Source organism: Chionomys nivalis, chromosome 22, assembly GCF_950005125.1.
Source record: "Chionomys nivalis chromosome 22, mChiNiv1.1, whole genome shotgun sequence".
NCBI lineage: Eukaryota > Metazoa > Chordata > Mammalia > Rodentia > Cricetidae > Chionomys > Chionomys nivalis.
Window position 1 is genome coordinate 31,803,152 of NC_080107.1, and position 144,179 is coordinate 31,947,330.

At 35.9% G+C, this 144,179-nt stretch overlaps 1 pseudogene; it reads left to right on the forward strand.

Annotated features, from left to right (window-relative positions):
- The first annotated feature begins 121,194 nt into the window (after window positions 1-121,194).
- LOC130864724 (platelet-activating factor acetylhydrolase IB subunit alpha1-like) lies at window positions 121,195-121,960 on the forward strand (annotated as a pseudogene).
- The last annotated feature ends 22,219 nt before the right edge of the window (window positions 121,961-144,179 follow it).

The following is a 144,179-nucleotide window of genomic DNA, read 5'->3' on the forward strand; positions in this document are numbered from 1 at the left end:
TACATAAAATGTATTTTGATCATATTAATCCCCCACTCCTCCTTTCAAATCTTTCAGGAGCTTCTACATTTGTACATTCCCCCTTTAAATTTTATTTCTTTAAAATATTGTTTTTAGAGCACACACAGTCCAATTAAAGCTGCTCATATACAAAGAGATGTAGAATCTTCTGCTGTAATGTGGTCAGTCTACAAGGAACCAACCCCTTAAAGAAAATGACATCTCTTTATTCATGCGATCAACTCTCAATAATTCTTAAACTAGAGATGGCAGTTAAGGTGCCCTTCTCCCATTCATGCAAGAATGGTCACTGGCTTGATCTTGTTCCAGGTCATAGGCATACAATTTCCACTGCTGTTCAAGAATGCCATGGCCCATGCACTCCCTGAAATTTGTTTCTTAGAATCTTTCCTTTCCCCCTTCTTAGATGTTCCTTCAGCCTTTGGCAAAAGAGTATGTAATATAGCTGTCTCATTCATGAAGAGAAGTCCACAGACACTTGTTCTCTGCATTTTAGTTAGTTGTGAGGTCAGCTGGTATATTTACTGGTAGTCTACTCAAAAAGAATATTTTTTTTTTTGGTAAGGACAAAGAACTTCATCAATTTGTGAGTACAATGAGTAGTATTGAGACAGTGGTAAATAATAGAAAGCAAAAGAAGAATCAGAGCTATTTACTCTTCACTGGAATGACTTCTCTTACCCTCAAAATGTACGTTCTATTAGAGAAAATTAATTTAAATAGTTATGTTAAACACACAATTTTCAATATATTTTATTCATTTAAAATATACATATGAACATTGTCTATGATTACAAGCATGAATGCTCACACAGATATAACTAAATTTCCTGGAAGTTGTGGGAGGGGTCTATTAGTAGAAGTTGCTAATATGGTAATCAAAATGTGCTTTAAGAGTATAACTGTTGATTCCTTAACTAAAAAGAAACTTTTAAAAGTATAATAATTACATTAAAATCAGGTAAAAATCTTCTGAAAGGCTATTTTTACTTCAATAGAGAGTTACATTTTAAAGCAAACCTGAAATTTCCCTTAGGAGAGTGCAAAACTTGCTAACAATGTCAAAAGAACTACTAATTAATAAACTATGTGTTATCTAACAGAAACTGCTATGAGAGATATATTAGTTCACATAAAATCTGCAAAAATCCAAATGATAAAACAAGTATAAAGAAGTACAGGGAGATGATGAGATGTCGAGACAGAATGGGTAAGCAGTGCCTTTCTTAGTAAACCTTATTTTGCTCATACCAAGACAAGTAAGCCAGGTATGCAGATGATATCAATGAAAATAATTAGAGACCAAGATTGTATCCTGCTGAGGTAAATATTTAACCATCCTCCCCAAGTTTCCTAATATTAGGTGTCTGGCTACTGATGCTACTCTGAGCTTCTTGTGGCCAGTCACTACTCTTGCCTTTACAGGAAAGTCTTCCTTATTTGAGTTTAAACATATTTGCGGTACAGCCCCTTTGGATGTCAGTGTGGCAATTTCTCAGAATATTAGGAAATAACCTTCCTCAAGATCCAACAATACCACTTTTGTGTATATATCCAAAGGATGCTCAATAGTGCCACAAGGACATGTGCTCAACTATGTTCATAGCAGCATTGCAAACATTCCATTTCATAGCTAGAAACTGGAAATAACCTAACTGCTCTTCGACCAAAGAATAGATTTGGAAAATGTGGTACATTTACACAATGGAGTACTACACAGCAGAAAAAAATAACGATATCTTGAATTCTGCAGGCAAATGGATGGAGCTAGAAAACATCATTTTCAGTGAGGTAACCCAGATACAGAAAGACAATTATCAAATGCACTCACTCGTAAGTGGTTTTCAACATAAAGCCAAGAAAACCAGCCCACAAATCACAATCCCAGAGAACCCAGACAACAATGAGCAATGAGAAATCTTAAGAGATCTAATCTACATGGGAAGTAGAAAGAGACAAGATTTCCTGAGTAAATTACGAGCATGGGGACCTTAGGAGAGGGTTGAATGGGTGGGCAGAGGTAGGGAGGGGAGCAGAGAAAAATGTAGAGCTCAATATAGATAAAAAAGGACGCACATGTGTTTCTCTCTGAAGAGAAGCAAGTTTGTTGAAAAAAATTATGCTGCTCAGTCCTTCTATGGCTGGAAGGAGGCTTGCTCAAAGACATCTGACTTTCTTAATTAAGAAGGTCATCTTTTAATGAACCTATTTTGTAAAAACACTAACATGTCAGCCATTTAGTTTGTCTTGGCAGATGTTGCTCTAATAAGTGAATTAATTAGGTATTCATAACAGCACTACAACTTAGCCTTGAATTTATTTTTTTCATTTAATTGGGAAATCAGTATGGTAAAACAGAAAATTGACAGGAATGGACTTTTGATTTGAACATGACTGGGCTCAATCATTCCTGTATTCTGAGAAAACATTATTTGTGGGTGTGTCTGAGAGTTTTTTCCCCCCGGAGAGATTGGAATTTCGATCAGTGAACTGAGTACAGAAAATATACTATCACCACCATGGACGGAAATCATTCGATCCCATGGGAGCCCAAAGAGAACAAACAGAAAGATGAGAGTAGGCAAAGTCTCTTCCTCTCCTGGACCAGCCATTTTCTCACAGACTTTCTAACTGAAGTTCCTGAACCTCTGACCTTGCAAATCTGGGTTTATACTAACACTTTCCCCTCCCCATGCCTTATTCTCTGACTTTTGAACAGGCATCAAGAACTCAAGAACTGAACCATCTGCTCATATAGCTTTCAAGCCTGCAGACATGGACTAAATTGCAGCAGCGGCTTCATGGTTCTCCAGCAAGCAGATGGCACATGGTGAGGCTTCCAGGTCTCCACAATCAGGGGACCCTTTCTTTTTCTCTTTCACCAAAAAAATAGTCAAATAAATTCATCAATATCTTTCTATTTATTTTGTTACATTTCATCATATAGAGATAGCAGGTATTTCTTCTGTTATTATGAGTAGATACATGTACATATACATGGATTTTTATTCATTAAAATTAATTCTTTTTTATAGTTATAAAATTTTAAGTGTAAGAACTCATTGCTGTAATGAATATGCTATCTACAAATCAGGATCACAGAAATGTTAGCACAATTAAAAATTTCAGTTGTTTTTCAGGAAAAAAATGAAGAACAAAGTAGAGAAAAATGTTTTTCTAAAGTCTCAAGCCTAAAAGCTATAACCAATGTTTAGTTCTTTTAAATTATTTTTTGATTAATTAATTTATTTTTTTCTAAAAATAAAACTATCTTTCCTCATTTTACATATCAATCCCAGTTTCCACTCTCTCCTCTCCTCCCACTCCCTCCACCTTCCTCCCATCCCAACCCCCATCCACTGCTCAGAGACAGTAAGGTTTCCCATGTGGAGTCAACAAAGTCTAGCACATTGCTGTGAGGCAGGACCAAGGCCCTGCCCACTGGTTTCTGGTCTGGGGCCCTTGAAAAGTAGCTGGATGATGTTAAGAAGTCTTTTGTGGGGTAAGCACGTACCATCCTTTCTCCTGACTGTGAATCCCTATCAACTTCTTAATATCCCCCATCTCATCTTTTCTTGTCTCCCTCTTGTTTTATAGTAGGTTTTATTTTCTTAAAATTTTATATAAATTTTCTAGAACTATTTTAAAATTCCAAAGAAATTAATCACCATAAGTTTATTTCAGTACAGAGTGTCTGTTGAATGAAAGAATATCAAAATTATTTTGAGTAACAGGAGAAATTCAGTGTTGTTTTTTCTCATCACTCTTGGCTCTAACAATTCCAATATTTGATAATAAAATATGTATTTTTGACCCAGCTGGTCCCACAATTACTCGTAATATTTAGCTAATTTTATGTTGTTTAATCATTATTATGTAGTTTACTTATCCTGGTTGTTAGCAGAATATATTTTTCATTATTGTAATTAAAGGTTTTAACAGAGCGTATTTAATTAATGTTCCTATCAGATTTCTTGATCTTAGCCTTAAGTAAGGATTCTTTTGCCATTCAAGTAAACTTGTTTATTTCACCTGCATTAATTCTTTCTCATTTTCTCCTTTTATTTAAAATATTTAAAATAAATATTTTATTATTATTTTACCTCTGAGTTAAATGTTATGATTTTTGGAGTTTAAATTCCATAAATCATAGTTCTAATGTATTTTAAAGGAGAGAGAACTGCATTGGTTTGCCTGACAGTGGAGAAGGGTGTCAAAACTTTTATTTATTGTTGTTGTTGTTTTTCGCACTTGAAATGTCTTTTATTTATAAGAGTTTGCTCATCTTTACTGTCTGTTTCTAACATAATATGTCTATTGATTATTTGGGTACTTCGTACAATGCACACTGATCACATTCACTTCCCATTCCTCCCAGACCCCCTCTTCCACCCTTGCCCCTCCCAGAAAAAAAATGTACATCAAGAGCTATTTGTGTTGCCCATATACTCACTGAAGCATGGTCAAACTCCTGGTGGCCAGACCATTAAAGAAAACAAGGATGTGTGCCTCCTGCTCATTCAGAAGTCAGCAACTCTGAAGAGCTACACTTCAGCATCCACATCATAGTATTAAGAGTTCTCTTCAATAACTTCCTGTCTAGACTGTTTATTTTTATCTATCTATCTATCTATCTATCTGTCTGTCTGTCTGTCTGTCTGTCTGTCTGTCTATCTGTCTATCTGTCTGTCTGTCTGTCTGTCTGTCTGTCTATCTGTCTATCTATCATCTATCTATCATCTATCTATCTATCTATCTATCTATCTATCTATCTATCTATCTATCTATCTATCTATCATCTATCTATTGTCCATCCTCATCATGGGATCTTGTCTACTTGAACTTGTGAATGGCCTGTGGATGTTGCCACAGTGCTCTTAAGATAACATGTCTGGCAGTACTTTTGTGTCTGTAAGATGCTGTTACCTTGGTGACATCCATCACCTCTGGCTCCTACACTCCTGCCTCCTCTTCTGCATAGTTCCCTGAGCTATAAGAGAAGGTGTTTGACAAAGACATCCCATTTTGGACTATGTGTTCCAAAGTCTCTTACTCTTTGCACATTGTCCATCTGTGGGTCTTTGTTCCCTTCTATTGAAAAAGAAAGATTCTGTGATGAGGGCTGAGGAAGATATTGATCAATAGATTATAGTAGAATATCATTAGGAGTCATTATAATGTTATGTTTCCATAAGTCATCCTTCAATTCTTACTAAACCCAATTAATAATCTCTCTATTAACCCATGCTTATCCTGCTCTTATCTTTGCTTGAGTGCATCAATCATCAGAAATTTTAAATCTTGTGTCTCAGTCACACCTCCTGGTTTTTTCTCACCATATCATCCAATACGTGACCGTGTTGTTTTAGTCTCTTTATTTTTGGAAATCGATTTTATTATAAAGATTTGCAAAGGAATAAAACCATTGCATTATTTGCATAATGAATTTTTAGTCTTACTATCATAATATTTCTGCACTGGTAATGTATGCTTTTTTTATTTACTCTTCAGTAAAAGCTGGAATAAGCAAATTCTAATTACTCTCCTGTTTTGAATCAGCTTCTCCCTTTAGATCAGCTTTTTCCCCCCAAATTGTTTCTCCTTTATTGTTTTTAAATATTATATTATTATATAATCATCTCATTTGTTTAGATTGTTCAGTGCTGGTAATCTTTGTTGTGGAATACTACTTTAATTATCCAAAGGTGTGTTACATTTCTTTATGTTGTATTTGTTTAATTATGTAAAGGTGTGCTGCTTTTGTTTATAATGTATTTGTTTAATTATGTAAAGATGTGTTGCTGTTTTACCCTGCCTGTCTAAGGCACCTGATTGGTCTAATAAAAAGATGAATGCCCAATAGCTAGGCCGTAGAGGGATAGGCAGTGCTGGAGGGCAGAGAGAATAAAATGTAGGATAGAAGGGAGAGAAGATGGGAGAAAATGATGGGAACACCTGGGGCCACCCAGTCAGGAAGCCACCACCCAGTCAGATACAAAATTGGACATACAAAATGAAAGAAAGGTAAAAAGCCCTGAGGCAAAATGTAGATGAAAAGAAATAGGATAAATTAAGTTTAGGACTAGCAAGAATGACCCTAAGTTAAGACCAAGCAATCACAATTAGTTTTGTCTCCTTGTCATGATTTGGGAGCTTGTTGGTGGCCCAAAAGAAAACTCACTACAGTTCTCACTCAAGTTTATATTTCTTTTTGTGTATCTATTCTCTTAATAATAATTTTATAGTTGCTTTACAGCAATGGAATATATTCATTCTGTCACATAAGACAATAGCCTACACAGATATAAATATTTTTATATGTAAGGTCAGTATCAATTTTGCTTTCTTGATTTATTCCATCCACCAAAATAATTTCTAAACATTTTATCTCAGCTTTCTAGCCTCCCTAGGTATTACTAGACTATCAACTCTTTCTAACTATTTGAGTATTAATTTGTAAATATAATGAGATGGACATTTTTCAAGCCCTTTTACACTGTGATATAATGAAGCACAGTTTTTCTTTTAGGTTAGTGTCACATGAGAAATACTCAGTAGCTTTGCCCACCATGATTTATTTGGTAGAGAAGCTTTATGCTTATTTAATAATATAGTTTCTCTGAATTATAATTGAAAGTAAACTGTATGTAAAGATAAAAGAGGAGTATATAAAATAAAAGCATTGTAGATTTGAAAATATAGATGAAAGGTTTAGTTTGACAATGAAGCTGATGAAATCCAATGGTTCTCAGAGACTAGGTCTTCACACATTCCCTAGAAGTTAAGCACTAGGAGTAAACTTATTGAAAAGATTAGCACTATCCTTGTATTGCTTACACAATGTCTTATTAGAAAATAACCAGGTATCTGTATTAATTACAAAATCTATTCTTCTCTAAATTAGGAAAGATAAAAACTTTCAGTTACATTAGATTATTGATGATATTTTAGGATGGCACAATATACATATTAATTTATTAGACAATACATTAGGAAGGTTGATATTTCTCTTAGTTCTTGTGACTAGGAGCATTACTAAATATGAGCACTATGTTCAGCTGGTGGATAATGCTTCAGATTCAGATATAGACATGTAAGAAGGGGTTTCTAGGTAGGAGATACAGCAAGAACCTGGCCAAGGGAGGATGGTTAAGTGAGTACTAGAGACCAACCCACAGGCAGATCTGAAATGTGAGACTGACTTTTTTTTTTACAAATGCCAAGTTTGTAAAGAATAGTCATTTTTAAATTCACCCTTTGTCCTCTGTGCAGTAATGAAAAAAGTGAAATTTGAATATTTTCTCTATTTAGAGTGACACTAGCGACTCCCGGCACTAGATATCGAAACAGAAATACTACTGCACTAGAAACTGTAAAGTAAATACTAAGAGATAAAACTGGACTTGAGAAAGTAAAGGCGTTGGATCATGCTGAAATGTGTGCTTTTTGGGCTGAGAACCTACATTCTAATTTTAATTCCAACACTTTCCAGCTTGTAAATAAAAGAATTGATTGACTTCACCTCTAGGAGCTGTAGTTTCGTTATTTGTAACATATCTATAATGGTGATGTCCTCTCTCTGTTTGGGCTCCCAAGTAGAACAAATAAGACAATGTATTGAAGCCGTTGGTCCTAAGTGGGCACTTAGTGAACATTCAATAAGTGATGTTACTATTGACATTGTCATTACAGGAAGTGAACTCAGTTAAAAGGTGTACAGTTGTTTAGGGGAGCATGAATAAGTCCCCCAGTAGTGAAGCCTGGGGCGAAAGGGTACAAGCAAGGAAAAAAATGTCTGTCTCACAATGTGCCACTTAGGAAAAATTTAAAGCATAACCAACACTTTAGCAGACACACATAAAGAAAAATAAGCCTTATAACACAATTAAAGGCATAAAATAAGTACATTTTTCAATTAGTCATAGTTTTGTAATCATTCTGTAATCAAGGGAATTCTTTTGTTGTTTTATATTTATTTTCTGGTTATATTGAAATTAGAACGGTGTGACTCTACTTGATTAATGAAATAAAGGTAAAATTCTTTTAAACATACAAAATAAAGGGGAAAACGGGAATATTTTAAATTTTATCTATCATGCATTTAAGATGCACACTCCAATGACATCGTAAGAGAAAAGCTCAGTTATTCGTTGAAAGCTCAACTTTTCAACCTGAGTGGCTAAGCACATTTTAGTAGGAAGCTGTCACAGAAACTGCTGTTCCCCAAAAGGGGAAGTTCCCCAAACATACCACTGGGGGGTTTCCCTTCATGATTTATTTATTGTACCTTCACTTGTGTGGCAGAAAAATCAATATTTTTGAAGATACGTTTATACTCGAATGATTACAAGAAAGAAAGCAAGCAGGTATATAAAAATTATCCGCCGTGGATAATTATCAGGAAAATGAAATTAAAGCCACAGTGAGCTATCACCTCATTCAAGATTGAAAAGACTATCATCAAGAAGACCAAAGATTGAAAATTTGAGAAGGACTAGAGAAAGCCTAGAAAACTGTAGGGAGGAACATAAAGTAGTACAGTTATAAATTACATACAAACATCCCTAACAAAGAGTAGAACTACCAGTTCTAGTTGATTGAACATGATGGCTATGTTGGCAAATTCTATGTCAACTTGACCCAAGCAATATTCACCTTAAAGGAGGGAACCTAATTAGAGAAATTGTTCCCAGCAGTTCAGGATATAAGCCAATAAGCCTGTAGGGTATTTTCTTAGTGAAGGACTGGAGTGGGCCCAGCCCATTGTGGGTGGTGATACCGCTGGGGTGGAGGTCCAGGGTTCTATAATAAAGCAGGCTTAGTGAGGCAGGAGTAGCAAATTCATGAACAGCACTCCTCCATGGCCTCAGTATCAACTCTTGTCTCAAGGTTCCTAGTCTGTTTGAGTTTGTACTCTGGCTTCTTTCAAGGGACTAGGACTCCAAATACGTAAGCCAAGTAACTCTTTTCTCCTCGAATTGCTTTTGGTCATGGTGTTTCTCCCCAACAATAATAGCCACAAGACAAACGCTAAATGTGAGAAAACAGAAATGTTAAAAAGCATTTATATGGGGATAGAAAATGCAAAATATTTGCATGGTGGGATTAGTATCCAGCCATGGGAATGAATGGAATCAGCATTTGAGAAAACATGAATGGACCTGGAGATGGTTTTGTGAAATGAAAAAAGCCAGGTCTAGGGGAAAAAATGTTCTGTGATCTTACACATACATTGAATTTTCAAATGATTAATTTAGCGGAAGTCGAGAGAACGTTGTTTATTTAGAGTATGGGGCAGGTTTTTACCAAGTGGCTGTAAGTAGCAGTTAGACAAGAGTGTCAGGTGCTAGGGTACTGGTGCAGAGTATGGCAGCTATGTGCGATAAGAGTGTGATGTGTAGTTCACAACACCAAAGCAAGGGGCTGTGAATGCTTTCACCTTGAAAATCTGAGATGCCCTTAGAAGATCGAGGGCTCAAACTTGACTTAAACATTGCACAAGGTACAAAAAATGTATGAAAACATTGCATAGTAGTCTATAAATATGCATATTTTTATGTTTTATGTACCAGTTACAAATAAAATTAATTTAAATAAAACCTACATTTATGTGAATAATTCCTGCCTTTTTGGGACTTTTTACTCTAATTTCTTCCACAAATGAAATTTTGAGATATATATATATATATATATCTCACAGTGAAGCAGCATAACCTATTCAAAGATATTATACTTGCTTGCCATTTTAAATCAGTGGTGTGTGAAAATGAGCCAGTTTCTGTTCTTTAGGTTCACTGGCTAATTGGACCAAGACAGAATCTTTTACTGCAAACTTAAAATAGGCAAAGTTTCCCTGAAACCCTTGGTGTTTGTCTCCATCTTATATAAATACTTGATGCATATTTGACAAGCATTCATTTATAAATTCATGGGTAAACTGATGCTATATATGAAGAAATACAGAAGGTAGAAATGTGATACCAATAAAAAAGATACTGAAGAATTTATGTAAGTTGAGTTCCGACTTATCACAGATGGGGAGTGGATGGGCGGGAGATACATCTGAATAGCATATACTGGATCCAGCTGAGCTCTGACTTGGCATAATGTTCAAGTGATGGTAGCTAGCACAGAAGTAGAAGAAAGACATGGAAGAGAAACCTGGCAAGATAAGAAGAGACAGGATTGATTATTCTTTAAAACTTGCCTTTTAAATGTTTAAGTTTTGTTTTTTGTTTTTTTTCTTTAGAGGGAAGTTATAGCTTTAGAGAAGCAGGATACTATTTGTTTTGTGCTCTAAGATGGCATTCCTCTGAAACCAGGAACCTGAAGAAAAGCAGATGGCTGTGCAACGCACTGTTCTCTGTAACACAACATAAAAACACACACACTCACACACACAGAAGGAGAGTGAGAGAAAGACAGGACAAGAAGAAAAGGAGACAGAGAAGGGGAGGAGAGAGAGAATGTAATACTGCTCCATGAAATAAGACAGCTAAGCAAATACAACAAATAGTATATAGCAGAATGCATGGTTGCGGAAGTCTGAGTCAACCAACTGGTTAAATGATATGCCTTCATGTATCGCAAAGGAAGTGTCCAACTTTTAAACAATAGATTTTTATTATTTAATTGTTTCCATGAAATAAAAACCGTGGATAATGTTATTGTAGGAAATACACCCATAGGTCATCTATGTATAATTTCCAATGTTCTTACTGAAAGAGGGCTGTTCCTACATTTTCATCCCACAAAATATTTTAGGAAGAAAGCATAGTGAAAATTTTGCACTGTCTCTGCTTTATGAGTTTTCAGTGTAAACTAGTACTGACTAATTATTAGGAGAAAAAAAAAAAGAAAGAAAAGGAAGCTATCTGCACTTCCAAGCTGATAGTGAAAGGCCATTGTTTCTGACCAGAGAAATATTGCATAAGAGTATTAAATTAAAAATTAAAAAAAGAGGGAGAAAACTTGGCTTCTTCTATGATTTGATTACTGAAAAAATACACTTCCCAAAAGCACTAGTTAGTCATTTAAGAAGAATCCTGCTGATAAAAATGGATCTAGTACCTCAGGTCCCAACAATATTTATGTTTCATGGTCTGCTTGTGAATCAAGAACATTCATTTTGAATTTATCTTTCATCCAAATGGTTAGAATCTAAAATTAAAACATTCACAATAAGTGTGATGTTACAGGTAAATTTCTTCATGTGGTTTTTTTTTTCTGGTTGTCTGAAAATAGAGTGATTTTTTTCCCTAGGTGGGGGTAAAAGAAGATTTAAAAACTGTGTAGTGAAGCCAAAAACCTTATTTGCTGTGAACATTGCAAATGTTTGCCTCAAGCAAATATGTGAAAATTTGCAATTTGTTGTAGGTGTGGAATTTTGCTATTTTTCACAGTGGAAGAACTGCTCACTGTAGTTTGCTTTTCTCCCCCTTAGATGTGTGAATTCTCAGAGAAATTCTGAGATTTACGCATTTTGATGCCAAAGATGGCAAGGTGAACAATACTTTCAACAATAAAACTAAATTCAGCTATACATCTCAAATACATTTTTTTTCAAAGAGTGTTTAGAATGAAGAGGAATCTCAACTTCACTCTGATCTTAGATCTAGTCAAAGGTTCTATAATAGCTACAATATTATTCAAGAAGGGAAAGACGTGCAAAATGAAAGATATAGAAAGTAGGTACATGAAAAATCACGAAATCTTTTACGATCTATAATAAGGAATATAAAGTCCTGAGATCAATGTCAGAATGACAAAATTGGATTCAGATGCCATAAAAATTGACCAGTGAGTGGACCACAAAATACCAACTCTAAGATTATATGATAAAGATAAATTCTAATCTAACTGTATAACATTCTTTTTCACTTATAGTTGTAGGTTTACAGATTTTTCACTAGTTAACAAATTATCTACTCAAGAAAAGGGAAAGAAAGTAACTATTGTTTTGAGCACACACACACAGAGACACACCTATATGAGTTGAAATTGGGGCTTTATGTATTCTAGGCAGGCAGTCTAGCACTTAGCTATATTCTCAGCTTTGTTGGATCTTTCTCCTCATTTGTCAAAGCAAAGTAAGTATCCAAATTTAAAGAATATCATGGTGATGTCATTTGCATGCTAATGAGATGAGTGGTGGCTGGCAGTTTCTAGGAAGTTTGAGCATGGGGGCATGGCTCATAATGACCAATACACCACTAGGAAACAGGGCATTTAATCCACCCTTCCCCTTGGCTGGGGAGGAAAGTGATATTAGTTATAGTAACAAGTGTGAGTGGAGAGTTAAAACCAAAGCAGGGAGCTGAGGAAACTTTAGTTTCTAATGAGCTTAACGAGAGCCTGGGAGGACCAAGTGCTCTGCTGCTGCCTACAAGTTGATGATGTAGCCAGACCCAGCAGCTACAGTACTACTGCTTTCTGGAAACAGATTTTCACACACTTCAAGTTGACCAGAAGTTTAAGAAAGGTAAAGTCATTAAAAAAACATACAAACACAAAACAAACAAACAAATGGTATGGGAGAATTGTCTGTAATCTGTCAATCATGTTTTAAATAAAAGCTGATTGGCCAGGCAGGAAGTATAGGCAGGAAAACCAGACAGGAAGTAGAAATGATGTAATGAGAACAGAAGAATTCTGGGAAGGAGGTAGTTGATTCCTCCCACTCCTGCCCAGACCACCAAAGCAGCAGGATGTGATATGCCCCACTGAAAAAGGTACTGAGCCACATGGCTAACATAGATCAAAATAATGGGTTAATATAAGCTACAAGAGCTAATAAGTAGCCTGACCTAATGGGCCAATCAGCTTCATAACTTATAGAGATCTCTTTGTGATTTTCTTTGGGACTTGCTGACTGTGGGGTACTGGGTGGGAGAAAAACCCCAACAAGCAGGCCCCATTTCTTGTTACAAACAAGCATACTAAGAGAATTTGTTTGTTATGTCTTCACAGTAATATTGCAGTTTCTTCTTATGTATGTGACACGGTGACCTCTGTATTCCAACTCTAGATTATGATAAGCTGATGAAGCACTGTATTATCTGTGTGTAGTTCCACAGGTGAAGTCCACCTTGGGAGCAGGGAGATAGAGTTCTATGCCCACTGTCCCTTCCTTTCCTGCAGATAAATGATTTTTCCTAATTCTCATCTTGCCAGGGATACCTGCCTTTAAACTCTACAATTTGAATGGGCTCCTTTCTTTCAGTAAGCTGTGAAACAAATGACAATGTCTCTTTAGTTTTTGGGCTTAGAATTCTTCCACAGAAGGTTTAAGACAATGTATTATTTCCACTTAGTGAGATTTCTTTTTTTCTGTGCTGGGAGCAAATTCCTGACTGCTTGTTTTAAAGCTATCTAGTTATTCTATTCAAACTTTGATTTAATAAACAGCTTAGTATATGAGAACAATTTGAAATGATAGCTTATCATTTGCATTCATCACACAGAATGTCTTTCAGCTTCTTGAGTATCAAAATCTCTAGCAATTGAGCAACTTTGCACATAATTTTTGTACCTTACCAATCTTAGTCGGAAAGATACAAGAAATTATTTTAGGTATGCTTGAGTTTTACAAGACTTATTTCCTGAAAAGCTCTTGTTAAAAATGTTATAACTGTAGCATGGGTATCTACTTGATTTTCATCGTGTGTCTCAGACTTTATGTCTCCACAGAGCTATAGAGAAAATTCAGTGTTAAAAGTTTCCTAGTATATGTACCTGGCACAAGAAATGATGAAGGAGACAAGAGAATACATCTGTTTGTAACTGTAGTAGTACTTTTCCTTTTAAAGTTGAAGTTCTATTTAAAAACTATTAACAACCTAAAGTTAACACTAAGAATATTTATAAAGCTAAAAGCATTATAGTATAAGTTGATACTAATAAAACTGGAGTAATGACATTATTACATGCAAAAATAGCTTCACATTAACAGGAAACAAACATTACAGCTTAAAAGTTCATTGCGATTTTTTGTCAGCTTGGAAAATGCTCTTGAAGTATAATTCTTTAGTGAATTTCATTTACAGATCACTCTTCTCAGTTGTCTACATGGCAATAACCCCAAGAAATGTCTCCTTTCTGTGTCCAGACCATATCGCTGCCCTTCTTCTTGTCTGCCCAATTAGCTTTATAGACCTTAGCTATCACCAGCTTAACTGCCTCGGAGCCCTTAGATGAAAGTTCTTTTTCCTAGGCTGTTCTATTCATCAGGATGCTAGCAAAACTTAGGTTTGAATAGTTTCCTGCAAAACACCTCCCATTCAACTGATTTGTGGTCTCTAATGAACCATGGGCTGATGCACAAATTTCACTTGGCAGAGCCCTGTGGAACTTTGAAAGGGTACTCGGGATCACACAGGCTGCATATGTGAGTTCATTTTAACTTTGGATACAAGCTGTTTGACAGGAGAAAGAAATATAACAAGATTCTAAATGGAATAACCTGAAAAAATAATGTTAACTTGAAAGCACACATTTCCTATTTTTGGTGTTCAAAAAACCAATAAGATAATAATTTCCCATTGTTAATCATCACCAGGGTGAATTCTAACTACACAGGAACTGGCAATTTTATGAAAAAAAAAAAAAAAAAAAAAACCACAACTCATTTTGTACCTTACATGAAATCCAATAGTGATAAATAAAGAACAAACGAACATTTTTTTTTTCTTAAAAAAGGAGACCATTTTCAGCTTGCTAAATTAGAAGTTTAAAATGCCATTTAGGCTTGAAGCCACATTTTGGCTCTCTTTCAGAAAGTATCTCTTAAATAATCCAGCACAGGTTGCATATTTCGAAGCAAGTGGATGGTCAAGACTTCTGAGACATGATGATGAATAAGTAATTGTTGACGTCACTTGAAAATGTCATTAGTTAGTATCTTCATTAGAGTTTCTATTTGTGAAGAAACACCATAACCACAGTAATACCTAAAAGGAATAACATTTCATTAAGATGGCTTACATTTTCAGAGGTTTAGTTTATTATCATCGTGGTGCGACGTGGTGGAGTGGAAACAGGCAGAGTGCTGGAGAAGTAGCCAAGTAACCTGCATCTTGGTTTGCAAGCAACAGAAAATGGACTGTTCCAATGGGCGTGGATTGAACATATATAAGACCTTGAACCCTTCACCACAGTGAGACACTTCTTCCAACAAATTCCTGCCTACCTCAACAAGACCACACCTCCTAATAGTGCCACGCCCTTTGGGGGCCATTTTCTTTTCATATGCTTTCTTTAGTTTCATCTGATCCATTATGTGTAGAAAACTGTGCCTTATGGAGGTGAACAGAGCAAAACCAGAGGTGACACTTTATAAGTATGTGGTAGATTGGATCAAATAATCCCCTTCTAAATATCACGTGGGCGGTGGATAAAAGTGTGTCTGTGCAGGTACATGACCAAGTATGCAAACAGGTACTTAGATTTGAATAGTTAGGATAGTTTTTTTATTGTTACTTTCATGTGCTTTGGTTCAGTTTTAGAAAAGGCAACACTATTGTTAAAGCTAAAGACCAGGTTACTATTATAAATTTAGATTTACTGCCCGTATAAAATAGGTACAAAAACAATGCATTCCTTTATATAAGATTTGAAAATCAAAGCTTGCAGCACTATGAGGTTGCTAACCTCTGTGTTCCACCACAGTAAAATGTCAGCAGAAACAGCATGTAGCACAGTGGGTGTCCATCATCTTTCTATGTCTAGTGAAGTAGATACTGGGTTTAGGTAATTCTACACTGTAGAAAAATATAAGTAATAAAAGAAACTTTAAAAGGCGGGGGATAAAATGATTGAGGCCTAGCTGCTTATCTGCAAGATAGTTTTGATCTTTCTTTCTTTCCAACCTATTTTTAAGTTATTGACAAGTAAATAAGTTGCCTTAGCAAACAATTACTGTATGTCCAGTTGTGATGAATTTTATCTGCATATTTATTATATATCATACAGTAGAATCCTATGATTCTAGATTCTAGAGAAACTGCTGATAATTCAACCTTGTCCTTTTTCAATTTGTGGAAAAAGTTAAGAGGCAGAGTACTAGGCTAGCATGTGTTAGGGTCTGGGTTAGTAACAAAAGTAAAAAGGAAAGAAAAAAATCAGAGAAGAGGAGAGGAGAGAAAAGAAGTGATCACTCTTATACTCGTGTACGTAAAATGGACTCATCATCTTGTATGTCTCAATATTCCATCATTTTTGTAAGATCTACACTGCAAACATGCCACAACACATCAGAGTTGACATTCAGAAGTCTTTCTAGGCCATCAAGAGTACAATACAAAAACGCACCTACAATACTTTAATGAGCAACTAATAGATGTTATTTTAAAACTGAAATTGGGAGGCATTATGATATAGTACAGCACCATACAAAACAACCCAAAATATAGACTTTATTTAAAACTTCTTTGACCTATAATGCGTTTATTTGCTTATGCATTTAAATATAAGCCATGAGTTTTTCTTCACATTTTATGTGAAAAGAATGCAATGCTTCCTACTGGCTGTCTTCTGTCACAAAGCTTACTACTTATTATACATAATGGGAGTTTGCTATGATCTGTTGTTTAAAATCTTTAATATTTGAAATTATATGTAGTGCAGCTTAGTCTGGGTGATATAGATTTTTATGTTTTAATAATATGTTTAGGAGATATTTTCTAAGGGTCATTGTCAACATTGCTTGGTTGATTAAATTTCTTTTACGGTATGCAGGTATATAAATAGTATAAGATATAGCAGAAAATCCACAATAAAAAACAAGAACACTTGAAAGTGCCAGTCTTGCATTATGACATTGAACAGTGGTGATGTTCTTGTGAATGCTTATTAACAACATAGAATAGTTTCCATTCAAGGGAAAGCATAAAGGTTTTAAAATGTATGTACATATGCTTGTGCATGTGAATGTGTGTGTGTGCACGTGTGTGTGCATGTGTGTGTGTATGTGTGTGTGTGTGTGTAGGCTAAAGAACAGTGTCAGGTAGCATTTCTCTGGAATGCTATCTATCTTACTCATTTTGTTTGCACTTGAAAACATTTTACTGACTAATATATTCCCCAAGAATAATAAATAATATTTTACAAGAATTTATACTCATTTATTCAGCCCCTTGATGATGCCTTACAATGTCAGCCTGAAACTGAGATTTTGAAATTAGAAACTGGTAAATATTTCTTGTGCACAAAGAAAAATATCCTTAAAAATGGGCTGTTAAGTGAATCTTCATGAGATGGCCATTTAGTCTACTATAAATAATTAGTGATTTCTAGGCTGAATCATGTCAAACGCTCAGAAAATTCAATTAATTATACCAAAAATAAATCAATGTTCTAACAGTTTACTATATTATGTTTATATGATAGAAAAACAAGAGTTGACAACTTTATTAAAAAATAAGGAAGGTTTGGAGGGACAAAAGCAAGAGAGAATTGTAACTGAATTACAATCACAAAAATAAAAATTATAGAAACAATAATTAATTATTATCTTTTCATTAAAAAATATGAAACATCTACCTGAATATCCAAATAGCATTTTTTAAACATTTTATTTTGAGATTGCTTTAGTGTTAGAGTTTGATTAAAAAAAAATACTGTTGCCTTTTTAACTTGTGTTTGTTTCTTTCTTGATGCACAATTTTACTATGCTGCCCAGGCCAGCCTTTATTTTATTTTTATTTTTTTTCAGAAGTAAAACCCACAATTGCAGCAAGAGATCTGGCTCTGGTCCTATGTTTCCCCCCTTTTATAATTTTTAATATTTTATTCATTTTACATACCAACCACGGCTCCTGCTCTCTTTCTGCCCCCCTCCCTGCTGCCCACCTCCCCTCACCCTATCCCCCATCCACTCCTTTAAAAGGGTAAGGCCTCCCATGGGAAGTCAACAAAGCCTGGCACATTAAGTTGAGGCAGGGTCAACACCCACCCCACCCCCCCTTGCATTGAGGTTGAACAAAGTATCCCACCATAGGGAATGGACTTCCAGAAAGCCAGCTCATACAGCAGGGATGGATTCTGGGCTCACTGCTAGGGGTCCCTCAAGCAGACCAAACTATACAACTGTGGCCCACACGCAGAGGGCCCACGGACCAGCCTTTAAAACCTCCAGTCCTTCTGCCTGAGCCTTCCTAGTTCTGGGATTGTGGACAAGTAGGATGGCCTCCTCCGGAAATTATTTCTTAAAGTGTTTTCTAAGCTCTTGCACTTGTGTCTGTGAGTTGAGTTCTTTGCTTTTGGTTTGGTTTTTCTCCTTTCTGACCAAACTCAGTTTCTGAATGCACTGTGTTCCAATAGCAAATGTGAACAAGAGAGATTTGCTCCGCTTGACCAATGTGAATTTAATGGGACAAGAGCTGCTTACTTTCACATCAGGTGCAGGTGATGCCAACTTGGTCCTGGAGATGCAGGAAGTCACCTCTGGATGAGAATGTCTCTCATCACTTCCTGAAGCCAAAGAACTAGGAGTGGATTTGCAATATAACATAGAAAGCCTTCTATTTATTCGGCTTTGCCCCTTTTGAATCAACCCATCTTCTTTACCAGTGAAGAACTGTGTCATTATGATTGAAACTGTCTTAAGAAGTAAAATTTAACAACTATACAGCAGGCAGTCTATCAAAACATCTTCTAACAATAGAAATAATATTTTGAATAATATTAGTGCCTATATTATAATATGAAAATATTGAAGCCACGGACACTAACAGTACACTTTATCCAGGGCCTTAGCAGAGATTAAAGAGTGAAGCTGAGGTTTCAACTCAAATCCTGACACTCCAAATTTACACTTCTTTCTATGCTAGCCTAATGTTCTCTAATTAATCCATTTACACTGAGAAGGGGGAAAGGCCGATAAAGATTTAAGTAGTGATTACTAAGATTGCCTTGGGAATGTCAAAAAATTAATAATGATCCCTCAAGCTTGAGCTTTAGCTACCACATTGCAAAGGTCTAGGGTTTTGTGAGGTGTCTGTAACGCGACCATTTTTTTTCCTCGGTTATCTCTACGCAGTCTTGCTACTCAAGCCAGATTTGGGGACTTTTTAAGAGTATTGAGCCAGCCTTAAAGATTTTGCAAGAATATTTGCATTTTTCAAGAGAAAAGAATGTATCTTTAAAATGAAGTTTTTCTGCTCAGAGTTTTTGTCCTTTGTGGGTGGTCTGAGAGGCATGGTGAGGAAGGGACACTTTCTTGCCTCTTTGAAACATTGACTTGAATGATGTAGTTCACTGTACCCTCTCAAAGCTGTACCCATGTTTCGAACATCCACTAAGTCATTCCTTCATTTAGTGGAGTAGAATGTGACCTGTTTGGCCTGTTAGGTGTGCCATGATGTAACCAGCATTTCTTTTCAAGGAGCTTACACTTTGAGATCCTCAAATTTCTAAGTTCTTGTTTATTTATTTGCTTTCTTTTCATTTCTTTTGTCTTTGTTGTTTTATTGTTGTGTTTTTATTTGTTTGTTTGTTTGTTTTGAAACAAGTTCTCACTCTGTAGCTTTGGTTGTCCTGAAACTCTCAGTTTAGACCAGATTGGCCAGGAAGCCACAAAGCTCCTCCCTCATCTGATTCCCAGGTGCTGGGATTAAAGGTGTGTGCCACCATTCGGAGCTTTACTTGCAAACTTCTGAATCAAATCAAACTCCTGTTTGAAAGTATTAATATTACATCCCATTAATCTTACACTTTGAGAGTCTCCCTTTATTTCTAAAGCATTGGAAACACATGTGATTTTGTTTCTAATCAAGGAGGTAGTATGAAAAGAAGCTTTGGGTTTGTCAAGTAGGAATATTCATATTGTGTGGAATAGTAGCAGAAAGTGAAATTGATCTCCAAAATAAGATTCATGCAAGCTATTGAACAACCACTTATCCCTTTTCTGTGTAAGGATATATACAGGTATTTATCTGATTGCGTCTATAGATGTGTGTAAAAGTTTGTACATGTATGTCTGTAGAATTAGAAATGACTATGTAGTTGCTACATCCTTTTGCATGAGCTATGAAATGTAATTCTCTGTTCAATGGGCTAGATTCATTATTACTTCATGTCATTTAATTCCTTATCCTCTATAACAAATACAAACTCAGATGTGACCACCAATTTGAATAGTCCCTGAACCTCTTTTATTACGTTTTCTCCAGATCCTCAGAGTTCTCCTCCCTTGGGTAGTATTTTCTAAAATAACCACTTTATTTGTCAAGAATCAAAGATCTGAAAATTATCTTGTACACAGTGATTTTAGGGTCCTTCAAATTTGAGGCAAGACAAGATGAGATTTAATGTCTCCAAGTCTAACTTCAGACCCCTATTTATTTGTTTTCTGTATGTAGGCGCTCCAACTTTCAACCAGGAGGTATTTAAATGTCAGAGGCCAGGCAACCCAAATAAGCTCTCGTTCCGCAAGCTCCTTCCCGATACCCTCTCTGGATTTCCTGTTAACTTTATCTTACACTTAGTTTTGTGGAACAAACCTGACCCTCTGATTGGTAGTTAACTTTAGGGAATGACTGCCCATTTCAAAGTGACAGACTCATTATTCCTGGAGAAGGTAATTATTGACAGAAAACCAAGAGCAGAACAGGAAAAAGATAGACCTCATAGCACTTGGAGAATTGTTTCTGGTGGCTTTGATCTGATTTCCAGAACCTGAATTGCAAAAGGACAATCTTTTCTTCATCTAAATATGTGTGTAAATGTGAAATGTTATGTTCAATTATAAAGTTATGTGCAATTGTATATCAGAGATTTATTGTGGAAAATATTTTTCTTACTAAAGCTATGGAAAGGATACACATCTTTCATTGAAGGCCAGACTGCCTCATGCCCCTTTCTATACCTCATTTTTGAAAAAGTATGTGCAGCTGTCTTCAGTCATTTAGGAACCAAATATCAAACATTTGATTTTTATTTTCTGAATACAATCTTTAATGAAAATGGACATACAATTTATTAAATAACACTGTTGAAGTTTTGCATCACTCTCATTGATGCCTCTGCCTTAGGCCCTTTAGCTTCCCTTTCACATATCTCTGCTCTCGTACCTCTTTCCTTTAACAGGCAACAAAATCACCCATGGCAATCATGAGCTACAGAATTTAGGGGTGAGAAATCTTCCATAAAGACACATCCAAAAATGATTTTTTCTCATATCAAGAGCCCTTTAAAATTCTTTTTTAAAATAACACTTTGAAAAAATAACATCTGCTTAAATCCTTTTATCATGATTTAAACACATTTTCAGTTATCACATTTTTCTCCTCTTTTTTTTCCCTTTTTTTTCAAAGTTCTTTTTATACTTGTTACCATGGACACAATGTTGCCTGCTTCACAGTGTAATTAAAATGGTTACTTGTTCAGCCATGGAATTAGAGAATTATCATGTGTTCAGGGAGTGGCTTCAAAATCTAAGTAAACTACTGTTTAGTTCTCTTGATAGCATTGTTTCTAATCTACCATATTATTCTTATTTTTCAGAATCATTTTATCAGTAGCTTACTAAAATAAAGACTCAAAAAATACTGTTTAGAAGCTATGTACCAGAAATAAATATTGTGTTTTTCTGTTTTCGGGGTGGATTTCTATGGGTACATAAAAACATATATATATGCTACATTATACATCATCTGGATAATGATTGGACATGTGTACTTAGGCTCATAGTACAATTTGAACAAAAATTACTTCCAAAAACGTTTCCTAGCTTTCAGTTTTTTACAAATTATAGTTCATCTCTCTCTCATTTTATTTTCTACATAGTTGATTCTTTTTGTCTGAATAATTTGGTTTTGTGTTAGGAAAATTCATGCTTGCATTTAGTTGTGATACGATTTTAGTCTAATACACCCCACCCAAACATTTATATAAGAAGCTGAACACGTCAGAAAGAGACTGCAATTCTGCAATAACAAAAGTGCATCACCGAAAATGTTCACTACCTCACCGCCCAGAATAGACGATTTAATGCGCGAGTTCCCATGGTTTTCTAGCATGTGTATTCATGCAGCGCATAAAATGTTCAGAAGTGGAGATATTTTCTATTTTCTTCAATTTCCACAACCCACTTACTTTGGCAGCTTTATTTTTATCATGTCCCAACACTGTAAAGCCCTTTGATTGCCCAGCATCTTGGGAGAAGTACTCAAAAGGTGTTCAGATGATGTAACACGGGTTCCCAATTCCCAGGATTCCAGCATATGTTTAGCAGAATTCTTCTTCGGGTGTGTGTGTGTGTGTGTGTGTGTGTGTGTGTGATGTGTGTGTGTGTGAACCATATGACCTCAAAAATCTTTTTTTTTTTTTGATTGAGGAATTTGTACAAGGGTTCTAATGTGAAATCCCTGATGTTCAACTAAGTTATCTTAAGTGAAATCTGAAGAGGCTTTCAAGAGCTAAAATTCTGTCTTTACAAAAGCATTTTGGTAGTCTATCAGAACAATACATATACCATAAATCTTTAAGTGCTAAATGCTGTCTGTGAGCATTGATTTCTTTGGTTCAGAATTGGTGGCTTTCTATTAAAATATATAGCCTAATATAGCCAATGTGTTTAGTCAGATTTGTAGTGCTGAGTGCGTCAGCAAGCAAGAAACTAACAAATTTATGTTTTGTCCTCAGGCACACAAAACTAAGTTTTTTTTTTTATACTGGCATTATAGGAAAGAGAGAGGAGAGTTATTTCTATATAATATTTAATAATATTTTTATGCCCTTTCTGCTGTCTCATCAAGCAGTTCTGACTAAAGAACTGCCAATCTTGCCCACAACATTAGATCAGGAGACACCTTTGCTTTGTAAGGATACCAGTGACTGTGTTGACCAAAGGGTAAAATGACAAATAATTCCAGAAGAGAAGTAGATCCTAATAGACCTACTTTGAACAACAACAAAAAACTTAAACTATAAATAGAATTTAACTCACTTATATTTAAATATCTACTTACCAATGATTAGTGAAGACTTAGGAAAAGGTTTAACATTAAAAGCATACAATACCTTTTTATTACTTTAATGTGTTTTAGGGTCATGTATAAAATCATACAATAAAATTAAAATATATTTTATATATATTTCCAATATAGTGGAGCATATTAAATATAAAGTATCATGTAAGTTACTTATAAATGCACCAGACTTTGGTCAGATGCAGTAAGAAAAAACAGAGAAGGGTAATTCACTCAGGTAATTTGTATTCTCCTGAGACACAAATGATGAATTTGAAAACAAAGAAACAAACAGATATTTCAGACAACACTAAAATTTTAGAAAAGCTAAAAAGTGTGGTGATCAAAACTTGGTCTCCTAAACTAGTTGGAGAGGGTGTGCTTCAGCTGATTACTGAATGATGAGGGAAGCTCAGTAAGCACATATATGAGAAACAGTCCTCACGAAAGACTTTCAAAACTATTGCCAGAGCCGGGCGGTGGTGGCGCATGCCTTTAATCCCAGCACTTGGGAGGCAGAGGCAGGCGGATCTCTGTGAGTTCGAGACCAGCCTGGTCTACAAGAGCTAGTTCCAGGACAGGCTCCAAAGCCACAGAGAAACCCTGTCTTGAAAAACCAAATATTGCCAGGAGTTTGAGTTTCTCTACACGAGATTGGAAGCTGCTGACACACATGATATATTTTCACTAGCTGACTCAATGTCAGATTCCAACGTCAAATATCTTGTCTTTTATGAAGCTTCTCTCTTGATCAACCAGGTTTTCAATTAAAGTTGCTTAGCCGGGCGGTGGTGGCGCATGCCTTTAATCCCAGCACACGGGAGGCAGAGGCAGTCAGATCTCTGTGAGTTCGAGACCAGCCTGGTCTACAAGAGCTAGTTCCAGGACAGGCTCCAAAACCACAGAGAAACCCTGTCTCGAAAAACAAAAAACAAAAACAAAAACAAACAAACAAACAAAAAACAATTAAAGTTGCTCACAACACAATGATGTCCTTCTTGATGATATTTGGTACTCATAATTTTTTTTGTAGTTTCTCATTTGTTGTTTCTGAGTTTCACACAGCTAGACATATTGTTTGTTCCTGTTTGTCACATATACTCCTGAACTTAGCATAATATTTCCAGATGACCCTGCTGTGCACGTGTATAAAAATGTACTCTACAGTATTCATCAAATGAATGCTTAAAGAGTTTAAGAAATGATTTTCTCTGGAAACTAATGATAGCGAATACTTTATAGAGATTATATAAGAATGACGCTTAGCTAAGTTTATTCCTCCTGAAATCTATCATGTGTGCTGGGGAGGTGGCTCAGCATCTACCAGTGCTTGCTAGTCTTCCAGAGAAGTGAAATTTAGTTCCCATCACCAACGTGAGAAGCCCACATCACTGCCAGTAACTACAATTCCAGAGATCTAATATCTCTTTGTTGTCTCTGAGATATCCTTGTACATGTGTGCATATACACACAGACAAACACACACACATACACACACATTCAAAATAAAAATTAAATTAAAAATATCCTCTAGTATTTTGATAACAAATTGTTAAAAAATGAAAAAAAAAAAACCACAGCAGTAAATGTAATATTTCTTATATACTCCTTTGTTAGATTACTGATATTTCCAAATAGATCTGAGGAAGATTAGGTATATGCATAGTTTCTTCATAGCTGGCAACTCTTTTTGCAAAGTGACTCTCAAAATGCTGTTCATAGTTATACTATTATAACTGTAGCCAGAATAAGATCCTTAGTCAACTATCTTTGCGATCACAAAGGAAGTTAGGAAGTAGAATGCAGAGTTGAAACATGAAGGGTAAATAAAGGTAGTTTGTGTTGAGACACCTATTATAATTTATGCAAATCATTATAGACATGATGCTATTGGTTGTACTGGAAAGGGCATGTAGTGTCATAAAGGAAAGATGGAAGATGAAATAACGTTGTTGATTTTTAATTTCAAAGTAAAACTTTACTTCTCTTTGACAGAGACTGAAAGTAAAGTACCAGATGAGTGTTCAGGGACCCAGACACAATATTTTTAGTATTTTGGAATAGTCAATCACAGTGATAAAGGTGAAAGGTGATAGATACATGACTACAGTGTTTAAAATGGTTGGGAATGATAGCAATCAAATATCAACAATGACCTCTAATATATTTAGGTAGCTGAAACACTCACTGTGCACAGCATTGGGCAAAGAACGAATCGAATAAGGATAGTCTTGGTCTGTTTTTGATATGATGAAGTGGGCTTGCTTCTAGAACACAACCCCAAGATGTAAACAGCTATATTAGAACTTAGAATAGATGGTTTGATACACACATTTGAAGGGCATTGTCTATGGATAATGACGGAAAACACCTTATCCTGAATACAAATTCCCAGAGGAAAAAATGAGCCTTGAGAGAATTAAAAGTACGAGATAAGCATTCAAGAAGACCAGAAGGAAGGGAGTGAGGAACTACTGTCCTGCAGCAAAGGAAAGAAAATAAATTAATTCTAACATAGTTTGAAAATAATGTTTATATATATGAACCATACAGTGAGTAATGAGCACCACGTGACAATATGGTTTAGAGGGCTAGAGAATAAAATAAATGTAATCCATTTCTTTTATTAAATGTAAGTCTATATTAATTTATCCTTAATAACAATCAAAGCATCCCACCTAGGACAATGAAGTCTGAACACAGGAAAGTTAATATGAACTTAAGTAAATCAAACAATTCATTATGTTTGGTTAGTACACCCAGATATACATTATTTGAAATAATTTCTCTGTGTTTTTGAGAATGCATTGTTTGGTTAGTGGAAAGAAGACAGTAGCTTAAGAAAACATTACACTATGTTGACCTTTTCTGTATTCTATTTTTGATTGGTTGAATTGGAATATCTTATCATGTCCATCCAAGTAAGGGCAAGACTGTAAACACTGCAAAGTTGACTAGCCACCCAATCAAATTATAGAGTGCTGTAAAGGTCAAAGCAATACAAAATGCTACTATAATTTACATAACATATGTGCAGCATTACAAGTCCAATATTTTACCCTCAGACAAGGATTGAACAAGATCATAAAAAGTCAAAACGTGATTGCATTCTCCTGACAGTAATAGCACATGCAAAAAAAAAAAAAAAGAAACTCTTAGAAGAAAATGTTACTGAGTTTTCAGAATAGCTAATGAAATTTTAAGAAGAAAGTATGTTAATTTCTTGTTAATTATCAGTTAGAAGATTAGAAACAAAAGGTGGCATATAAAGATTTGATAATTTTTTTAAGAAAGTAGAGTGTCACAAATATAAATTCTTCTAAAATTTAAAAGACCTAAAGTCTACTTCATGCTTTTTTTACTAATTGTAAGGTATGGAAAGGTTATTTGATGTTTCTAAGTCATTTAATGGAAATATGTATCACCAATATTTAATATCAGAAATAATAGATGAAAGTTAAAATAATAGGTGAAGATTAAGGAGACAGAAGCATATATATATATATACATATATATACACATACATGTATATATACTTCTATAATTACATCTATAATTATAGTACAGAAGATAATGTATATATATACTTCTATAATTACATCTATAATTACAGTACAGAATATAATGTGAGATTAAATAAAATTTAGTTATTTTGTTTATTTTATATAATGATGTAGGAACAAAGCACATACCCAGCCTAAAGTCCATCATATTGCTGCCTCTGACCATGTGAAAGGTTTGTATTTATAAAAATACAGGGATTCTGTACAATTTCCATAGTCTTACAACTATGAAACATTGAAATTTACTTTGATGAGCTACGTTGACATACACAATCTCTGAGAAAAACTTTTTAAAGAATTGTTTGAGGTTTTTTTTTGTTATGTAAGAAAAAAAACTTCTTTGATTCACCAAATTAATAAATAATTATAGGCCTAGTTCATTGACAGAATTTAGACAAAGTAAAAGGGAGACAGGGAGTAGGAAACACACTGTTATATGCCTCCCTCTCTTTCACTTCACTCCCTCCTTCAGTCCTTCTACTGATGGGGCCAAACTTGGGAAATCAAACCCTAGCTATGGGAACCTAGGTGATACATTCCCTAGAGTCCAACCTGCTCTCCCTCTTGATAACAAAAGGATTAGATGTTGTCAGCAGGGTAGAATATTTCTAAATTTCATCCATATCTTTCCCTTTTTCCCCTTTACATGCAACATAATTTTAGCTCCTACAGTGATTTACATTTCTTTGTAGGTTCCAGGTTCACTGTATTCTACTTCTCTGATTCTCTATATCCCTGTCTCTACCTCTCTTTTTCTCAGTGTCTTTCTTTCACTTCTATGTTCCTGTCTTTATTTTGAATATTATAATAATTATTAGTATTCAAGTGTGTTCAGTCTCAGAAACCATTAAGACATATTATGTTACTCAGCAGAAGTAATAATGTCTGACATTCTTATGAACCCAGAAATCACAACTAATGGCCATATAACACATCACATTCTTACTGTGACAGATTTCAAATGAGTGAAGTCCACACATATCTTTCTAACAATGTTAGGCCACTGTGCAGACTGGGAAGAGTCCACTGAAACCTCACTCAACACCTGGAAATCAAGTCAGCAGCTACAAAACAGTTGCTTTGAGTGACAATATTCTGACTTCATCTTCAAATAGATTATCTAGAGTTTAGTCTAAAGAAACCACCTAATTACAGGGATAGGATGAACCAACAAGACAAGATATATTTCAGGCTAGTTTTTTTCAGGCTAACTTAGAGTATTACCCAAGATTTAGTGACTTGAAATAGCACCCATTACTCATATTTCTACTCTATAGGTTGAGATATAAAATACACGACACTAATCTATCATTCTGCATCAATATCACAGGAGGTTGTCTCAGAATCTATTTTGTACCCTTACAAGCTTCTTTATCCAACTGCATTCCTTCCATCCAAGAAAAATCCCTTAAAATTAAATCAAAACACTTGTGTTTATCTTATTCTGTCTGAACACAACTAGAAAAGTTGTCAGCTGTCAAGATCTATACATCTCGAGTGATCTCACGTCAGTAATTCAGAATTGTTCTCCTATTTCATGGTGCTTGACTTTCACAATTAAGTCTGTTGAACCCCGTTATCCCACAGGTACTACATTTTCTTGATGTAGTAGCTAAAGTGTGGTCTTCCTTAGGGGACTATTCTATTGCCTGCCATGATATTTTTTGTAGTATGGAGGTCGCTAGTTAGTTCCTGGCCATTTAAACCCAAAATAACCACACAGATACTATATTAATTAAAACACTGCTTGGCCCATTAACTCTAATTTCTTATTGGCTAACACTTATATCTTAATTTAACCTATCTCCATTAGTCTATGTATTGCCATGAGACTGTGGCCTACGAGCAAAGTTTCAGTGCATCTGTCTTCTGCAGCTCCGTGGCTACTCCCTGACTCTGCCTCATTGCTCCCTGCCTTCAGCCTAGCTTTCCCTGCCTACTTAAGTTCTGCTTTGCTATAGGTCCATAACAGTTTCTTTATTAATCAATGGTGCAGAGGGAAATCCCACATCATTTCCCCTTTTCTGTTTAAATAAAAAGGAAGGTTTTAATTTTGACATAGTAAAATTACATATAATAAAACAGGTACCAAGCAAGAATTACAGTTACAATATTTATATCTACTTTATCTTTTATCATAACTAAGGAAAACTATAACTGGCTATTCTTCAATTCTGTCAAAGACTCCAGAAGGATATGATATTACCTTAGAAAACCAGAAGTACATTGCAAGTAACCAAAACTCTAGAAATGACAGAGACAGATATTGAGATGAGGGGAAACATTGAGTATGTCGCTATTTGTCTGAAATATTCCCCTAAATATGCATTATCTTTTAACTTTTCTTTATAACCAAACTTCTGTAATAATTTCTTTTTTACTGTCTTTGAGACATGCTTTCCCATTTACTTATAAAAGTAATAAAAATATATCATCACTTTATCCTTTAATGACAATAAACTTCCTCAAGTTACTGAGGACTTCTTGCTGGTAAATCAAAGGAATATTTCCCAATTTAGATATCACCAGTGGCTACTAATAACTGCTCTTGCTTCTCTGAATTTTCTACTACATTTCCCTTCAGAACTTTCCCTATATCTATTAATAATGTTGCTTTTATCTCCTTATCTACACATATGTTGTTATATGTTTATAGGAATCCATATATGATATCATATATGTTACAAATGTATTGTTGAAATGATAAAATTTTCCCCATAATTAATAGGTAATAATTACTCAGCTTAACTTAAGCATTATTATAGGTCTGTTGTAGTCTTCCTACAGTATTATCTGTGAAATCCAGAAATATCCAGAGACTCGGCTTTATTGAGAGTTATACAATCTAAGCTAAATTCTGTATATAAATAACTTCACTTAGTGTTATTGATAATCCATTAGAGTGGGTGGGTGCTTTTATTATCTTCATTTCATAACTGAGTAAGTTAAGGTCCAGATATATAAGCCAATTTGCTCTTCCACTATATAATTCTATAGAATACTGACCCAAAGCACATTTCCTGTGCACAACCTAATGCACTGGAGTATAGTTTGGTAAGAAGACATAAACAAGGATTTAAAGAGAAGGGTGATAGCTTTAAGGTCACATTGAAAATAAGGGTTTTTTGTTATTTTGTTTAATTCTATGTGCCAGTTTTTAATTAAGTTATTTTTTGTAGATGATTTGTTTTTGAGACTTTTGTTCATTCTGTATAGTATCTCTTTGTTGCACATATAGCTGTTAATGCCTGGAATAAGTCTTCTTTGGAGTTGCTGTCTATCACCATTATTCCTGGTTACTCTCCAGAAATTGACAAGGAAGATCCCTATTTCTGAAGATACCACATACCTGAGTAAAGAAAATGGTGAAATCAAGGTGGTACTGACCTGCAAATGCTATTACTGTTGGCAAGAGTTTATCATAGTGCTGTGCCCACTGCCAGAACAGAAAAGTAATCATCAGCCTCATCCAGATGTGAAACCCATGAACTACAATATTGACAGGCCTGTCAGGACATGTCCACCATTGCAATAGTGACTCCAACCACATTTGACTTGATTTAAGAGCTACTTCCTACAATAGAATCCATATATAAAACTGTTATTAGGACAGTGACCCTGTAGCTAGACAAGCCTTAATGGAGAATTTATTACTATTAATATGCTGTTTCGGTGGAGTGTTAAACCATTTCTTTATGACTTATTGTTATAACCAGAGTTTAGTGGATCTTTCAAGTCTCATCCTAAGAATTTTCTTTTTGTAGCAAATGTTCATCAAAAGAAACATACAACTGGTTAAATTGCAGAGAATATGAGACTACAGAAATCTCAGCAGTAAGTGGGACATCTATATCACACACACCTTCTAGTGAGTCTCGGGAATTATTGAGGAAAAGGGGAAAGAATGTTTGTAAGAGTCAACGGTGAGGCATGAAGAGAACCAAGCCATGTTTTACAGACACAACTGTATTTTACAGTTTCTTTGTACTCAAAGTTGTTGGTACAGCATGTACAAGGCTGGTGTAAGTTCCAGCCACATAAAATCTCAGAGGGAGATTTTTGGGAGGGAAGGTGGGCATGAGAGTTGATAGCTTCTGGAAATGGAGTTAGTTTTCTTTAAGGGTGTCCCATTTAGTAGGACATTCATGTCACAGCAGCTGGCTGCACACCCAAAGGTACATATATCATACAAATGAGCTTAAAATAAGACACAAAATAGATTAGAAGAGAAAAGGGTGTAGATATAGCAGGAGTTGAAAGAAAGGGGTGAATACAACTGAATTATAACAAAAAATTTTCAAAGAATAATAATTTAAAACGATTTCTTTGGTTTATTATATTTTTCACCTCTTATGGAAGTGAACATAACATACATAAGGCTTTGATAAAATTCTGACACTAATACTTGGTCGTTAAAAGTATAGTAAATCATGATGTTAATGCAGGCGCTGCTTATGATTCATGTACTCGCTTGAGTCAATCACTCAGGAATGGAGAATGAGTGGGTATTGTATGAAACGTGTTCTAAATTTAATTCTCTCTTATGTATGGCTTTGATGGCAAAAGTCCCGAGCTTAATATGTTAGTCATAAAAGAACTCAGCTCCACCCAACACTTTGCATGGAGCATGGCAGCATGACAGAGGAGCAGAGAGAGTAAGTCCTGGAGACTTTGGGTCGCTGTGCAGAGAGCAAGAACCTGCCACTGAAGTTGCTAGACAGAGAGGAAGTCATCTGCCTGTACCCTGTCCCAGCTCCTTCTTGCTCATGTGCAGTCACTTTTCTCATTTATTCTTCTGTTACTTCTTCCACCGCTACCCATTTTGTCTTTCTCTAAGCTTTCTCTTCTTTGACTATATTTTCCCCTTCCTACGAAGTTTCAGTTTCAGCTAGACTTCAGAATTAATATCACTTGTTGTTTAATCCAGACTCACTGTGAAGTTTATCCAGCAGAAGCATATTTTCTTAGAGAAAACTCTGGAATAGTAAGGGAATCAGGTGACTCTGAAAGCCATACTGAAAAGGATCAGGAGCCAACTGTATAATCTAACTTAAATTTAATGTTTAAAAAAGTGTGCTTCTTTCTCATTTGAAATTCCGTTCAAATTTATGCCAAGAGGGGTTAATATTATTTTGTGGCATGATTTAGATTTTCATGCTTCTTATATATCTTGTACAGAGAGCTATAGGACAAACGCCAAGTAGAAAATAATTTGAGGATCATATTGAGCTGCTAAAATGTAGCTCTGAAGTTGTGGTCTTTCAATTGAAGCATTTGAAGACATTGCTAGGCTCTACTTGCTAATTGACCTTTGGCAGTAAAAATAAGGAAGTCATCCCTTAAAGCAGTAACTCCCTGTCTTTGCCATATGTTATTTATTCTTTGCATTTTTCATGCTTAAAATCATCTTTATTAAAAACAACTTATTTAATCTTTCTCATACCATATTTTAAAGAAGCTTCTTGAAATCAAGGGAATTGTCACATCCCCTCCTATATCTCTCTGGCACATAGCCCTGTGCCTGGACCATTCTGGAGACCTACATATTATAGTTACCCTTCAACATCCCATTTGAAAATATATGATAGGAAAGTGAGTGTGATCAAAGTATGACACCTTATTTGGTGTTCACGGTGGGGTAAAATGGGGCGAAGAAACTCATTTAAAACTGATCAGGTGATGGCATCCTTTCTGTAGAAACAAAACCTAAAATGTCAGTGACATATGTTCTAATATATCACTCCTGGTAGATGAAACTTAGTGTGTCACATGTCTCCTCTTCTCTTCCCAGTGCCACAGGAATTGTCATAAAGAAAAAGAAGGTGGATATTTTTGCATATTCCCTAGAGCAAACTTTGACATGTTTTTTTTTTATTTCTTTGTTTCTATGTGTGTATAATTATTCTAAGTGCAAGATACTATAATAAAGAGGGAGTTGACTATGCCATGTTGTACCTTCAGATAGTGTGATGCAGAGTTATCTTACCCTAAACATAATACTTTTATTCACAGACATGAAGTACATGGTGATATCTTAATGATAAATGGTTATGGATGTGATGGTGGTGAGAATGAAGATAATGGATTAAGAATTTCCTCTCACCTAAAGACACAAGAGCCATCACAGCATAAAAGAACAAACTGGTGCTTGGTATGATGATTATCTCATCACCATGGTGATGACCCATCACCAACTGATGCTGTAACATTGCAGCATCATACAACACACACTGATCACATGTCCACATATATGCTGCTACACTGTACTGTATTCATAACAGCAAAATTGCCATATGTGTTTTTCAGCATGGATACTGACCATTAGATATGTCTATTCTTCACTATACTCAACTTCGTTTTAGAAACCCATTTCCAGAAACCAAGCAAAATATGGGGGCCCCATACATGCTTTCATTCTCTTCTTGTTTATTTTATTCTACTCTTTCATTTATTTATTTATTTATTTATTTATTTATTTATTTATTTATGCTTTTAAGACAATATGTCACACAACCCAAGTTTCCATCACACTGAGTTCTAAGGCCAACAATAACCTGATCCTTCCATTTTGGTCTCCCCTGTACTAGGACTACAGACAAATGTCTACAGCCCAGGCTTTCATTAGTTCGTTAAATTCCAAATGCTTCTGATTATCATATAGTATGTGCCCCCACCCCACCAGAATATGCTTGTTTAAGATTTTCTTGTTAACTTTTGCCACTTCTTTATATCTTAAATATGAAAATTACTTTATAAATCTTGGTTTATCTTCTCACAGTAGGTCAACTATTCCATGATATATGTTTACTTTAAAATAAAAATTTCCACTACAGATATAATTTCCTTATATGATTAGCTATGATCATTTGATTAATGGTATCTCTGCCACTATTCTGAAGGTCCACATGGGCCAAAAGAGTACTGAAGTATTTGTTGAATAAGAATATAAAACCTCTAGCATAGAGCTGATAACTGCCAATTTTTAATGCTACCATACAAATATGGATAAATTAAAAGAAATAACATAAAGGTAAACAAACAACAGTTAAGGAAAATTATATCTTTCAATAATTTGTTTCTGTCATTTTGCAAATGTTTTCAATGGCATAGATTGTGTTTTTAATTTTAAAATAGATGGTTGAGCTTATACAATAAGAGAAATGGATACTATAGGTCTGTTATATTCAGTTTACTTTAATGCTTTTCTATTATTCAATCTATACCTTAGTCTCAAGCTAATATAAAAACATAGGATACAGTAAAAATCAATAAGACACAACTTAATTCTAATACTCTTTTAGTTCTACATTAATCAATCAATCCATCAATAACACATTTAAAAATCAAACATTTATCCAACACTAGAACTTACAGAATAAATGTCTCTTTATATATCAGATTAATCAGAGTTTTTACCCTGAATAATTTTGACTTTGTACACAATCATAATTACACAAATAACAATGTTCGGCCGGTGGAATGGGAGACATCAAGCCTACACCAAACTTCTGTGGATTTTTTAAAATCAATTTATTTATACAATATCCTGCCTGTAGGCCAGAAGAGGGCACTATATCTCATTATAGGTGATTGTGAGGCACCACGTGGTTGCTGGGAATTGAACTCAGGACCTCTGAAAGAGCAGTCAGTGCTCTTAACCGCTGAGCCATCTCTCCAGCCCCAACTTCTGGGGATTTTAACAGTGTAGTTAGAGGGAATGGGGTAGGAAGATGGCTAGACAGCATTCCTCTTGTCCATGATGGAACCAGAAATGTTTTGTTTGGTGAAAAGAAAATAGTCCAACAGAGAAAATGACATGGGCTTAAGTTCTAGAAAGCATAGGACACATATGTCAAAGTCCTTGTAGCATGTGGCAAAGCTGCTTAGACTATTGAAAATATTTCCTAAGTATTAATAAGTACAGTCACATTGTAACTTTCATAATATGAATTAAAATCAAAATAATTTAGTATTTTTAAAAATATGCTATTTTAAAACTATAGCACCACATTTTTCTCATTAATAGATAGAAAAGATAACAGTTCACAGGATCTATAATCCCTTACTAGAAGTGAGACAATGAAAAGAAACCTTCCCAATGAGATCATGGGCTACTCAAGTTTGGAACACTGTCACAAGCAAATGGAGTAAATACAGTGTACTGTTACGACCATGTCAGCTTTCAGGTCATATCTAAAGATCCTTTCGCTTCTATTAGCAAATATTGTTTAAAATTAATAAATACAATTATTTTAATAATATTTTTGTAAATGACTTGCAGCTGTACATATTCCAATGGAGTTCCTAGGCAAATAATGAGGGGTGGTGTTGCTTTGAAGCCTAAGGCAGGAAGATTGCTTAAGTCCATCCAGTTCTAGACATACCTGGGCAACTGAGGAAAATAGTGTTTTTTAAAGAGTGGCACAGGATTTCCTGGTGAAAAAATTAGAATAAAAAAACTGACATCAATGTGAGATTTTCCTCTGTGTGCTGTATTTATCATTGGTTAGTAATAGAACTGCATTGGGCCTATAGAAGAGCTATAGGAGAACAAAGCTAGGTGGGGAAAACTACACTGAATGCTGGGAGGAAGGAGTTAGAGTCAGAGAAAAGCCAGGTAGCCCTGCCAGAGACAGATGCTGGTTGGAATATTGTCAGTAAGTCACAACCATATGGCAGTACACAGATTTTTTTTTTTTTTTAAAAAAGAGGTTAAACTGAGTTGTAAGAGTTAGCCAATAAGAAGCTAGAGCTAATGGGCCAAGCAGTCATTTAATGAATTCGGTCTCTGTGTGATTATCTCTGGGCTAAGTGGCCGGGAACCAACAAGTGGCCTCCTTATTAAACCACCTTTTTTTTTCCTTTGATATAAAATTGTTAATGAGTTAGGTTAATGTTCACAGTAAACATTAAAAACTTTGAGTTTGTGAGTAGCCTGACCTGTATAGTGTTCCCTCTTCTATCTTGAGCTCCCTGGGCTAGACGTTATCTCAAGAAGTTAGGTAGGAAGAAAAATAAAATACTTCTATTCAAATTTTAAATAAGCCCTGCTGTGTGACTTACTGCATACTGAAATATTAACATGTGGCCACAAATGATAATGATTGGCACTTTGTTTGCCTCTGATCAGAGGAGTTGAACATGCTGGTTGTGATGGTGGCTCATAGAACAATTCACTTCTTCATTGTAAGAATCAAAAGTGAGTGAAGCAGGAATATATTAAAACTATACTTTAATGTGTCCCTGGGTATCAGAGACATGACTACCTGAAAATCCATATTTTTAGTTCTCTTGGCTAGTGGAAGAAATTTTTTTTCAATTGCCCATACTGTCCATTCTGGTCATATTCCTACCAAAGGCAGCCGTCAATTGAGATATTCCACTAAAGGTCCAACTCAACTCCTCTTGCTTTTTATGCGATTGTGTTTGGTCTGTCACAGACACTCAGAACAACTGCTGAGCATCCTTCTCATAAATGTTTCATATACTTGATGACAGTATTTATCCCTTAGTTTCCGCATATTTGGATTTTATTCAATATCCTTTTAGTTGATGTGGAGGAAAGAGAGACGGCACTTATGCTTCGTACTGCACGCTGCTGCCAGCACTATGTGAAACACAAATTGATAATGTCAGATCCTGCTTGCAATTTTCTAGTGATTTCCCACTGTCTTCAAACTAAGCCCAGCTACCATAACACAGGCCAAAAGATCTCTCATCCCAGACACACACACACAAAAGAAAAAACTGTAACAAGGGTTGCTGTTTTGAAACTCAGTTCTTTTCTGTTCTTATTTTCTCTGCCTAGAATGCACATTTACGTCTTCTTCAGGTTAATGACTACTCATGCTGGGCTAGTTTCAAACAACAGTTAAATTAAAGGTTCCCTGTGCTCACATGACAATTATTCACTTCTGTAGTATTCCAAGTTATTCTGCCTTCTTTGGTTCATCTTTCAACCTTGTAATGTAATTACAAATCCACCCATATCTCCCACACTGGATGTTACATCACTGAAGACAGAGTATGCTTACAACGTAAATAAATGATGACCAATAAGTGTAAGGGATGCTACCATGATATCAGGATTAAAGGTTAGCCAATCTCCAGTAGATACTGGAATGCAGTCATGATGATGAGTGATGTAGGAGGGTCTTCTTTCTATGTGTTGCTTTCATTGGGTAATTAATAAAGAAACTGTTTGGCCTGATAGGTCAGAACATAGGTGGGTAGAGTAGACTGAACAGAATGCTGGGAGAAAGAAGCAGAGTCATGCAGACACCATAATCCACTTCCCGAGATGGACGCTGACTAGACTCATGCCTGTAAACCACGACCTCGTGGTGGCATACAGATTATTAGATATGGGTTAGTAAAGATGTGAGAGTTAGCCAATCATAGGATAGAACTAATGGGCCAGGCAGTGTTTAAATGAATACAGTTTCCGTGTAATTATTTTGGGTGTAAAGCTAGCCAGGTGGTGGGACGCAGCCCACCACTCCTTTTACTACAGATGAGCTTACTTCACCAGACTTCAGGTCTCGCCTATTGTCTTAGAGGCCGTCATCATTCCCAGATGATATGTATAGATCGGCTAATAGAAAAAGCATTTTAAAAAAGGAGTTGGGATTTGCAACATATATCTGTCCAAGATTTCTACTTTCATTTAATACCCATGATTGTAGCACGAATAGTAAAAACCCAGAGAAAGAATTGGGGTTCAGCCTGAAAACCAGAAAAGCAAAGCAGCCAAACCACTAGAGAAATTTTACCTCTACCAAGGCTAAAATATTGCAAACTAACCAGCCTAAGACTCTTTCTTCTCTCTCGTTTTATGTTTGCTCTAGTGCCGAGATTAAAGATGTAGGCTACCACCCCTTGGATTTGTTCTGCACTGATCTTGTGTAGAAACCCTGGGGTGGCCTTGAACTCACAGAAATCCATCTGCCTCTGTCTCCCCAATCCTGGGATTAAAGGTATGTGTAACCCTTATCTGACCTCTAGTGACTTTACATTTGCCTCTGGTCTTTAAGCAAGATTTATTTATCAAAACACAAATAATAGATCATCACATGGGACTCTATCACATATCTATATTCTTGTGTAAAAGGACATTGGAATTGTGAAAAGTGTGGACTGGTTATATTTTCTCCACTAAGGAAATAAAAGTTGTAATAGTAAGATAAAAGTCAGGTCATTAGTTGCATGAAGTATATTTATTATATGCTTAGGCCCTTCACAGTTATTAAATACATGCATACCCAACTGACACAGCTTGCTCTTCAAAACAGTATATTTTCTGCCCAAATAATTTGAACTAAGGGCTAACAACTGCTAAAGACAATGAAAACCTCAACACAACAGAGGATCCCCAGTGTTGGGTGGGAAGGGAGTGTGTGTGTGTGTGTGTGTGTGTGTGTGTGTAGATATGGGAGATTTTCAGTATAGGATGCAGTTGAAAAAAACATGGTGTTCAAAATTCTCAAGGAAGAAAAAACATCTTGTCTTTTCTTTTTGTTCAACTTCTTTTTTATTGATTTTTATTGAGCTCTACATTTTTCTCTGCTCCCCTCCCTGCCTCTCTCCTCCCTTTCAACTGTTTCCCAAGGTCCCCATGCTCCCAATTTACTCAGGAGATCTTGTCTTTTTCTACTTCCCATGTATATTAGATCTAAATATGTCTCTCTTAGGGTCCTCATTGTTGTCTAGGTTCTCTGGGATTATGATTTGTAGGCTGGTTTTCTTTGCTGTATGTTTAAAAAACACTTATGAGTAAGTACATGTGATAATTTGTCTTTCTGGGTCTGGCTTACCTCACTCAAAATGATGTTTTCTAGCTTCATCTACTTGCCAGCAAAATTCAAGATGTCATTTTTTTCTGCTGTGTAATACTCCATTGTGTAAATGTACCACATTTTACTTATCCATTTTTCTGTGGAGGGGCATTTTAGTCGTTTCCAGGTTCTGGCTATGACAAACAAAGCAGCTATGAACATAGTTGAGCACTTGTCCTTGTGGCACGATTGAGCATCCTTTGGATATATACACAAAAGTGATATAGCTGGGTCTTGAGAAAGGTTGTTTCTTAATTTTCTGAGAAATTGCCACACTGGCATCCAAAGTGGCTGTACTAGTTTGCATTCCCACCAGCAACGGAGGAGTGTTCCCTTATCCCCCAAATCTCTCCAGCATAAGTTGTCATCAGTGATTTTGATCTTGGCCATCCTTACAGGTGTAAGATGGAATCTCAGGGTTGTTTTGATTTGCATTTCTCTGATGGCTAAGATGTTGAGCATTACCTTAAGTCTTTCAGCCATTTGATATTCCTTTGTTTAGGTCTGTACTCCATTTTTTTATGGGAATATTTGTTCTTTTGATGACCAATTTCTTGAGTTTTTTGTATATTTTGGAGATCAGACCTTTGTCTGATATAACATTAGTGAAAATCTTTTCCTATAACTATAAGCTGTCGTTTTGTCTTGCTGACCATGTCCTTTGCTTTACAGAAGCTTTTCAGTTTCAGGAGGTACCATTTATTAATTATTTCTCTCAGTGTCTCTGCTACCAGGGTTATATTTAGGAAGTGGTCTCCTGTGCCAATGCGTTCAAGTGTACTTCCCACTTTCTCTTCTATTAGGTTCATTGTGGCTGGCTTTATGTTGAGGTCTTTGATCTATTTGGACTTGAGTTTTGTGCATGGTGATAGATATGGATCTATTTTCATTCTTCTACATGTTGATATCCTGTTATGCCAGCACCATTTGTCAAATATGCTTTCTTTTTTTTTCATTTGATCTTTAGTGATTTTTGAGTTCTCTCCTGTCACTTTTATTATTTAATTAAAAATTTCCACCTCCTCCCCTCCACCCATTTCCCTCCCGCTCCCCCATCCCCTTTCCCCTCCCTCTCCAGTCAAAAGAGCAGTCGGGGTTCCCTGCCCTGTTCTCCATCCAGGACTAGGAAGGTGATCATCCAATCAGACTAGGCTACCACAAAGTCATTACATGCAGTAGAATCAAAACCCAGTGCCATTGTCCTTGACTTCTCAGTTAGCCCTCCTTGTCAGCCACATCAGGGGGTCCAGTTCGATCACATACTCTATCATCCAGCTGGCCTTGGTGAGCTCCCATTAAATCAGTCCCACCGTCTCAGTGGGTGGGAACACCCCTCGCAGTCCTAACTTCCTTGGTCATGTTCTCCCTCCTTCTGCTCCTCATTTGGACCTTTGGAGCTCAGTCCTGTGATTTTTTTAAGTCCAGTGATTTTTTAAGTTAGCAAGATTTAACCATTTTAAGTAAAGGTCATTTGCTTTCCTGTTCATTTTTCTAGAATTATTATTTTTTTTTGATTTTTATTAAGCTCTACATTTTTCTCTGCTCCCCTCCCTATCTCTCACCTCCCCTTCAACCCTCTCCGTTTTCTAGAATTGTTATAAAATAGAAGCTATCTTTCTATATTAGGCATTTTCTCTTAACTGTACAGGCAGTAAAAGCAATAAACAAATGAGCTACTATACAACCATAACTTATTAATTTAAAACTTTTAAATTGTGAAACTCTATTATTTTTAATGAATCAATACAAACTTAATATTCTTTTAAACCCATTCAAGGATTTTGCATATCATTAGTTTATAAAATTCTAAGTCATACTATTGAATAAGGCTAACTTTTATATAATCTATCACTTTTATTTAGTAAATGAAAAAATAAGTATAGATACATTGTATGTATGCTGTTTATATTAAATATTTGCTTAGACAATAGAGTGCATACTGTAACGCACTTCAGTCTCTTCCACAATTTCATTTCTTCTAAAAATTCCCCACTATGACATTTTTAAAATTAAAATAACATTCTAGCAAATATTTATTGAACTTATCCCATATGGCAGAGACTGATCTGCATGCTTAGAATCTATTAGAAAATTAATGTAAAATGCCTCCAGATTGTAGATTAATTCGAACTATTACTCATGTAAGCCAAGTCCTGTGGAGGTAACGTAGGCTCTCCATATTACTCAACTCAATGGTCAAATCTTTGTTATATTTTGACACATATCAATTACAATAGCTGCCTTCATTTTATACAGCCACCCACACATACTTCTAGCACACAACACCCCACTGAGGTCATTATGATTCATTGTTTATATTGTTTCATTCCCCTGTGCTCAGTCTCTAAAAGATTTGAGCTTTATGTGACTTGATTACTCGACCTTTTAAACTTTGTTGATATTTTTCCCAATGATTTAATTTGATCTTATACTTCTCAGTATTCTGTATATACTGAAAATTTTACTAGTTGAAATCCAGTCATTCTTCATTTAGCATATCCAGCATGAATGTGATAAAAATATATGAAATCTCACATAAATAAATCACACTCCAGGTATCTATTTGTGTACCCTAAATTTCTTCTTTCTGTGTCAATTTTTTACCTATATGATGGATATTTCATTCGTTCCCCATTTCTCAAGTGAATTTTTATGTATTTTTCCTTAATATTATTCTTCTTGTTTCTCACTCATTCTCCAGTACTACTGTAAGTGTTAATATTAAGTTCAACAATTACTCACTGCTTTTAGTCTGAAGGGTGCACATTGTTTATCTCCATATTACTGAGATTTGTTTATCTATTCTCCCTCTTGCAATCATTGCCTATTTAAAGTTGGAAGAGTGATCCTGTTTAAAGTGAAGGAGATAATTTTGCTTATTATTTTAAAGCAATTTGGTACCCTTTGATCAAGACAAAAATTTAAGAAATTAATATTGTCCAGCATATTTTTATACTGTCTTAGTCCCTTCTTTATCAGCTATGATGACCCTCAGAATGCACTAGGAACAATGGTATATTTCTTGTTGTCAGTTTATTTAGGAATACCATGATTATTTTGTTTCATTTTATTTACGTTTCTTTTAGAATTTTTTTCCCCTGGAAAGCTCTGTAGTTTTCCCCTCATTTTCTGCAGTACTCTGCAGAAATTTATTTCAGTGATACTTAAGGGGACCAATGACCATGCATGGCATTCTGAACCTAAAACACAATACTCATATTTTTCTTTAGTCTTTTCACCATGGATTTGATAAAAAAAAAATCAGTCAGACACCAATCAAATGTATACTCCTTCTCCTTGTTATTTATTGTATCTAACCATTGTAGTACTAGTCATAAACAAATCCTTTTGGTTCATTAAATTAGTCATCCTCTGGAATACATGCATTCAGTTAAGTATATAGCGGAAATTAAATGCAGTTTTAATATATAAGAATAAGTGGATATGAGGTTGTAGAGATTCTTAGTGGTTATGATCATTGGACATTTTCCCAGAAAACATGTACTTGACTTGCAACATTCATGGGATGCTTCAAAATTATCTGTAACTCCAAGTCTAAGGAACATGATGGCCTCTTCTAGTCTCTGCTGTCATGGGGCAAGCACGATGTAGAGTCATGCACACAGAATACCCATGCACATACAATAAATAAATAAATTTTAAAAATGAATAAAGGAATAAACAAATATAGATATCATTCTGGCATTTCCTTAAAAAAAAAAAACTGAATAGCCAGTCCTCTAATGTATGAGTAAGCATTGAAATGCACACATCCCCATCTCAAATCAATCCGTTAAGAAGGGTTTGAAGTATTTAATAGAAGATTCAGTCGTTTCAGTTTGCTTTTATCACTTGCTTGGGAGTGTAGTTCCAACTTACTAAACTTTTGAATTTATTAATGACCAAGGGAAGGCAATCAAAGAAACATCTCCAAAACAAATTGAGACTTTCTTACTTACAAGTGACCATTGCAGCATGATACTGCTTCATTTCATAGACACTCATAAGGATAATGTCCTTTCATCAAAATGAGAACACCTATTTCAATATATCCTTTAAGGCAGCGATAATATCCTTGATCCTCTATGGAAATAAAAAAAGGTATGTGTTTAATGGTTTTCTACTTTAAACTTCTACCTCAAAAAGAAGGTAGCAATTATTTCTAGTAACAAATGAAACGATTTCCTACTTTGTTTCCATATTTCAGTTTGAATAGAGTCACCAAATGAAGAGAAGATGAGAGCAAAGGAAAGAAAAGAAAGAAAAGAAAATTCTGTAGGAAGTAACATATAAACTACTGTTTCTCAAGGTTTGGTAAGGAAAAAAATGTTTTGTTTAGTTTTATTTTGTTTTTTAGCATGTGGAGAATGAGATCACACTTAACAAAATATGATTAGCACCATTTACATTTTTACTCTTTATTTTTTATTAACACTGGTTACAAACTAGAACCAAAAGGTGCTTTTTAAATTTACATTTACTTACTATAATTTTTTTTTTCATTTTATATACCAATCCCAGTTCCCACTTCCTCTCTTCCTCCAATTTCCTCTACCTACCTCCCAGACCACCACTCATCCACTTTTCAGAGATGGTAAGTCAGATTGTTTTGAGGAAGGTCCAAGGCCCTCCCTACTATATCTAGGCTGAGCAAGGTATCTATCAAAAGAGAATAAGCTCCCCAAAAGCTAAGTAGAAGCAATAGGAATAAATCCTGTTGCCACAGCCAGTGGCCCTGCAGTGTGCCCCAGCCATACAACTTTCACCCACTTTCAGAGGGACTAGTTAGGACCTTTGCTGCTTCCTTCCCTATACATTTGAAGTTGGTGAGCTCCTATTAGCGCAGGTAAGCTGTTTCAGTGGGTGTCCTTATTGTGGTCTTGACCTTTTTGCTCATATTATCACTCCTCCCACTCTTCAACTGGATTTTGGGAGTTCAGCCTCATGCTCCCCTGTGTGTCTCTGCCTCAGTTTTCATCAGTTGCTGGATGAAGGTTCTATGGTGACTTTTAAAGTATTCATCAATTTGACTACAAGGAAAGGCCAGTTCAGGCACCTTCTCCTCTATTGCTTAGGGTCTTAGCTGGGGTCATCCTTGTAGATTCCTGGGAATTTTTCTAGTGTAAGGATTCTGAATATTAGCCCCATAATGGCTCCCTCAATCAAAATATCTCTTTCCTTGCTCTCATCTCTGTCCTTCCTCCATCTTGACTACCTTGTTCCCTCAAGTACCCCTTCTCCTCAGGTGATCTTGTTTATTTCCCCTTTCCAGGTGGATCTATGCATGTATTTCTTAGGATTCACCTTGTTTTTCTTACCTTCTTTACGATTGTAAACTATAGGCTGATTAGTCTTTGCTCTACAACTAGTTTCCACTTAGGAGTAAGTACATACCATGTTCCTCTTTCTTAGTCTGAGACACCACACTCAGGATGGTTTTTTTCTAGTTCCATTCTTTTGCATGCAAATTTCAAGATATCAATTTTTTTTATCAGTTTTTCTTTATCCATTCCGCCATTGAGGGGCATCTAAGTTGTTTCCAGGTTCCGGCTACAAATAATGCTGCTATGAACATAGTTGAACAAATGTAGTAGTATTATCTTTATAGTATTATTGAGCACCTTTTGAGTATATGCCCAAGAATGGAATTGCTGGGTCCTGAGGTAGGTTGACTCTCCATTTTCTGAGAAGCCATTGAGGTCTGCTCTCCACTTTCTCTTTTATCAGATTCAGTGTGGTCCGGTTTATATTGAGGCCTTTTAATCCATTTGTATTTGAGTTCTGTTCATGGGGATAGATATGGATCTATTTTATTCTTCTACATGTTGACATCCAGTTATGTCAGGACCATTTGTTGGAAATGCTTTCTCTTTTCCATTGTATAATTTTAGCTTCTTTGCCAAAAATAAGGTGTTCATAGGTGTGTGGATCAATGTCTGGGTCTTCAATTCCATTGGTCAACCTGTCTGTTTTTACACCAATACCAAGGTCTTTTCATTACTGTAGCTCTGTAACAGAGCTTGATGTCAGGGATGGAGATGCCTCTGGACGTTCTTTTATTTTACACAATTGTTCTGGTTATTCTGAGTTTTTTCTTTTCCACATGAAGTTGATTATTGTTCTTTCAAAGTCTGGGAAGAATTGTGTTAGGAATTTGATAGGGATTGCATTGAATCAATAGATTGCTTTTGATAGGATTGCTGTTTTTATTATGTTGATCTTACCTATCTAAGAGCATTGGAGATCTTTCCATTTTGTTCTTCAATTTCTTTCTTCAAAGACAAAGTTCTTGTTGAATGAGCCTTTCACCTCTTGGGTTAGTGTTACCCTCAAGATATTTTACATTATTTATGGCTATTATAAAGGGTGATGTTTCACTGATTTCTTTCTCAGCTTCTTTATCTTTTGTATATAGGAGGGCTGAAAGACTTTTTTTGAGTTGATCTTCTATCCTGCCACATTACTGGAGGTATTTAGCAGCTGCAGGAGTTCTCTAATAGAGTTTTTTTTTTGGTCACTTATACATACTATTAAATCATCTACAAATAGTAAAAGTTTGCCTCCTCCCTTTCCAATTTGAATCCCCTGGATTTCCTTTTCTTGTCTTATTGCTCTAGCCAGAACGTCAAGAACTATGTTGAATAGATATGGAGAGAAAGGACAACCGTGTCTTGTTCCTGATTTTCATGGAATTGCTTTGAGTTTCCTTCCATTTAATTTGATGCTGGCTGTCGGCTTCTTGTATATTGATTTTTATTATTTTTACATATGCTTCTTGTATCCCTGAACTCTACAAGACCTTTAGCATGAAGGTGTGTTGGATTTTGTTGAATCCTTTTTCAGCATCTAATGAGATGATCATATGTTTCTTTCTCTCTCAGTTTATTTATATGGTGGATTACATTGATAAATTTTTGTATGTTGAACCATATCTGCATCTCTGGGATGAAGCTGACTTGATCATAGTGGATGATTTTTTTGATCTGTTCTTGGATTTGGTTTGCCAGTATTTAATTGAGTATGTTTGCATCTATGATCATGAGTGAGATTGGTCTGTAATTCTCTTTCTTGGTTGAGTCTTTATGTGGTTTCAGTATCAGGGTGACTGTAGCTTCAGAAAAAGTTTGGCACTGTTCTTTCTGTTTCTATTATGTGGAACACTTTGAGGAGTATAGGATATTAGCACTTCTTTGAAGCTCTGATAGATTTCAGCACTGAAACCATCCAGCTCTGGGTTTTTTTTCGGCTGGGAGACTTTTGATGACTGCTTCTATTTTCTTGCAGGCTATAAGTCTACTTAAATTGTTCTTCTGGTCTTGATTTAAATTTTGTATGCAGAAAATTGTCCACCTTTTTTACTTATTTCTAATTTTGTGAAGTACAGGATTTTGTAGTATGAACTAAATGATTCTCTGAATTTCCTCAGTAACTGTTGTTATGTCCCTCTTTTCATTTCTAAATTTGTTAATTTGGATATTCTCTTTCTGCCTTTTATTAGTTTGGATAAGGATTTGTGTATCTTGTTGATTTTCTCAAAGAAAATCAACTCTTTGTTTCATTGATTCTTTGTATTTTTTCTTTGTTTTTATTTTATTGATTTCAGCCCTCAATTTGATTATTTCCTCTCATCTACTCCTCCTGGGTGAGGCTGCCTCTTTTTTTTTCCAGAGCTTCTAGGTGTGCTGTTAAGTCACTAGTGTGTGCTTTCTCCATTTTCTTTCTGTAGGCACTTAGTGCTATGAATTTTCCTCTTAGCACTGCTTTCATAGTGTTCCACAGGTTTGGGTATATTGCACCTTCATTTTTGTTGAGTTATGGGAAGGTTTTAATGTCTTTATTTCTTCCTTAATCCAGGGGTGATTCGATAAAGCACTGTTAAATTTCATGACTTTGTAGGCTTTCTGTGATTAGTGTTGTTGTTAAATTCTAAATTTTAAACCATGGTGACCTGCTAAGATACAGGTGGTTACTCCAAGTTTTTTGTATCTGTTGAGGTTTGCTTTGTTACTGAGGATATAATCAATTTTAGAGAAGGTTCCATGCGGTGCTGAGAAGAAGGTATATTCTTTTGTATTTGGGTGGAATGTTCTATAGCTGTCTGTTAAGTCCATTTGAGTAATGACATTTGTTAGTTCCCTTACTTCTCTGTTAAGTTTCTTTCTGGTTGACCTGTCCATTGGTGAGAGTGGAGTGGTGAAGTCTCCTACTATTAGTGTGGGGAATTTGATGTGTAATTTAAGCTTTAGCAATGTTTCTTTCTCATACGTGGGTGCTTCTATATTTAGGGCATAGATGTTCAGAATTGAGACGTTACCTGGATTGATTGTCCTGTTATGGTATAAAGTGTCCTTCTCCATCTTTTATGATTGATTTTAGTTTGAAATCTATTTTATTAGATATTAGGATAGCTACAACCACTTGTTTCTTAGATCCATTTGATTAGAAGATCTTTCCCCACACTTTACTCTGAGATAATGTCTGTCTTTGAGGTTGAGGTGTGTTTCTTGTATACAACACAAAGATGAATTCTGTTTCTGTATCCATTCTCTTAACCTGTGTCTTTTTATAGGTGAATTGAATCCATTGATATTAAGAGATATTAATAACCAGTGGTTGTTAATTTCAATTATTTTTCGGTAGTAATGTTTATGTGTTTCCCTTCTTTGGCTGATGGCGGGTTATCAGTTGCCTATGTTTTTGTGGGTACAGTTAACTTTTTTTGGGTTGGAGTTTTCCTTCTAGTACTTTCTGTATGGCTGGATTTGTGAATAAGTATTTAAAATCTGGTTTTGCCATGGGATATCTTGTTTGCTTCACTGATGGTGATTAAAAGCTTTGCTAGGTATAGTAGTCTGGGCTTGCATCTGTGGTCTCTTAATATCTGCAGCATATTTGTCCAGGACCTTCTGTCTTTCATGCTTTTCATTGAGAACTCAGTGTAATTCTGATAGGTCTGCCTTTATATGTTACTTGTCCTTTTTCCCTTGCTGCTCTTAATATTCTTTCTTTATTCTGTATGTTTTGTATTTTGATTACTGATTTTTGTTTGTTTTTTCCTCCATTTCTTTAAGGAAAAATTTCATTTTCTCTTCAAAGGTCTCCATCATAATTATCATGAAGTTATATTTAAAATCGTTTTCTTGTGCTTCTTTTGGGTTATGATGATCAAGTCTTCCTGTTGCATAACCACTGGGTTCTGGTGTTACCATGTTGCTTTTTAGGTTGTTGGATGAATTCTTGCATTGGCCCCTACCCACCTCTTCCTTTAATAATTGGTGACAGCAGTGTCTTTAACTCTTAATCCAATCCTTGCAATGGCTGTCTGTGTCTTTGGGAACTATTCTTGGTCTGCTCTGTACTGTTACTCTCTGTGTCTCAGCAAGTCACTAAAGTCTCTTTTGGTCCTCTCTCTTGGCCTACTATCTTGGTCTGCTCTCTTGGTCCAGTCTGTGCAATCACAGCTTGTGCTTCAGAGATCCTATCTTGGTCCTCTCTATGTAGCTGCAGCTTGTGCTTAAGCATTCCTCTGAGATTGCAGGGTTGGGGGTGAGTTGGGATAGGAGGGTTTGGGGATGGAGTGGGATGCATAGCTTCCAGAATCTGATGGATGAGATGGAGGTGTTGGAGCAGCTTACCTGCAGGAGACCTGCTTACTCACTTGCTAGAGAAGCTGAGGCAGATAGAGGAGGAACCCAGTGTTTTGCTTTAATTTGGAGGGCCTAGAGAGTGGGGTGTCCTTCTGGATGGGTGGTCACTCACCTCTTGGTCCTCTCTGTGTAGTAGCAGGTTTTGTTTTAGAGTTCCACCAAGGTTTCGGGTGGGAGGGATAGGAGGGTTTGAGGGCAGAGTGGGACTTGTAGCTTTCATGGTTTGATGGATGGGATGGGGGTTTTGGAGCAGCCCACCTGCAGGAAACTTGCCTGCTGGCTAGCTAGATAAGTCAAGGCAGGTGGGGAAGGGATCTGAAGTTTTGCCCCAGGATGGAGGGCCTAGAGAGTGGGGTGCTCCACCAGGTGGGTGGTCACTCACCTATTGGTCCTTTCTGTGAAGTAGCAGGCCGTGTTTCAGTTTCACTGAGGTTGCAGGGGGTGGGATAGGAGGGCTTGGGGACAGAGTGGAACTTGTAACTTTCATGGTGCAATGGATGGGATGGGGGTGTTGGACCAGCCTACCTGCAGGAAACTAGCCTGCTGGCTAAAGGCTCTGTTTTAAAGCACTCTGAAATATTAAAGAGATTGTGTAGGAGAAGCAGTTAAAGAAATTATTCTTCTCAAAGTCTCTCCTGCTCACAAACTCCAGCTGAACCACTTGCTCATTTTCCCTGACTTCCTTCTTTCCTTTCTTTGATTTTCTTTATTTTCCATTTTCTTTCAGATATTCTTTTTTTTTAAATATTTATTTATTTATCATGTATACAATATTCTGTTTGTGTGTATGCCTGCAGGCCAGAAGAGGGCAACAGACCCCGTTACAGATGGTTGTGAGCCACCATGTGGTTGCTGGGAATTGAACTCAGAACCTTTGGAAGAGCAGGCAATGCTCTTAACCTCTGAGCCATCTCTCCAGCCCCCATCTTTATGCCATCCACAGTTCAGCTTTGTGAAGCTAACACTATTGGGACAGACATAGCAACGAGAATTCAACGATCTACCACAACCCAACATATCACCATGGGGTCCAGCCAGTCAGCGATGGCACATGCCTTTAATCCCAGCACTCCTCGGGAGGCAGAGACAGATGGTTCTCTGTGAGTTCAAGGCCAGCCTGTTCTACAAGAGCTAGTTTCAGGACAGGATCCAAAGCTACAGAGAAACCCTTTCTCAACAAAACAAAACAAAACAAAAATATAAAAACAAACAAAAAACAGCAAGAATGGGTTCAGTATGCTAGTAATGTGCAGTTGCAAAATATGCTAATTTCAGATTTTTTTACTTCTGTTTAACTGGTATTTGAATACAGGTAGACAGATAAATAGATGGGTAACTTTAACAATGTACTCTATGTATAAAGTTCAATTTTTAATAATTCTTTTCTTTTAGTTTATTTTAACTTCAGATGTACCCTAAATTTATCTATCTATCTACCCATACATTGTCAATTTAAGCACATGAGAGGAATGAACAATGTATGAATTTGAATTAGGTATAGAATATCTAACATGTGGCCACAATAATAGTACTTACAATAAGAATAGTATTTATAATATATCTGTAATGCAGTATTTATAATAAATAATTATACTTATAATAGAGCATTCCCTAACCATTATTCCTTCACATAGGGCTCCAACAGACAGACAGAGAATACTGAGAAGTAGGTTAACTGACATAATTAAGTTAAGGACTTCTAGATTGATCACAAAAGTTTTAGGGCACCAAGAGTCTAAAAGGCATGATCAGCTTGCCTTTCTGAACGTTCATAACAGAACTTTCTATCCATGTACACATTTTCCCAGGCATAAATGGCCTACTTGTTTATAAGATCAGAAACTGTAAATGAAGGCTGCTATTTCATTTCCCCGGTCACCCATACCTGAATAATCACAAAAAACCTATATTAATTACAACAGCCTTTGGCCTACTATCTCAGGCTTCTTATTAACTAACTTACATCTTAAATTAAGCCATTTCTATTCAGCTGTGTATCACCATGAGGCTGTGGCTTACCAGTAAGTTTCTAGCATCTTTCTCCTTTGACAGCTACATGGCATTTCCTTGACTCCACCTATACTCTTTGTACATCTCTGTTTAGATTTCCCAGTAGGTACATTGCTAAGCCATTGGCCAAAGCAGCTTTATCCATCAACCAAAAAAAAGCAACACATATACTGAAGAACATACCAAATCAAGATATCAGTGTCATTCTTTCTTTGAAGTATTTACATAATCAAACTATAGAAAGGCTAACAGCTAAGGAATAATGAAAATTTGAGAAATTGTAATCATTGATATACTTCTAAAATACTGTGTTTGAGGTACATTAGTAAGTACAATAAATGAATTCTAGTCAAAAATTTCACAATATGTTACTCATCACCTTTTTCTTTTAATTTTTATTGATTTTTATTGATCTCTACATTTTTCTCTGCTCCCTTCCCTGCCTCACTCCTCCCCTTCATCTCTCTCTAAAGGTCCCTATGCTCCCAATTTACTCAGGAGATCTTGTCTTTTTCTACTTCCCATGCAGATTAATTCTTTGTATTTCTCTCTTAGGGTCCTCATTGTTGACTAGATTCTCTGGGATTACGAGAATGAAGAGGTGAGGCAGGCACAAAACCCTATCATACTGGTAGAGTTAAGGCAATATTAGCTTCTAGGAGAGAAAGAGACAATTTTGTCTAAGTATATAACCCTTAGTAAGCCAACCTTTCTGCAGAAGAAGACATCTAGGAGGATTTGAGTAGCACATTGGTCTTGAAAGATCAAAACAAAGTTGGGTGGATAGTAAAGTGGGATAAATCTGGGAAGTATTGGGGGTGCATATAATCAAAACACATTGTACGAAACTCTCCAAGAACTAAAAACAATAGAATTTGAAAAATAGCATAGTAATACCAGTTGACATTAAGTATGTAGCAGGCTAAAGTAGGATAATGCGAAAAGATTTCTTCTCCAGTAGTATCTACCTACATTTCAAGGCTAGAAAAGGGTAAAATGGATAGATAAAAGTCTTATTTTAGAATCTAAGTTTCTAAACTTCCTAATGAACTGAAATGACTCTCAAGGAATCAGGAATAGAACTCATATTCCCAAATATTCTTTTGGGCAAAGAGATCTCTTTGACAACTTTTTCAAGTTTAAAGTCACTTAAGGCAAGTGACTAAGAGAAGTCTACTGAATTAAAAGAATGCAGTGCAGAACTGTTTCCTTGTTATAGCAATATATTCTAAAGATTAGATGAGAAATCAGAGGCACGGACCCCTCAATTGTTATGACACGCATTCTTTACATTCTTTATAATTTTTATTTGAAAGTTCTACTCTGGATTCCTTGAACTTTTGCTTTGTTTTAGCAGTATGGTTCCAATAAACTTGACTAACATGTCAATGTCACAATATGAGGGAGAATATGTTCGACCAACCACTTAGGCTGCAATTACTTTTCAGGACTGTGAATAATTGAAGAAAGTTCACTTGAATCTTTCTCAATAGTTATACTGAATACCTCTTCTTATAATAGTTTACATGATAAAGCTAAAGCAAAGATAGCCACTGTTTGCTACAAATTAGAAAACATAAATTAAAAAACAAGAACTAGATTGGGTCATAGAGATGATAGAGACTGTGGGGACACCAGAAAGGAAATGACACAATGGCAATTAAAGACTAATTGTTATCTGGTGTAAAATTTCAAAACACATTTTCATATACAATGTTTTCTTTTTGTCATATATAGTGCTTGGTATGATAGTTATTTGGCCAGCAAGTTATATTTCAATTACAAAATATTCATTATATTATTGGGCTTTAATAATACCTGTGTGAACAAAAATCATGAATTTGTGTTATTAGATGCCAATTTTTAAAAAAAAAAAAACAATTCTTATTGTAAACTGTTAGTTACATAAAATGTGTTTGATGGATCACCAAAATTGGGTAATACAATTGACATTCTTGCAACAAAATACAATCTGTTTTATAATTTGTTTTTTATAATCTGTTTTATAATCACACAAGTTTTGTGATTAAATTAGGAAAGAAATGACAGCCCCAACTATCTTCAACCTTTCGGATTCCATGTGTTTAAGTTAAAACAGAAAAAGAAGTGAAGTAATAAATCCAATTGGAAGTACATAACATGAAATATGAAACAGAAAGGACAATTACTTTTCAGATTTCAGAATCCCACTGTCATCCTCAAATGCTCCTGAGTTAACTCACCTTACCTAGTTTCTCTCCCTTATCTTTGAAAATTTACTCTGTTGCTCATATAAATTTGTTTTAGAAAAAATGAAATATTTTTTAAATCTATCTTCCTAATTTTGCAAGAAAAAAAGGAAGTAGCATAAGGGCATTTGTCTTGGGTGACTAGACATTTGGGGAACAAACAGACTGTTCTAACAGACGAGCTAAAGGTCTGTCAACCATAGAAGTGGGAGGTCCTCCCTCTTCTGCCTGCTGAAGGGAGAATATTGAAAGGAAGCCAGAGTGCAAACTGAAAAGGAAAAATACAAAGACAAACTGCTCAAGAAATCAGATCCACATGAGAAGCGAATGTTGGAAATATGAAATTCTACGTGAATGCTTACATAATCTTTCTATTATTATTTCCTTGAGATAATACTTGCTAAAGTTTCATCTGCTTCATCTCCCCCAATATCAAACCATAAACTTGTACCAAAGTTTTTGATGACATGTGAAGCCCTTCCGGTAGCTGTGGCCTCTCCTTCTGCTCCACTGGCGGCAATCTTTTCCACCCATTGCTCCAGATGCCCCCTGCCTCATTCTGGTTCTAGCTCAACCTCCTTGGTGCAGTAGCTGTTTATTTCAGAACAAACAAAAAACAAACGAAAATCTTTTAGTTTGATTTTTCCTGTATAAAAATAACCAGAGGAGCTCTCAGTGATTTTGAAAAACTGTTTATGATGCTAAAAAAGCGACCTATCCCAAGTGACTAAAGCTACCTACCTATACAAAGTTGGAATGTTTGTGGCATAAGAAAAACTTGCAAGCCTGGAGGTAGCATGGCAGGTAAACGTGTTTGCTGCTTAGGCTGACTCTTTGAGTTCCATCTCAGGCCCTACATGATGAAAGGAGAGAACTGACTCTTCCCTGTTGCCCATCTGGCCCCAACATAGTTTTACTCCCTCCTAATAACAAATACCGTCTTAATAAGGCAGATGTTTTGAGGCTTGTTAAAAGTGAGCACTAGTCTTAATGCAAAGCGAAAGCTGGTCAGTGGCTGGTGTGAGTAGACGGCTTAAGTGAGTTAGAAGTTCCACGTACTTTATCATGAGCTCTGTACAGATGAGTCAGCCATAAAATAAGACTGGTGCATTTATTTCATGTATAGACTATATGAACCACAGAAGGGTGTGGCGTTGGCTTTCTTAGAATTGCAAAATCACTGATGAGAAAAGAGTTGTTGCGCAGAGAAAACTGGCCAGATAGACATGACTAAATCCTTCAGAAAATTTGAAACAGTTTGAACGTCATAGTGTTCCCCAGACTATTTTTCTGTTGTTGTCTGCTTTTTTTTTTTTTAGAGAAACTGGGTGGTCCCGAAGGCAGTTTCATTGTTGAGTCCAACCAGATCCTGAAGAAACTGAAATCATCACATTCTCTTTCTTCTAAAACATAGGGCTCCTGTTCTGATGGGGTCTTCCTTGGTTTTAAGCCTTTGTGGTATCATAGGTAGTAAAACAAACAAGAAAGTTTAAAAAAATGTGACCTTTTTCCATATACTGTTTTGTCTCAGGAATGGTCCTCACTACCATTTTAGTGCTCTCCTCAGTTTTGAGCTGCTTAGGAGGGTGGGCAAGTCGGTGGTGTATTGTCTGAGTCCAGTTCAGAAGCTTCTTTCAGGCTCTAGGGAGGAAGGCTTTCCCAGCGTGAATATGGAAATGGAGGAAGACTGCACTAGACTGCACTCTCCGCATAAACTCCATATTCCTCATGGCATTCAAACCTATGCTCTACCCAAGTACATGGGATGCAACAGTAGAATTTTATCTTAGAGAGAAAAAAGAATATTTTGAGGTGAGGATGTTGGGTTTCAGTATCACAAATGGATATCTTTGCTTAATTCTTAAACTAGATCAACTTTAGATGAATAATTCGCTTCTGAAAAATTCCATGCTTGACTTTATTCTTTAAATAGAGGGGTCAGTACTTGAGAAATAATGAGTGTTTTGGGTTGGTATTTCTGGCTCTGTCTTTAGAAGTAAGAGAACTCTTCACAGAATCACATGTTTGATAGGTACTTGATTGATATATGTTTAATTAAGTGAGGTTTATTTTCCTGAACTATGTTTGTGGTGAGGCTTAAGAGTATAGCTGTTCCCCATGCCACTGAAAAGTGGCGGAGAGGGGGTATTATTGAGAAATAAAAAGAAAAACTGAAGGATGAAAAAATTTCAATCACAGTACTAGTAGCTTTGAAATCACTATCAGGATTTCCTAATTGATTGTAATCTCTTTCAAAAGACATTTCCGTACTTTAAATCATCAAAACTATAAAATGAAGTATGATAAAGTTGGAAAGGAGTATAAAATTTAGTTTAATATAGTTAGTATGGATTAATATTGTCTATGAATTTATATTACAATTTGTTGTCTGAGTCCACATATTTTAAGATTATAATATAAAGTGTATTTATTTCATTGTGTTGGACAAAGAAATATAAGCTATGCCACCTCAGAGAAATGGTACTTGTCTGTTTTTTAAGTGCCCATGGTGTATCTTGTCAACTGGTTGCCGAATATCAATATAGCACTGACACCTAGCATATAACTGTATTTGGCAAATGAAGACCTTCAGTAACATGCACCATGTGAGAATCTAGCTTAGGCAAGTTTTCAACTTGTCCATAATGTACTCATTGGTTTGGAACTCTATAGAGGTACCTGTCACTTGGTATGGATGGATTTGTCTGACTTCTTGTCAAATAGATGTTTATTGACTAAAATCTATTTTGTTGTTTTGTCCCAGATATCTACATTGGCACAAATCTCTGTGGATATTTGGCTAGTCAGTGGTAACCAGAGATGCCAGCTAGAGTTTTACTGTTTTTATGGTGCCAGCTGCTTTCTTGGCTTTGGTTTCTTTTGTTCAGATTGTAAATGAGGGCAAGACACCCAAATCCACCCCGGTGTGCTCAGTGGGAAATGACAGGAGCCCAATAGCTTAAGGCTAAGCAGCAGGAGCTTTCATGAATGAGGGGTCAGATACAGTAGTGACTGCAATTGTGGAACAGTGCTAATGGTTGGTATGTCTAGGAGTATTCTCTCTCTCTCTGTGTGTGTGTGTGTGAATGTGTGCACTGTGTGTAAGACAGACCAAGAGGTAAAATAATTGCATTTGGAAGGAATTTTCATTTTTTATTAATATCTCACTACTTCTGACCATATAAAAGACGAATTTTTCTTAAACACACAGGAGAGCTAAGCACAAGAGAAAAGGTGTTCTCCAAAGGTTGTGAACATGTGGTAGATGTTTTAAAACATTCATATATTATTTGATGGATCATTAAATTTGGGGTGACAGAGAACTGTTTCTGTCTGGGTAAAGAAAGATTTTTTTTTTTTTATTTTGAATGTCTTAATTGGGGACAGGGCAAGCTGGTTTGGTTTGAAATAAGGAGCAGCCACCTGGAGAGGTCAGTTTTCACTTTCTCCTACTGGGATGCACTGGAAAGGAATACCGACAGGAACCAGTTTAAGACAAATCCTTTCGTTCCTATGTGCTCCAATTGTGTTACTTGTCAGGTTAAAGGATACACACTATTAGCCAACTAAAATGGTAGGTTCCTTCTTTTGGATTAATGTAATTGTGATTTGATCAATTAAATTCTAAGTTTTCAACTTTACTCTTTTAATAGTTACCAATTTCCTTCCTTTGTATATAAATGAATTTACTTACCACTAGACATATTCTTCTGCAATGATAAATTGCAAAAATCTGATGAGTACTTAATGCCTATGATACACACTGCAAGTGGAGAAGTGAAAGAAAGGGAGCTATTGATTCCTAGCCTAATTTCTAAGACCTGTTTATTTTGTTGAAGGGCAATCAAACTCTTGATGTCAAAACTGACATTTCCCCATTGATTTCTTGTCCAAGACCCCATTTTGAGTCTTCTTTAATCTGGCCACCCAGACTGTCTTTGCATAAAAGGGACTGAAGGCTGGCATGGTAGTGGGATTTCCCTAAATTCATAGTGCTAAGCAGAGAGACACTTGTCCACTGTCTTCCTCTCTAACTACATCTTCTAACACTTTCTGTTTTAATTGTTAAGAATCACCAAAACTCAATTTGTATTCTGATTCTATGACAGTTGAAAAATGAAATAATGATCGCCAAGAGCAACATGAAACCCCAAGGGGGACAGTTTGTGGCATGAAGGGACAAGAAGAGGGCCCCAAGCTGGCAGAGAATGAGAGTCTGGAAATAACATAAAGTATAATGATATACATCTATGAAAACATCATAATCAATCCCATTACTCTGTATGCTAACACAATTAAATTAAAAAATAATTATATACCTATAACTGATTCAATATAAGTGTTTTTGTCAATATCTAAAAAAAAAATGAGCTTCCTCTGAGAAAATGAGCCCCACCAAAAACCAGAAGAGAAAGCACAGACACATCCTGGGTTCCTCCACCCATCCCTGAATCAAGTGAGAACTTCACATTTTTAAAACGAAATTCCATAATAATTGGTTTTCTGCTGTGCTGCATAAAATCATGAGACATAGAACGTTTGCCAAATACTTCTGAGCCTCTTAGCGTGATCAACCTCTTGTAAAAAATGAAAAGGGATTCAGACGGATTCCTTTACTATTGAGATCACAAATTTACAGAAGACTATGAAGCCAGCCTAATATCTTAAAGGCAGGAAGCCTAAAAAAAAAAAATGGTGAAATGACAGCATGCACCCTTCACACTTAAATATTTAAGGAAATGTCATATTTGTGTACCCACAGAACCTTATGTGGGATCCTAAATGATGGAATATTTAGACAGTAATTAAGACAAGGAGAAATGTAACTTTCTTTCTCCTAGAAAATGTCCTATTTAACTCACATATGAATTAAGTGAAAACATTCAGAATAATATCTTAAGTAGATGTTTACCAAAGTAGTCTTATTTGAAAGTTTCAGAAAAGAGACCAGAAATCCAGTAGTTGTATTATTTAACCTAGATTCAGACTTTTTATTTTATGAATTATATAGGCATTGCAAACATTCAAATTTATTTAAAGGTCAACATACCGTTCATGTATATATAAACACATGCTCTAGGACTGTACTGCCATGGAAGAAGTGGACTTAAATATTATTTCACGGTAACTCCACTCCTTAATATCTTGAAGAGTTCCCAATAAGCAGACACAGGACTTGAGCCATTATAAAGTCCAAACATTTCAATCTGTGTCTTCTAGAGTTTTGGTTATAAACTGATTAACCTGTGAGGTCCCACCATATCAGCTAGACGGCAAGTGTCGGAGTTCAGCTTAGGTTTTGACAAGCAGGCCAGAATGCTTGAGCTTTTAGCTATCCACAGGGACCACCTTAGGCTTATGTAAGACAAGAGATCTGCATAACCTTTCTGGGTCATTCAAATAAGGCAAACAATATTGAGGGTCTTTGGTCTTTGGAATGTTCAACTTTCCTGCTCACGTATTTGAAAACATGTTCTTTCTCAGCTAGAGGTAGGGATCTTTGTTACAATTTTGTCCTGGGGCATATATAGAGAAAAAATGCATGGCAATATGGAAAAAAAAAAAAAACCTGTTTCCCCACAAGCATTCAACGAAACACTGAATTTTCCAGGGAACTTGAAAACTCTAGTAAGCCCCTAAATCAAAGCTGAGCAAGTTAGCTATAAAGATGCTGAGGAAAAGACCTGGGAGACTTACGTACATTTTGCCTTTTATAAATGTGAAATTAATATTAATGGATACAATGGAAATCAGCTCAGGAAATAATGCGACTGAGTTTGTCTAAGAAGAAATGGAACCACCAGGGTTACATAAATATACATACTTCCCGGTGATACAGCATTTGTAAGAGGGAATTTCCTCCAGCAAAGGGACATGAGTAATGTGATAGACGATGACTCGACAAGCAATTGAAAATGTGTAAAAATACTTCCCTGGAAAATGTGTTTAAGGCACCTACAATTTTATGGAGGAAAAAAATGTAAATTCAGAGGTTGGAGTGCCTGATTATTTTTTTAATCATAAACCATTCATGTAAGGTGTCTGATCTTCCTTTGCTTCATGATAAAAAGAACTAAAATGTATCCTCTCACTCCCCCAGATCTCTGGCAGAATTCTGTGTCTTGAAAATATGTGCCTAGATTGCAGGAATAAGCAAGGTCTGTAACAAAAATATAATAAATTGAAATTTTCCAATAGAATTGCATTTAAAGATTGCTTCTTAGCATCATAAAAAATAAACATTTTCTAGGTCTAAAAATCTATCATTCTAGTGCAAGAAAAAAAATGAGAACATGTTTTGTATCCCACAATCCTATTTGAGTTGAGACTGAGTACATAATTAAACCTGGCCTGAAATCAACTATATAAGAGTTGAATGGATACCAAGTCCAACTGAGAAGGATTTTACCATATGAATGTTCTTTTCCTAAGACTAAAACACAGGTTAGATTTCCAAGTTTCAGAATGTTGCTCAATGAAAGAAATATATTGCCCATGTGAAAAGAGTAAATAGAATGATTGTGTAATCTATAATCAGAGGCACCAATAGCCACAGAACATGCAGAACAAAGGTTTTTTTGAGCTAGGCAGGACAAAGGGGAAAATTTCTTACATAATCCATTCCAAGTAAAGATTGTTTCTTCATCATTCACTTGGTCATCTATAACTAAAAATGAAGGATTATTGTGGCTTATAGGATTTTTTTCACCCGATTTGTTCTTGTTTTTAACCAGTTTTAAGACTAACACACATAATTAACTCTTTTTATAATGGGAGAATATTAAGACAGAAATATTTTCCAAGATATTATTATTTTAACTTAACTGTAATTTCACAACATAAAATACCTTGTTAAACTATATATTTTTTTAATTTATCTTAAATCCATTGGAAAATTCCCCCAGGGAAGCATTTTTTTTTTTGCAAGAAAAAACAAAGGTTGGTCTCAACTTGGAATTTCTTGTTCAGAAAACATTTGATAGGTATCACCAGTACTTGCAAAAGAACACAATGATGATATCTGCCCATCCTACACAATGGGATGGTAAGTTATAACATAGGGGTAGAAAAGAGAGCCATCATATTTACCGTTTGATTTACAGGTATAGGAGATAAGTGGTATTCATCAGAGTGCAGATGGCTTTGATTTCTTCCAAAGCTTCAATACTTTTAATACTTCAATCATTTAGTTTCAGTCCATTAGAGAAGAAGGAAAAGGAGACTAGAATTCAGAAGGAAAGTGGAAAACAGGAGACCAGAGAAGAGAGAAAGGGAGGACAGGAAAGAGGAAGAGAGGACGGCACATGTGTGTTGCATCTAGCAGTGATGTGGGTGGTGCATACAAAGTATGTGCTATTAGCAGTAAGGAAAAAACTGGTCAGATTCTTTATTTAAGGGTATTAAAAAAGTATGGATAAATTATTGAATTTTTTATCAGGATACTGTCCAAACTAAGGAAATAATTAATTTCTCTAAAAAGAAAAATAACTTTAATATTATAAAAAATTCAATTCTGCAATTAACTGTATTAAATGTGTATAGATAATTCCTCCACAATAACAATGCATTTATGTTTGTTTTGTAACTCTTATTTACATATTCTACCCTAACAAATAAAATCTAAAATTCTTGAGGAAAGGGGATATTTTGTTATTTTTCCTCATTATTTATTCTAAAATTAGTGAATTGAAATGGTCAAAATATAAGCTGGTCATCTTGGAAATTCAAATTCTTTTTGAAAGAATATCTTTTGCTTCCTGGTTAGGCATGAGTTTGTAGTTTTATTTATGCCCATTACTAACCCTGACTATACGATCAACTGTTCAGTAAAGGAGCTGACTTCTTGAAATGCAATAGTTTAGTCAGATCTTGGGACAAGCCCTGAGTATCCTACACAATGGAAAATCTTTTACATGCAATAGATCTCTTATCACACAAATTTTCACACTGATTTTTATTTACAACTATTTTTCACAATGTTTTTTTTTATTCTGAATATTAATCTCCTGTAGGTTCTGAGGGGCTACAGCTTTAACAACACATTTAGAAGGTAGGAGAAAGGGGGATTGATCCTTGTGCTTTGGCAATGGACTTACATCTGTAACTACTGAGAGGATATTTTTCTGTTTAGAAACAAATTACCCAGAAAAGAACTAAGAGGAAGTATGAGAAAAACTAGAAATTTAGAAAATAGAGACTATGGCATGAAAACTGTTTTAATATTAAATATTATCAAAATATGATGAAGAAAAAAAAGACAAAAATATTTAAATTGGTGAATTTGGTTTTGTTTATTCTAATATAACTAAAAATTCCAAGTGTGTGTCAGGAGATCAATTTTCAATGTCTTGGACAGGTTTCCAAAAGGCCTGCTGAGCTTGGCATAACTGACACCAAAACAATATTCTGTGCTATAAAATATTTCTTTAATTATTATTATAAGAAATAAACATAGAAGGTGGTAAGATAGAAAGAACACAGCCTTTAGACAGAAATAACAAATATCTAATATTGTGGAGTTACAAATTACTTTATTGTCTTAGGAATTTTAATTTTGAGGTTTCAGTATCTTTCAGTATGTAGAAAACTCCATGCTATCTAAGATCTTATTTAAAAACCTGTTTTTGGCTGGGCGGTGGTGGCGCACGCCTTTAATCCCAGCACTTGGGAGGCAGAGGCAGGTGGATCTCTGTGAGTTCGAGACCAGCCTGGTCTACAAGAGCTAGTTCCAGGACAGGCTCCAGAACCACAGAGAAACCCTGTCTTGAAAAAAAAACAAAAATGAACAAATAAATAAATAAGTAAATAAATGAATGAATAAATACCTGTTTTTTCCACTAGTTTGGACTCACTCATTAATGTTTATTAGCTTTATTTGGTTTTGTTTGTTTTGTTTTGTTTTTGCATTCTTAAAATGACTGTTAGAAATCTGTAAGAACATTAATTTGACCTCTTGGCATTCCTTCTACCTACAAGGTTGTGGGAAGATATGGGATTGACCGGGATACAGAGCCTGGTTTAAGGTTCTGGCCCAGTGATTTCCAGGTATTGGAAGCTTAATGTTCCGTGCTATCACGGTGTCACAACAGATGCTCTTCAAATGAATCTAAGTCATTTTTATGAGGGATAAGATGAAAAGTACAGACAGAGAGTTGAGAAAGAAGAAACACAGCCTATGGTTTTTACAACAAAGCAACAGGAAGCAATAAAGTAGGCATCAGAATGTAGATTGATAAGAGTCTGGAGGTCTAAGACCAGAGGACTAAATTCACAAAATAAAACAAAGGAGCCAGGGATTGTCTGAGATCACAACAGAAAGCCCAAAACAAAAGAAGTAGATCCATAGAAACAAAACATTGGCTGCATACTGATTTGAACATGAATAGTCTTCTATGGTTTCTATTAACATGTAAGATTTGATATAAATGTGCAAATATTTTGTTTCAATAATCTAAAGCAGTAGTTGACTTAGGTAAATTGTATTTTCCTATACATTATCAGCCTATTTTTGCACCATATTGAAAAAAAGGTAACAGGACACAAACTGATAATTAAAGGCACCAAAACATACAACTAAATATACAATATACTTCATCTGTGATGAACTCCTGTTAAACAAAATGTTTTACATAGTTGTAATTATGTTGATGATGCTTATTGTGTATATATTATATGTATGTGTTCATGTGATGTGTATTTGGAAGGGGGTATGAGAATAAATGCCACTGCTTGCACGTGTGGGTCAGAGGACAAATTTTTAAAATAGATTTTCTTTTTCCACCTTCTGGTATTAAGCTCAAATCACCAGGGATCACACAACTGAGCTATCTCTTTGTTGTGGCAATGATCTCTTAATTCCTTGGACTTATCATTTAAAAGTAGTAATGTGTTCATACCAGAAATGAAAAACTAGAAAATCAATATTAATGTTTTCCTGAAAAAGAGACAGAATATATAAACTTGATATTTAAGGAGAAGACTAATCTTTGGTTAGGGCATAGACACAGAAAGTGGGTGTACATTCCCAGAAGGCCAATAATGTACATTGGAAATCTGTACAAACACATGCATGAAACAAACACACACAAATAAATAAATACATAAATGAATGAATGAATGAATGAATGAATGAATGATTAAATAGTAAAGATCTGCCCTTAGTGAAAACTAGCCTCAGAGAGATAACGATGTCCCACCTTTCTGGCTGGGTTCATTGCCTTCTCGTCTGCAATAGTTGAGGGGTGACCCCAGAATAGGATTGTGAAATATTAGAAACTTTCATAGTTGTAGAAGGATGAGGAGACCCTTCTTTACAACATCAGGTTCATTTTTCCCAAGACTTGGGCTTTATGGGCCATCGTGAGGTTCAGTTTTGCTGGGGAAAATTACCTCCAAAACCTCTGCTGAGAGATCATTATCTCGAACTCAAACTGTTAACTCAGATGTTGTATATAATTGCCATGTGAAAAAGTCAGACAAGAAAGAAGGAGAAAGGAGAGTGAGGAAGGGAGGGAGGAAGAAGAAAACCTGAATACTGTTTGTATCTCAGGTTGTTAGCATCCAGAACACCATCTGAATATTTCTAATTAAAAAATAATGCTTTCATGAATATTCATTTTGTGCAATTAGGGTATCTAGGTTTATTGAATATAAATTTTTTGACTATAATATTTGTCGAATGTTTGCCATAGTGCAAATATTAGGAGAAAAGTAAGTAAAATTAGAAATAGTGGTATAGCCGGGCCGTGATGGCGCACACCTTTAATCCCAGCACTCGGGAAGCAGAGGCAGGCGGATCTCTGTGAGTTCGAGGCCAGCCTGGTCTACAAGAGCTAGTTCCAGGGCAGAAAGCAAAAAGCTATGGAGAAACCCTGTCTCGAAAATCCAAAAAAAGAAAAACAGAAAAGAAAACAGAAATAGTGGTATAATGAACATATTTACTTTTAGGTTATTGTTTTATATTTCTAATTCACATTCCAAATCAATAGATTTTAATTATGAAGTCTAGAAAAGTTCATGTTCTAACAAATTTAGAGAAACAAGCTATAAAATAAAAATAAAAAAGTTGTTAGTTACAAGGAAGAAGATAGTGCCATGACACTGATTTGTCCTTACAGAGAAATACTCAATGTGATTTTTGAATGTAAAGGAAAAAAAGGGTATTATTAAAAAGGCTTAACATAAAAAGAAACTTTATATAACTAATCAAAATTAAATATTTTTACTCTGTTGATCTCTTTTACCTCACGAAGACATATTTATAAAATTGGTTCCAGAGTATTAAAGATCCAGGTGCTTTGGATCACTTAGTAACCCAACTATTCTTGCTTTCTGACCCCAAATCACATCCCTTAGACAAAAAGGTAGTTTAACTCTGTTCAGTAACAGTTGAGAGAATTCAATTCAAGAATAATTATTTAAATTATCATCAACCTCCTCTTTAATACCAGCAATAATTTCCTTACAGTGTTACTGCAAAAGAGTGGTTTTCCAAAACGTGTCTTTCAGGCCACCAGAACCACAGTTAGCTAGGCTGTGCACAGATTATCAGTGATCAGCTGTAAGCTACTAGTTAGGATCTTGTGGTATTTGCCCTGAGAACATATGGTTTTATCATTTACATAGACAATTGTTTGTACAGCAGTTTGATACCCTCAGCTAAACTCAGATGAGATATTGCTCCAAATTTCAGATAAGGTGGTTCCTTTGCTATGGCATGCTCCTTGCTCTGAAGTATCGTTGTGAGGCCTCCATTGGTGAATAGGAAGCATCTTGCTAGGGAGAAATATCACTAGACATTCAGACCAGGTGAACAATGCCTGTGCATGGAAAGATATTATAAGGAAATGTAACATCCTTGTACTTGTCATACATTAACTCCATAAGGCCACAGTTCATAACTGAAGGGCTGGTGTTCACTGTGAACTAGAGATTAAATTAGTTAAGTATTTGAGGAAGCATGCTCAATGTGACAATGACCATGAGCAATAAGTTTTATAGAAACAAACGTGACAATAAACAAAGGGCGGATTTGTGTTCCAACTAAACTATATTTTCAATACTGGAATAATATTTTCATTCACTTTTAAGAAATTAGTTATTAGTTAGACCTTTGTAAATCATTATGTATATACTATTATATATATACATATAATAGTATGTACAAAATATATATATAGTTGCATTAAATTGCAAGATTATACCACAACACACAGTGGACAGGATTTCACACAGCGGTCGTAGTTTCCCAATTGCTACTCTAAAATTACAGATTTCAAAAGTTAAATTTGCCTGAAGGAAAACATTAAAACCCACATTGTTGAGGTTCCCAAGCAGTGCTTTTGCCGTTGAAAATCAGAGATAAAGGCCGATGAGTCATGACTTCTCAAGAATCCTAGATGGGGTTGAGTTCCACCATTGCCAGGCACAATATGCTTGTGCATCTCTGACACCCTTCGTGTAAGTCCTCTGCTTGAGAGACAAGGAAGGAAGTTATAAGAACTTATAAGTTATAAGAGGTTGTAAGAAAATAAGAAAAATGTTCAAGAATTCTATGGAAAGCCTGGCTTAGACTTGCTTATCAGCAGCAGATGAGATGTGGAAAATTCTTGGCTCAAGAGACTGGGGAGGAGAAGAAAATAACCGAGAAACAGGGTGGAGCACCTTGTTCTTATTACACTGCTCACAGGTTTGTCTGATTCATGCTGACCTTAAAGCCATCTAATAGGAGAGCTGACATTGTTCCATATGAATCATCTTTACTGAGTTCCAAGTCATTATTTTTGTTTTTATTGTTAAAGAATAAGATGTTTGTATAGTCAAGAAACTATTTTACAATTCCAGGCAACTGAAACCAAAATCTTTCCCAATACTAGGACCTTACTTTTAGATCTTTTCTACTTTGTGCTAGTTTGAATGCAAGGGACTTTCCCTCTGGGGTCTCCAGCCTATTCTAGAGATCATAGATTGAAAGTGACAGAGGAAAAATGTCTCCCATTCCCTTGTGCCTCCTTCTTTTGCTTCTTTGGGACCTATCTTTGTCAAGTATCTTATCTTCCTTTTTCCCTTTCTGCATCAGCACTACCTCCTGTCTTTGCCATCAACTCACTCCAGTGTTTTTCTTTTTAATCATAAAAGACTGTGCAAATATGTCTCCACTCAGGTCTACTTTTTTATTCATTCCTGGAAAAGTCAGATGGGAAAGTAAAGACTCACCAGATGTGTCATTGTTAAATTGGCTGGAATTGAACATCCCTATGAGACATTCCTCTGGATGTGTCTGTGGTGTCTTTGATAATATTTCCTGAGAAATTTAACTAAGGAGAAATATATCCCCCCAAATATGGGTATGAATTTTACAGTTTTAGTTTGAATTGATTACATAATTTAGTTTCATAATAATCACTCATCTTAATTAACAGATGATAAATACTAGGAAAATGCTTCATGAGGAAAAGTGAAAGCCAAAAGCTACACCCAACTCTGAGCTGTTAAATGTAAAGGACCAAACATTGCTGCCCTGGCCCTTTGAGTCATGCTAAACACGTCATGCCTTTGCCAGATTTTCAGTGTGTTTATTTACATATCTCTTACACACAATCCCTTCTTTTGAGAGGTTATTTATTTGTGTGTGTGTGTGTGTGTGTTAAATATATGTATCTCTTACCCTATCATTAAAAACTGAAAAAGAACATATAGGATTTGCCTCTCTGTTCCTGGATTACCTCAATATATTTTTCCCCGATCTTTGTATTTCCTTACAAATTTTATTATTTTATTATATTTACAGCTCAGTAATACTCCCTGAACAATTTTCTACAATAGAATACACAAATTTTATAGTTATGACTTAGGAATAAAACTTTAAGTAAAATGATCTCGTCAATCCTATAATTAGAACTGTATACTGACACTGTTCATTAAAGCACTAAAATTAATAAAGTCAATGAAATGAAAAAAATTAGAAAGTCTGAGATATCATTAAAACTTTTAGAATAAAAATTTATATAGGCAAATAATTAGATAGTCTATAGTTTAAAATATACTGAGTTTTTGTGTAATATGCCTTTCATCCAAGCACTTGAGAGGCAGAGTCAGGCTTATCTCTATGACTTGAGTTCAAATCCAACCTGATCCACAGAGCAATTTCCAGCATAGTCAAAGCTGTTAGACATCAAAACCCTGTTTTGAAAACAAACAAAAAAAAAAAAAGAAAAAGAATTTAGCATCATCCCCAAGAAAAATAAAATCAAGAAAAATTCTTGGTCCTCTTCTCTGTCCCTCTCTGTCCCAAGAATTTTTCAAGTTTTATTTTTTAAATATTTTATGTTAAAAATTAAGCACTTACAATCATGTTTCTGATTATGATAATTTTTCTAAGCACATTCATGAATGTTAGGAAAAAGAATAAGCCTCAGCAATAATGACTTTAAAATAGTTAACTATCTATGGATGCTCATGATTTCCTAATGGAGAAGTCTGGATATTAATAAAAGATAATACTTTCACTTGAACTTAGACAGTAAATTGAGATTATCTAATTGCACCATAAAATTATTATGATCTACAGGATAAGAGACCTGATCAAATTGTAATTTCTAAGCCATGAGGAACATCTCCATACCACCTTAATATGCTGTAATTTACATCTATTGTCCCACTAGTACAAATGGAATTTACATAAAAATACCCATAGTTGTTAAAGAGCAATCTTCAAAAAATATTGAAATTTTCAGAGAAAATTCAGGGATTCTGAATTCTGAATTAGAGGATGCCCACATTTCACAAGACAAAATAAAATGCATGTAAAAAATGTGTTTATATCATGGTTGCTTATGCTTTCTATTTAGTGGACAAAATAAGAAAATAACACCACTTTCTTTAAAATACTCTTAGAATGCCCTAGTGACTTCCGTCTTATCTAGGGTAGAATGTTCTTGTAGTATGTGGGATGTGTACAGTCAAATCTTCAGTCAAGGTCATAATCTCTCCAGACACAATCTATTCAGGCACACTGTCCTAGCCAGTACTCCATTACTGTGATAAAAAGCCATGACCAAAAATCAAGTTTGGCAGGAAAGTGTTTATTTGTTTTACATTTCTATACCACTGTCTATTAACAAAGGAAGGTAGGGACAGGTACTCCAATTTGCAGGAACCTGGAGGTAGAAGCTGATGCAGAGGCCATGGACGGGTGCTTCCCAAGGCTTGCTCAGCCTGTTTTCTTATAGAACCCAGGACCACCAATCCAGGGATGGTACCTCCCACAATGGGCTGTACCCTTCTCCATAAAAATGTTGCTGGAGGGAGTGTAAATGTGTAAAGCAACTTTGGAAATTTGTATCGCAATTTCTCAGAAAATTAGAAAACAATCTTCCTCAAGATCCAGAAATTCTGATATTGGGTATATACCCAAAGGACACTCAATCATACCACAAGGGCATATGCTCAACTATGTCTGTAGCAGCATTATTTGTAATATCCAGAAATTGGAAACATTCAATATGCCCCTCAACTGAAGAATGGATAAAGAAAATTTGGTATATTTATACAATGGAGTATTACACAGCAGTAAAAAAAAATTACATTTTGAAATTTGCAGGCAAATTGATGGATCTAGAAAAAAATATATTAAGTGAGGTAACCCAGACCCATAAATATAAATATAACATGTACTCACTCATAAGTGGCTTTTAGACATAAAGCAAAACAAACAAACACACAGAAAACAATCTACAGTCCACAACCCCAGAGAACTTAGACAATAAAGAGGACCCTAAGAGAGACTTTAATTGATCTACATAGGAAGGTGAAAAAGACAGGATCTTCTGAGTAAATTTGGAGTGTGGGGGTCACAGGAGAGCATAGAGGGGGATAAGGAAGGGAGGGAGGGGACTAGAGAAAAATGTACAACTCAATTTAAAATAAAGAAAATACCTTACATGCCTGTCTAACACCTAATCTTGTAAAATTTATGTAGGCGTTTTCTCATTTGAGATTGCCTCCTCTCAGATGACTTTAGTTTGGGTCAACCTGGCATAAAACTATCCAGCACACTTATTTTCAGTTATGTCTACTTAAAAAGAAGACAAAAGGGATTTTTGAAAGTGCATGCACCTGGAAAAGAAAGGCAATCTGTGATTTCAGTGTAGGCGGTTTATATTAACGCTGATGGCTGCAGCAGGTGAACAACAAAATGCATCTTACATCAGTAAAGGCAATTGCTTTAATGTTGTCTAAACGTAGAAGAAGCAGAAGAAAAAAATAACAGACGGGGGATTTGAAATGATCCCAGCATATGCTTGAATCTGTGTGTTCACAGCCTATGAAATAAACAGCAAAGATTAATTGAAACTTCTTATTTCTTAGGAAGTTCGTGAGCCTTGTGTGCATATGAAACATCACACTGCATCCAACTTTTAGCATTCACATATTTATAGGTAGGCTCTGACGGACAGACAGACTCATTAGTTCTTTCGTTATCACACACCCAGCACATCTGGGTATTGCCCTTTAAAACACCAGGTTAACTAAATAAACTATTTCTCAACCCTGACAAAGTTTCTTGAATTACATAATTGACGTTCTTTTTTCTTTTTTTTAAATTGATTTTTATTGAACTCTACATTTTTCTCTGCTCCCCTCTGTACCTCTCCCCTCAGCCTTTAACCCTCCCCTCTTCAGCCCTCCCCCAAAGTCTCCATGCTCCCAATTTACTCAGGAGATCTTGTTTTTTTTTTCTACTTTCCATGTAGATTAGATCTATGTAACTCTCTCTTAGACAACAAGGAGGACACTAAGAATTGACACTCTTAGGGTAAACGAACTAATGTGCTTGAGTATCATAGACAGGTTACTCAGAAACTGATCTACAACTTTATGAAATTGTCAATCTCATGTTCCACATTGCCTTATATCCATTCTTATTCTCAGAGCTCTACTGCATTTGAGGAAAGCACATACGTTTGGATAAATCCAAGCCTTCGTCTGACTGTGTGGGGTAAGGATTAATGCCTTAGATCACACGTGAGAGCTCACGGATGGGATAATGGCTTGACTAATAAGAAAGGGCACGTGGCTTATTATACTCACAACAGACAGCAGAATGAACTTTGGAATTTCTTTGCTGTTTGAAAGAAGCATGCTCTTTGCTGAAACAGCGTGTCGTTGGCAGAGCCAATGGGATGCTTCAAGTAAAATTCATAAGAACACATTTGCTTAAAACACTGAAAACAGGAAAGGACATGTTCTTCACAAAATGAGAAGTAGAGCTGACACAAACAGGAATTGTGTAAGCTAAATAGAAAGGTCAGCTACATTTAGATTTCATAAATAAGAGAAAAACTGTAGTTAAGTCTGAAAGAATCAGACCACAATTGTGTGTATGTGTGCACATGACTGCATTGTACACTCCACACATGTGGTTTTGAACCATCTTTTCAATAATGTCACAAATTTTTAAACTTTTTTTTTAAACAGAGCACTCACATATCTTTCAACCAGTTACAAATTTTTCTTCACATTGTTACTGACAATGTCCAAAATCATTCCTTTGGGTAATTATTTTCCTATGACACAGGTACCTGAAATCAGTCTAAGTTTAGAGCTTCTCTCGTTTGTGATTGTAAATGTGGATATTTGTAACAGGCCTTTCTTATGGAATCTGTGATCTAAAGCTTCTTCTTATGAGGACCAGATGGAAAAGTAAAGGAATAAATGCCTAAAAAATAATAAAAAGTATATGTAATGAAATCCAGGGGTTGCTTTCTTTTTAACTATGCTGTTATTAGCACATTCAAATGCAAAGGCGGACATTAAAACTCCCACGTAGACTCGCAAGTTTCATGCTTTCATCCCACATCTTTCCGGTTTTACTTCTCTAATAGCGATGCTGCAAAGTGGAACTTCAGGCAGCTCTCACTAGCACAGCCCAGTGTTAAACACAGCTAATAACCCCTCTGGCTCCGATTTCGGGTTACCTGCTACAGTTAGCTCTGCCAGATGTAATTCTGCTATGGGATAATCTTTTTTACTGACAACACACACTGTCTTAAAACTAGGGAGTACTTAGGTGACTAGTGTACAAACCACACATATCCTTTTGGTTAAAATGTAATATGAGTCTAAATTTAGCCTTTAATTACATTTCCTTTCCTATCTTCACCAAGCAAATTTCTATAACATCTCCAGGGGTGAAAAAATAAAAGAAAAAGTCATGTTTTGTGACTTACTACTCTGGAAGCAGCAGGAGCTAAACATCATTTAGGATTTTTTCGTTATTTGTATTAATCAAAGACATATATCCTCTGCATTTTTAATGACCTTAAATGGCTAATGCCTGCCCTAGAAACCATGTTGACCTCAGGATTTCAGACTTTTATTCAACTATTAATAGGAAAATTGCAATTATTCTCGTATGGAACATCAAGAAACTTTTTTATGCAGGGTATTTCTGAAACACATCAGGTACCAGGACTGGCTCAGAGGCATCTTAATTTCAGGGATGAGAATATATCTCAATCAAGAAAAAAAATAAATTCACTAAGGATAAGGAAATCATTTTCTGTCAAAATAGAAGTGAAATATTTTCCTTTAAAAACATTCAAGCTAAGCACTGTTTAAATGGTCCTCCCTAAGATGACATGTCTGTCATTTTCTTTCTTCACTTTGACATTAGCCCCCATGGAGACAGCATTATTCAATCAGCATTGTCCTGACAAAAGAAAAACAGGTTCACATTCTACCATGTGCTTAAACAAGCAAAACTAAGTACTAAATCTGAGTGTGCTGTGCTTTAAGAAATACTTCACAAGTGGGAAGTTTTTCAGCTCATATCGTTCATCCATTTTTCTGAAACCCTTAAATCTATATAGCACATTAAATGCCAAAAGCTCCAAAAATATCTTTAACTATTGATATCTATTTGTAGAAAGCAATATAAATCCTGTCATAATTTCGAACAAGCAAATGCCTCTAATTTGGATCATTGTTCTACTCTTCTGGGAGCATTTTTCTAATTACATTAATATCAGTGGGCAAGAATTATTATAATTACTGCAGTAATTTGTAAATTAGGGTCATTGAAAGTCAGTATTGGATATTGATATCCCAAATTTATATTGACCATAATATATACATATTTCCTATATACTGTGTGTGCATGCACTCTAGGCTTTTGTTATACAGATACTATGAAAAGAAAGATGAAACATACCAGGTCACAGGACTGTACTCAGACAATGGCTTCTGTTAGCTGAGACATTGTTACCTGCTCAAACATCCCAAGGAAATAAACCTAAATGTCTATTTTCTACTTATGTACGTGTTCAGAGCTGGGGAGACGGCCCAGTTGGTAATGTTTGCCATGTAAGGATGAGAAAAGTAGTTCAGATCACCAGTATTGACAACAACAATGAAAAGAGCCAGGCATTGTGTCAGTAGAGAAAGGCAAATTCTGAAGATCACTGTCCTTCAGTGAGTGCAAAGTAAGGAGTACACAACAGGAGACATTTCACATTAAACTCTGGTGTCTACCCATGCATACATGTATAGACATACTTGCTTTCACAAGTGTATTCGCAAATGAGTATGTAAGTAAACAGGTACATAAAAACACTCATACTTACAATGAGTGTTTAGAAAGGGGGTGTTTCATTTTTCAGGTTTGGCCTGCTTTGCAGTCTTGGTTATCATGTATCATCAAGCCAATTTGATCTAATCTCAGTTTTCCACAAGGCAAAGTTTGAACCTTTACCTTGCTGTTGGATTTACACCATATCATTGGTCTTTTATATTTTCTACATTCATATTCCACCAATTTCACATATCAATTTAATTATATCAGATTATTTGCATTGCTTTAATCATGTACTACACACAAGTATCTACATGCTTGTGTTTACACATTTAGTCTATCTAATATCTTTCTTAGGGTTTCTATTGGTATACTATTGTTATACAACATGGGGAGGAAAATATTTATTTATGCTCACTATGTATGTATGTTTAGGATGAAGGTCCATAAGGAAAGGAACTCAAGATAGGATTTTGTAGGCAGGAACTAAAAATCAAAAAAATAAAAATATAAAGGAACAAACACTGCTTACTGATTTGCTCCTCATGACTTGCTCATTCTGCTTTATTATACAACTCATGATCAACTGTAAAAGCATAGCACTGTGATGTGGAATAACCCTCTGTATGCTGTGAATATGTCTTATTATTGTTGGTTAATAGAGAGGCTGCTTTGTCCTACGGCAGTGCAGAATACAGGAAGGCCAGAAATCCAAGCAGAGATAAAAAGAGAAAGAAGGCAGAGTTGAGGAAGATGCGAGCTGCTGCCTGAGAAGCAAAATGTGAGGTAACAAGTCACTAGCCTCGTAGTAAAATATAAAATAACAGAAATGGGTTAATTTAAGTTGTAAGAGCTAATTAATAATCAACTTGAGATAATAGATCAAAGAGTTTATAACTAATATAAGTTTCCATGTGATTATTTGGGACTGGGTGGCCAGGAAACAAAATTACAACCTCCAATTACAACACTACCCACAGTGGAAAAGGCTCTCCCATCTCAATTACCAATCAAGAAAATGCCCAAAGCTTTGTTATATGCCATTCCTATGAAGTTAATGTCTCAGTTGTGATTCTCTTTTCTCAGATAATTCCAGACTTCTGTCAAGTTGACACAAATCAATCAGGATTTTTTTTCAGTTCTTTTTTTTTCCATATAAAGAAATTCTGCTCATCCATAATGTTCACTTAACTTTCTATGTAGTGTATGTTTATGTATATGTATTACATGCACATATGCATGCACATATTTTGTGTGTGTTTTCCCCTTTGTGTGTGTGCATGTGGATATTAAATGTTGATATCTACTATCTTCCTTGGTCATCACTCATATTTTTTTGAGAAAAAATCTCTCATTGATCCTGGACCTTTATAACTTGACTATTCTGACTGCCCAGCAACTCTCAGACATCCTCCTGTCTCTGTCTTTCCAGTGCTGATATTAAAAGACTGAGAAATGCCTAAGTTTTATGTGGATATTGGGAACCTGAAATTGCACAGCAGGTGCTTGAACTACTGAGCCATCTCCTGAGAACCTAAAATATTAAATTTAACAGCGTCTACTTTGTCTTTTCTAGAAGGACTTGGCATTGTCATCTTTGCACACAAATAAATCTTGTTTTAAGCTTCTGAAACTCATCCATACCTATGGTTATTACCTAAATCCCGTTATTGAGAGATTCCAAATATTGTGGGTTGATGTATATCCTAAACATAAACCCTCTAGAATAAAATATGGCATGTTAGATTTTTAAAATGAGTAGATTTTAGTTTTTAGTTTGCATTTATATTTAGTAAACAATTTCTAGTCCAAGTAAAAAGTGGGTTATATATTTTTGTACAAATAGAAAACTTAATGTAAAATTCACATATAAATTTCATTGTTTGGTTGAACAGTTAGCTCCAATTCAGAAAAATTTGATCAACTACACTAGCCATTTCCTCATATTATGAAGAATTTTTCATATTTTCTATCCTATACTATCACTTACCAGGATATTCTGCCAAGTGCTTCTTCCAGTCATAACCTTTAAAATATGTTCTCTAATATAAGTAGTACTTAGTCATCATTCTCCATAGGACCATGTGTTGAATTTTGATCTGCATTTTTTCTAATTCTTGATGAGTTACATAAACTTTATTAGGATTGGAAGCAATTAATCTTTTCCCATCCATATACATGCCATTATCTTCTTCTCAGAAGGTAGTAGATGGAATTATTGAATCGAAATTTATAACAAAAGCAAAAATGTTCATTCTATCATAGTGACTTCATAGTAGATACCTTGTTCCCACGCATGAACAAAACCACCATCCAAATCAATTCCTGTAGAGAAACTCTAAGAGTTTTACTGCTTAATTCCAAGATCTTATAAATCACTGGAATGTCTGGAACTTATTTTTGATTCATTTAGAAAGCTTGGCATACTATTATTATTCACTACTTACAACAATAACTTGCTAGATTATATGCTATATCAAAATACTATTCATTGTCATGATTTAATTTATGATGAAAATACTGACTGGCAAATATCAGGCACTCAAACAAGGAAAAAAATGAACAAAAGCAATCTTGCAAATATTTACTTAAGTGAGCCCTCTACACTTTAACCAAATATGTGTGATTCCAAGTCTAGTTTTGAATACCAAAACCTTATGGGGCTCTGGTGTAGGAAATTCTTCTGTATATGTGTTGCTTTTATTGGTTAATGAATAAAGAAGCTGTTTTAGGCCAATGGCTTAACAGAATATATCCATACTGGAAGAGATACATAGAGAGAGTAGGCAGGGTCAATGAGACACCATGTAGCCCTGCCAGAGACAAATGCAGGAACAAAACTTTACCTGATGAGTCACAGTCACATGGCAATACACAGATTAATAGGGATGGATTAGTTTAAGATATAAGAACTAGCCAATAAGAAGCTAGAACAAGGCCAAGCCGTGATTTAAATAATACAGTTTCTGTGTGGTTATTTGAGGTCTGGGCAGCCGGGAGCAAACTAGTGACCTCCAACAACAGATTGGAGCACAATCATGAGTGACTACATCCACATAAAACTTGAGAAAGCTTGGAAAGGAATTCTACACACACACACACACACACACACACACACACACACAAAGTTTAGCCACATTTTCTTTTTTCAGTTGACAGCATGTTACAGCTTTCTTAACAGAGGTCTTCCTGATTCAGTGGTAGCAGAAAAAAAAACCTGTATAGTTTCAAAATGGTGTCATCTTGGTTCACCAGCACAAATGACTGACTCTTTCAGGAGGTCTCATTAAGGAACATTTAAATGGGTTCTGTGAGCAGAGTGCTATAACTTGCTTAATGGCAATATAGACCTGCTGCATACTTGGAAATGGGACAATGTGCATGGCTCTCAGAGATAACAAACATATCTCTACCATGTTTGACTGGGAAAAGTCAAAAGACAAAGCAGCCTTAGCTGCTGCTAGCATTTTAAGAATTGCTCCTGGACAGAAAAGGATTTCAATACCCAATAGGACAGCTTCAGACATAAAAGACCTCTAAATGAGACACAGTGTGTTTAAATAATGTATACAGGCTTGTGAGAGAGAAGAAAAAGAGTAAAGAGAGAGTAAATATAACATAAAAGACAGACAATCATAGATTGAAAAAGTAAAGATAATAAAATAAATATTAAACTTGTAGAAAAAGTAATAAAGTAAGAAAAATAAACCACATAAAGATGGAATACTCACAGAGTCTGGATTATGTATACTTTTGTATTTTCTTTAAAATTTTGACTGTGAAGGAACTAAGTACAGAGAGAAATTTCATTGTATGGGATTCTAAGTTAAACAAGCCTATATATTGTAAAGGTATCTTGATTGCAAAATTTGGGTGTAAGGATTTGTTGCTTTGGAAAAGAGGTACTGCATTTGTTTCCACAAAAGATGAGAACCTGTGGATTAATTCTAGACTAATGTGGCTTGATGGACCAAGGCCCCATGAAAGGTCACCATGAACACCCCAAAAAATACTTCAATAAAAAGCAGGAAGCAATTGGAGAGAACAACAACCGAATTCTCAAAATGATTTTTTATAAATGTTTGTTTACATTTAAAGAAGAATATGTAATAAAGTTGACTATTTTATATTGATACAGATCTCAGTCTGTTGATACAAATTTAAGTTCAATTTTGTTATGTGTATATTTCTGTTCTTTGTAAGGTACTGTGTCTATACAGCTCATTTAAAAATGTAATGTATAACTAAGAAATATAGGTTAATAGATTGTCATGGCTGTTATATTTAGCATGTCTTACATACTGCTGATGGAAATAATTTAGGTTAAGTTTATCAAGTGGAAATAATATAATCTTTCTCCAAGTCATCAGTGAAGAAATTTTTTTCAAACTGTGTTCTGTGTAAATCATAAAATCTGTTATATTCTAATCATTGTTTTCATCATGTTATACATACAACCCTGGCCAAATTGTGAATTTAGTTCTTAAATATGCTTTCTTAAGTCTCCCTAAATTTTATGTTTGATTTTATAGGCTAAATAAAATGTTACACAACAGTCTTTCCAACTTGAAGAAAGTTGATGATAGATTTAAAATTCTCAATTAGTAATATATCTATCTACTTAATACTTTTAACATTTGTTATAGCTGTGAAAACTGTTCAGATGAATACTATTTTCTTTGTTTTGTGTTTCTACATTTGCTAGGAAAATAGAAACACAATGAGTCTGTTAAAGTGAGCCTGAATATTGGATGAAAACTTGAAGGGTATCCAGCATTCAGATTTTGCCACATGTGCCTTCTCCCTGCTACTGATACCCTCATACATCTTATCTTGTTACTGACTTCAGAACAATTTTATAGGTGCAAGCTAAAAAGAGCTTCCATCTCCAACAGTTTACACTATATTCCAACTTTCCTCCTGCCTTGATTTTCACTTTATATTGCTTCTTTATTAATTATCATCTTAATTTTTAGCCAGAGATAAACTACTTCTATACAGGACTTTTTCATCTGTCTAAAATCATGATGATCTAAACACATGCTGTTTTTAATGTTTCATGTGCCAGTGTTTTTGACTTAGCAACAGCAAGCAGAATTAGATAAATAGATTTGACAAGAAAAAGTATATGGATTTTTAAAATTTAGTTACGATGTTATATGATGAGTCATCTGACATAGCTTCTTTTCTGTTTTCATTAAACTGTAGGGATTAATAAATACACCACTGCCTCAACTTTGCTATTGAGAAGACTGGATAAAATAACTATGTGTACAACAAGAGACAACAGTGTATTAGCAATATTTGAAAACCTCATTTAAACAGGGGAATGCATTCACTTTAAACAGTTAATATTGGTTACTTAGGAAATGTCTTTGTCCTGAGTCGAGTCTGAAAGTAGTAGTTGAATCAGATTTAGATGACTGTATGGGCAGCTAACTTTCCTCAGTAATTCAGTAAATTAGTACTTGCTTGTTCAGAGCCTCCCATATGCCAGCTACTATGGTTGGAATGAAGTGTCAGCACAACAGAACATAATGTTTCTTATTTTAAATGCATTAAGGGTATAATGATTTAACTTCAAAAATCAAAATACAACAATATGCACATGGTAGAACAACTTGCAATCTCATTATTTGAGATATGCGGGTATAAGGCTCCAGATACTTAGGCTAGCCTTAGCTGTATACTATCTCAAGACCACCTTGTGCTCTGTAACCATACCTTGTATATGTGTGTGTATATATATATAATTTGCCTCTATATATATATATGTGTGTGTGTGTGTGTGTGTGTGTGTGTGTGTGTGTGTGTGAGAGAGAGAGAGAGAGAGAGAGAGAGAGAGAGAGAGAGAGAGAGAGAGAGGCAAATGATTTTCTTCACTCAGACATTTCATTATCTTGACAACATTTGAAAGTATCTGGACTAACAATGCTGCGAAATATCTCTGTAGTGCTATTGTACTAAAAGTACTTAATACTTACAGTTATGAGATGCTAATCATTCAGATAGTCACCTTCAACAATAAAGATTTTACAAGAACAATGTGCAAATAGCATTCACTTTGCTTTGAGAGGCATTGAAAGAACATTTATTTTATATGTCAATGGCGCTTAAGTCCACCTTAAGCATGGTGCTTACCATCTTCAAAAGTGGAAATCAACCCTAGTTATGGCCTGCTCGAGAAGTTGTAAACATTCATTCTAACTTGTACATTGTTGTACAGCTTGTGTGACATTTCCCGAACTACAGTAAAGGATCCAGTCTTTAGCTTTAACTCAATAATGTTTGATACAAAATCTCATATCTATTGCTGTGTTTGAAACATTACAAATTTTATAACAAACAACTACCTTAATATACAAATCCATGTCTTTCTAATTTGGGTTAAGTATCTAGATGGTCTGTTCTCTGTTGGCTCCCTCAGCTATGTTCAACAACTAGCTCTGTCTCTAAAGTGTTTTACAGCTGGTTGGGCACTACTTTTCTTCAATTTGCATTTTATTGTTGCAGAGCTAGCTTTGACTTGGGCCTTCCACACAGATGGAAGCCCTAACAACAATGCAGAAGAGAAAATTCTACTAACGCAAACAAGTCAAATGTTAATCCACAGTCAAACATAAGAACAACTTGAGGAAAGTGAATTTATTTAAAATTGATTTTCCAGTATTATGAATAGATCCTCTGAACCCCATAGCTGCATAGAAATTTGATTTATCTGTACCCAACGCTAATCCACATTTAACGTAATCATTTCGGCCGGGCAGTGGTGGCGCATGCCTTTAATCCCAGCACTCCGGAGGCAGAGGCAGGCGGATCTCTGTGAGTTCGAGGCCAGCCTGGTCTACAAGAGCTACAAGAGCTAGTTCCAGGACAGGCTCCAAAAAACCACAGAGAAACCCTGTCTCGAAAAACCAAAAAAAAAAAAAAAAAAAACCTAATCATTTCAGTTTCACAACTGCTTGGTGACTTCAGTTCAACAACTCACTGCATCCCTCATTGTTTAGCATTGCATATCAGTGTTAACCAATCTTGCAATGTCATTACTTTTGGAATAGTGAACTCTGCGTTGTTTGTGCCCCATCTGAGAGTAGTGAGTCCTCATGGAAGTGCTGGAACTAGAACATCTTCTAATTCCTCTTCCTAATTTTTCTCCTCGGCCTTTTGCATGGAAATCATTATAGCTGAACTTATTCGAGTTATTGCAAGCAAAATTATATTTAAGTTATTACAAAAATAATAAGAATGATGATACAGGACTAAGAGAAACATCTTGTTAATTCAAGGTTAATGATATTAAATTGCATCCTCAGTATTATAACGTGGCATATTATCAATGACCTAAAGGAAAGTTTTTATCTTACTAAGGATACACACACACACATGTTATACACACACACACACACACACACACACACACATATATATTTGCTGACAGCTTGTCTAAGGTGAGGAAAGAAATTTACCATTTTTAATATTTCTGCATGGGATCAAATACTGTTCAAAGATCTTTATGCAGAATAAAAAGCACTTGCCCTCCATTCTGATGCCATGGGAAACACAGAAAACCTTTAATTGTAATTCCTATGTTTAATAAGAACTCCAGGCACTTCTATAAGAATAGTTAAAATAATCACCTGCAGTTTATCCAGGTGGAAGAATTTCAGCTAACAACTCAAATGAAATTTTCTTAGCTTATAGAATCTCAGCTATTGGGTGAAAGCTAAAACTTAAATCCCCAACTTTATTTTCGAGTCTGTCTATCCTTCTCTGTTTACTTGGCAATCCGAGTTTGCTTCGCTTTCCTCTGCTTATCAGTCCAAATCCTTTCCCATGTCCCTGTTGAACACTGAAGTGAACTCACTTAGAAAAATAAACCGAAGGAATGCCCTACCACAACCCATTGGTCCAAGTAAATGACCAAGTAAAGATGACTTCATTGTTTTAAATAATCAAGACAAAGAATGTGTGTGAAACCTCTGTACTTCCTACCTCTGAGAACATATAGGTTAGTGAAGGGTTAAAATAACAGATCTCTATTTTTATTTTTACAGTTTTTTTTTTTAAATAGGAGATTAGTTAAAGAGAAATACAAGACCAAATATCCCCACTGTCCAGTCACAATTATTAGGTAAATGTCCTTCCACATTTTCTGGATTATTATGAAACAAATCAGTTATCAGATCCTTTCACTCTTGGACTATCAATAGCAAATGTTATTTATTATAAAGGAGAAGCCAGATGCCTGTGCCAGACCCAGGGGGCTTCCTCTTGCCAGTTAAACTTCAAGAGTGAATTACTGCATTCTTGGTACCTGCAAAGCCCTCTGCACGTACCATTCTGTCATCCTTGAAAACAACAAATGGAAGTCATTGAAAACAGATGAGCAGCAGGCTAGAGATTTGGCATACCTACAGCAGAGGGCACACAGCGCCATGTTCCTATTTCAAGAAAACGAAGAGTGGGTGGCCGGAAGAAAGAAAGGCTTTCCTCATCTAACCTGCAATTTAACATCTGGGACTAATTACTCCCAGCATTGCCCTCCTAATTGTCGCATCGACCATCAGTCTCCGGGGGAGACAGACTACCTGAGGGAGATGAAAGCAAAAATTCAGAAGCACGAGTTCTGTAAGACAGCAGCACCTACACCACCATGAATAGTGTTTAATTACTTGATACAAAATGAACATTTATTCTACTTATTTGCAATAGACAATTGGACTTTTGTAAGGCATCATCCATTTTGAATACTACATGTCAAAAAATCTTGTATTTCTATATTTGCATGTAATGGAGATGCTCTGGTCCATATATTTTCTCACATAATTTTGTGTGTATAAATTAGTGTGATTATTTTTAAGAAAAAAAGAGAAAAGGATGTTCTATCTTCCAAATGGGCAGGACTGATAAAATGATCTACTCACTATCTTCTATGAGTCCAACTGCTCCATAAACCTGAACACATACAACTAATTCATTAATTTACCAGTTAGAGTAGTTACCCTACAGTTAACTATATATTACATATCAAGAGAATATTTAATAGTTAATTGGAGAATTGATTTTTGGGTAAATTATTCCTCACATTTGGGATTCTTATATTATTAAAATTTTTTCTATGTGTTTTATCAAAACTAGTTGACATTTTCTCACGTAAAACACATTTCAGTCTTTTTTTAAAAAAATTAATCTTGTGTCTTTTCAAGTTTTATCCTGGTTGTTTCTCGGTTACACTTCTGGTCCATTTGTATAGCTTGAACTCTACCTATGCCTTCACAGAATGTTTTCACCTGTGATTGCTCCCTTGAAATCCAAGCTCATGTATTCAGCTGCTCTCTAAAAGACAGCTAAGAATGACCTCGAGAAACTTCTCCTAACAATCTTCTCCTAACAGCAAACTTGCTCTCTCTAGTATCCGCCCAGTATTTGGAAATGGTCTCTCCACCACTGAACTGCTCAACCTCCACCTTACAGTTAGGATTAAACCTGGCATATTCTTTCAGTCACAATATTCTGGCATCTCTCCACTAAAAAATCTGATGCCCCATTACCAATTGTGCAGCTACTGTCGAAATCTTACCTGTGTGTCTCTTCTAAGCTACCACACTAGCCTGCAAACAGACCTGCTCTCCTCTACCCTCCCATTTTTTAGGTCTATCCTTAGTACAAAGGTAAGACAGATGATTTTAAAATAAAGACAGATCATATTAACCCTCTACTAAAAATGAATTGACTCACTAAAAATAAAGGCTGAATTCATTGCAATGTGTTAAAACAAATGAAAGATATGGTTTCTATGGCCTATATCCCTTCCCTTCCTTATTCCTGGGCCATCTTTCCCCTCCACTCTTTTACTTTTTGAAAATACAGACCTGCTGTAGCTAAAGGTCTTTGTCTTTGCTATTTATTGTCTGTACCTATTTTATTTTTTTTCTTGATTGATATTCACTTAAATTACTCTCTCACCTTTTTAGGACTATATAAAATGCTACATAGTTATAACAAAACTCCTCATTACCTACAACTCTAGCATTAACCATCTCTGACTAATTTTTATATGGTAGAACATACTACAAGATGATGGAAGCTTGCATTTTTTACTATTTGTCATTTAAATTACATTTATTTTTGTGTATGTGTGTGTGTGTGAATATGTGTTGCTGCTGGAGGGAGAGAACCACTTGAAAGAATCACTTATCTCCTCCCACCATGTGAGGCCTAGGGGTCAAACTCAAGAGTCAAGTGTGCCATCAGGTACCTTTTCCTGTTGAGCTATGTCTTCAAGCCTGTATCTATTTGTTTGATTCTGCTGCATGCATGGTTTACTTTTGTTGCTGCATGGTTGGAAAAGCACACATACTGTGACTCAAAAAGAGTTAAAGACAGATTATTACATGTTGTTCTAGTCGAACAACAGCATAATCCTTACCTATGATTCATTCATCAATCTCAAGGGCAACATTTCATGAGGTAAGAATGATTGATCAAACAATTCCTTAAAATTTAATGAAATCTACAGTGTTTGGTGGCATATTTAGAAGATGATATACGGTTTCATCACCTACTCTTCCATCCCTACTTCCATATTGAAGATTAATTTCCCAAGTTGGCAGAAGTTTGAGTGCTGACTAATTAAATCTGAGTCTCATAGTTGAAACTGCCTTTAGGTAGTATGGTTGTCTATCCAAATGCATGTCATACCAAATGCAGCTCATAGCCAATGACCGGACAATGAAGCACTCATCACCAACCCAATACATACTACTTTCTGTCCCACCTCTTCCTCTTCATTCACTTCCTTTTCCTCCCCTCCAATTCTCCATCTTTTCTTTCTCCTTTTTATTTTTTGCTGTTATGGTTTTATTATGTTTTGAAGATGAAATGTTCCTTTCAAGCTTATTATTTGAACCAACTGTTACTACTTTTTGGGAGGTTGTAGAACCTTTTAAGGGTGGGACCCTGCTATTAGTAATATGTCAAATGTGGTCAGATTTATAGGTTTTAGCTTAGACTTGGCTCCCTAGCCAGGGTCTCTTGACTTTGAGTACTTTGGAAATTCAACTATCTGCAAACGACCATACCAAAGTCAGAGTCACTCCCAACATTCGGACCCCTGCCATGAAGCTGGGAACCAAAACAGTCCTTAGACCTCTAAGTTGATGTTTGTCTATTACCTGCTCACAGCAAGAAAAGAAAAGTAACTAAAATGTGATCAATATCTTCAAAATTTATTGCCAAGGTCGAAAACCCTTCTTTCTTAAAGCAGGGTTGAGAACTTTGCTTAAAGAAAATATAGATTCTTCTGTCTTGCAAAAGCCTTTATTATAATAAGTATCAGAATTCTAATAAATATCAGTTTTATATGCACTTTGAAAATACCTAAACTTTTTGGGTATTACAAGAAAAATCTCAGTTACTTGGAAATCAGGAACATCTTATAGGTGGACATGTGAAGGTGATGAGTGAAGAGCTGGATAGAACCAGGTCATTGTGAGTTCTTTAGCTGACTGTGGTCTGGAGATCACATTTCCAAACTCCAAAAGGCTAATCAGACTAAAGAATTTGACAATTGGTGAAAGACATCTTTGCTTTTTTAGTGGGAAAACCAGCTTAATTTAAAAAGTAATACCTATTAAGTGAATGGTTCCTATTCTTATAACTTATTTTTAATGTATGTCCATTGGTGATTTGACTGCATGTAAGTCTGTGTGAGTGTGTCAGAAGCCTGGAAGTGGATTAAGACAGGCATGAGCTGCCATGTGAGTGCTGGGAATTGAACCTGGGACCTCTAGAAGAACAGCCAGTGCTCTTAACCACTGAGCCATCTCTCCAGCTTAAGTTTCATTCATATATATACATATATATATTTGTTTGTGTGTGGATATACACACATATACATACAAAATACTAAACATAACCTATTAAGGGATTTACAACCGTATGATACATAAACGTAACACCTGGTATTTGATATTTGTATTAAACCAGAGTAGTGGGATTAGCAGTTCTAATAAACTGTATGACTGTACATATATCAAAATAGACCTAATCAAGGTATCAAGAACAGACTACATATATAAATATCAACTATGAGACTGTAATATATAGAATATACAATATATATATATATTCTAAATTATATATATATTATATAACCAGGTATAAATGTATTATTGTTTTGTGAATGTATAGTGAATTCATGGGCCTGAGAACCATAAGGGAAATGCTATGACTTCACTTACCAGAGCATTTAGTAGTCAGTTCAAACCATCTGTAGACATTTTTTACAGAACTTTTTGACTCTGTTTATTTGGAGATCCTGTTTCTCAGCAGAAGACTGTTTCTACTAAGGACACAAGAAGATCTGAAATTTTTTTCTCTCTGACTGACAGTCATTTCTCGGGGCTCTTAATGCTGGCAGAGAAGTGAGGTACACAATAAGATTATGCAGACTGGATTCAGACAACAAGAGGGTAGAGTGATTTCCCACATGGGTATTTTGTAGTAGTCAATAACATCAATATTTTAAGAAAATGGGAACAGGTGCACAATCTTGGTCTCACTGGTGTGTGGTTATTGGGTACTCAGTATTTCTTAACTCTGGGTCTTCTCACTAAGGAAGCTACTTAGTTCAGTAGAGTGCTGTGTAGTCTCTGAGAAGGATGATGATGTCATGAGAACCTGAAAGCCACTGCATTATGGAGAGCTGTATTTTCTATTCCTGGATGTTATATAAAATTTCACAGGAAAAGGGAACAACCAGAATTCTGGTAGCATTAGTTCCAGTTGAGAGGAGCTCACTATAAGAAGAAAGTGGACCTGAGTAAAATGGAAAAAAAAAAAAGACAAAGTTTTGGATTCTGGACATACTGGCTTCTGAGTGTCCACAGCTAGGTCCATCTCTCCGGATTATTTTAAGTTAAATAGAGCTTTCTAAAAATAATGCTGTTGCAATAGCAACGATTTTAATATTTATTACTTTTTTCTTCTTTGTTATTGATTTTTATTGAGCTCTACATTTTTCTCTGCTCCCCTCCCTGCATCTCTTCTGGCCTTCAACCCTCCCCTAAGGTCCCTATACTCCCAATTTACTCAGGAGACCTTGTCTTTTTGTACTTCCCATGTAGATTAGATCTATGTATGCCTCTCTTAGGGTCGTCATTGTTGTCTAGGTTCTCTGGGATTGTGATTTGTAGGCTGGTTTTCTTTGCTTTATATTAAAAACCACTTATGAGTGAGTGCATGTGATGATTGCCTTTCTGGGTCTGGGTTACCTCACTCAAAATGATGTTTTCTAGCTCCATCCACTTTCCTCCAAAATTCAAGATGTTGTTATTTTTTTTCTGCTGTGTGGTACTCCATTGTGTAAATATAGCACATTTTCCTTATCCACTCTTCTCTCGGAGGGGATTAAGTTGTTTCCAGGTTCTGGCTATGACAAACAATGCTGCTATGAACAAAGTTAAGCACATGTCTGAAGGTATAAGTCACAAAACAATCCCACACCAATTTGGAATTATGATTAATAAAAGAGTTATTTATTTAAAGGAAATCTTACATATCACCATCCTAGACAATAGCCCTCTGCAAGACTAGGAAAGTAGTGTAGTAATGGGAAGTGGAGTTTGAAGCAAGAGAGAGAGTGTATGGCTACCTCTGCTTTTTAAAGCAAAAGAGACCATGCCCAAGTGGGCTGGTATCTTAAAGGCTATTTGCTGAAAGAGCAGAAGGAGCTCCCATAGCACATGTCCTTGTGGCATGATTGAGTATTCTTTGAATATATACTACAAAGTGGTATTACTGCATCTTGAGGAAAGTTGTTTCCTAATTTTCTGAGAAATCACCACACTGGTATTTAAAGAGGCTACTATGCAATCTTTATTCTTCACTTTATTTGTGGTGTTTAGTAAGAGGTGCAGGTAAACATAATTTCCTATCTACAAATTTATGTCTCAAAATTTATTCTCTGAGAGCCTGACTGAAAACACAAGGTATTGGTCTGATAACAATTTTAGATATACATATTGATGTTAATGCATAATAGAAAATGATAGTACATATGCTAACTATGGTTGTATCTTTATAACTGATAAACACATGAATATTTATATATTCTCATCTATTTATCTATCTCCCTCCCTCTGTGTCTACCTCTGTCTGTCTCTCTCTTTTTGAGTTAGAGTATAAATTTGACTAATACTACCATTGATTTCAATAGGATAAATAAAATAGAAGATAACTTCATTATCCTAAAACTTTTCTAACTCTTGAATTTTTATACTCAATGTGACTTTTTTAAACATTTATTTTAGTCATGGAGGTCAAAGGACAATCTGCAAGAGTCATTTCCACCTTTCGCTTGTGCCTATAGTGATCATACCCAGATCAGTTGTCTCAAAGGCACATGCCCTCACTTTCTGAGCAATATCAGGACCTCACTTATTATATTTAATATAGCATCATTCTTATTTAAAATAATATCAGGTAATAGGTACCAATGGATTAGTACAATAAGAGATCACAGTTATCAACAGCAATGTTAGCAAAGAAAGAAAGACAAATGGCTGTTTATATGAGATCATTTGAAGTATAATAAATTTCTGATGACAGCATAGAAAACTCAAAAGTACAGGATACATGCTCATAAAACATAGGTGAACCATGGGTCCTATTTCTATAGAATAGCTTTCTAGTAAAACAAATTCAAATTTGATGTTATTGATTTAATATCTAAACTGTGTTCATGTTTAAAAATATAAAAAATACAAACTTCAAGCTCTATAAAACCACACAATGTAACCAATTACACAAATATCACTAGGTCTTAGAAGCAGGAAACCTAAAAACTACAATAGAAATTTACTAGGTTAAGAGATTTGAGTGGAAAGACAGAATATTCTCAAGAAGACTCATGATCTGCCCTACAAGCCTGGAAAAGAGAGTGAGAAAAAGACCAAAAATCTCCAGAGCCACAACCTGAGTAGCCTCTGATTCTAGGACTGTGGTGCTAAGAGGCTATTTTGTTGCATAGGTGGTCTCTGGAATAAATTTTAATTAAATTGGGTCATAAAAAACCACTGCCCTTTATGGTGAGAAAAAGCTCATAAAATTTTTTGTGTGACTGCCAGGTAATGTTTGCGTTGGTGTCCATGAGGGTTTTGGTCTTGCTGTTTTCAGCTGTACAGAAGTTTTGACGAAAAAAATAGAAGCAGTCTCCCTTTCCTTCGTGTGATTTGAGTCAAGACTGTTTCACAAAGTGTCCCAAAGTTACAGCGGTGATCCAACTATTATTGATATTAGTGATGAAGTTGTAAGGTAACAGACAAAACATTATATATCTTCTTCCCTGAAATGAAGGATGCTGATGTTTTATCGCTGATTATGGAATTTCTGTAACCATTACTGACAATTTAGAAATGAAATTTATCTTAATATTTTCTCTACAAAATTGATTGACCTCATGAAATATGTATATTTTATCTGTCCATTTAAGTACTTCTGACTTTTACCAGTCAAATATAAACTGTACTTGTACAGTCAAATCATTATTTTCTGAAATAGAAGTACATATCTGTATATTTCTGGAAGCCTCACAACATAGCCAAAGCCCAACTAACCTTGTACCATTGTCATCTCCCTGACCTCACGCGCATCTCATTTTCCAGTCAGTTGGACATGTTCGCTAGTCTACATGTGTTTTATCAAGCTCTATTATTTGCATACAAATTAACTTCTACAGAATGATCTTTTCAATTGTTCATCTTATGTATACTATTCACCCTGTGAAAGAAAGGTTCATGTTTTAAATTCAGAAAAAAATAATTTTAAGATCCTGCTTATTTGAAATGTAAATTTGAGGAAATAATTTAATATATTTTAGCTTTAGCATCTTCCTTAATACAACGGTGGTGAAATTTTCAGACTTGAGATGACTGATAAAGTTTTAGTACATGAGGGTGTTCTCAACCTGTTACATCTTCAAGTAATGTGTGCTCATAAAATATTTGGCCATTTACTTTCATTCAGAAAAATGGCAAGTCTTTTATAATAGCTTCTTTATTTAGTCCTACATATTTAGATATATTTCCTAGTATTTTGAAATATGCTTAGCATAGTCTACAAATGTTTATAACCGAAATTTTAATATTATGTAATCATCATTTAATTTTTCTTTTTCATTATTTTCATTAATATAGTAAATTTACTATTATTAATAATGATTAAATAATATCATAACCTTGATTTCATTCTATATATGATTTAACACACTAATTAAATCAACATGATCTTATACTTGTTGTTCCATTTTTATTTGTCTTGTGGTGTTATGAACTTGGGAGGACAATGTTGTAGTGACATTGATGTTTGATCAATTCTTCCCTCCTCTTTTAGGTCCTTTTGGTATCATCTATGGTTAAATGTGGCTAGGTGTTGAATTCCAACTAAAGCACTCTGAGATGAACAGTGTCATTCTTAGACCTGGTTCAAAACCCTGACCATTTCCCTCTATGCTGTCGTGGATAAGCATGAAATTTAAAGCCATGTATCAGAGATGAGAGTGGGGCCAGGTTAGGTGCCTTAGACACTATTTTGATGAAGGACACTAATCTAGGGCAATTCTGTTGTAACTAAGAAACAAGCCAATACATGGCATGCCTGGAGATTGAGAATAGCCACAGCCTCTAAATCTTTTTCTGAATAATGGTCTCTGCTGGAGCTACAAATATCTTCCACTGCAGAGTTGAAATACCTATAGACCACAGCAACTTCACTAATGCATTTCTTGCAGCCCTGAAATTTGAATTTTATATTGCATTTATGGATCACAAAGTAATATTGATCCTATGATTTTATTTCATTTTTATACATATGTGGTGTGGGGGTGTGCATGAGTGTTCATGTGTGTGGGTACATGTGTGGATGATGGTTCAAATATGCATGTGCACACAGGGTTTGTGTGTGTGGGGGGGTGTGGGGGTGTGCATGTAGAGCCCTAAGCCTGATGTTGGGTGACTTTCTCAAATGTTCTCCATCTTAGTTGAAACCATAAACTGAACCGGAAGTGAGGCCTTCTGCTAGTCTGACTCCCAGCTTGCCCAGGAATACCCTGTCTCTGCCTCACACGCAATGGGCTTTACAGGCAGGTTGCCAGGCCATTCATGCTTTTTCTTATGTTCTAGTATTCTAATGTCTGGTTTCCACATGTGAATGTGAATTGTTTTAGCCACTAAGCCATTTCCTGGCCATATTCCAAGTTTTTAAAAGTTAACGATTATGCAAAATCCACTGATAGCTTGGGGTTTGCAATGTGCTCGTCCACATTGACCACTAAAACTTAAGAGTTACTGAATTTCTAAAATTTCACTTAACTTACAAATATGAGAGTTATCATTTATTCATGATTCTATTCTCAAAGCTAATACATACATACTAGGCGTGGATAATGATATGATGAACAAATAATTGTGAAGATGGAATTAACTTGCTTTTCTCCATAGTTGAAGGGATAAAGAGTCAGTATGATGGCAAATGAAATGTCATGAATCCCAGTGGTCATCATTGCTATGTGGAAAAATGATTAAATAAAAATCAATTTATACACAGATACCCATACTCATAGGCACACACACAGATACACCCATACCACACACACATTTGAAAATAACAAAAAGTTATTTAATTTTTGACCTAATTACAAAAAAAATCAGATTGAAAATAAAATGAGACGGAATGTTTTATTAATGAATATGAAAGATATATCACTAAATTGTAGTCTTTAAAAAGTGAGAATGGAATATAGAAATGCCATAACAAATTCACTGACTGCATTGAAAGTCTTTTAATAGAATGTGTTAAATAAAGGTAGACAGAGTCAAAAGCTGCTTTCTTTACTTGATGTGTTGGAACACACATGTAATTTCAGACTTCGTGACTGAGAAGCAGAAGGATCAAGAATTCAAAGCCAACCTGTATTTTTCAGTGAAATTTCATCTTTAAAGTAAAAGGTTTGCTTGCTCTCCGTACATCCTCGCTCTTCTGATTCAGCACTAATCAAGACTGTAAAACATTCATTATTTGTTTGGATACTTATTTAATGCATTTCCCAATTAGATATTAAACCATGCAGTGGCAAGGACCATGCCTACTTTACTGCAGTCCTCTCAGCAATTAACCCAGTTCTGGGCATATATCAGACTCCCAATATATATTTTGGAAGTGACTAAATAAATTATAAATACTATTCTATTTAATTAAATGGAGGAGACTGTTGGAAGAATAATTATTATGAATTGCATGAAAATTTTATTAAAGTCAAATATACTTTACTTGGCATGATACCAAGCAGCTACAAAATAGAAACATGAAAATAGTTTCCACATTGAGAAATAAAATTCCCAAAATTAAAATAAATATAAACATAATTATTTTCCTAAACAAAATAGTACTGACATATGCATGAATATGTGCATACATATATACATATACATACTTCCTGTGTGTATGTATATGTATATATGTATGCATAAAGAGATAGATAGATAGATAGATAGATAGATAGATAGATAGATAGATAGATAAAAAGATGATGGATAGATGGATTAAATATGGATGTGCAGCACGTGCTAGGTAATTTCTCCAGCATTGAAAATTCTAGCCAGATACCTGCATATTTCTTATAGGAAGTATGTAATACTTTGTGAGATACAAATACAATCACATTCTTGAGATTACACACACAAGGAAGAAAAATAACTGTGGTAAAATAAGCTCAAGACATTTTGAAGCCTGCTAACAGACATCCTGGTTACATGCAAGTTTGCTTGGAAAGTTAAGCTTGCCAAGTCAATAGAAAACATCAGGAGTAATTTGGAAGTCTGAGTCACATAAGCAGGCTAGCAAAGAATGCCATTTTTAATCATCTTCGGTCAATTTATGAGCCTGGAACTCTATCAAACATCTAGTTATTCCCAGAGCTTAATTCAGGTACATATAGTTCCAAAGTCATAAGATTTTGGTGTCATAGAATCATAACAGAAAATGTAAACACTGCCACAAAACAAAGCATAGTATTTCAGACATACATCTCCCTTCTAAGGGTCTATCTGGGTACCCAGAAAGGTAAAAGGAACAATTCCCAGATATATAGCCCACCTAGGTAAAGCACTTTCAAATGTACTTCATTTATTTATTTTAGGCAATTTTTGGCTCAAAATCATGTAAAATTACTGTCTCCAGTTTCACTCTGCTCTTTTGAAAGAGTCCAGATTTTGTGCTAAGAGTTTAAAGCCACAGCAAAGAGTTAGGCCAAGAGGGAAACCTTTTGAAGAATTCTCACAGCTGTGAAAACACAGGCCTCAGGCTGTGTGTAGAGTTACTTCAAACAGCTGCTTCAGGTGACTAAACACCTTGAGTCTCATTCATCAAGTGTTGTTTATACTGGCTGACAGACCAGACTTGGAGAATTAACTCAGAGAAAAAAGATGTGCTACAAACCAAGTATGGGAAAGGAAGCTCGGTCTTCAGATGTGTAGCAGGAAAAAGAAGTTGACCAATTGTAAAAGAAAACAAGATTAATTTTGTTTTATGTTAACATTTCTGTTGATACATATTGCATCTTTTTAATGAAATTTAAAAGGGCGCTGATGTCCTACCAAGCAGGGAAATATCTCAACCATATGGTCATAAACATTTAGTTAATTAATATTATGAGTACATAACTTAAATCATAGGTGTACCAAATACAATGTGTCAGTTTTTAAGGAAAACAAGGTTTTATTCTTGCCTAAGTCACTGTATCGCTGAAAGCTCTTGTTTGATGAAGGCTGACAGGGTTCGTCACTCATCATTAAAAACGTCTTTCATGTATTCTACTCACAAAGGTGATATGATAAAACGTTGTAAGCCATGTAACTATTTGCATGGATCAAAAGAAGAATGAAATAAAATAACACGGGTCAGTGCCAGGCAAAGTATTCCCAGTTAAATAAGCTTTAAATATTGAAAGAGAGCTTTAATATTTCCTTTTAATCAAGAAATAAGTCACTTGATAATTTTTTTCTTCATAACATCAAGATGGTTGCTAAAAACTTTTTTTTCACATTTCCAGCTCATCATCGGTAAGCATCAAAATCCACCCTGCCCTCTCCTCTGTCAGTGCAGACGTCAGTTGTCAAGTCCACTAGCAAGTAGTTTATCATTTACATGACTGCAAGTTTCAAAAGGAAAATGTCTTTTCTGCTCCTCTAATCTCCTTCCATCTTTCATACCAGTTCACGGATGAGAGTTAAGGGTTCTGTTTTCTGATTGCTTTCTGTGTCTTCTCATCCGTTACTCTATGGCACTTCTCAAAGTGGACCTTGACTTAAGTTCATGGATGAGAGTAAAGGGTTCTGTTTTCTATTCACTCTCCGTGTCTTTTCATCAGGGACTCTATGGAGCTTCTCAAAGTGGACCTTGACTTGGAGCTCTTGAAGGGAACTTGCAGCTTCTTTTTTCTTTGGAGACCTGCAAGTTGGCAGCTCTAATAATCTTCTCGTGTGGAGAAATGCTTGAGGAAGCAGAGTCAGTCCTTGAATAATCAAGACCTGCATTACAGCTATGAAGGATATTGGTGAAGACTAACTTTTTCTCCTTAACCTTAAAGGCTACTTAAAAGTATATATATATTTGAAAATGGGAACATGTTTTCCCCAAGAATTAAAAGAAAAAGTTATTGAAAACCAGGCTAGAGTCAATATAATGTTTTATATTTTAGAATATAGAACAAAGTACTAAAATATATATTATTAATATATTGAAAAACACATTCAGGTCTTAATCCAAAAGATACTAGAGATGATCGTCCAACACAAAGAGAAATGGATTCACTATGAAAGTGAAAAGTGACGTGGTTGTGACAATGGAGGGGCTAAAAGCTAAATACTTGCAAATTTAGAAAGCAGTAATAAAATTAAGATGCGACGTTCATGACTAAAAATGAAAGACACAACTAAGTCAGAAAGAAAGGTGGCAAAAAGCATAGGCAAAAGTGTAAAGAAAAGGTACATTATGTATTTGTGTTCATACGTATGCATGCATGCTTGTGTGGGTGGAGGCCACAAGAAAACCTCGGGAGCCACTTAATTTTTGAGAAAAGGTCCCTCATTGACTCTGAATTTCCAGATTTTTTAGTTGGAATAGTCCATATGTTCAAGGCTGTCTCGTGCCCCAGTTTTACCAGCACTGGAATTACAAACTGCTATTTTAATACAACTCTGAAGATCAAACCCAGGCCCTGAGGATTGCATTCTCAGCACAGTATTGACCTCTCTCCTCACCCACAGAGGGATACTTCTCCAAAATCTATTGGTTTAGAGTTTAGAATCTTATGCTGTAACCCCTTTTAAAGACAGAGACAGGGAAGCACAAATAGGTTTAATTCATTTCTTTCAGTAATATCAAGTTTATAGATGGTAGTGATGTGAAAATAATTTCTCTCACCACAGTTTTCTGCAACTATGGTCCTGACCATTTAAGTAGTACTTGCAAGAAAAAAAAATGAAGAGTTAGAAACATTAGCTAGTTACTAGTTACATTAGCATGTTTGGAAGAAAATGAGAAATCATGTGATTTAAGAGAAAGTTCCCTGGAGAAGTAATTGTAGTGAGATGAAAATTTGAGCATGCAATAAATGAGGCAGAGTAAGAGGCAGGGATGCAGGATAAAGAAAATTAACTATGCAAAGTTTATTATTGGTTTCCATTCAGTCTCATCTGCCATATTTAATATAACAGATCAGGTAAAATATTTTTGGGGCTAAGGCTAGGGGATCTCAAGTTCAAGAGCTTGTATTTGCTGTAGAGTGGGCTTGAGGCCAACCGGGGTATTTGCAAACAAAAAGCAAAAAAGAAAGAAGAGGCGGTGAGAGAAAGAGAAAAAGAAAACAAGAGTGGAGCTCTGTGATCTTGAATTTGTCTGGTGTATATGAGGCCCTAGGCTTAATTTTCATCTGCAAAGCAAGTGCATGAATAAATGAAGAATGGAAGGAAGAGAGAGAAAGAAAAAAATCATTCCATCTAAATTCTGAAGTAATAACTTGATGGAGGAAGGTCATTGGTTAAAAAATAAAAAAATTGCTTGGCCCTCATAGGTTAGAACATAGGTGGGTGGAGTAAACAGAACAGAATGCTGGGAGGAAGAGGAAGTGAGCTCAGACTCGTTAGCTCTCATCTCTAGAGCAGATGCGATGAAGCTCCGACCCAGGATGAACGTAGGCTAGAATCTTCCCGGTAAGCGCACCTTGGGGTGCTACACACATTATTAGAAATGGGCTAGTCCAGGTGAGAGAGTTAGCTGAGAAGAGGCTAGATATAATGGACCAAGCAGTGTTTAAAAGAATACAGTTTGTGTGTTGTTATTTCGGGGCATAAGCTAGCCAGGCGACCAGGAGCTGGGGCAGCAGGAACACAGCCTGCAGCTCCCTTTCAACAATTACTACTTATGGATTAGTATGCCATGTACTAAGTTAATAAAGCACTATATAGTACATCTTAATATATTAAAAATATTTTTAAAGTTAGCAAAGTGAATTTAGCAACATTAGAAGAGTCTTAAAAAGTTGAGGCAATGAAATAATTCTCCCAGTCTTTAAGGTGAAAAAGTATTCCTGGAACCAAACACATTGATATTTATCTCTGCCCTAACCTGTGAGAAAAAGACACATCTTTCTCCATGCAACACAGAAATACAACTAAATGTAAACAGAAAACAATATGAATGTAAGAAAAACCAAGATTTTCTTTCATAAATTTTGACTTCAGGGGCAACACCTTGGCTGAAAGGCATGGTGGATAACCAGTCAATCCTATCAGTTATGAAGAGGCTGCTTGATTAGGGAAAGGCAAGGGACAAGCACAATGGTCACAACACCACATCAAATAAATTAGGTGTCATTACAACCTGTTAATGAATACTGAATAATACTGATGCATAAGAAAGGGGTCAGTGCAGGAAGAGTTATCTTGTGTTCTCACTTCTTCCATCCTGCTTCTCTGAATTTCTATGTTAGCAGTATCATTGGGATCACACACATGAGACTCCTTTTGCCAGAGAGTAGAAAAGGAAAATTAAGCTAGAAATATGCTATATGATAACTTACTTGGCTAAAGTGTTGGTTGATACAGATTCTCTTCCATAAAAGTGAGATTTTTTTTGTCAAAGTAAAAACCAACGTGACCTGGAAGAGGAGAGTATTTGGAAATACTCCAAAAGCTGTGTTCATAAGAATCTGCACAGAGATGTCACCCCTGGAATGTGATCTTGATTCATCTCAACCAATATGTTCTTTTTGCTGTTTTACTCTGGATGTTGTCCCAAGGCAAATTTGAAGCCCAATGCTCTCCTTTCTTACTTAAATTACCTGATTTTGTGGGAGAGCTACTACTCAGAAAGAGAACTTATCATCTAAGATGATGTTCTATTCACCGGCCACAAGAATTTTAAGTTTCATTAGTATTTATCAAACATCAGATGAAAATCAAAGAACAGATCTCTGTAGGGGCAGAAAGGATCTTGTCCACCAACAGAGTACATTGACTTGAACCTACGAAGAATCTGACAAAAGCATATGCAGACTTTTACTTATATTGTGGCAATATTTCTTTTCTCTCATTTTCCCCCATCTTTCTCTTCTACCTGTGACCTTAAGAATACCTTAAGAATGTCACCATGTAAAACATCGGCCCTGCAGTGTCTGACTTGCAAGCAGATTAGCAGCCAGTAGCTGTCATGTGCTTCTGATTATGCTAATGAATTAGAGGTCAAGCCCTTTGACTCTTCAGTTAAAGCAATCTGAATCCATTTAAAGGTAAAATTAAACTAAAAGGAGTTTTGGTTACCTCATAATCTCGCCAAAAATAGCTCATTTAATATGTAGTGAAGTCTGGCATAAATGAAGGTTTCTTCTTTGATCTCTGTACAACAAAGCTAGAAAACATAATTTTCCCACTTCTAAGAGTGATAATAAAATATATATTTTACTCACTGAAGCAAATGCAATTACTCATATTTTCCACTTAATGTATGGGACAAATTCCATCACAACTTCACAAGGTGAAAATGGTCAAAATGCGGGCAAACTTGGCTGCAACTTTCAGTCTGCTCCTTTGAAAGCTCAGAGAGACAGCTGCCTGGCTTGCTAGTCACATCTTGTTAACACGTATCAATAGTGTGGGGGGAGTGCTGATTCCTAGTGTGCATTGCAAGCTGGCTCTCCTCAGCCATCAGGAAATCAACGCTTTGGGGCTAGTGTGGGTTCTTGACTCAGTGGAAACAGCCTATATGTCATGACGTTCTGTTTAACATAACTGATAAAACGATTCTTTTACAGCGACGCCATTTTTCTGATCTTTATGCAGCGAGTGAAAGATTATCAAAGCCAAGCTCACAGATCAAAACTTGTGAAATTACAGAAGGAAAAAAAAAAGGAGAAACATTCTAAATTTTGTCATGGCCATGAATGTTTAGATCAAAGCTAAGGGTCAAGCTGGTTTGTAGAACTGATTTGGGAAAGTATTGCTCCAAAGGAGAGAAATAAGGTGTGGTACCAAAATAATTTCCTATCTTCTAATGATACCACTGTCTTAAAAAACATAAGGCAGATTAATTTTAGCAATCACAAGAATGTTGTCGAAATGTTATGTGACTAAATATTTTTCAAGTGAATTTCTAGGATAATTATATTAGTCAAAGTTTGTTAAACGCTGTGGCTGTCTATGTACTTCACATATTTGAACCACTCATTGCCTTACCTGATGGGAAAATTGTGATTATTACTCCCATTTTATAATGAGAATGCTGACGTAGAGTGGTTGAGTAAATTATTCCATAGCATGTAATTGGTATGGTGCAGGCTGTGATTTAAACCAAACCACACCCAACAGATTCAGCGTTCTTAACTGTGGAGCAAATTTGGCTTCCGAATATGAGTGTCCCAACAAATTTTCTTACTTATAGTTTACTGCCAAAATGGGGAGGAAAGGAGAGAACTGTGAGTGGATTTGAGGGTCTTGCCTGACACTGCTCAGTTTGTGCAGAATGTAGGTCTGAAACAACAAGCCAGTAGCTGATGTTAGGCATAATTCGGCTGAAAGCAGGACTTCTGTTGCCTGAAGAATACGGGCAGTTAGAGAAACGTGAACAGTCAAGCCTATGTAGAATGTATTTACCCACGTGAAACGTATGAAAACCATTTGGGGACGTTTTGTAGTGGGTCAGTTCAGCTATAACTATGTTTTCGAGAATTCATTTTCCTTCACCTACTTGACATCAGAGTAGGCCATGGGAAAAAATAATCACAAGTCATTTGAAAGGTACAAATAGAGAAGCAGGCAGTTTGGGGTGTAAGTCATTTTAGGAAAGACACACTTTCCATCTGTGCAATGGTTGACGCTGACATTCGTCTCATTGGTGCTGGCTGCAGTCAGGTGTAGTGGAGCTCTTCTTCAGAGTCTTTGATCATGCCTAGCTACAGAAGGTGCTAAGTTAAATATATCATCGATACTGAGGGCATCAAGGAGAGATGCAGCTCGCGTTTCTCTCACACAGTCCTGTTATTCTAAGGGCTTCCCTATTGTGCATTTAGACACAGTTATGTCCCTGCTGTCTTTAGTCCCATATTTGAATGCAGATATGACAGACTTAGCAAGAGAGTTGAGGAGAATTGTGACAATTCTAGTTCCTTTCATAGCTTTCTTCTTTGTTCTCACTCACAGTGGATATCCTTTCTTGAAGCTGATGGTATACTTTTCATGGGACTGTCTGAATTGCTGGAGGAAAACTTCTAGAATTTGGACGACAGATATCATAAGGTGAAGATGTCATGAAGGTGAAGGTAAGAAAAACTGAACCAAAAGTAGAGAATGGGGTAAGTGACATAAAGAATTCAATAAAATATAGTGCAGGAAACTGATAAGGGAACTTAAATATACACAATTTCATTATGGTGACATGGACTTTCTAAGATGGATATTATCTTGTTCACAAGAAAATAGAAATAAGTATGGATAGCATTCTTAGTGTTTTGAACAAAACTGGTGGACTTCATTAACCTCTATGTGGGTGTACCTACACATTAAATAATATCAACAAGAAATTGAATTTTATGGCTTATGATGAGCTAAATTCCATCTGTAGAGACCCTCAGGACAAATTAATTTTTATCTAAAACCACCTACCCACGAGCAATGAATAGACTCTGCCTACGGCAGTTGTGTACACCCTGGCTGCCAGAACCTAACTATATTTGATTACTGACTGCTTATAAGGAAGAAAAACTTCAGAGTGCTAAGAAACTTAATTACATAAGCATCTTTAACTCTTAAAGGAAACAGCAAACTTAAACTTGGCTAGTTTATCCATATAGACTGATTCATATTTGTGCTCAGAAAGGTAAGAATTTAGAAACAATAAAAGGATGGAAAATTAGTGGGATGATAAAATGAAGTCAAAACAAAGAAAAAGGAATGCAGTTTGCTTCAGTGATATGATGAAAATGGACAAAAAGTTATTCTATAATATGGCAATGTGCAGAAAGAGAGCCAGGGTGGCTTACTTCATCAATCTATAAGAAAACCAACTTCCAAAAGTAATAAGAGTACTAGAGTTAGTCTGTCATATCACCTGTGTGTGATAAATGAAATTTTCTGTTTATTTATTGGGCTAAATGTACTTGGAAAAGATTATATAACTAAACAGGAAAGTTCGATTTAGAAATAATTTAAACCAATGCAATTAATGATACGGATTCAGATTATAGATCCTAAACAAACAAACATACATATATACACACAGCACACATAAATATGTTTGTATAATATCTATGTGATATAATATACATCATACACTATCATTGATATTAATAGGAAAAGCAGAGGTAGACAAAAAAGTGGAAGGCATTTTAGGAGAGTTTGCCTTTGAGTCTTTGTTGCCAGGGCAAACCAGAAGGATATACGAGCTAGTTTCCTCAGCTCATTTTGTAGTAATGTTTTTCAGACCTTAGCTCCTTCCTCCCTTTCCTACTACAAAGTGAGCATATGGCACCACCGTCTCACACAAAGAAAAGAAAACACAGTAGTAAATTATCTTACATACACCTGAACGTAGGATATCCAGAGTCAAACTTTTCCTAGCTTTTTCTTTCCACGGGATTCTAGATTTAGTTTGTCACTTAAAAGTTTACTTTGGCTGTGATTGAAAATGAATTTGTTCTTCAAAGAAACACAACAATGGAAGTACAAAGGGGAAGCCTCTGTCTGCTCCCTGGGAGTTCTGAAAGTAGTAATTATAAAATGATAGGATTCTTAATGAAAACGTTGCTCAGAAAGGTTGAGGTTGGCAGCAGCACCACTGATGAGACACGAAATAAGTCACAGTGAAGCCGCAACCATAAATACAACTAGGTGATGCAATTTTAAATCCACTGAGACTTATTGTATAAATGAGCATGCATTGAATTTCCTTAAAAAAATCACTTTTAAAAAATAGCCTTTAGACATAGTATTATTAAAAATAGATTTAATGGGAGGTTTGTGAAATAATATAGCCTAAGAAAATTGACACACACATGCATTGACTCAGATGCAAGTAATTATTCTTAGTATCTTTGATTCGTTCCAATCCTACTATGAGGTCTGCACTAAACACACTGATCTGACCTCAGTTCTTTTTTCAATTGTTAACATGACCCTTGAAAAAACACACAATAAGCCATTTACCCACTATCATGTAAACACCCTCACTATCAGTAGAGAACCAAAATGCCAAGAACAGAATAAATAAAATGTCTTCTGTGCTATTTTAAGATTAATTAGAGATTAGATTTCATATTTTGCCAAAGAGTATGGCCTGAGAATCTTTCTCTACTTGCAGTTTCTATAATACCTCAGGTATGACAAACTTCAGAAGAGGTTGGGATCTTGTAAGATAACTTGTTACAGAATCCTTCAGCTTTATGTAATATTCATTATAGATACCAGCCCCAGCTCTCCCTCCCTCCCCTTCTCCTGCTACCCACCTTCCTCATCCCACATTTATCTATCCTTAGAGGGGGTGATGCCTCTCTTGGGGAATCGACAATGTCAGCCATACCAAATTAATATCAGTTTTATCTCTTTACACTTACCAGTCATGCCTCTCTTGATTCTTCTTTCCTGAAGAATTTTTTTGTCTGTTGTTTTTCTGCTTTTCCTTCTGTCAGGGATCCAGGGCCAGGCAGCATCATGCCAGCTATGGCACTAACCTATATTCCCCACCTTAAACCAATTTTATAAATTTTAAATTGCAAGTAATTAATTCCATATTAGAGGCAATACGATTTCGTTTACTATATTTCTTGCCATGTAAATACTTTTATCACAAAGGGTGTTCGATATAATCTTATTAAATCTAATTTCTTCTTTAGGAATAAGATTATTCTTTCTAGGGAAATTTTAGTATCTTAGGTATGTAGTCCTTTCAGAACCCTTCCTAATTCCAAGACTGAGAAGTTGGTCCCAGGATTGTGAGCATGAATTCTTCGTGCTGACACCTAATAATTTCGCACAAACCAGTTTCAGTATCCCATATTCTTTACAAGGAAGATACTTACTGTAAATCAATCCTCTACGCTGTTTTAAGAAGAAAGGCAACATTTCCCATAATCACAATAAAATTCACAGTGTGACTCAATCCTTTTGACTGTCCATTAATTTATCTCTAACATACTTTTAGTCAAAAGAACGCTCCTCACAAGTTGTATTATCTCAATCAGGTTGTGCCTCAATTGTACTCACAGCAGAAAAGTCAGGAGTAGATAAGGGTTTCCAAAAAGAAGTTTGAAATGTAAAACCAGGTAACTTTTCTACTGTTTCCTTACCTTCTATAAGGTTTATAATTATTTTATAATTATATTAGCTATTAGCTACAAAACAAAGAAAAATACCATGCCTTGTGGAGTGGTGTAAAGGACTTATGAACTGATAAGAAGAGACTTTTTAAAAATGATACATGCATGCTTCTGCTATCTGAACCTCCATTCATGCATACATGCAAATTAAACCCTAGTATGTAACAAACAAGATCTGTAATTCTAACTTGGGTTATGAGTATTGAACTAAAGCTTCCTTCATTGATATCGCTAAAGTAATCGAAAAACATTGTGCTTGCAAAACTATCAATCCTTCAGAAATTATTTTCTAGACTTGTGAATTTACCCATAAAATAGCATTCTGAATGAAGGGATGCTATAATCTCCCACAGAATGATTATAGTACCGACAGAAAGATTCTAATGAAGACCTTCTGGTGTGAATTATGTCCAGAGGGTAAGACTGATGAACTTGTCATGGGGATGTCTTTGAGTTACAAGCATTTAAGCGAATACAGATTCTCATCTGTACTCTTGATAGCATCAAGACCTATACAGTACTGACCATGCATGCATTACGAGTGTGTTGTGTGTGTGTCTTTACTATGGGAAAAGTTCTCACTACTGTTATCTGTAGAATGTGTTATTATACAATTGCTATTTCATTAAATTAAAACTCATGATGTGATTTACAATTATGCTTACTTATTAATTTTAAGTAAGGCTTAATTTTGTTGTCAGAATCACATATTTTTAGGAATATAATGTAACCTATTAAATTATTACAGATTTATTTTATTATAAAATATAGCATTAATTAAAATATTTTTTGTATATGCATGTTTTGTCTGGATATTTGTAGGGTAAGATTTAGAGTTACAGATCTTACCAATTACACACATTATGCATTTAGTTAAGATATGTACATGAAGGAAGGTTTAGAAACACATATACATATATTTCTCTTCATCATTTTATCCTTATTTTACTTTTTTGTTGCACTTTTCAGACTGGGTTTCACTATATGGTCTAGATTAGCCTTAAAATTGCCATGTAGTTCATGCTCATTTCAAAATTGTGATCCTCCTGTCTCAGACTCCCAAATGATAAGATTGTTGTATTCAGTCACTTTCAACTTTTAAGGCTTAGGCAACTATTTTAAAACATTTTTACATTTGTTACAACCTGGTTAAAATGATAACTTACAAAGAGTATGTCTGTGTATTTTATGAGTGCTTACTACATGCTATTTTACAGATTTATTTTTACTGTTTTTTATTATTAGAATGTGTGCATGTCTGTGTGTGAGTATGTGCATGTGAGTTTAAGCAACCATAGAACCAAAACTGAAATGTTATATAAAAGCAATGTGTGCTTTTAACCACTGAGCAATTTCTCTAGCCTCATAGTACATTTTTATGCTGAATGTTCTGATGAGTATTTCCAATAACACTTTAATGTACCATTTGAGCCACTAAAATATTTTACTGGGAAATGTAGTGATTGTCAAATTTAGATTTCTTTATTTTTGAGAGTATAACTGCATCATTTCTCACTCCTTTTTCCATCCTCCTAACTTCTCTATATATCTATCCTTACTCCCTATTAAATTCATGGTCTATTTTTATTAATTATTATTATATGTATATATTGCTAAGCGTGTGTGTGCAAACACACACACACACATATATATATTATTTCTTCAGCAATTATTAAATGCCTGTTAGTTTTAATCTATGTTGACAGAGGTTTCTGTCCCGCCCTGTCCAGCAGCCATTCAGTCTCAAAGAAATACACAGAGGTCTCCATTAATTATAAACTTATGGGTCTATTAGCACATGCTACTTATTAACTCTTACATCTTAAATTATCCCATAACTCTTGTCTGTTAGCCATGTGGCTTGGTACCTTTTACCAGCAAGGCATGCTCATCTTTGCTTCCCATGTGATGAAGGAGTTACTTTCATTTAATAAAGAAACTGCCTTGGCCCATTTATACGCCAGCCCTTAGGTGGGTGGAGTAAACAGACAGAATGTTGGGAGAAAGAAGCTGAGTGAGGGGTCGCCATGATTCTCCCACTCCAGACAGACGCAGGTTAAGATCTTTCCTGGTAAGCCAGCTCGTGGTACTATACAGAATATTAGAAATGGGTTAGATCAATATGTAAGATCTAGCCAATAAGAGGCTGGAACTAATGGGCCAGGCAGTGATTAAAAGAATACAGTTTCCGTGTAATTATTTCAGGGCGTAAGCTAGCCATGCGGGCGGCTGGGTGCCGGGGACGCAGCCCTGCCGCTCACACTTCAACAGAGTGGCGCCCAGCGTGATAATGAACTCCACATTGATATGGATTTTAAGGTCAATTTTGTTATAGTATTTCTGATCTTGATTACTGTATTGTGATTGTATAGTTCATTTAAAATGTAATGTATAATTAGGAAATATAGGTTGTTAATGGACAATCATCAATAATAGTCAAGCTTGTAGTCATGTTAGATTTTCTAGATATATAGAGATATATTTCAGTTAGATAGGCATTCTTCATATCTTTCAAAGACTACAGAATATGGCATTTTAAATGTTTTAATAATTTAGGGCTTTTCATGACAATGAGACACGTCTGCTTCTGGCAGCACCAGCTACTTCAAGAGGAAGATGGGCATTAAAGAGGCTCCTTATGGAGTTTGATAGCCATTTGGGCAAAAAACTGCTCTTGCATGGAGTGATGCATAAACTGGACATAAAGAACCCGCAGAGAGAGGACTGCTAAACTTGCCTAAAGGTGAGATGGTCTTTCGGGGTTCCTGACTCATGAAAGAGTCTGCGAGACATTCTGCAGGACACAGCAAATAGTGACTGAACTGTCTTTGGAATTTCCTGCTTGATAAAAATGTCTGCTGGATACTATGGGCCTGAAGGCTGAAGATAAATGCCCCAACGGTACAAAAGAACTTTGGGTGACTGTCCAGGCAGTGAGATGTCTCTGTCATTTCTAGAGTTTTGGATCTCTTGTTTACTTAGGTAATATTATATCCTTCTGGAGTCTTTGATGGAGTTAAAAAATGGATAGATAGTTATAATTTTCCTTAGTTATGATAAAAGATAAAATAGATATAAATATTGTAACTGTAATTCTTGCTTGATAACTGTTTTGCTATATGTAATCTTACTATGTTAAAGTGAAAGCCTTTCTTTTTTGTTTAAACAAAAAAAGGGGAAATGATGAAGGAGTTACTTTCATTTAATAAAGAAACTGCCTTGGCCCATTTATACGCCAGCCCTTAGGTGGGTGGAGTAAACAGACAGAATGCTGGGAGAAAGAAGCTGAGTGAGGGGTCGCCATGATTCTCCCACTCCAGACAGACGCAGGTTAAGATCTTTCCTGGTAAGCCAGCTCGTGGTACTATACAGAATATTAGAAATGGGTTAGATCAATATGTAAGATCTAGCCAATAAGAGGCTGGAACTAATGGGCCAGGCAGTGATTAAAAGAATACAGTTTCCATGTAATTATTTCAGGGCGTAAGCTAGCCATGCGGGCGGCTGGGTGCTGGGGATGTAGCCCTGCCGCTCTTATTACAACACCCATGTGTCTGGGTGACAACTACAGACTGAGCCTTTCTGCTTTCCAGAATTCTCTTGTTCTGGTCACCCCACCTATACTTCCTGCCTGACTATTGGCCAATCAACGTTTTATTAAAGTAATGCAAGTGACAAATCTTTTTTTTTATTATTATTATTTTTTACTTAAAATTTCCAACTGCTCCCCGTTTCCCATTTCCCTCCCCCTCCTCCCACATATTGCCCCCTCCCCCCGATCCCCTCCCCCTATCCCCACTCTTCTTCTCCTCCCCCTAGTCCACTCCCCCTCCCTCTCGATACTGAAGAGCAGTCCAAATTCCCTGCTCTACAGGAAGACCAAGGTCCTCCCACTTCTATCTAGGTCCAGGAAGGTGAGCATCCAAACAGGCTACGCTCCCACAAAGCCAGTTCATGTATTAGGATCGAAACCTAGTGCCATTGTTCTTGGCTTCTCATCAGCCTTCATTGTCCGCCTTGTTCAGAGAGTCCAGTTTCAACCCATGCTTATTCAGTCCCAGTCCAGCTGGCCTTGGAGAGCTCCCAATAGATCAGTTCCACTGTCACAGTGGGTGGGTGCACGCCTCGTGGTCCTGATTTCCTTGCTCATGTTCTCCCTCCTTCTGCTCCTCATTTGGACCTTAAGAGCTCAGACGGTTGATCCAAATTGGGTCTCTGTCTCTCTCTCGATCCATCACCAGATGAAAGTTCCTGTGCCATTCTCCTTGGCCTCTCGTCAGCTCTCATCAACCTACCCCTGGACCCAGCAATAGCACTCTTGGGAATATACCCAAGAGATGCCCTAGCATATGACAAAAGCATTTGTCCAACTATGTTCATAGCAGCATTATTTGTAATAGCCAGAACCTGGAAGCAACCTAGATGCCCTTCAATAGAAGAATGGATGAAGAAAGTGTGGAATATATATACATTAGAGTACTACTCTGCGGTAAAAAACAATGACTTCTCGAATTTTGCATGCAAATGGATGGAAATAGAAAATACGATCCTGAGTGAGGTAACCCAGACCCAAAAAGAAGATCATGGGATGTACTCACTCATAATTGGTTTCTAGCCATGGATAGGGGCCACTGAGTCTATAATTTGTGATCCTAAAGAAGCTAAACAAGAGGGTAAACCCAAGGAAAAACATATAGATATCCTCCCAGCTATGGGAAATAGACAAGATTGATGGGCAAAAAATGGGAATCTTGGGGGGTGGGGTGGGATGGGGATGAGGGGAGATGGGGAGAGAAAAGTGTGAAGGAGAGGATGAGGGTAACTGGGGGAATCGGGGTGATTGGGGGTAAAGGAAGGTTGGATGGGGGAGCAGGGGAACTCATACCTTAGTTAAGGGAGCCACCTAAGGGTTGGCAAGAGACTTGAACCTGGAATGGCTACCAGAAGCCCAGGGCAATGTCCCCAGTTAGTTCATTGGAGCACCTGAGGATAGGGAACCTGAAATGAACCTATCCTATAATCATACTGATGAATATCTTGCATATCGCCATAGAACCTTCATCTAGCGATGGATGGAGATAGAGACAGAGACCCACACTGGAGCACCAGACTGAGCTCCCAAGGTTATAATGAGGAGCAGAAGGAGAGAGAACATGAACAAGGAAGTCAGGACCATGAGGGGTGCACCCAACCACTGAGACAGGGGGGCCGATCTATTGGGAGCTCACCAAGGCCAGCTGGACTGCTACTGAAAAAAACAAGTGACAAATCTTTACAGGGTACAAGACCATTGTCCCAGAGCACTTCCCCCTTAATTATTTTCAAGACAAGAACTCTGAATCTGATCTCTTTTTTAAGCTTTTTTCCTGACTGTTATCCATAACAACTTGTAACCAGCACTCTAAGCAAATACAAATATCCATAATCCATTTTATTGGCAATGTGGGCATATTCCTGCTACTTCCTGCTGATTGTTAGCACTGATAATCTTATGAGGACCTAAAGAAAATTTATAATTATGGTCAAGTCCTGACTGGAATATTCTGTGAGGCTTGATCATCTCAACTCACTGTTGTGAGTTCATGGATGTAATATCCCTGTTATGTTTAGAAGTCACCACCTCACAGTACTTATTCAGAATTTTTGACTCTTACAATCTTTCTGCTTTCTTTTCTGCTTTTGTATTTTACTCTTATGAATTTCAAAATCTGTTGCCAAATATTTTGATATAAGCATAACTCATTATTCTTAAAAATATGCTTTATCCAAATAGTACCTTTTTTCAAGTTAAAGAGCATTTGTATTTGATCTGGTTTTCCTGATGAATGTAGAAAATGACATTGTCAATAATGTATATTGAAAAATCTAATAATAATTTGTTATGATAACAGTTGCTTTTAATTATTAGAAAATAAGTTCTTATGCTTAAAAACACATATATGACAATAAGGCTTGTACATTTGTCTTAAAATAAGCCTTCAACATTCTCCCACACTTTTCTCACCATTATCTCCATCTGTAATAATAAAACATATCTTCTGATTGCAGCTATTTCTGTTATCTCAAGTCTGAATCTAATTTATTTGCTACTCAACTTTGCTTTTCCTCTGTTATAAGATTTGTTTTTCCTGTAATGTAATACAAAGTTTTCATTTAAAAGGTACAACCCCTTTTTCCCCTAAAGACATGGTATTTTAAATTAAAAAGACAAATAAATTCAAAATAGCCTGGCATTGTTTTTGCAATAGAACATCAAACAAACTGTGTTTTTATAATCCAATAATTTTTACATAAATATGTTTTGGGCTACATGCATTGGGGAAATAATAATATCTACTTTCCAATAAGACAAAAAAACCTTAATAATTTTGAAATACTTGTGTACAAAAGCAAAGGGTTTCTCAAAAAGATTGTCATAGTCTCAGCCTTCATTGTATTAATAATGCTGTGAAATATGACATTCTTTCCCTGACACTGGCATTAAAATTTAAAAGCTAATTTAGAAACCAGAAAACCATCAGGTGGGGTGTTCTGAAAGCCTGTTCCCTGTGCACTGTTGTTTACTGCGTCATTTCTGAGAGGAAATATGTTTAATTTGTCATACCACAGAACATGCTAATGCCACATGCGTGGTAGTAGTTCACTCGATTTCCTCACATATGTGCTGCCAAGCAGGCAATTTCTCAACTCCAGTTTCTTCTACAGTAGTCTTATTGATCTGTTTTGACTTACCATGCAAGCCAAACTGCTTCCTAAATCCTCTGGTGCAATGATCACTATACAACAGAAAGACTATGCTGTGAAATTTGAATATTGTGGCTATTAGAACACATATTTTTTAAAAAAAATAGTTAAAATATTTGATAAAGCTGGTTCTAAAACTGTTTTTAAATAAAAGCATTTAAAAATGCAAATTCTACTCTTTTACCCTAGAGTTGGCAGATGGGGGGAGATGGTTATAGTTAATAGGATACTCAGGCAAGTAGCCATCCACATAGGTAAAATATTTATTGAACATTTAAAAAAACTTGATACATATTTCCTCTGTGTTTTTGAAATTTAATTATCATACATAAAGCCGTATTAAAATCTGCTATAAAAACGTAAGTCTAAACTTTGAGTCTTTGATTATTTTGCTTCCCAGGTGCATTTTCCTCCTTTAAAATATTTCTCTGTTTTGTTCATTTTTTTCTTTTAAAAAATATCCTTGCTATCATAGCTCTTTGATATTCAGAATGTGAGGGTATAGTTGAAATACATTCATTTGTGCTAATAGATTGTCAGATCGCACTAATGAATCAAATCTAAAATATTAGAAGAGAGCTTTCCCCATGAATCACCAAGTGGTTGTTCTAAAATCTGTTTCCCAGTGAAAGTTGTGTTGAACTTTGACCCTAAATAGTTGTTCTAAAACCTAAGCACGCTCACTTAAAATAACTCTTCATCATGAAAATAGCCAAAGGCACAAGAAATTATTTACAGATTAGGTAATTAATCTCATTTAGAAAAAGAAAAGCAAATCAAGGGGCAGCCAGGAAAAAGATAAAATGTGCACATATAAATCACATCCTAACCAGGATATGTCCTTCATGCATTCAAGAAAACAACCACAGCACAGATCATTTTCCTGCTTCTCTCTCATCTTTTTACTGATATGTGTGGCCCAGAATGGTCCTTCCCATTTTATCTCTACTCTCCTCTTTTCATTTTGGCCTAAACATTTCTCTCTACAGTTGTCATCGATTTCCTCTGAGAATCTTCAGATCATTAAGTTTAAGTAGTATCTTTCTCTGAAAGTTTCACTTAAAATGGCATTGAGGTAACACTCATACAATCCATTACAGTACAGATATTTGCCTTCTCCTTGCCAACATGGTTTTGTATCAGCGTATATATTCTGCGAATGACAATACAACAGCGGGAGAAAGGGTGAGGAAGAATTCCCATAAATTTTTATGCTATAAATTGTCTATTTTATTACTAACTGTTGACCTTTTATAGATATTTTTGGTAAACAAATGTATGTATTGGACAATAGTTTACATAGGGCTGAAGAGACAGTTCAGTGGTTAAGAACTCTTATGGCTGATGATAAGCCAAGGACAATGGCACTAGGTTTCGATCCTAATACATGAACTGGCTTTGTGGGAGCTTAGCCTGTTTGGACGCTCACCTTCCTGGACCTAAATAGAAGTGGGAGGACCTTGGTCTTCCCACAGGGCAGGGAATTTGGACTGCTCTTCAGTATCAAGAGGGAGGGGGAATGGAGTGGGAGGAGGAGAAGAGGAGTGGGGATAGGAGGAGGGAAGTGGGGGGAGGGGGCAATATGTGGGAGGAGGGGGAGGGAAATGGAAAACGGGGAGCAGGTGGAAATTTTAATTAAAAAAGAATAAAAATAAAACAAACAAACAAACAAAAGGAGCTCTTATGGCTCTTCCTGAAGACCAGGGTTGGGTCTCCAGTCATCTACAACTCCAGCTCTGGAGGATTCATTGCTCTTTTCTGGCCCTGGTCATACTTATATGGATGTGGCATACTCATACACAAAAGTAAAAATAAAATATCTCTTCAAACATAAAAACAATCACACATCCATGTGCTTTACTGTCCTTGGTTTCTCACATCCACTGAAAATGTTGGGACACATTCCCAGTGGATAAGAAGATGATCTATCCAAATCCATATCTTTATTTGTATGTAATCAGTTGCTCAGTTCCAAAGCAGCTATTTTCATATATCACTGTATCAGAAATTATTAGATAGTATAAAGTTGCTGACCAGATAAACTGAAAAACCAAAAAAGGGGGACGGTTGAGAGTTATGACATTGATAAAAAGAAAATCTTATTTTCCAGCTCTCAAGTTTCCACAACAGAATTAGAGAGAACTTAAAGCATCAATAACATTCAATACAGATATGGAACTAAAAAAATAGATGTGGTTGTTTGGGTAACTCGACTTCCTGCATGGAACTGCTATTTTAGTGAGGGAATGCAAATAATTAAAAAGCAAGCAAATCAACATGAACACTCTCCGATACCCATGGTATAAAGCAAGTTACAACACAAATGACATGAAAGAGTAATTGCAGAAAGAATGTTATGCAGATTGATCCAAAAAGAGTTTTCCTTGAAGAGGAAATACTGACACTATGTGAGGAGAAAAGTGTTCTGTATAGAACATTTTAGAGAGGTGTACAATTTTTAAAGCAATACTCTGATGAGGAAGTGGCCACACATTTTAGAAATGGACTTTTGCATATATAGCAATAGAGACACCTGTAGAAGATGAGTGAGGACAAGTGAGAAAGAAGCAACCTCTGGAGGAATGTGTAATGACTTGAGCACAGAAATGAGGCTGCAGTAGAGGTGATGAGATAAATTTTACAAGGTTTAGCATTAGTGCACTGTAATCACATTTGCCTTAATACTTTTTTAAAAATTGTTATTTATTTTCTTATCTTACATACCAACCAAAGTTCCCCCTTCCACTACTCCTACCATTCCCTTCACATCCCCGTCCCAAGCCCTATTTACCCCCTCAAAAAGGGTAAGGCCTCCCATGGGGAGTCAGCAAAGCCAGGCACATTAAGTTGAGGCAGGGCCAAGCCCCTCACCCAGCATCCAGTCCCAGCAAGATATCCCATCATAGGGAATGGGCTCCTAAAAGCAAGCTACTGAACCAGGGACAGATCCTGGTCTCACTTCCAGAGGCTCCCCAAACAGACCAAGCCACACAACTGTCGCCCACATGGAGCAAGCCCAGCTTGGTCCCATGTAGGCTCCGCAACTGTCACTTTATGAGTTTCTACTAGTTTGATTCAGCTGTCTCTGTAGATTTCCCTGTCATGGTCTAGACTTCTCAGACTTGCTCATATAAATCTCTCTTCCTTCTCTTTGATTGGATTCTCAGAGCTCAGCCTGGTGTTTGGTTGTGGATCCCTGCATCTGCTTCAGTCAGTTACTGGAGATGCTCTATGATGACAGTTATGGTATTTACCAATCTGATTTTAGGGGAGGGTCAGTTCACGTAACTTTTCATCTATTACTTGGAGGTCATTGTTGTGAATGATTCCTGGGAATTTCCCTAACACCAAGTTTCTCCCTAACCCCATAATGGCTCCTTCTGTCAAGGAATCTCTTTCAGGGCTCTCTCACACTGTCCTTTCCGCAACTGGGTCATCCATTCCCTCATGTACTCACCCCCATTCCTGGCACTCTCATGGCCTCCACCCCCGGTTTACCCAGTAGATTCCATCTATTTCCCCTTCTCAGGATGATCCATGCATGCCACTTAGGGTACTAATTGTTAACCTAGCTTCTCTAGAGTTGTGGATTGTAATCTGTTTATCATTTGCTTTACCTGTTTAAGTAATTGATCTGCATCCTTAGGCATCAGGGAAATGCCAATCAGAAACAACTTTGAGATACCATCTTACACCTGTCAGAAAGACTATGATCAAAACCAGTGAGGTCAGCTTATGTTGGAGAGGATGTGGTTTAAGGGGAACACTCCTTCACTGTTGGTTGGAGTACAAACTTGTACAGCCTCTTTGGAAATCGGTATGGTGAATTCTCAGAAAATTGGGAATCTCTCTACCTCAAGACCCAGTGATACCTTTTGGGGCATATACCCAGAGGATGCTCAATCATAGCCCAAGGACACTTGATCAGCTATGTTCATAGTAGCATTTTTCATAATAGCCAGAACCTGGAAGCAACCTAGATGACCCTCAACTGAAGAATGGAAGAAAAAGAAGTGGTACATTTACATAATGGAGTATTACTCAGCTTTAAAAATATGACATCGTGAAATTTGCAGGCAACTGGATGGAATGAGAAAAAAATCATCCTGAGTGAGGTAACCCATACACAGAAAGACAAACATGGTATGTAATCACTTATAAGTGGATATTAGCTGTAAAGCCTCTTAATATTTTAAGCCAGTCAACCCATCACTACTTTTTCTGTGCTTTGCATACACCTATGTTTCAGGGTTATATGTATATATAAAATGATGAAGAGTGGTGTTGGAGAAGTCTGGGGTGCACTGTGTCAGTAAGGAGACTCTGCATTGGTATGTACTTTCACTCTCAGACTAATATGTGAGGTTTAAAGTAAGATAATTATTTCACATGTACAGAATTGTTACATTATGAAACATCAACAATTTACATGATGCTTGTCAATATTGTATATTTCAGATGACACTGTTGAAAAGAACACTGCACAATCACAATGGAAAATTTGCTCTTATATTATTTTTCCCCTCAGGGGTAATTAGCTGCCATGGATATTCTACTCAAAGTGTTGGATAGATAAAGAATCTTCAGTTGGATGGCATTTGTTTGGAGGTGCAGCTCATTTTATTTCAGTTTTATTTTTCCTATGAGATCATAATTGGAAATCACATGAAACTCATTTTACTTAACACCTTTGCTTTACAAAGAAAAGAATGGAAATCAATATATCCATGTATCGATATATTGGAAACAAATGTTTGTCATGGTATTAAACACTGAAGGGTAGAATGAATCTTTCAGAAGTTAGAATAAATTATATCTGACCAAATAACTTACCTTATTCATATGGATGTAAAAATTATATTCATTGGAAAAGAGATTTAATTCTAAGCACAAAAGGAAGCTTTAAATATAGTTGTATAGTTGGCAATAATTTCTATAAATACAGAAGAAAACGTGGCATAGCAGGAAAAGGAAATTTTAAGACTTATATTAGATTTTTAAATGTATGTGCTTGTATGCATATGTGTCCATGTGTGTATATGACATGTATTTGATTATCAGATCACCATGAGCTGTATTTTCAAAAGGGTGTGAGTCCCTAGATAGGGGTGCTTTGAATCAAGCCATATCGCTGAAAGAGCAGCAAGCTCTTTTAAATGCTCAGGCACCTTTCCAATCCCTGAAGAGGTGAGGAAAATAAAGGAATAGACATTCTAATTGAGTTAAAATATAATTTTTAAGTATATATAATTTTTAAGTATATTAAGTACATTTCAGTAATGTCAGGTATATCATTGTCATTAAGGAGATCAGTTTTGATTGATTTCAATTGTATTTTTATAATTCTATGTCCTGAACAACTTAGAATTCCTGAAAGAACATTTTTTTATTTTTATTTATTTGTTCCATGTGAAAGAGAATAATAATATCTGAAGATTTTGTAAATACACACAAGTACAAGTAGTTACTAAATTATCCATCACTTCCATTTGAACCAACTGAAGATGAAAGAAAAACACGTGAGCTAGCATGAAACTACTTGACAGAGACGGGACACAAGAATCCCAGGTTTTCTTTTCTATTTCTAGAAGACACAAGATAAAATCACCCCATTCCCATTTGGAAACTGGAGTTCTGCTGAGTTTGTTCCTCAAGCCTGATGCTTAGTTCTTCTTTATTTATAGTTCTAAATCCTGAAACTCATAGAAATTCAACAAAAGTTTATGGTTACACAAGGACTGTCATGCCACTTGGATTTAGACATATATCTGAGAGAAAAAACACACTCCCCTCTTCTTCTCTGTTCACCACACTTGATTTCTGCCAGAATGAATTCTACATCAACCAAACTGAATTACAGGCAAATGCAGTTTTAATCCAACTTATCCAGTTGAAATATTATGCCAGGCATAAATGATGAGTGAGAATCCCTTGAAATTTTCAAGTGGTGGTTTTAAAAAATAAGCAGAAATATTTTATGCATATAATCATACCTAATTATAAAATTCTTTATTTATATAACCTGTAGAAGGCAATCTTCTGAACAAGTGTTGAATACAAAACAGTAAACTTAAATATTTTACTATATGTGTAAATGATCTCTGGGTATGGTCACTGCAGTGCTAATAGATGCTGAGGTATTTTAATTTTTAATTATGACTTTTAATTTTGTCACTCTTGAGGACTTTGCATGCATTCACATGTTTGATTTAATTCAGAACCTAGGTAGTAGAGAATCAGAGAATCTTACAAAACTTCCCCAACATATGTAAATAGATAAAGTATACTCACAAGGTATCTCTCTTTAAAAACCTCTTACACTTTTCTGTTTAACTCACTATATATTTGTAAATATAACTGTGCTCATATATTTTATTTTGCCTAATAAAGCAAGTACTTATGGCTTTATATCCAGCTTCGTGCTAATGTAACATGTAGGTCAAGTTCAACAATTTTCCCTTGTGGTAAAAAGGACTTCTCAAGGGCACAGAACTGTAAAAAAAAAACATTTTTTCCACTTTCCCAAATGAAAATAAACCCCAATTCCAGCTCGAGCCCCAGATTTAAAATATTAGGTTTCTGAATACACTGCATGCTGTTCTCCATCTGTATGTTGTAGAGGTAATAATGACAAACACTGACCTCTGAACATTTCCTTTTCCTAATGAAGAGCATGTGTGACCACCTCTGTTTGTGGCCACACAGGATTAGTAAAGATAAAGCAAACATTACTTCCAGCAAAGAGTCTTATTTTCTTATGCATATGACCACAGAGAGATCCTGAAGGTATAAATAGCTCCAACAAAGTGACTCTCAGGACTTAAAGTCTTCCTAAACCCTTTGTACATCCCATTTGCCAATGTTCCCAGGAAGAGGCAGAATCACAGCTCCCACGTCCAGTCTGTGTTCCTTGACTGTAGGTCCATCCACCAAGTAAACATACCTTTTACCCAGGAGTCAAAGACAAAGCAGCTCACATTATTATTTGAACAGGCTCTTAACAAAACTTCCCATCATATGTAAATAGATAACCTTTTCCCATGGATGGTAAGCACTAATTCTTTCAAGCTTTTAAATATTACCCAATTTGATTTCTTTCTACTTTTAATTCCCACCTTTCCTTTAACCCTCACTCTGGTGTCATGTTCTGCTCTGTGTCCAGTGGCTTATTTCTTTCAGCCTCCCTATTTAATGCTGTTTAAATGTCCTCTGTATAAATTCACACTCTATCATACTGATCTTGTGTGCGTGTGTTGCTTTCTCCCATGTGTGCACATGGGAAGGCTAGCCCAAGTGTCCTCTTCTAAGCTTCCCGCCCGATAGCCTTAAGAAAGGATTTCTCTCTGAGCTGGAAGCTTGTGGCACTGGTGTTGGAGGTTGTTGCTTGTTTATTTGCATAGTTAGGTTGGCTGGTCAGTCAGCTCTAGGATCTACCTGTCTCCAAACGTATTGCAGGGTTACAAGCATACACAGCTATTTCCAGCTTTTTAATGGGTACTGGGGATTTTAACTCGGTTTTCCATGCTTTCAGTATAAGGACTATTAAGCTGAGCCATCCATTGACACTTAAATTTGGACTACATTCTCCTATTTTCTCCTTTTATCTTCAAATAAAAAACTCAATTTTATAACCAATAGTATTATACACTATGTGTGCACATACTTTCAAATTTTTTGCATCTGTCCTCTTCCAAAGCTCACAGGCCACATGCACAATAGTTACTCTGATATGTAATTTCTAGTAACATGAGGGTCAGTTTTCAATAATGGAGATAGCAAGTAGCAATATGAATTAGATATTTAGTATGACACAACCTTTATTGCATCATATCATATTTTAAGCAATATATTTCAAAACATTGAGAATTAAATTTCAGAAGCCTTGTCTTTCAATTGAGAAATGAGAAGGGAGATCAAAATCGTCAATCTTTTCCACTACATCATTACATAACATATTTTAGAACATCATTCATAGCCAGAGACACGCAGAAGGCAGCTCACCAAAATAGCTGAGTGGTGAAAACGTCAAGTGCCACCATAGGTATACATAAAACATTTAACATATGGCATATTCTTTTTTTGGGGGGGGGGTTTCGAGACAGGGTTTCTCTGTGGTTTTGGAGCCTGTCCTTGAACTAGCTCTTGTAGACCAGGCTGGTCTCGAACTCACAGAGATCTGCCTACCTCTGCCTCCCGAGTGCTGGGATTAAAGGCATGTGCCACCACCGCCTGGCCATATGGCATATTCTTGAGCTGTCTGTTAACCAAAAGATAGCATGGTTTAGAGGAATCTTTATAAGCTGTTAGCCTTCAATTTTAACTCCAGAAAATAAATAATATACACAATACATGTACATATAATATGTACATAATATATATTTTAAATTGAGCTTTTCTGATTTATCCTTGTCATTTTATTTCTACATATAAATATTTATTTTTAAATCAGTTTGTCATTGTCTCACTGTAGCTGCCATTTATTATTATTATTTTTTATTCTTTGGGAACCTAGTCTGTTTGAATGCTCTCCTTCATAGACCTGGAGGGAAGGGGGAGGACTTCCTACAGGACAGGGAACCCTGACTTCTCTTTGGACTGGAGTGGGAGGGGGAGGGGAGGGGGGACAGAGGGAGGGAAATGGGAGGAGGGGAGGGGAGGAGGTAAAAATTTGTAAGAAAGAAGAAGAAGAAGAAGAAGAAGAAGAAGAAGAAGAAGAAGAAGAAGAAGAAGAAGAAGAAGAAGAAGAAGAAGAAGAAGAAGACAAACTACCTTTTTTTTAAAAAAATTTACATACCAATCCAAGTTCCCACCTTCCCATTCCCTGTACTTTAACCTCCATGCCACCCCACATCCACTCCTCAGAGAGGGTAAGGCACATTGCTTTGGGGAAGGTCCAAGGCCCTTTCCACTATATATCTAGGCTAGCAATGTATCCAACTAAAAAGAATGGGTTCCACAAAGGCCAGTACAAGTAGTAGGGAGTGGACCCCACAATCTTCCCCAAGCATAAAACTGTCACCCATACTCAGAGGGTCTAGTTTGGTCCTATGCTGGTTCCTTCCCTGTCTGACTGGAGTTGATGAGCTCCTATTAGCTCAGGTAAACTGTTTCCGTGGGTATCCCCATCATGGTCTTGACCTCTTTGTTCATATTCTCACCCCTCCCACTCTTCATCTAGACTTTGGGAGCTCAGCCTAGTGCTCCACTGTGGCTCTCTGCCTCTGCTTCCATCAGTTGCTGTATGAAGGCTCTGTGGTGACATTTAAGTTATTCATCAATCTGACTATAAGACAAAGCCAGTTCGGGCACCCTCTCCTCTATTTATAGGTGCCATTTTTTAAAATAAATTTATTTATTTATTTTGTATCCGGGCCACAGTTTCTCCTCCCTCCTCTCCTCCCAATCCATCGTCCCACCCTCCACACTGTTCCTACCTACCTTCCAATCCACTTCTCTTCCATCTTTGTTTAGGAAAGGGCAGGTCTCCCAAGATTAGCCTCTAAACCCAGCAAATCATGTTGCAGTAAGTCTAAGTTCCCATGCATTAAGGCTAGGCAAGGTCACACAATATGAGGAGTAGGGTCCCCAAAGCCAGTAAAAGAGTCTGAAACAGCCCTTGCTAGTGCTGTTAAGCATCCCTCAAGAAGATTAAGCCACACAGCTGCAACATATGCAGAGGGCCTAGGTCAATCCCACGCAGGTTCCAGTATCTGTGAGCTTCTGAGAACCCAGGTTAGTTGATACTCTAAGTTTGCTTGTGGTGTCCCTAACCCCTCTGGCTCTTATGATCCTTTCTCCCCGTCTTGTGCATGATTCCCAGAGTTGAGCCTAATATTGGCTGTGGGTCTTCATCTGTTTCCATTAGTTGCTGGATGACGTTTCTCATGAAGATTGGGCTAGTCTCCAGTCAGATCACAGGAGATGGCCAATTTAGGCTACATAACTTCTATTGCTAGGTGTCTAGACTGGGGTCTTCCTTGTAGATACCTGAGAGCTCCAATTGTGTCAGGTTTTTACTGAAACCATAATAGTTGTGATTTTATACCTCCTGGTATGAATTACCTAGTCGTTAGGATGACACCTACCCTTATTCTGCCACCTGCATCAGTCCTGTGAATGGTCAACTTGTGCTCCTGGTCCACCTATCATGTCGCTCTTGCTATAGAAACGCATCTTCTTGACAGCAGTTCTCATAGAAAAGTGTATTTATAAAGTGACTAGGATGTCAAATATTCATTCCATTTTAAAAATTTAATATGTTCTCCTGAGGCCCGATTACAGAACATTTTAATGCTTACAAATTTCTTCAGTAGCACAGTACTGGTTTGTTTCCTAGGAAACAAATGCACTTATACCAAACTGTACACATCCTTAATCACTAAATCCTACAACCTCCCCATGAAGAGACAATTTTTGAAAACTGTTTTTATAGGAGTTACCAGCTACAATATCACTACAGGTAGATTTCCAAATGTGCCACAGCAGAAAGACTATTTCAATATAAATTAAAATATAAGATACAGATTTTATGAAACAATGATAATTTGGAATAGTATATTCTTAATTAGGTGAACTGCATGTATAAATATGAAGTGAATTTGAGACATGCACTCACTTGCTTCTGTTGTTATCCTGCATTTCCTCTTTTTCATATGGAAAATCTAGAATACTTATTATTCTATTCAAGAAAAACTTGGGTTTTGGATGCCTTTCTTTCCTAAGTAAATCTTAACTGAAATCTAACTGAAGCCCAGAGAAAGGACAATGTGTTTTTAAAGTGGCATTTTAGCATTCAAGCCATTCATCTTCTTCAATGCAAATATAATTTTTATCTAAATGATTTCCGAAAAAAAATGAATTCATTTGACTATAGTGCTTCTAAGATCAGTGGGAAGCCCATCATCTTAATATTGAATCTGTAAGTCCTTTCTACTAGGGATGATTAACAGCTTGGTCAAGTGTTTATTTTACTTTAAGAAGAATATGTAATTTCCTGGAATAACACATATAGATTTCAGTCCATTTCCCTTTCCACAAGTCACATTTATGCCTTGAACTCGAAGGATGTAGCCTACCTCTATATCAGACCTCCTTCTGCACAGTAAGATGATAGCCTAGCAAGTTTTTGTAGTTTCATGAGCATATATCAGTCTGCTCCGTGATTCATTTATACTTGATACAAAAAACCATGCTCAGCCACACTGATAAGAAGCAATAATGGCGAATTACTTCCAGATGGCACTTTTTCTCACTACACGTGTGGGCTAAAATACCCCTGGGATGAAAGTTTCTATTAGTGCAGGGATGATCTGGTCATTTTGTATAATGTGTTTAAAGCCTCGGTCACATCTATTTGAGATAACTCCAGCCGTTCGACGAAGTGATTAGGTAATGAATATGTTTGGTCATTTACACATTCAGTTTTTACTTGTTTTCCCTAATCAACCAGGAAGCTAAAGTGAATGGAGGATAACACACATAAATGGGCTCATAATCATAATTTGATGTGACGGAAACTTAGGGTATATAAAATATTGATAGGTCCATGACACACAGTGTCCAAAAAGCTACTAGAATATTTCCCATATTCTAGTTATTCCTTCTTCCTAAACAGTGAAAAAAAATCACATATTTTGTCCTAAAAGAATCAATTGAAAGTTCAAGTAATATATGTTTTTAAATATAATATTGTCACTTTGATTCATTATTGTTGCTTTTCCATAAAACCAAGAATAAATATATTCCAATCAAAAGGAATCTTCAAATAAATAGTATATTCATAGAAAAGTATATATATATATATATAAGCATATATGTGTGTGAAAATATATATACACACACATGCACATACACGCATTCTGGAGGAGAAGAGAAAGGTGAGAAAAGCCAGACTGGTTGGAAACTTTGCTTATGAAACACTTTCTCAAGAACACCATAGAGTTCTATTTTACAGTTCCATTTTTTTAAATCTGGCTTTTGTAAAATTATTATTCAAGCTCGAGATTATGATGCTAAGATATTATTTGAAGCAATAAATGGCCAACAGTAATTGAGTTTAGTTTAGAATAAGGAATCATAAAATAAAAATATTTTTAGAAAGAATTCTATCATTAAGATTCACTATTATTTGCATCTTAATTTTACCAAATATGCAATTAAATAGAGTATAATTCAAAAGTTTAAAACTCTGCTATTGACCCTTTTCTTAACATCTCAGAATAGAGGCCAGAGAAGAAAATAAAATTAAAGAAAATCAGCACCAAAATATAGTCACCATTGAACTTAGTTCAATCTAAACATTCATGTTAGACATGGGGAGCTTGGTAAGACATTTGCACATGTCTAATATCCCCTTCAGAAATCTCAATGGAAGGTTGTTCCAGTGCTTGGCAAAGGCAAACATTTTTCAAATATCATTTAATGAATGACAAATTATGAAGTATCTTCATCCTTTATGCATAAGAAGTGATATAAATATTAATTTCTTAATAATTCAGAGGACATTTATCTAGTCTACGATTCAGAGCACAACAAGTATTTTCATAATCAGATGTCTTATTTCTTTTAACTCTCTTGGTCAGTGATGAAAATACAAATTGCAAATTAGAAAGTGCTTTGAGGATAGAGTTCAGTAAGGGAATTGTTTCAAGGTAAGTTTTCTTTTAATTTCACTCATATTAATTAGTCTTTGTTAGAAACCATGAAAGCAAATGCTGGCTTGAGGTTTTACCTACAGAATATTTTTTTTTATTTTATTCTTTTTTAATTGAAATTTCTGCCTCCTCCCCGTTTCCCATTTCCCTCCCCCTCCTCCCACATATTGCCTCCTCCCCTCACTCCCCTCCCCCTATCTCCACCCCTCTTCTCCTCCCCCCACTCCATTCCCCCTCCCTCTCGATACTGAAGAGCAGTCCAAATTCTCGGCCCTGCGGGAAGACCAAGGTCCTCCCACTTCTATCTAGGTCCAGGAAGGTGAGCATCCAAACAGGCTAAGCTCCCACAAAGCCAGTTCATAGGAAGCTTCAGAGTTGCTGAGGAAAATGACTCAGTGATTAGGAGCACTTGTTGCTCTTGCAGAGAACCCAAGTTCAGTAACTAGTTAATGACAGGGTGATTCACAACCATCAATAACACCAGCTCCAGCAAATTCAATGTAAAGTTAAAATTTAAGAAGCCATCCACCGGAAATCAGAACCTCTATGTTTATATTACCAGGTTGTCCAAATAAAGCATAGCCTGTAGCTGAATGAGATAAATTTTAATAAGAAAGAAAATGGATTCAAATCTGAATATCAACTTAAATATATCAATTGAAATAGGGTAGATACATTCTCAATTGGCAATGCATTTCAATTTAAGATTTTAAAAAATTGATTCTGTGCTTCGATTTATGATGATGAATATGGGTTTCAGAGAGGTTTTATTATTTTTAATACATACATGATTTTCTAGAAAAGCCCATAAGGACCTAAATACAGAAAACCACATGGAAACACCTTGTTTACTAACCAGGATTGGATGAGTCATTTTAGTTCCCAGGAAACACAAAGGCATTGCCATCCCTGGGTTTAAGGGACTCAGTTTTCTTAGCACTCACTAGCCTTGGACTGACTGCTTATCACTATAAATTGTCCTTAGTTTGAAAAGAAACTTTTAATATTTAAAATTGTTGGTCTCGGCAGCAAATGATCTCCTCCCCCGAGGAAGTGCGCTAGGTTGTCCCTGCTCCTTGTCGCCTTTACAGGGGCTGCGGTATTGAGAATGAGCAGGGACAGGAATCCGGCCAGCAAGCCCACGCCAGTGCAGGACGTGCAGGGCGATGGGCGCTGGATGTCTCTGCACCAACGTTTCGTGGCAGACAGCAAAGACAAGGAAGCAGAAGTCGTCTTCATCGGGGACTCCTTGGTCCAGTTAATGCACCAGTGTGAGATCTGGCGGGAGCTCTTCTCTGCACGCACTTAACTTTGGCATTGGTGGGGATAGCACACAGCATGTACTCTGGCGGCTGGAGAATGGGGAGCTGGAACACATCCGGCCCAAGATCGTGGTGGTCTGGGTGGGCACCAACAACCACAGCCATACAGCAGAGCAGGTGACAGGTGGCATCAAAGCCATTGTACAACTTGTGAACAAGCTGCAGCCCCAGGCGCCGGTGGTTGTGCTGGGCCTGCTTCCGAGGGGCCAGCACCCCAGCCCACTTCGGGAGAAAAACCGACAGGTAAATGAGCTGGTGCGGGCAGCATTAGCTGGCCACCCCGGAGCCCACTTCTTAGATGCAGACCCCGGCTTTGTACATTCTGACGGCACCATAAGCCACCATGACATGTATGATTACCTACATCTGAGCCGCTTGGGGTACACACCTGTTTGCAGGGCTCTGCACTCCTTGCTTCTTTGTCTCCTGGCCCAAGACCAGGGCCAAGGCATCCCTCTGCCAGAGACCACACCCTAAGCATCTTCCCTTTCCATGGCATTAAAGTCTCCTCCTCCTGGAAAAAAAAAAATTGTTGGTCTCTGGGATCTAAGTCAATTCTACAGCCATAGAGTTTGATTTTTATGGACATGCACCAAGGTCCATCGGCCAAGGATGGTATCCATGCTGTCTGTTACCCCGGGGAAACTTCTTTTTCTCTCCAAAGCTTCATTAGTGATTGATCTCCAATCTGAAAGGTAATCATATCTATTTATAGAATGCAAAACTCAGCCACATGGGACATTTCGTTTGACAGAAAAATACACATTTCAAGGTGACTAATTCATAACTTTCAACATTTTTAAAAAAATTCTGGAATTGGAGATATTCGAGCAAGAAATGGCTTTAAAACAAAACTGCACTAAGTTTAGAAGTGTGTAGCCCATATCAGAACCTTTTGTATGATAAAAATAGGGGGTCTGTACCTGTGACCAAGTTGCACAAAACCTTTTTTATTAAAGGGAATAATTCGTTCTGCTCTGTATTATTCAATTATTTTACTCAAAAGAAGGAAAAAAGAAAAAGAAAACAAGCCAAACAACTTCTATCAACCAAAAAATAGCACATGAAAAATACAATAAATGAACAATGTCACACACATTCTTATATCACGATTAATGATAAAAATTGATTGTACTCTCATATTTATAACTGTTTTGTGAAGAAGACAGATCTCAAAAACCTCATTACATTAAATTAACTACCCTGTGGATTTTTCAAATCATGAAATAATTTCACAGTCATAAAATAGTGTAGTTTCATCTAAACTTGGCTGAAGTAATGTTTTAAAGTCATATGCTCCCAATTGGAAAAATCCAATTTTATTTTATTTTTAATTTTGAGAAAATCCTACAAGATTACCCAGTTTCATTATATCCAAACTCCATTCCTCCCCTGAACTTCTGCTTTCCCCACTTCCTCTCATATTCACTATCTTTCTTCCCTATTATAACATTTTTTTTATTTTTCCATTCAAAAATTTACACTTCCTCCCCTCCCGCTTCCCCACTCACCCTCCTACCTTCCCCTCCCTCCTTAAGAGAGAGCAGGGAACTTTGCCCTGTGGGAAGTCCAAGCCCCCCCCCCGCCCCCAACACACACACACACACACACACACACACACACACACACACATCCAGGCCTAGGAAGCTTTGCATCCAAATAGACTAGGGTCCCAAAAAGCCAGTACATGCAGTATAAAAAAGTCCCATGCCTTTATCAATGGCTTCTCAGTCAGCCCCCATTTTCAGCCACATTCAGAGTCCTGTTTGATAACATGCTGATTCAGTACCAGTCCAGCTGGATTTGGTGAGCTTCCATTAAAACAGGCACACTGTCTCAGTGTGTGGATCAACCCCTCGCGGTCCAGACTTCCTTGCTTATCTTCTCCCTCCTTCTGCTCCCTCGCCCTATTATTGCTTTTACATTTACATGCTTGCATGTGTTATGAATATATGTAAGTGTATATAATGCAACCACCTGGCTGAGTCAATCTCATGTCGTTTGAATGAATATGCATTTAAGGCTAGCCTTTTGCAATTGAATAATCTAGAAAGGGACTTTTCCATGGAGAAGACCGATTCCTCCTCCCTCAGAAAAATGTGGAGCTTTGTCAGATTCCCCCCATTGAGTTTGTTATGTCAACTGGTGCTGTCACTGTGTAAGGCTTGTTTAGGTAGACATACTGTAGAAATGTCATGAGTTCAGATTCCCTAACATAGAATAAAAGATAATATCTCACATTAGATATCCTTGTCCTCTCTGTTTTTTTACAATTTTTTTCTGCCCCTTTTCCCTTAGCTTTACATGTAAGAGTTATGTTATGCATTCAGCCAATTGGAGATTTCTGTGAGGATCCCAACCTGCAAAAGAAAAAATAAAAATAAAGCTTCATTGATGAGGGCTAACAGTTACACACATCTGTATATATAAGGATATATAAGTATTTGGGATGAAGCTAGAAATTATGATGGTTTAGGAAAGTGGCAATTGTAGGCTCTCCTCTAGGGTCCATGACCTCACCAGCCACAGGTAACAGGCATGGGTTCACTCTGGCTTCAAGTTCAATTAGACAGTTATTGGTTACTGACAAAATATAGATGCTACTATGATACGCTTGGGGATAGTTTGCAATGCTCACAGTCCTTACCTCTGGGTCAGACTATTGATTGCTTTCCTCCCTTAGTAGCTTAAAAAGCAACATAGTAAATTTCTAGGCATGTTTCTGCTTGATTCCTCCAATTCCTGTGTCCAAAGTAATTCTTATCTTCAGCAAAAGTCTTACCTCCCAGTTCTGCAAGGCAACAAAAGGCAATGGCAATAGCCTATATCATTTGGGAAGTCTCTAGGGCTACCCCGAGGAATAACTTAAAGGGAAGTTTTCCATGTCTGACACTGGAGTTTTGTTTTTGTTTTGAGATAGTCTGTGGTTCTTGAGGGGAGCATTATCACCTCAGGAGATAAAAATTCATTCAAAACATATACATATAAATTATTATGTAAAAATATATAATAGTACATATATGGCTATGCTTATATGCATATATGCATTTATTTTCAAATGTTTATGTTATTTTAGGTATTTGAGGGTTTGCTTGCTCCTGAGTGTGTATGTCCTGCATATGTCCTTGGCTTGTGCAGAGACCAGGAGAGCACTGGATCCCCTAGAACTGTAGTTACAGAATGTTGTAAACTGGCCCGTGAGTGCTAGGATATGGACTCAGGTCCTCTGAAAGACCTGTAATTATTCTCACCATTTGGACAATCACTCCAGCCTCATTTTATGTGTGTTTTATAAGTAAACAAAATGAGATGCTTCACTATGGTTTTTTGAGCATCATTTGTACAATACCCCTAACTACTCCCTTCCCCTTTCTATTATCCTTCCTCCACTTTTCCCAGTTAAATCACCCCAACCCTTCTCCCATCCCTTCTTCCCCCTCCATAACACCTGTATCCTCCTATGCCCCTCCACAATGTACACTTACATCTAAATATTTGGACCTCTGGTCCACAGATGAGAGAATATGAACTGTCCGAATTTCAGTCTCTGGGTTGCCTCACCCAATGTAACATTTTCTTGTCCACCTATTTACCTGTAAATTAAGTTATTTCATTTTTCTTTACCACTGAGTAGCATTTTTGGTATGAATATTCAAATTTCATCATCCACGAATCAGTTGAATTTAGACAGATTATAGTCCTAACTATTGTAAATAGAATAGTGATGGCATGGGTTTGTGGAGTAGAATGTTCGGTTCTTTGATCATATGCCAAGACATGGCATAGCTGGGTCATGTGGTAGATCTATTTTGCCTTTTTGAGAATTCTCCACACGTATTTCCACAATAATGGTACCAGTTTTCAATCCCATCAACAATGAAAGGTTTCTGCTTTTTCAACATCCTCAGCAGAATTTTTTGTCCAATTCTTAACCTCAGTAATTCTGATAAAATTTAGAGTAGTAGTTAGCATTTATCTGCTTTCCAAGACAGTTGAATGCATTTGCAGATGTTATTTTGCTATTTTTCTTTTGTTTATTCTCAAATCTCTGTTCATATCCACATCATACTTTTTAGTTGAGTCGTTTGTTTTCTTCACTCTGCTTTTGGAGTTCTTTGTATATTATAGATTTTTTTCACATGTATAGCTGAAAAGGATTATCTCCCACTCTCCGCTTTCTTCTTATTTAAATAATGCTTCCTTTTGCTGTACAGAAGCTTTTTAGTTTTACGAGGTCATTTTTGTAAATTGTTCGTCTTGACTCCTAGGTAAATGTAGTCTTAGTCAGAAAATTATTTTCTATACCTGTACTTGTAAGGTACTTTCTGTATTTTCTTACAGAGGTTTCAATGATTCAGGTGTCATTTGAGATGTATGATACATTTTGAATTAATTTTTGTGTATGATAATGGATGTGTATTTAATTTCATTCCTCCACAAATGGACATCATGTTTCCTAGCATCATTTGTTGATGATGGTATCATTTATCTTGTGTATTTTTGTCATCTTTGTCAATTATTAGAAACTACTGTAGGTACATGCACTGTTTGGTTCTTCTATTTTATTTCATTGATAAACATTGCTTCTTTTGAAACCAGCACCATGCTGTTTTATTACTATATCTCTATAGTATATCTTGTTGTAGGTTTTTCCTCCAGCATTGTTTATTTGCTCAGGAATTTTTTTTTGACTCTCTGTGATGTTTCGTAGATCAATAGGATTTTTTATTTTTATATTTATGTGAATAATATCACTGGGATTTTTGGGAAATACATTGAATCTAAAAATTGCTTTTGATAGTGTGGTCATTTTCACAATATTTATTTTATCAAATATTTATTTCATCAGCATGTGTGCTCTTTCTATCATCTATTGCTTGTTGTAAATCTTTTTCAGAGATTCAAGGTTTTCATTGTACATGCCTTCCACATGCTTATTTAGGTTTACTCATAGATATTTTATTTTTCTCAAGGTATTTTGAATGGGAGTACAGTACATTACAACATATTTCTTGGCATGGCTGTTGTTGGTACATAGAAATCCTACTGTTTGTCTAAGTAAAGTTCTTATCCTGTTATTTGCTGAGAGTGTACATAATTTCTGGCATTTTTCTGGTGGAATTTTTGAGATATCATTTTATCTGCAAATAGGGATAGTTTCATTTCCTTTCATATTTGTACCCTTTAACTTCCTTCTTTTTTCTTAGAGCTTTAAGTACTATATTGAAAAGGAGTATGGATAGTGGACAACCCATACTGTCCTGATTTTGATTGGATTGCTTTCATATTTTCTCCATTTAGAGTGATATTGCTGTTGGTTTGTTAACTATCATTTTTCTCTGTTAAGTATATTCCCTCCAGTCTAAGACTTTTTTCATGAAAGCATATTGGCTTTTGTCAAAGGCATTTTCAGCATCTATAGTGGTGGTCATATAAAAATTTACTATTTTGTTACTTGTTTTTAGGTGGGTTTATGTGATTTATAACATTCATATACTTATGTGTGTTGAATTATCCCTTAATCTCTGGTAAAAAGTCACCTTGATTGTGGTGGATGATTTTTTTGTTACTGGTGATGTTTGCATGTGTATTAATAATTTATATTAACCTGTAGTTTACATATTTGTTGTTGTGTATTTACCTGGCATATATATTAAAATGAAACTGTCCAGGTACAAATATTCTAAAATTGTTCCTTCTATTTATGTCTCTTTTTAATAATTTAAAAAATATTGATTATAGATATTCTTAGAGAGATTGGTAAAATTCCGATGTGAATCCATTAGGCTCTGGATTTTTACTCAGTTGACAGACTTTTATTACTGTTCCATTTTTCCTTAGTTGTTATGGGTTTAAATTACTACAGCACTTTTCTTGGTTTAAGATTGTTGAAGTTCTGTTCTATGTTATTTTCTGTCTTCTAGGTTATAACGTGAAGATTTGGACCTTTTGTGCTACTTGTATTTCATGTATTTTCTTTTTCTGATTTTTCTCTTTTCATTTTTTTTAAATATTTATTTATTTATTATGTATACAATATTCTGTCTGTGTGTATGTCTACAGGCCAGAAGAAGGCACCAGACCTCATTACAGATGGTTGTAAGCCACCATGTGGTTGCTGGGAATTGAACTCAGGACCTTTGGAAGAGCAGGCAATGCTCTTAACCACTGAGCCATCTCTCCATGGTCACATCTGTCTACTGTATCTTCAAATTTTGACAGTCTGCCGTCTCCTAGATCCATTCTACTTGTACAACTTCCTCTTGTTCCTTTCTCTAAGTAGGATACTGAATTTTTCAATTCCAATTTTCATTTCTGTTTGTGTCCTCCTCATGATTTCTATCGCTTTTACTAAATTCAATTCTCAAATTCTGAATTGTTTTTGTCATTCATTCACCATATATAACAGTTTTCTTGGAAAATACTCAGGCATTTATTGTCATGCCCTGTATGTTCATTGAACTGTTTGTTTCTGTACTATTTAAACACTTTGGATTCTTTGATCAAGTTTATAGACATCATTTTATTATTTTTTAATATTTAATAATTTTTTGAAGAATCTTACAACAAAAAACTTCTTTTCAATCCTGTGTCCCATTATTCATTTAGATGATGTTCATTCAAGAACATTTCTAAAGAGTTGGGGGTACAGAGTACTGTTTTGCTCTTTTACAATGTTTGTGTTGTTAATGTTATTTCAGTATGTGGACTCCATTCCTTGGCTGTATTTCTCACATCAGATTCTAGTCTCTATCAGACTGGGCAGATACAAAAATTAAATTACATGATTTAACCTCAATCACACAGTTTCTGTACCACCTTTGTTTGGTGAGCTTTAAACATCCTACCACATCAGCATCATTTCTAGAATCCTGGACTTATCTCTGGCCCTGCTTTGTACCATCTCCCTTTCTCAGGCCTATTTCCATACTACTAGTTCCACTTCCACAGTGTTGTCTGCTCAGTTGCTAAAAATACTGACCACCAGCACATCCCCATAGTCTCAATCCTAGCTTTGATCGCATAGATCCTACACAAGTTTCCCTTCGTAAGTACTTTCAATCTCTACACTACAAAGCCTAGCTCTAGATGCATAGCTCACACACAATCTTTGCTTGAAGAGATCTTCCAAACAATTCCTCAAAATCCCATCTCAACTTGAAGTTGTTAAGAGTAGAAGAAAATCATGCCCTTTATGAGAAATTTTATGTTAAGATATTTTATTTACTTGATATAAGTCATGATTACTAAAAATAAAATCAATACCTAATATTATAATTAAGATACTAGTAATCAATATCAAATTTGAAAAATTAAACCGATTTGAGATAAAATAAGCATATGAAAACAGTTTGATCACTGCATTTCTGAGTAGATTCATAAAAAAAAAGTACCTTTATTTCACTTATCATCAGGTGAACCCTGACAATTCTAATAATGATTGGTCCCAAGAATGAGGACTCGATTGTAATTACTGCCATCAAAACCAAGAAGCAAAGCCTACAATCTCATAATCCAGCTGAAACCCAGAGGATTGTGAAGGTGCCTTGAAGTCAATCCTGCCGTTGACGAGAAATCAATGTGCATGGATAAGAATGCTGTGATAAGTCTGGTGTGACTTCATATTGAGTTCAAAAAAGGAATTAAACATCTTCCACCAACTATTGAGGTGATTGCTAACAAGGTCAGCAGATGAAGTTTGCAATAAGTAGTGTTTGGGGAAGAATTGATATTCTTTAGCTCACGTCAAGAAATAGTAATATTCATAATATGGGAATCCAAATTTAGAAGAAATTCTAAATACTATGTAGATGAAATCAATTTCTCTTTAATATTATTATATTTCAGCAAATAGACTTAATGAACAATACCATCAATCTTTAACTTAATAATCCATATACAATATGATGTATTATTTTCATATAATATATATTAATAAATATACAAATTGTAAAACACAACCTTGCTTTGAAGAATGTCCTCCCACCATGGCTGATGTAATTCGGTCATTTACAGGTCTGTACCTGAGAATGCCTTTTTGGGCCAAACTAGACAGCACTAAAGTTACACCTGCTGCATATTCCTCTCCACCAGAGTTTATAATCTTGCATCCATTTACTGCAGTTCTTATGTCCCTGACTAATGCATTTCTGCCAATCCAATGGCATCCTACCTGAAGTGATTGAGCTCATGCATGAGCAAGCTGGTTTCTCTGGCTGTGTTTAGTGTTCTCGCATTCCAGGTCCCTTTTGTAATTCTTGTTGGGCATGAGGAAGTGCCTTTCCTGTCCATTTCTATCATCTTCTCTCCCCCCACCCCACTTTTGGCATTAAGAGAGAAGCATCATCTGTCCTGCTCTTGGGACATGGAGGTACTTGGACACCGTCAGATTCTGGGACTTTAACCCAGGTGTTTTTGTTAAACTTGTCCATATTGGGTTTTATGGTCTGAGTTGATGAAGACAACTGACCACTTTTCTTCCTCTTCATGTTTCTGTTTCTGTTATCGCCATCCAGGAGACAGCTACAGGGGGACACCCCCCCATCTCCCTACCCCATCCAAATTGATGTATTTTTTTATTTTTCTCTTTAAAAGCAAAGCAAATATCTTAACAACAGATTAACAAACAAAAAACCACAAAAGACAAGTAAAGCACCCCTCAAAAAAGCATAAAATGCTCCCAGAGACCATTTTGTATTAGCCATCCACTCCTAAGTAGTTGCTCTGGAGTGGGATTAATACACTCAGTGACTTTCCATTGGAGATAATTGATTTTTTTCTCTCCCAGTTGGTGTCAATTGAAAATAGTTTCTTGTTTAGGAGAGGGACGTAACACCAAGTGGCCCATCTCTGTTCTTGGATTTTTGTCTACGTTTGAACTTGTGGAATCTTGTGAGTGCTGTCGCAGTCTTTGTGTGCTCATGTGTGCATCAGTCTTATTATATCACAAAGATGCTGCTTTCTGGGGTGATCCACCACTTCTGGCTCTTATAATCTTTCCAACCCCTGTTTCTCAGATATCCCTGGTGCTTAATGGGAAGAACTTGAAAACATCCCAATTAGGTCTTAGTTCTTCAAAGTCTCTGATTGTTTGCGTATTGCCCATTGTGCTTCTCTGTGTTAATTATCATCTACTGTAATAAAAAGGTCCTCTGATCAGGGTTGAGTAATGTACCAATATGTGTATTGCAATATATCATTAGGAGTTATATTATTTATGTGTTCCCTTAACAAAATAATACTAGCCGGTTTTCTGCCAAGCTCATGATTTAGTTCATCTCCAGTTCCTGGACAATTTAAGAGTCAGGTATGGGTTTAATCTCATCGAGTGGGAATATAAATCCAACAAAAAGTGGATGTTTATTCCTTTACCATTTGTGTCATGACTGTATCCGTGTATCTTTCAAGTAGGTCACTATTCTAGATTGCATGGTTTCTAGCTGAGTGATGTTGATTATGTTTTTCTCCTCATATATATTTAAAAATATTTATACACACATATATAATATGTATGTAATACAAATATATAAATATAAATTTATGTGACCTTCATATTTATATAAAATTATATACATACTTTTTTAATAAAAATACAAATTTCTGCATCACATTTGACTTTTCAAAAATCCTTAGTTATTTATATATTTTTCTTTTCTCTCTGCATATTCCCTTTTCTCCCCTCTTCTTTCTTTTTAAAACTTTTAAAAATTAAAATATATAAGTACATGATATTTTCTCTTCCTTTTTCTATTTCTAACCACTCTCATATTTTCTGTCCCATTCTCTATCTCTTGAAATCATGGTTTCAGCATTTAGTTGTTATATTACACACACACACAGAGAGAGAGAGAGAGAGAGAGAGAGAGAGAGATACACACTACCTTAAAGCAACTTCTCTAGTCAATTTAGTGATTTGCTGTTACCTGTTAGTATATTGAACACTAAAGTTAAAATAGGGTTCAACTCTTTATTTTTAAGAAGCTAAAATTATGCCACCAAGTAAAGTCTTTAATGTCAGGTTGCATCTTGTTGAATCATTGGTCAAAGGGGCCATTGAACCCCCTAAACATCACAAACTATTGGCTATGCTTTTGACTATGCTCTATAATCTGAAGGTTACCTATATTATCAAAGTGAAGAAGTTGAGGAGGTGCCTAATTTGAAGCTTTACCTCTATTGATTCGTTCATGATGCTTGTAGGTACTCTGCCTACTTCTGGAGGAGAAGGATAATCATTAATATCACATAGCTACAAACCGTGCAACAAATAATAGTGATCTGCTTTCAAGATATAACGCTGCAATGTTATGGGAGTAATGAATTATTCTTAGATTGGATTTAAGGCACACTTAAATGTTTCAAGTGATGGAACTACACACTAATGTGTCAAATTACCTTAGAGGACATAGGTTACAGGCCTCAGAGAATGTCTAACTCCCTATTATTCTGCAAAAAGACACAGCAATAAAATGACTTCTAATGATATACTGATACATCCATATATTAGTGTCTTACTGAACCCTCATCAGAGAATCTTCTTTCAGTGGAAAAAAAAAAAACTCAACACAGAGACCAAGAACTTCGCAATACACAGAGTAAGAGACTTTTAACACCCAGTCTTAACTGGGATGTTTTCATCAATCCTCTATATTCATGGCTCAGGGATCCATGTAGAAAAGAGAAGGGAACAATGGGTGGAACAATAAATTATAATAGCCAGAGATGAATGATGACTTCAAAAAAACAGTATCTTCCAGAAACAACAGGACTAATGCATATGGAATTCCTAGAGACTATAACAGCTCTCAGAAGACCTGCACAATCTCAAACCTGATGGGATCCCAGGACTGATGGAGGCAAGTGAACACAGGGGCCAAGGCCTAACCAAGTAGGTATCTGTAATTGATATCTACCAGCAAAGGGAAATCTGCTTTTTGATAGATCATTCCTGGCTACAGAGACCACATTTCATGACACAGTCCATGCCTGGGAGAAGTTAGCAAACCCGAAATGAACTCAGGGGTTTATTCCGTGGCCTTTTTATTTCAGTCTGGGTTTGTTTGTTTCTTCATTTTTTTGTCCAAATAGTCTTTTTGTTGTTGATTTTGATTTTTATTTTTATGTTTTCTTAGGTTTTTGTGTGTTTTATGCTTTTGTATTTTTTGGGGGGGTCTATTTGATATTTTTTGTTCTTTTTGAGTAAAAGAGGAAAAGAACATGAAATTGGCTCAGTACAGGGGTTAGGAAGATCTGAAAAGAAGTGTCTGTGTGGGGGAACAGACACATTCAAAACTACATGAAAAAATATAAAATATTTATACAAAAATGTATTAATCAAAAATAAATAAAACTTAAATTTAATAATAGGGGAAAAACCAAATTATTGTTTCCACATTTTGAAAAATGCTTTTGTGAGATACAAGGGAGTGTTCAGGATCTATAGAAAGATAAAGAAAATGAAAACAGGTGGCATCTTGTTTCCAGAACACAAGGTGAGGAAAAACTGATTTGGGGTTAGGTGTCTAAATTGAATCAATAGAGAAAATGGAAGGAATGAAGGCACCTATAAAATACCCAGCCCGTAGTTCTTTTAGCTGACTCCCAATTCAGGGCTCCTCCAATCTGGTAGGGAGCTGTTTGCAATAACGTTACTGTATTTACCTTCTCTGGACATCAGTCTTCTGTTTTTCCAGACATTAAATTCCTTGTCTGTCCGGTGCAAAAAGATCAGTGATCCCCAATAGAACCACCAGCATCACCATTATGTTTTTCAAGACCTATTTTTTGTTTTGTGTGTATTATGTCAGTGTCGATATTTTTTCTCTCCTCCTCTTAAATGTACAGCATATATACAATGCTACAAACAAATGTAAATCTTTCGCATGTATTTTCTTGTCTTATACTGGATTTTATGTATGATATATTGAAAACTTGTTGGCAATTTCTTCTTGATCACATTTCCTATTTAACATTTGAACCTTAGGAATTACATTTCACATTTCAATTCTTATGACTGTGTCTGTTGAGTTCATTTGGTGATGCGTAATTTTCTTCCTTTTGCATAGTACTTTGAACATGCCGATGAGAGCTGTTTCCACAGGGATTATCCTCATCTGATGTCCATCATCCGACTAGTGGTGAGGTTAACATCTAAGCCTTCTTAGGGACAGATTTTTCTTAACCACTTTTTCTTTCCTACATGGGTCACATTAGTGTTTTCCAAATACCTTTTGTTGGAAAATGCATATTTCAAATAATGCATTGGGACAACTCCCTAATCAAATCCTTGTCAATCCTAAAATTTTTGTCATTGTTTATAATTGTTGCTCTTTTTAAAATGATGCCCTTGAACTAAAACACCAAAATTTGAGTAATCTAGTTTATTTCCACAGAATACTTCTTGGTTAGCTCCTTAGTCTTCTAATGATTGGGCTGAAATTTCTGTCTACCACTTGTTTCATTTTTGGTGACTTCTTACAAAACTGTCTCCGATACAATATATGGACAGCTGCTGCTTCATCTCTGTAGTAATTTAACAACTCCTCAAATATGTAGTGGGCATAGACAAAACTGTGTAGATGTGGATGGTATTGCAAGTCTATAAGCACGTGATAGCTGAGCGATGGTGGCGCACGCCTTTAATCCCAGCACTCGAGAGGCAGAGACAAGCGGATCTCTGTGAGTTCGAGGCCAGCCTGGTCTACAAGAGCTAGTTCCAGGACAGGAACCAAAAATCTATGGAGAAACCCTGTCTAGAAAAATAAAAAAATAATAAAGCACGTGATAAAATATTTCAAAGTCCCCAGTGGACATCCTACACTAGAAATTTTACATTTAAATTTATGCCATTTTGTTCTATGCTCCCACTTAGAATATTGCTTTTTCTGGTAAAACAGAAGCTAACAGATCTAGTTCTTGTTTTTATAGATTTCTTTATGATTTTGAAATTATAGTATAATTATATAATATTCTCCTTCTTTTTCCTCCTGGCAAAGTCTCCCATACACCACTCTTTGTTCACTTTCAAATTCATGGCCTCTTTCCCTAGTAATTTTTAATACATATATGGAAGATAATTATTTTCCTGTTTTCAGAATTCCTTAGTTGTATGTAGTTCATGGTATTTTCTCTATCTTGTTCATATTGGGTTGAAAAATTTTAAGAATGTATTATTTATAATTTTTATGGAATTTCTATTCAATCTTTTAAAAAATTTTTTTGACACAACACATACATGCATATGTGTATATAACATTTGTCCATTTACTTTCCTCTTTCCAAATCTTACCTTGGACATTTTTCCACTCTCTTTCAAATTCATGGCCTCTTTATTAACTAATTGTTATTTAATACATGTGGGTATGTGTATACACATATATGTCTCAGCATAACTTGCTGAGTGCATATAATGTAGCTTGCATGTGCGTTTTCAACACTGATCAAATGGCACTGGAGAAACAACTGGTGTGCTCTGCCCTGAGGGAGTCCAACTCTCCTCTTCTCAGCTTTCCCAAAATTTTTATTGTTCTTTGTATAGCATTGTTTTGTTAATATTGATTTATTCGTATTGTCATGTCCATTGTTTTTGTCTTTGTTTAGCTCATGTGTGGGCTCACATTATTGAGACTTATGGCTGTAGCTTCTGATATTCCTAGGAGACACAGTGTCATAGCAAACTCCGTGATCCTCTGAATTTCACAATGTCACAGTGTTCCCTGAACCTTAGGAGTTTTGTACATGTATCCATAGGGACTTGGCACCACAACTCTGCATTTTTATTAGTTGTGGCTTAGTGTGTTTCTAGCTGTCTTGGTTTAGCTCTAGTTTTTTGTTAATTGGTTTCTTTTTTTGTTTAGTTAATTGCATATATATACATATATATGTGTATATATAAATATATATATAGTCAATTTGGATAACTTTTTTTTACACTGCATAAATTGAAACTAAGTACAATAAATATAAATTTTTTAAGTAAAAGTTTCTCAGGAACCTGTCTGGTACTTCAAGTGGTGATTCTTGGTGAGTTTTAGTTGAATTAGATGCTGGTTTTTAAGGCTATCATGATACAAAGAATGAAATGAAAATAGCACAAGATAAGACACCAGAAGTATAGTTGTGAGTGTCTCAGATTTAGCTATGTTTTAAACAAATATAACATAGGTTACTGAATATATTTTTTCTTCAATTCACATGAACTTGATTTGAAGAAATTTATCTAGTATTTGCACTGCTTTTAGATGGCAGCAGACTTTAGAATCCCTTTTTATATTTAGATGTAACATAGGGGCTCGGCTGCTTGATGGTATTTCTGTCCCACATGGTCCCCCAGCCATTTTATTCCCAGAGAAAATCACACAGAGATCTCCATAAGATTATAAACTGATTGGCCTATTAGCTCAGGCTTGTTATTAGTTCTCATCACTTATATTAACCCATTGTTCTTATCTATGTTAGCCACATAGCTTGGTACCTTTCTCAGAAGGGCAAGTAACATCTTGCTTCTTCAATGATCTGGGCAGAACTGAGCGAGAGTTTCCTTCTTCCCAGAATACTCCTGTTTTCCTCACCCCGCCTCTACTTCCTGTCTGGTTGATCCACCTATATTTCCTGCCCGGCCAATCAGTATTTATTTAAAACATGATTGACAGAATACAGACAACTCTCCCTCACCATTTAGATGTCCTTCTATAGAAATAAAAAGAACAAAGTGATTTTGAATAATGTAAAAATTACCATCATAACTTATGTTCTTTAAAATGTACAGTGAAAATTTTTAATAAATTTTGAAAATTAGTTAACATTTTCTCATCAAATATTGTTTCTATAATTCTCTCTTTTAAATTTTTTCTTCTTTATTCAATTAGGTATTTTTATTTTAATATGTAATTCATTATTTTATGTTTGAAATATTTATATGTGAATACCATTAAATATGATCATATCTAACCCTCACTTCTCACCCTCCACTCCATTAACTATCTCTCAACACATTTCCCTTTCCTTATCTTTATTTTTTTATAACCCTTGAATTCCAAATTCTGCTGGCTATATATGTATACTGTGTGGTTATGCACTGTACCACTAGAATTCTATCAGTACTTACAACTTTGAAAATGTATAATTGTTCCTTCCTTAGTAATCATCCATTGCCAAGTGTTCTGTAGTAAAGATTGGAGCCTAGGCTAGTTCATATCCTTTGATCTTGTGCAGATATCCACCCTGCTGTGATTTCATGAGTATGTGATTTCATGATATCCATACTATGTCCAGAAGACAGCATTTCACAGCACATTTTCCTGGTCTCTGGCTATTATTTTCTTTCTTCTTCCAATTCCATGATATCCTCTGAGTCTTAGTGGGAAGCGCATTATTATGGATGTCCTGTTTGGGGGTCAGCACTCAGCCTCATGGACTCTGCACCTTGACCAGTTATGTAGCATTCAATTTTACTGATGTCTGTGAAGGAACAAGAAGAGCAAAAAACACTCATTTGACCAAGGTTGAGATCAATGCCCAATGATGGATGTAAACACAAATCTTCAGAAAACACTTTGACAGTATTGCCATCTGGCATAATAACAACAGCAGATTCTTCCCTAAATTCCACAGCCTCCTCAGTCATGGGCATTTGTGAACAACAAAGAAAACTCTGTGTAGAAATCAAACATATAGAGGAAGCCTACAGATTGAGAGAAAAATATTTGTCAACTGCTCATCTGACAGAGGATCAGTGTACATAATATACAAAGAAATTTGTTTAAAAGTACTTAAGTTTATATTAAAGTACTAACAAAATCCTAATGATGATCCATCTTGTCTTTTTCTCCTCCTTTCTTTCCTCCCTTCCTTTCTTACCTTTCCTTTCTTTCTTCTTTCTATTCTTTCTTCTTTCTTTCTTCCTTCCTTTCTTCTTTCCTTCCTTCCTGTCTTTCATTCTTTATTTCAAGATACCCCTACATTTCTGTGTTAATAGAACACACAATAAAAGTTCTAGCAGGAGTTTGGAAGTCCTCCCCACTTCATGTTGCCTTGCTGTCACATGTGCTCAGTCATCAAAGTGTCTGATATTTATTCTTACCAAAGGTAGTATCATTGATCTGAACTGAATAACAAATGTCTTATGGATAACATACTTCCAAATAACTCGTGTAATATAATACGGTCTCTTCCCTTTCTGGACATCTCATTATTTATTTATGTATTATTCTTATACTTTATATCAAATTGAACTCTAGACAGTGATCACTTGGTGATAACACCTTTTCTCCATAGCTCTGCCAGCTACAAGTCCTTGATGACTGAACATACCAATTGTGAACACTGTCTTACAAATAGGACCAGTGTAAGGTTTCATCTCATGTCTTAGTCAGCTCTTTTAAAGCTATGGATAAAAATTTGTAATAATATACTTAAAAGAAGTAAAACAAATGGAACAAAATTACACAATCTAAATAATAATTTTTCATGATCTAGACACATTACCACAGAGGAAATTAGGATGCTTTTAAATTTTCCTGGGCACTCAAAACTGCTTATTATTGACTATAATCCAGATTTGCAAATGATATCCAGTGCTACTCTTAGCTTAAAGCCGACTTAGTACTCCATTTGTTACTGAGCCTGTTAGGCAGCAAAGGTGACCCATGTGCACAAACTTCACAGGTGATCCTATGTTTGGTGCATACCTGTTGCATTTCATTGCCTAATACGTTAACCAGAAATTCAAATATGATGTATTGATAATGTGAAATGATTTAGGAGCAATTAGTTAAGCCATGATAACACAAACAAAATTTAGCAAAATTTGTGATTTTCATATATACTTCAGATGTTGAGAACTGCCTATTTTAGTTATGGAAGTGTTTTCTCTTTTCCATGGAAACTTGAAAGAAAATATCTACATCTGGATATAGGTAAGTTTGTGTGGTTATATTCTATAGTTATAAATTTTGATATTTTTTAAATATTTAAAATTTTATATACAAACTTAGAAAGAAAAAAGTTACATTAATTATATGCATATAGAAGCTGCCATGAAGGATTCATGTACTCGTTGCTGATCAACCATTATGAATTATGTAGGTTTCAAAGAAAATATTTATGCCATTATAAAACTACAGTAAGCTCGACTCTTTTCCTAGGAAAAGCTAAAAACTAAAAATTGAATATAACTTTGTAAAACCATATTAGCATTTCTTATATAAAGGCATCTTTTGATCTTTCAGATCTTCTTACCTCAAGTTTTAAAATAAATACTCATAATATTGTAAAAATTATTCAAAAGAAAGTATTATTCAACATATTTATTTATCAATTTCTTTAATTATATTTAAAATCTGGTGTTAGTAAATCTCTTCTGTTAGAAACCAGTACCAAGGTTTTGCTTCCTTTTCAAAGTGGAATTTTATGTAGCTAAACAGTTCTGATACTGCTCCATGTGCTTGTTTGATATTTGCAAGTTTTACCACTTAAAATTATCCCCAGATGAAGAAGCATGTGTGACTGATGTCTGTGTACATGACCACAGAGGTCTTTAGGCTCTATGTGACCAGTTGTGTCACTTCGCCATGAACACAGCTAGTGCTTTAAAGGCAACAAACACAGGTGAATAAATGAGGAAATAAGAATCCTACCAGAAGCTGAATGTGCTGAATTTGCTTCATATGAACCATGGTTGACACAAGCAAGGTGGAATCAAAGAATGAAAATCTCTTGACAAGCCATGCTTCACAGTCCTGGCCACTGTGGATGGCCATGATTATCTGCAGACAAGATGACTGTGTGTAAATGGCATATATACACTTAAATTAAACACAGCAGGGTTGGAGTAATCTCTGTTTGCATTTTACTTTCTGTTAAGAAGGAAATTGCTTGGACTTGGAACATTTCATTTAATGGCATTTTTAGTTACCTTTTGTACTTCTAATGCCGGAGTTGAAATTCATTCCAAATTACCCGATAAGACATAGGAAACTTTGGTCGTTTTTTGTTTTTTTCTTTTTAATTGCAGTTGCTTCCTTACCAATTTTGCTAAATTAAATGTGTTTTAAAGCATCTCAGTTCTTGAAACTTAATTATCCAAATCTCTGGGTGAAGTATAACAAACAATGCATACCCCATTTATGTAATTTATTTTGCAAAAGAAAATAATGGAATGCAGTTGCGCTAATGATATACACGTTTCTGTATTTTTCTCCCTTTTCGACAACAACTTAGCAAAGCCCTATCATTTTGAAACAAAAGCTTTAAGGGCATTTTGAGGCTTGGATTTGTCCATTCTCTGCTTTTCAAAAGAGGTAGAGTGCATAATGGTGTATGCCTTTTGCAATCACGAAGGATTTTGATTCCTTCATTTTATCCTTCTATCAGTGAGTATTATTGACAGTTACACATAATAAGCTGTGAACAGAGATCATGGCTTGTAATTGTAATGTGTAAAGAAGAAGGAAAATGTTTAGATATTCGGTAGCTGAGGCATCACCAATTACATTTCAGCAGAATAACATCTGACTACCAGACTACTTAGGGTATAAAACTTTAATTTAAACTCGAGTATAATAAGAACATCTTTCATGTCCTCTTTATTCTGTAAAATAAAAAGATCTTTAGACCCATAATAATGCAGTGCTGTACATTTATCCTTCTTAACGCCATCAATTAATGATATTAGTTTTCTAAATTTTACTTGTTGCAACACTTGCATTGAAGCATGTTTCTTCTTCTCGTTGTGCTTTTGGAAGGTAGGTCTTGAGACCTTGTCTTTGAGATAGTAAATCCTTACCAGCCCATAAGTGATTGCACATGCAGACAAATAGGTAAGTAAGATTCAAGCCCAAACGAAACAAAACACCTCCCTTCACTAAATGTACAAACAAAAGCTAAATGACAGTATATCAACGAAAGTAGCTTTGCCTAAGAGCAAACACAGAAAAGTATGCTGTCTGTATGTGTCTTTATTATGTCAGCAAATGTCTCCATAACAATAAATATGTATAACTTATGTTTTTATTAGAGGAGTAGGTAGGTATTTGTATAAGAGGATTCTGAGTCTAAAAGGCAGGGAGTCTTGCTTTCAGATAGTACATGAAGCAAGAAGAAGCTAAATATCCCATTCCAGAAGGAAGTCAATTGGCTTCAGGTTTTCATTTCAAGACCCCCAAGGGTCCCAGAGTGGTTCTAAGTTTCAGGGTTCCTCATGATCTGCCTGTGTGACTCTGAATCTCAAACTCCATGGCTCTTAGTGCTACCCACCCCTAACCTTAGTAAAAAAGCCTTGTAACTTGACAATATGGATCTGTCTGAGAGAGCTGTGAAGATGACCACAACATAAGTAACCTATGGTGGAGCACTATTCTAAAAGTTAGGATGTCATTCTTTCATTGCATTTATTTATGTGTGTGCGTGCATGCAATACAGCATGTGTGAGGAAGAACCACAGGCACCTTATCCGACTCAGTTCTCTTCTTTCACTAAATGGATTCTGAGGATCAATCTCGAGCTATCGGGTTCGTTGACAAGTGTCTTTACCCCTGAGCCACTCTTTGGGATACAGAATGTCCTATTATTGATTGCTACTTCTTTTTATTGCCTTCTATGTGCAGTTGATTCACTTTTGATCATTGAAAGTTAATAGTCAATTTGTATTACTATTTCTATAAAAACATTTTGCCTTACTGACAACACATCTATACTTCCCTTTATCCTAATTAACTGATAAATGATTTTGTAAGTTATCACTCCATTAATCTCTTTTAAAACCAATGCAAAGCATACGATTGATTGCAGCAATTGTGAAGAATATTTTTGGTTCTTTACTGTTGATTTCAAAGAATAGAATCCTTCCTTTTGAAATAAATCACAATGCCTTGCATCACGGGACTCCTCTCTCTCTCTCTCTCTCTCTCTCTCTCTCTCTCTCTCTCTGTGTGTGTCTCTCTCTCTCTCTGTGTGTCTCTCTCTCTCTCTCCCCCTTCGTGTGTGTGTGTGTGTGTACGGTGCCTGTGATATGGATGATACATGTACGTAAGATGCATGTCTATGGTATATGTACACACATGTCCTGTGACCATGCTTTCAGAGGGCAGAGGAAGATATCCAGTAGTTTTCTCTCTCACTTATCTCTCTCTCTACCTTATGGTTTGAGACAGAGTCTTTTAATCAAACTAAATTTATGGTTTCAGTAAGAATGGTTGGTTAGTGTTTTCTCAGGATCCTCCTGTCCACTGCTGGGGTTATAGGTACATGTGGCTATTGCTGGCTTTTCTATGTTTTGAACTCATGTCCTTGTCCATTCAGGGCTAATTTTTCAATGTCTGGGTCATCTAATTACTTTCTTGAGTGAGAGCATTTTAGACAATACAATTTAGACAATAGAAGTAATGAGCCTATATTAAAATATTATCATCTCCTGTGATTATAAACATACATCATATAGATTGCATATTTATATGACATATAAATCTTATATGTAGAAAACTATATATATATATATATATATAAAATTTTATTTGTGATACTTCTTAAGGTTTTGAAAGAAGGAAATTTGATGACAAGACCTTAAAACTTTCCCCACGCATCTCTCTGAGAAATAGACTCTGCATCCCTGAGGCAACTTGCATCTTAGGAAAGCTGCCATGAAATTTAACATACACTGTTGTCACACTTTGGAACTTTATTTAACATTTCACTTTGGCCCAGTTTCATAACTGAAATCACCATTAAACAATAACGGTTAAAGCATAAATTTTTTAATGAGGCTGCACAAGAGATGAAATACATGAATGTGGGCACTGAAATATTGTCATGCTTAGGTCATATAAAGGAAAGTAGTAATGTATATGATTATTAATGCATTTATCACTTATGCATATTCACCATATACCCATCACACAATTATAAATTATACCTAGTATAATTAATTAAAATTAGTTTCTCCATTACTAGCACCTGCTTATTTATGCAGATCTCAGAATATCTGAATTTCAACTTATCCTCTCAGGTTCCTAGACATTTAAGTATGTTATTAGGAACTGTGATTATTCGGCACCCCAACACTCAGGTATCACCCAACTTCATTACTACCTGATTAATTAACCTGTTTAAAGTGTGAAAGTTGGCACCTTGTCATTAGAATCCATGGGAATAACTAATGAGAAACTATGAAATAATTTGTTCCTCAATTAAAAAAACCCGACCAAGGAGGTTTTATCTCATTATTCTTGCTTCCTGTTATCACCTATACAAAGCCAAGAAGATTTCGCAAACCCTACTGTCTACAGACAACAGACTAACATCTCAGGGAACATTTCACAGATCTTTAATAAAATGTGGTGTTATTCAACAGCAAAAGGTAAGGCAAGCAGTTTCCCCGGATAACATACATTACAGAGCATCAATGTGAGAACCAGGTACTTTGATCTCATACCTGACTCAGGTTTAAATTAGGTCTCTATGTAAGAAGAAAAAGGAAAAGGAAAAGACGTAATCTAGTTCAATTTAATCTGTGTAAAGGCTTTGGTAAAATATCACAAGAGGTAATTAGTATTAAAGTACTCTTAAATTATGACATTTCCATATATTAAGAAATGCAGCCCCAAGGCCAGATTTCTTTCAAACAGGACTGATTTTATTCCATGGCCAGATCATAGCAGTAGTCAAATAAAAAAAATTAGTGAATTAATTTCAATTGTGTTGTTTCATCCCGCTGACATTTATAAGGTCATAAATATCACAGAGCAATACTGAAGAATCAGAGGGACTGAAGGAAAGGTTTGTATAACACTTATAGGTTCACTCCCTACTTGTTAGTTGTTCGTGGAATTTACAAGATGAAAGGACACAATTTTTATTATTTAACATTAAATAAGTCACTCCTTTCCTCAGTGTTAAGGTCGGTATTCTTCATACATCTCACTCTTTATTATAAGTTCTATGCCAGGATTTCGGCTGTAGAACTCAACTGATGTAAAACAATCCACTGTTAGAAGTCCCAATAGAGCACCAACTGAACAACCATAACAAACATGCAGAGGACCTAGCACAGACCAATGTAGGCTCCATTGTTGCCTCTTGGGTGACTGTGAGCCCCTATGAGCCCTTACATATTTGATTCTGCGAGCCGTGTTCTCCTGATGTCCTTGACCCTTCTGGCTCTTATAATGCTCTTGAGCAGACTTCTCTGAGGTATGCCTAATTTTTGCTTATGGGTCTCTTTTTCTGTTTCTATCAGTTGCTTGATGAAGCTTCCCTGATGACTATTGGGCTATGCACATCTGTGAGTATAGCAGAATATCATTAGGAATCATCTCATTGGTTTTTTATTTCTTCTCTTTTTCTCCACTTTTCTTTGGTTCTATCCTAGGACTAGGCAATCCAGCCTTGGGTTCCTGGCCATCCTGGCAGGGTTGGGTAAGGGCTCCCAGTCATGGAGTGGTCCTCTACTTAGACCAGTCATTGCTTGACTACTCCTGCAAGTTCTACAATACCATTTTTTCTGCACATATTCTAAGCAGAAAATATTGCAAGTTGAAGGTTTTCCAACCCAAGGGTATTAATTACACCTATAAAAACACAGGAAATAAATAATTGCACCCCAGTAAAACGAAAAGTAGGGAAGCACACAAACACAGACATCACCACCACCACCACACCACCACCACCACCACCACCACCAAAAACAACAAAATAACAGGCT